Consider the following 144,179-nt stretch of genomic DNA (forward strand, 5'->3'; position numbering starts at 1 on the left):
GTCTGTTGTATAACTAGATAGCCAATTCAAAACAGTGTAGTTTGGCTGGTTAACTATTAGCATGCATTAATGTCATGTCTGATGTCCTAAAAAAAACATCCACCGGCACTCGTATATAACCGAAAATGGCCAACACAGTTGATACGGGTGCACAGTTGAAGAAACCAATGCTGCATACTGTTGTAAAACTCTCTCTCAAGCTCCCAAAATTATCTAGTATTCTCCTATATTCAATACTGGCCATGTAATTCTGACAAAGTTACAAAATATTATTTGAATAGCCTTATTGACAAGTAACTCCGATGCTGTCAAGATCTCCCCTGAACACTGAAGATTCTAACCTTACAAATACGGTGCATTAGGAAAGTATTCAGACCCCTTGACTTTTTCCACATTGTGTTAAGTATTTTTTGTTCCTCTCAATCTACACACAATGCCCCATAATGACAAAGCAAAAACAGGTTTTTAGAAAATGTTCATTTATAAAAAATAAAATAAAAATAAAAAAAACGGAAATATAACATTTACATAAGTACTGTATTCAGATTCTTTACTCAGTACTTTGTTGAAGCACCTTTGGCAGCGATTACAGCCTCAAGTCTCAGGTATGACGCTACAAGCTTGGCGCACCTGTATTTGGGGAGTTTCTCCCATTCTTCTCTGCAGATTCTCTCAAGTTCTGACAGGTTGGATGGGGAGCGTCGCTGCACAGCTATTTTCAGATCTCTCCAAAGTAGAGGTCGACCGACTGACTTTTCAACGCTGATACAGATTGGAGGACCAAAAAAAGCCGATACCGATTAAAAAATAATGACAAATACAACAATACTTAATTAACAATGAACACTTTTATTTTAACTTAATATATTACATAAAATAAATTTAAAAAAAGTCTCAAATAAAGAATGAAACATGTTCAATTTGGTTTAAATAATGCAAAAACACAGTGATGAAGAGGAAAGTAAAAGTGCAATATGTGCCATGTAAAAAAGCTAACGTTTAAGTTCCTTGCTCAAAACATGAGAACATATGAAAGCTGGTGGTTCCTTTTAACATGGGTCTTCAATATTCCCAGTTAAGAAGTTTTAGGTTGTAGTTATTATAGGAAATATGACGCATCAACTATTTCCCTCTATACCATTTGTATTTCATATCCCTTTGACTATTGGATGTTCTAATAGGTACTTTAGTATTGCCAGCCTAATCTCAGGAGTTGATAGGCTAGAAGTCATAAACAGAGCTATGAATCAAGAATTTCTAAGAGCTGCTGGCAAACGCAGTAAAGTTTGAATGAATGCTTACGAGCCTGCTGCTGCCTACCACCGCTCAGTAAGCCTGCTCTATCAAATATCAAGTCATAGACTTAATTATAACATAATAAACACAGAAATATGAGCCTATGGAACCGTTCCGTATTTTATCTAACGGGTGGCAACCCTAAGTCTAAATATTGCTGTTACATTGCACAACCTTCAATGTTATGTCATAATTATGTAACATTCTGGCAAATTAATTACGGTCTTTGTTAGGAAGAAATGGTCTTCACACAGTTCGCAACGAGCCAGGTGGCCCAAACTGCTGCATATACCCTGACTCTGCTTGCACTGAACGCAAGAGAAGTGACACAATTTCCCTATTTAATATTGCCTGCTAACATGCATTTCTTTTAACTAAATATGCAGGTTTAAAAATATATATACTTCTGTGTATTGATTTTAATGAAGGCATTGATGTTTATGGTTAGGCACATTTGTGCGACGATTGTGCTTTTTTCACAAATGTTCTTTTGTTAAATCATCACCCGTTTGGCGAAGTTGAAGTAGGCTGTGATTCGATGATAAATTAACAGGCACCGCTTGGATTATATGCAACGCAGGACAAGCTAGTTAACCTAGTAATATCATCAACCATATGTAGATAACTAGTGATTGTGAAGATTGATTTGTTTTTCTTAAGATAAGTTTAATGCTAGCTAGCAACTTACCTTGGCTCCATTTGACGCTGCACTCGCGTAACAGGTGGTCAGCCTGCTATGCAGTCTCCTCGTGGATTGCAATGTAATCGGCCATAATCGGTGTCCAAAAAGGCAGATTACCGATTGTTATAAAAACTTAAAATCGGCATGGCCGATTCAATCGGTCGACCTCTACTCCAGAGATGTTCGGTCTGGTTCAAATCTGGACTCTGGCTGGGCCACTCGAGGACATTCAGAGACTTGTCTCGAAGCCACTCCTGCGTTGTCTTGGCTGTGTGCTTAGGGTTGTTGTCCTGTTGGAAGGTGAACCTTTAATAAATCCAACATATGCACCACACAGAACGCACTGCAACAGACTCTTCAACGCAAACGCATCGTTCCATTGGAAATTAATGTACTTCTGGTGTCCCAAAATGCAATTACACTGTCAGTGTGATCGAGGTGTATGAGTATTGTTGACAAGATGAGTGGCATTTGCAAATCAATGACATCAGAGATAACGTATAAGACTATTAGGCTACTCTTGTCATTCAGTTGGTTAAGTCCAAGTACTGGATATGAGCCTAGTTTTATGAAGTAGGTGTATGTTCCAAACTCACACCTTCTGCGCTCTCATTCTCACAGGCAGCTGTGACCTATATGTTCCACCTCAACTAGTCAATGGATGAGTGAAATACGTCACACCAAAGGCATCAACTTCACATTGCGAAAGAGAGGCCTCTGTTTTATTGCTGAAAAATTATGGGTTAGTACTGTTAAATATGCAGTCCTCTGATTTTTTTTCTTCATATGAATTGTCACGGCAAGTTGTCTCAGATGTCAAAGCCTCATTCCTAAGCAGCTTTAGCAAGAACCATACAATGAGACACACCACTTATCAATGCTGCTGACAACTTGCTGGGCCTATTATGGTGAAGGAAAAATTGTTATCCTAAAATGAACAAATAACTAATTAAATTGGTGCACAGACATGATAAACCTGGTGATAAGTCTCTTTTTTCTCCCCCGACAACAGAATCACATCAGTGCTTTTCTGTGTGGTAGAATCCAGAGACCTTACCATTTAAGAAAGGTTTAGCCTTTCATGCTGGCATTAAAAAAGATGTGCCCAATAGGACTCCCTACCCTTAGGCATGGATGGACCACACAATCTCCTGAACAACAACACATGGTTATTAAACTAAAAGGCAACCAGAAGGAAAAACCGTTCTTATCTTTTATACATTTTATTTTTTATCTGTATTTGGGGAACCCAGGGAGATCCAGCTCAAACGGAGACACTTCCAATTCCCAGAGTAAAACGTCCACCACACTCATGTCTATAAAATAAACCAGTGTGATGAGCTCCATCATCCGGTGCCTGTTGCTAGGAGAACTTTGAAAAGATGGTGTGGACTGCTATAAAAATGTCTGATATCCATGCTATACTCAATAGCAGCATAGTAAATCATGCACTTCTACTGGCACAGCGGATAGAGGGGGATGATTAACTGGAAACTCAGGACATCATGTGGACCCCCAAATGGCACCCTATTTCCTACATAGTGCACTACTTCTGACCAGGGGCCATAGAGCATTATGTATGGGAAAGAGAACCATTTGGGACACCGCCCATACCTGCAGCATAAATATCACACACAAAGCCCAACATCTGACAACAAAGCATGCAATGCCTCTCTCGGCCTACAATGTAACCAGTACTAAAAAGCAACACATTTCCATTCATATCACTAACAGGACATCGAACTTACCCTCCTCAATAGTACTTTTTAAACCACTGTTTGTTTATGTTTGAGGACCAAAACATGATTGTTAGAGTTTGTTGTCACTTTGTATTATGTACTCACTTTCTGAAAAAGTTCAAAGAGTACGTGGGGCTCCTGAGTGGTGCAGTGGTCTAAGCCACTGCATATCAGCGCTAGAGAAGTCACTACAGACACCCTGGTGAGATTCCAGGCTGTATCACAACCTGCCGTGATTGGGAGTCCCATAGGGCGGCCCACAATTGGCCCAACGTCGTGTGGGTTTATTAGCCGGTGTAAGCCGTCATTGTAAATAAGAATGTGTTCTTAACGGACTTGCCTAGTTAAATAAAAGGTTAAATACTTTCTAGTCATTGATAGATCAGTGAAAATAAAATAGAGTTTTGAGCTGGGCTGTGGGTGGTATTTAACCGATTGTACTTTGAAAAAATGATTGCAATTCAAAATGTTCTGCAACTAAACACAGTAGACTCCTTAGGGAGATAGTATAGGAAACGTAGTGTAAACACAGCTGGGACGCCAGTTTTAATGGGCTGAGGTTTGGATTCAAAGAACAGTGACTAAAACTGCATTCTCACAAAACTCCTAACAGTAATCAAACTGACAGTCACAGAGGGATTCTATTGAAAATAGTCGACCGGAGCCTGGCCCTATAATATAATAGGACAACAATTGCATAATAAATATTTCAAGATGCAGCTTTTCAGAAAACTAAGGGTGACCATAACGTTAATGAACGATCTTCGTGACGTCACTTAAATATAATCGACAACTCACTCACGCAGTAACGTTAGTTATTAGCATGCTCGCTCTCATGTTTTGGATAGCCAACTAGCTTAGTAACTTCAGTACACACAAATAAAATAACAGCTAGATGGTTCATTCTTATTTTCCTGGTAACAAAACCAACTCGGTGACTGGCTGGATGAATGGTTAAAACACTGCTCCTCATCAACTCGTGCGTTAGCATGCTAGCTAGCTAAATTACTCCAGCTAGCTAACCGCAGTAAGCTACTTTAGCTTTCTGACTTAAGAAATTCAAACCAAGAACACACAGCTTAGCTATCTTCAGCTTGCTTACCTCTGCTGTCCGTAGTGATGGAGGTTTCTTTAAAGCTTGTTTGAAAGAATTTTCCATTGATCCAGTCATTGTCATAACTTCACACCAGAATCAAATCCTCAAGAGATCCCAGTCTCACTTTTTAAGGCCGATACCGCTAAACTTCCATCCCGTCGCCCGAGCATGGAGTGAAAATGCTTTGTAAAACTTAACACAAAGCTAACCTCTAGAACGCAACTGGTGCGCATAAAATGTACCAAAAGTAAATAATACAAAAATGGATGTGAAAATCTTCGTGTAGAATTATATGCATCTTTAGCATCCAGTTGGAAAGTTGCCTCTTGATCATCAGTTCTTCATTTGGGACGAGTTGACTTGTCTCGACGCCGGAGTCGAATCTGTGACCCCTCTGTTCATTGACAGCTCAAGAACGCAGCCGCAGGAGGTGGCTATCGTTAAAAAAAACAGTAATAACGTTTCATTATTCAACTAAACGTACTACAAAAGGAAGTGTATATTATCAATGGTAAAACAGTAGATAATGCGCTCGCAAGCTCTTCACTTCTTCAGCTTAGTTTGAGAAACATAACGTTACTTGTCTATCTGTGGGATAGCTACTAACGTTTCCTCACGGTTCTCAAAAGCAAATCTCATCAGCTGATAAACCTTCGGCCTTTAAGTGTTTTTCAGAACCACCAACTCTCTATCCTTGTTGCAAAATCAAGCCAACTGTCTGCTATACTGTAAGAAATTACACTATACGTGTTAAGCTCCTGCATTAATAAAATATTAGTCTATCAGCTTTAGGTAGCTGGGTGTCAGTTTTTGTTATGCATAAAAAAAGTAAATTCTTGTTGCGCTCGGTCGTCACTAGTAACCACAGCCACAAAGTCAAACTATACAGTTTAGCTTCTTAAAATTTGATTTTAAACATGACCTTAACCACATTACTAACCTTGAATTAAGACCCAAAACCACATTTATGTTTTCATGGATTTATACCATAATGAATTTGACTTTGTGGCTGTGGTAACTAGTGGAAAACGTTCCGCTCCCTCCCTGGTTCATGTCCAGAATATCGCGAGAAAAACATATTACTTTCCATCGCAGCCGGCCGGGAGACCCATGGAGCTACCAATTGGAAACCACGAAAAACGGGTAAAAGTAAATTAACTAAATTTAAACATATCAAAATATATTTCATATTTGAGATTCTTCAAAGTAACCACCCTTTGCTTTGATGACAGCTTTGCACACTTTTTGGCATTCTCTCAACCAGCTTCATGAGGTAATCACCTGGAATGCATTTCAATTAACAGGTGTGCCTTGTTAAGTTAATTTGTGGAATTTCTTTCTTTCTTAATGAGTTTGAGCCAATCAGTTGTGTTGTGACAAGGTAGGGGTGGTATACAGAAGATAGCCCTATTTGGTAAAATACCAAGTCCATATATATATAGCTCAAATAAGCAAAGAGAAAGGACAGTCCTTCAGACATGAAGGTCAGTCAATCCGGAAAGTTACAGTTACAAAAACCATCAAGCTCTATGATGAAACTGGCTCTGTGGGGACCGCCACAGGAAAGGAAGACCCAGAGTTACTTCTGCTGCAGAGGATAAGTTATTTAGAGTTACCAGCCTCAGAAACTGCAGCCCAAATATATGCTTCACAGAGTTCAAGTAACAGACCAGTGGCAATTTTAGCATATAAATCTTGGTGGTGCAAATAAACAAAACAAGTTGTGCCGTGACCCGGATTACTGGTTGCTGCAGAAAAGGAGGTCAAAAGGGGGGTGAGTGTAACCGATGTGAAATGGCTAGCTAGTTAGCGGGGTGCGCGCTAATAGCGTTTCAATCGGTGACGTCACTCGCTCTGAGACCTTGAAGTAGTTGTTCCCCTTGCTCTGCAAGGGCAGTGGCTTTTGTGGCGCGATGGGTAACAATGCTTCGAGGGTGGCTGTTGTCGATGTATGCAGATGGTCCCTGGTAGGGGTGAGGAGGTAGGGGCGAGGAGAGGGACGGAGCTGTTACACTGGCACGAGAGACAGTGAGTGAAAACGCTAACCTTTGTTGTTTAGCGTTTTTTTGAGCATGTTGAAAACCACTCAATATAACTAAAATTTAAGTTAACCCATGATATTAAAGGCTCTTTATAGACAAGGCTATTAAAAAAAACACCCAAGGCACTTCCCTATGTGAAAAGGTAATGCAGTAACTTACTGTACATTTCCATTATAATTGGCATCATTCTTACTAAAAATTAAACATGAATTTGGACTGAAACATTAATACTGAATGTATGTACTGAGACACTTGCATCTACAACATTGGCATCTTTATTGCACAACATTCCCTTAAAATTGGGAAAGGATCATTTTAGAAACAATTCATATTCAAAGACATTATGTACAAATACATGGAAATAAACTGAATATGTACAATTTACATTAACTGTTACACACCATACTAAATCATTTATTCATATATGAAGAGAAAAGTAAACATACCTCATAGAAATAATCAGGAGCTTTACAAAATGCAATAAGAACATATCCTGAAGAACCTAGCATCTTACATAAGCATGTAAAAATAATTTCAACCAGCAAAATCAATTCTTCAGAAGCCCCTGATCCATTCATGCCACATGTCCATTAAGACTCCATAGCATGGCACACTCTCCAGACAAAGTACTTCCAAATGAAATGCAACATGAATTTCATGGTTGGTAAAAATATTTATACAAAAAATTAAAACAAATCTGTGGTTTAGATTTGTGGTTTTGCGTCTTGCTTTTGTAAAATCAATGCAGCAATTTTTTATTTATTATTGGTTTTGCCATAAACATTGAGAATAGTTTAAGGAACTGATACACGTATTGCTAACAGATATTCCACAAACTCTCCCTTCGTAGCATGCAATACAGCCGTAAACATGGTATGATGGTGTCAAAGCGATAAAAATGTTTTAAACTTGTGAAAATATTTCAGTTTGAAAATATATGTAGATCGTTTGTTTATTTTTCCCCACATACCGCAGTAGAAATGAGCTCCTTGTATTCCAAAAATAATTACAAAGGTTTTCCCCATTTTCAAATATGTAATTATTAACATCCCTTTTTCAAGAGTTCAGCATTGGGTTGGCAGTTTTATTTGAACATTACACTGATTTAAAAATACAAATAATTCTCTCAGGCTTATCTAGTCGGCAACTATAAAAAGCGTGTAGCATCGATCGCCCACAAAATATCTGAGGTAGTGCTGTACCTGTGATCAAGAATGTTAAAGCTACACTGCAGTTAAGAATTACAATGAATGTGTATAAATTACCCAGATACGACTTCCAGGCCTATGTTTATATAATTAGTGTAGTTCATTTTCAAATGAAATCCAATGAATTATGGACCATTGAGGGAGACATTTCAGGTCAAGTACACTTGTAAACAAATACATGAAGAACACAGAAACATAATTGAAATAAAGTGAATTTGATCATATTCACTACAAGTAACAAAAAAACTCATCCTATCTATCACCTGTGCTTCCTGGTTAAACGGGTAAAAGATTGTACAGGAAAGTAGTAGATGTAAAAAGTATATATTTTATAATTGATGTCTTTATTATTTATACTCAACAGAAAAATGATTTGGCTTTCTTGTCCTTTAACCAGGTTAAAATAATGTTGATGCAGAGGGGTGAAAACATTGAAAAAGAAGAGAACTGGCCACAGCAGCAGCATGCCTCTCTGGCCTGGAGTGGGCCAACAGAGCTTCATCTCTTACTATCAGAGGAGACCATGGACTCGGCTGTCCCCTTGTGGCAGTATGTCTGTATGCCCAGTGGCAGCAGCAGTAGCTGAGGTCTCGGATCCATCCAAGAGGCCCTTCTGCATCTCAAATGATACCCTATTCCCTACATAGTGTACAACTTTTGAATAGTATGCAATTTGGGATGCCCACCTTGTCCAGGAGACTGCACTGCACCGGCCCTCTCAGAGCATCAGCAGGGCGTCAGTGAACAGGGTCAAGCCGACGTGTTGGGCCAGGGTGAAGCACAGTATCCGGCTGCTCCAGTCCACAGCCACCCGCCACCTCTGGCTTTGGTTCCATCTATTATAGCAGTATTTGGGCCACGTAGGGAGAGTGAGTGCTTGCCACCGCTGCCAGCAGGGGGAGGTCACTGGACTCAATACTGAATGATAAAAGCCATGCTTAGAATATTGTACATAGGTGAAGAACAGAACAACAAGCCAAGGGTTTATTCTCCTAATTCAGTTACTGTGATTGTTAATGAGATGTAAATAACACAGTGCAGTATTTTAAAGGCCCAGTGCAGTCAAAAACTTGATTTCCCTGTGTTTTGTATGTACACTGAGTGTACAAAACATTAAGGACACCTTCCTAATATTGAGTTACGCTTGAGGTTGGAGTAATACTGTCAAATTGTGAAAATGATGATAATGTCCTTTTAGTGTAAGAGCTGTTTGAAAAAAAGAGCCTGAAATTTCAGCATGTTTTGGTTGTATGTAGTTTTAGCCTGCCTGGTGACATCACCAGGTGGTAAATAAGTTAATAGACCAATAAGAAAGAGTTCCAAACCTCTCTGTAATAACAACTACGCCCTGGCAGTCCTCGCAAAATTCTTGAGAAATTGGCTACAACTTTCAGCAGCTAAGAATCTATTTTTTACCATTTTAATTGAAAACAATCACAGTAAGGTACTTAATTGTTACCCAGAAATGATTTGATATTGAGATAAAAACAGCTGCATTGGGCCTTTAAGAACAGAAAGACAACATGGATCACAATACTGATATGACAAAAAACTGGACCCTATTCCCATAGGGTTCTGGTCAAAAGTAGTGCACTATATAGGGAATAGGTGTCTTTTTGGACGCAACGCCAATGTATAAAAACGGTTTAGGTGCTCACCCCAGGACCATCCCCAGCTCCTTGACGTGCACCCTAGTCTGTCCCTTCAGGTACTCTGCCAGCATTTTACTCTTGAAGTAGACCTCCTGGAGTCTGTCCTCAAGGTGCATTATGCACTGAGGAAAGGGATGTCAAACTGAATTACAACTTTATTACTGATTAGCATTGTGTTAACATGTACGTGTTACTGATTAGCCTTGTATTACTGATTAGCCTTGTGTTACTGATTAGCCTTGTGTTACTGATTAGCCTTGTGTTACTGATTAGCCTTGTGTTACTGATTAGCCTTGTGTTACTGATTAGCCTTGTGTTACTGATTAGCCTTGTGTTACTGATTAGCCTTGTGTTACTGATTAGCCTTGTGTTATTGATTAGCCTTGTGTTACTGATTAGCCTTGTGTTAACGTGTACGTGTTACTGATTAGCCTTGTGTTACTGATTAGCCTTGTGTTACTGATTAGCCTTGTGTTACTGATTAGCCTCGTTAACGTGTTACTGATTAGCCTCGTGTTACTGATTAGCCTCGTGTTAATGTGTTACTGAGTAGGGATTTTTTTACAGTGCTAATAACTAGTTATTTGGTATTTGTATGAACTTACAAAGTTGGGGGAGAGGTTCATCTTGTAAAGCAGGTGGGTGGACTGGAGCAGGCTGGACACGAGGCTGGACACCAGGACCTCCTTCCCCAGTTTGTTGTTGTCCGTGGCTCGTCTCTGGCTGCTGGCTACCTGCACCGTCCACTTATCAGTGTCTGCGATAATGCAGACCGCCTCTGCAATGGGCTCATCCAACACTGGATGCTGCGAAAAGAAGAGAAAACGTTGTGCTCTGACCGATGCAGACCAGATACAGCGGTGCACTCCTGTTGACGCCTTATGAGCCTCGAGCAAGCATAAAGACTCATAATCCAGTTTTAACACAAACTTCAATGCTTCAGGTATAAAGCAGTCTTACCTGTACAGCATGGGCTAATTCTGACATGAGGCCCTGCCTTAATTTGTCATCGTTGGGCATCCCCTGTAGAACAAAGTCCGGCACATAGGTTGTGCAGTACCCTCCGAACAGTGACCTCCCAAAGTTGGCAATGCTCGGTTTGGAGAAATGCTCCACCAACTTTGACCTGTTGATTTAAAACATGGCATAGATGGACATCAGAACATATTGTAACCCAGAAATGCAACTCACATAGAAGTTGATATGTGTCTTGAAAACCTAATATGAAGGCCAACACGTTTATAATGTTGACATCACTAGCAGTGTGTATCTCACCCAGGGAAGGGGACCTCCACCTCTTCCTGCCACTCATCTGGCTCCTGATCATCTCTGTAGTAGGTGTCGCTGTCACTCTGCCTGTGGATGTCCTGCCCTGCGTCTTCGCTCTCGCTGTCCCCAAGCGCACTGTCCGAACTCTCGTTCCGGGGGATCTCACAGTCATTAAGCGGGGCCCCCTTCTTTTGTTGGGCCATTTTGGGGCCGGTTACTGAAATCAGGATGCACATGTTCTGCTCAGCAGAACAACTTCTACAGGAACGTGCCTCCGATGTGTCTGTAGAGCCACACCCACACCTGGCCTGGACGTCAGCCTCCCCCCCACACCTGGCCTGGACGTCAGCCTCCCCCCCACACCTGGCCTGGACGTCATCCTCCCCCCCACACCTGGCCTGGACGTCAGCCTCCCCCCCACACCTGGCCTGGACGTCAGCCTCCCCCCCACACCTGGCCTGGACGTCAGCCTCCCCCCCACACCTGGCCTGGACGTCAGCCTCCCCCCCACACCGGGCCTGGACGTCAGCCTCATCCCCCCCACACCGGGCCTGGACGTCAGCCTCATCCCCCCCACACCGGGCCTGGACGTCAGCCTCATCCCCCCCACACCTGGTCTGGACGTCAGCCTCATCCCCCCCACACCTGGTCTGGACGTCAGCCTCATCCCCCCCACACCTGGTCTGGACGTCAGCCTCATCCCCCCCACACCTGGTCTGGACGTCAGCCTCATCCCCCCCACACCTGGTCTGGACGTCAGCCTCATCCCCCCCACACCTGGTCTGGACGTCAGCCTCATCCCCCCCACACCTGGTCTGGACGTCAGCCTCATCCCCCCCACACCTGGTCTGGACGTCAGCCTCATCCCCCCCACACCTGGTCTGGACGTCAGCCTCATCCCCCCCACACCTGGTCTGGACGTCAGCCTCCCCCCCACACCGGGTCTGGATGTTAGTCTCCCCCCAACACCTGGTCTTAACGTCAGCCTCCCCCGTACACCGGGTCTGGACGTCAGCCTCATCCCCACCAACACCCCCCGGTCCCACACCCAACTGCCCTGTTCCCTTCTGTCCCTGATCCCCCTGTCCCTTACAGCAACTGCTACTCTCGACTCCCGAAGGGTCCAGAAGCTCTTTCTGGGTTTTGTCCGTGCCGTTTGACAAGTCCAGGCATTTCGCCACATCGTCTATAGTCCTGGTCTCTACAGGGTTGTCATCACTGAAGTACTCGTCGAACAGCTCCGAGCACTCCTCCTCGCTGACAGGGTTCCACTGGGGCATCTTGCTGAAGACACGCATCAGAGTCTTCTTTCCGCCAGCGTTGGTCTTGGTTTGGTCGGGTGATGTGCTGGTAGTAGACTTCACCCTCTGATCGCCGCCGTCACCGCACCCACTCTGCTGCTGTTGTTGTAGGGGTTGCTGTTGTTGTAGGGGTTGCTGTTGCTGTAGTTGCGGTTGCTGCGGTTGCGGTTGCTGCGGTTGCTGCGGTTGCTGTTGTTTTTGTTTTTGTAGTTGCGGTTGCTGTAGTTGCGGTTGCTGTAGTTGCGGTTGCTGTAGTTGCGGTTGCTGTAGTTGCGGTTGCTGTAGTTGCGGTTGCTGTAGTTGCGGTTGCTGCTGTCGTAGTTGTTGTTGCGGTTGCTGTTGTGGTTGTTGTTGCGGTTGCTGTTGTTGTAGTTGCGGATGCGGCCTCTGTTTCTCTTTGATGCATTTCTTGTGCTTCTTAATGTCCTCAAGCTTCCTCCTCCTGCTCTCGGTGTCTGATCCCGGAGACTGGGGGTCGCCGATGAGAAACAGCACTTTGGTGGCAGGCTCCTCCTGGTGTTTTGACAGAAAGGGGCCGGGTATAGGTACAGGTACGGTCTTGTCAGGGGGCTTCTTCTCCAGTGGTATCCCAGAAGAGCGGAACACCTTGATGGGCAGACTCCCCATCCCCTCCTTCTCGCTGGCCTTGACCTCTAACTCGGTCTCAGGCTTCGTCTCCAGCAGCACACAGACCTGCTCCCTGGGGGAGGCGGGGCCCACACGCACCACTGTCTCCCTGGGGGAGGCGGAGCCCACACGCACCACTGTTTCCAGCTTGGCCTCCAGACAGGCGGTTGGTGACTCCTTGAGTGACTCCTTGAGCGGCTCACTAACATCCTCCATGTGGATGATGGGCACAGCGTTAGTGTTGTGGCTGGAGTGGGCCTGGGCCTGCAGGACACTGCTCTTGGAACCCTGACTGTTGTTACTACTGTCCCCCTCCTTAGGGCCAGCCTCAGTGTAGGTGCTGCACTGCAAGCTGTTGTTGCTGTGTGAGGGGTAGCTGCTGTCCTCTTGGGGCTCGGGACCCTGGCTGAGGTAGTCTCCGCTGGGCTTGTGCACGGTGACCAGCACATAATCTGACTCCTCCACCTCCCCACGCTGCAGCGAGGTGGTGATGAGAGAGCCTGGGATGACGATGGCCTCGTCCTCAGTGCTGTCCAGCATGTGGGTCTCCAGCAACTCAGAGCAGCGGATGAAGTAGGTGAGTACATAGAGGAGTCGCTGGACTAGCTCCCGTCTCCGCCCCACCACTACCGTCCTGGACAGACGCACCGGGGAGCCGATGGCCCCGTACAAGTCACCTAGTCACAAAACAAGGACCACAGTTAACAACACATTTCTTATTTTCACTTTGTTGCATAAGTAAAGCCACATTTAGAATATGAAAATGTGGTCAAATGTGTATAACTTATTTTTTCCCTTTAACATTTGGGAGAGTGAAGGAAATCTCCATCAGCATCACTGCTCAGTGCTGCATTTCTCCTGTTCAGCCACTATGTGGAGTAGTACACCAAAGTTCCAAACTGTGCCTGTACTAAAATAAAGCCCACTATCTATTATTTTTTTAAATATATATATTTTTACTTTTATTTAACTAGGCAAGTCGGTTAAGAACAAATTCTTATTACAATGACGGCCTACCAGGGAACACTGGGTTAACTGCCTTGTTCAGGGAAAGAACGACAGATTTTTACCATGTCAGCTCGGGGACTCGATCCAGCAACCTTCTCGGTTACTGGCCCAACGCTCTAACCACTAGGCTACCTGCCGCCCCATTTACAGCTAGTTATTGCTAAGTATAGGAGCATCTTTTAATAGTCAATGATACAGAGATATTATTTACCATGAACTGATGAGTGATGGAGAGATATTATATAACTTGGAGTGATAATGAGTTTTATACCACCTGACAGCTTGAAAAAGCTATAATAACAAACATGCAACCATGTTGGAATGTAATTTAAGGATTTTGAGCACTGGCCAGCCGGGCTAGTAGGCCGCGATTTTTAATAGCTTGGGTAAAAAAAAAAGTTTCAAATCGGTGCCTTGGGCTATTTGAAAAGACCCAATTTCACAGGCCTGTGGAGCTAGTTTGGCACATTTTCTACTAGCCTGGTCTGAAAAGTACTAGCCTCTGGCTAGCTTAATCCCCATCCCACATGTGCGTGGAAGCACTATCACATAAGACTGAAGAGTTTTTCAACCAGAGTCCTGGCCTGTAGTCTGTTCTTACCGAGCTGGGCCCACAGTGGGTTGTAGGGGTGGCTCTTGGCCAGCCTATCCACGCTCTGAGAAGAGTGTTTCTCCAGGAAGATCTTGATAGGCGGCTGTCCGTTGGGCATGACAGTGGGCACCCAGGCCAGGTGGTTGGTGAGGATGGCTGTGAGGAGGGCAGGGAGGAACCTGGGAGAAGAGGAAGAGAGAGCGGTTGTGTTAGGCACAGACTGTCTATATCCCAAATGGCACCCTATTCCCTATGTAGTGCACTACTTTTGACCGGGGGGGAGAAAAAATTCGGGTGCCATTTGGGATACAGAACTTTGTCTTTCACTCTCTGTTTGACACATTTTTCTTCATCTCCACCACCGCAGCCTCGTGTTCTGCTCCTTCCCTCTTCTCTATCTCGTGATCATTCAGAGATACGACAAAGTGGTCACTGGTCAGTCTAAATCACGAGGCAGACCGTCGTAGACCACTGCATACTAATGCAGTGAGTGGAACATCGGAGAAGTTCTATGGATGTCTTGCTACCAATTGATACATTGACAAATGATTCAGCTTGGTTTTGTAACATCGACATAACAAGCTAAAGATTGGCAGGGATTTCTGACTTTGCAGCTCATTCACTATTGAATGCAGTAGCAAAAAAAATGTAAGTATCGCGCACACACACAGTAACACACATACAGGCATACAGAGACAGACAGGAGCACTCAACTGGTTCTTTGAGGCCTGCTCCATGAGTAGGGCAAGCTCCCTCATGAAATGTCCACAGAGCTGGTTCTTCTCGGGGGCTCCAGACATCATGGTGAGCCAAACGGGCTCGGCCACGCGGGGCATGGTGTAAAGGTTGACGATGGTCGTCCTGGAGAGAGGGAGGGAAAAACACAAGCCATCATTGTCTCGGGGTGAACAAGAGGGCCACAGTTCTCAGTCCAGGCCCTGCTTACAAGGGAGACCCTCTCTGAGGCAATTCAGCGTCTGGAAATTCCACAGCGGGCAGCCGTCCAGAGCTTTACACAGAGCTGAGGGAATCTCTGAGGATGGAGGAATGTGTGGAATTATAGTTTCAGAGCCCAGATGTTTGCTGATGACTGAGGAAAACAAGTAGTGTAACTATTGAACAAGATCTATAGGTTATAGACAGGATATGACAGGTAGTAAGGAGATTGATGATTTGTACAAGGTCTTTCCCAGAAAAAAATTCCCAGAAATTGTATTTTTTTATTTCACCTTTATTTAACCAGGTTGTCTAGTTGAGAACAAGTTCTCATTTACAACTGCGACCTGGCCGAGATAAAGCAAAGCAGTGTGACAGACAACAACACAGAGTTACACATGGAGTAAACAATAAACAAGTCAATGACACAGTAGAAAAAAGAAAGTCTATATACAGTGTGTGCAAAAGGCATGAGGAGGTAGACAATAAATAGGCCATAGGAGCAAATAATTACAGTTTAGCAGATTAACACTGGAGTGATAAATGAGCAGATGATGATGTGCAAGTAGAGATACTGGTGTGCAAAAGAGCAGAAAAGTAAACAAAATAAAAACAGTATGGGGATGAGGTAGGTAGATTGGGTGGGCTATTTACAGATGGACTATGTACAGCTGCTGCGATCGGTTAGCTGCTCAGATAGTTGATGTTTAAAGTTGGTGAGGGAAATAAAAGTCTCCAACTTAAGCGATTTTTGCAATTCGTTCCAGTCACTGGCAGCAGAGAACTGTAAGGACAGGCGGCCAAATGAGGTGTTGGCTTTGGGGATGATCAGTTAGATATACCTGCTGGAACGTGTGCTACGGGTGGGTGTTGTTATCGTGACCAGTGAACTGAGATAAGCCGGAGCTTTACCTAGCATAGACTTATAGATGACCTGGAGCCAGTGGGTCTGGCGACGAATATGTAGCGAGGCCAGCCGACTAGAGCATACAGGTCGCAGTGGTGGGTGGTATAAGGTGATTTGGTGATTTGGTAAATGAAAGATGAACACCAATAACCCCACTTGAACCCAGGGCTCAAGTTACCTGACCGACAGGCTGAAAAGGCACCTCCTGTTAAAACTGTAGCGTTGGTAACATAACATTTTGGGCTACACGGTTTCTAACAGACTTTTAACTGAATTTTGACACACTGCAGGGAAATATGCTGAAATGGCTTAACTAGAGTCCTGTTATAATTAAACGAACACCAGAACCGTTTTGGTAAAGTTCATCCCAGCAACACTTCTCAGTATCTAGTATGTAGTAACCTATTAAAAGCCCCCGGTGTGGCATGGGTTGTGACAGCTCTTTCCCTGACGTGGGGAAGCCAGCTCAGGATCTATCCTTACAGCCTGTCTGAGCAGCTGAACTTTAAGGTAGCGATGGACGTGAAGGTATGTCTAGTCCAGTGGACATTTATAAAACTAGACTAGACATACCTTCACGTCCATCGCTACCTTAAAGTTCAGCTGCTCAGACAGGCTGTAAGGATAGATCCTGAGCTGGCTTCCCCACGTCAGGGAAAGAGCTGTCACAACCCATGCCACACCGGGGGCTTTTAATAGGTTACTACATACTAGATACTGAGAAGTGTTGCTGGGATGAACTTTACCAAAACGGTTCTGGTGTTCGTTTAATTATAACAGGACTCTAGTTAAGCCATTTCAGCATATTTCCCTGCAGTGTGTCAAAATTCAGTTAAAAGTCTGTTAAAAACCGTGTAGCCCAAAATGTTATGTTACCAACGCTACAGTTTTAACAGGAGGTGCCTTTTCAGCCTGTCGGTCAGGTAACTTGAGCCCTGGGTTCAAGTGGGGTTATTGGTGTTCATCGACCGCATCTAAGTTTAGACTTCATTCATTCCCTCTGACCTCTATACTGATTGTGCAGGCAAAGTATATCAAGTCAGTCAAGAAACGAAGAGACTCTTGAGCAGGTGCGCGTTCAGTTCGATTCAACGTTTGACTGTTTGTACTAAACGACACGTTTCCCCAAAAGGGTGCGCACCATTCTTCAACAGCCTTTGAGGTAGGTTTGCTCTCATTTGATGGGTGTGGCCTGATCAATGGGTGTGACCATTTAGAAAATGGCTAAACTCGAGCAGCACACACACACCATACAATCTCCCTCTGGAACACCATCATTCTTCAACTGGTCGTTCAGTACATTACCGTTTCCGTTAAATTAACCTCTCTGTGGTACCGAACGCACCCATTTTCTTCATATCCCGACCCTGACAGATATTCAATCAGCATAATGCGTGTGCGTGTTTCTATGTAGGTAACATACTGGGTGTGGATGGGTATGGCTATGGGTGTTGGTTAGGCCAGACTGTGGCTATGGGTGTTGGTTAGGCCAGACTGTGGCTATGGGTGTTGGTTAGGCCAGACTGTGGCTATGGGTGTTGGTTAGGCCAGACTGTGGCTATGGGTGTTGGTTAGGCCAGACTGTGGCTATGGGTGTTGGTTAGGCCAGACTGTGGCTATGGGTGTTGGTTAGGCCAGACTGTGGCTATGGGTGTTGGTTAGGCCAGACTGCGTCACGTAGAGAGTAGAGTATTACTTTATTAATACCAACTTGGGAAATTGTTTTATCACAGCATGCATCATTAATGACTTACAATGACCAACACATGATAAAAAAATCAAACATTAAGACACATAAGGGCACATGCACCATAGTATCCCTAAAATAATAGTCTGATTCAACTGCTGTTTTCTATCCTACTCTGAGGGGAAAACAAGTCAACAACATCAAAAGGCATATCTTCTGTTTTGCACCATCATGTTCCATGACCTAAGAGGCCTAAAAGTCAAAAGCAAATACACATCAGTGGATGTATATTTAGATGCTGAAGTTGAGATATTTAAAATATTTGTTTTTTCCTCAGTGAAATTGGCCTTCCTGCTGATGGCACTGACATATAATTGACTATTCTGGTAGCCTGGACACTGTCTGAGAAAGATCGTGTTTCCTCAGCTGGGGCTCAGTGCTGTGGCACTGCGCCAGCAGGCATATGACTGCAGCAATGGGAAGCCTTCAGCTAGGAGAAAGAGTCTGAGCATGTGGCCAGTGGTGCAGAGATACAAGCCGCCCCACACGTCTTTCCTTTCCTTTCCCTCCCTCGTCACTGGCTCTGCAGCAGTGGGGTTCCCAGCATGCACTGGGAGCAGCATGGGTGTAGCTGGCGCTTCATCACTGTTTGCGAGTGTGGACAGGACCGGTAGGGACTGCGTGCTCACTCTCTGCTTACAGTGCAGATTATTAATGTGCTTATTTTGGCTGGGTCTGAGAAAACACCCTGTGTGGACGCTACCCAGTTAGGAAGGTCAGATGACATCTACGTCACTGACTATTGTTAGGTTCTAATTCTCAGTGTCAGTTGAGTGTTTTTTACTCTTAACCAAGTTTCTTCTTCCCAGAGGGCCAATACAGCTGCATTCAGACAAAAACATGGTTTCACCCATGGTAGTATACATGCCCCACTATGGGTGGTGTCTCCTCATCGCTACACATTGCATCATTATTTCTAGGCAGGGAGCTCAGTGATCTGGGCCTTAAACGGTTTCTCCCCTTATCAGTACTGCTACATGGGATCCTTTTCCCTGCACTCAGACCCTCCCAAGCTTACTTATGGCACCCCTCATGTCTCTATTATACCTGATGATTAATAATATACCTGATGATTAATAATATACCTAATGATTAATAATATACCTGACGATTTATAATATACCTAATGATTAATAATATACCTGACGATTAATAATATACCCGATGATTAATAATATACCCGATGATTAATAATATACCCGATGATTAATAATATACCTAACGATTAATAATATACCTGACGATTTATAATATACCTGACGATACCTGATTATTAATAATATACCTGATGATTAATAATATACCTAATGATTTATAATATACCTGACGATTAATAATATACCTGACGATTAATAATATACCTGACGATTAATAATATACCTGACGATTAATAATATACCTGACGATTAATAATATACCTGACGATTTATAATATACCTGACGATACCTGACGATTAATAATATACCTGACGATTAATAATATACCTAATGATTAATAATATACCTAATGATTAATAATATACCTAATGATTAATAATATACCTAATGATTAATAATATACCTGACGATTAATAATATACCTGACGATTTATAATATACCTGACGATTTATAATATACCTGACGATTTATAATATACCTGACGATACCTGACGATTAATAATATACCTGATGATTAATAATATACCTAATGATTAATAATATACCTAATGATTAATAATATACCTAATGATTAATAATATACCTAATGATTAATAATATACCTGACGATTAATAATATACCTGACGATTAATAATATACCTGACGATTAATAATATACCTGACGATTTATAATATACCTGACGATTTATAATATACCTGACGATACCTGACGATTAATAATATACCTGATGATTAATAATATACCTAATGATTAATAATATACCTAATGATTAATAATATACCTAATGATTAATAATATACCTAATGATTAATAATATACCTAATGATTAATAATATACCTGACGATTTATAATATACCTGACGATTTATAATATACCTGACGATTTATAATATACCTGACGATACCTGACGATTAATAATATACCTGATGATTAATAATATACCTGACGATTAATAATATACCTGACGATTAATAATATACCTGACGATTAATAATATACCTGGCGATTAATAATATACCTGGCGATTAATAATATACCTGGCGATTAATAATATACCTGGCGATTAATAATATACCTGGCGATTAATAATATACCTGGCGATTAATAATATACCTGGCGATTTATAATATACCTGACGATACCTGACGATTAATAATATACCTGATGATTTATAATATACCTGACGATACCTGACGATTAATAATATACCTGATGATTAATAATATACCTAATGATTAATAAAATACCTAATGATTAATAATATACCTGATGATTATTAATATAAATAATGATTCATAATACCTAAAGCTCAGAAACCAAACCTATCACTATTAAACTAACGTGTGGATTAATGATCTACTGCACTCTGACACTGTATATTTTATCCGAGTCCCTATTGCAACAAACCATGCCTATACCTCTTGACCCCCACCCCCCTCCCTGGGCTCCTAGGTAACAAGCTAAGGGATTTTCCTCTGCTACATTCTCAGTGCGGTTGGCCTTGGTCTCAGTAAACACATGACAGTAACTCACCTGAATTCATTGAGGCCATCCACCATGCGGCTATAGGCCAGAGCCCTCTGACTGGAATCAACTGATCGCCGGCTCATTTTCATGGCCTTTTTAATGAGAAAAGAGGCATGTTAGAGGCATGCCATGTAATTAGAGGGAGGGGAAGAGTGGAGAAAAGAGCGGCAGGCTACACTAACATACAAGAACTGAGACCCACAAATACATACAGCCTTCAGTAAACATGGCGCTGACAGATCTAACAGAAGTCAATGGTTTTTATTTCTCTATTTTAGGCCAACATAGAGCGCATTTGGAAAGTATTCAGATCCCTTGACTTTTTCCACTTTTTGTTATGTTATAGCCTTATTCTAAAATTGATTACATTTTTTTCCCTCATCAATCTACACACAATACCCGATAATGACAAAGCAACTACTGTTTTTTTTAGAAATTTTAGTTCAGTTATTAAAAATAAAGAGCTGAAATATCACATTTACATTAAGTATCCACACCATTTACTCAGTACTTTGGTTGAAGCACCTTTGGCAGCGATTAGTCTCGAGTCTTCTTGGGTATGACGCTACAAGTTTAGCACACCAGTATTTGTGGAGTTTCTCACATTCTTCTCTGCAGATCCTCATCCTTCTGGAAGGTTCAAGCTCCGTCAGCTTGGATAGGGAGCATCGCTGCAGAGATGTTCGATTGGGTTCAAGTCCGGGCCACTCAAGGACATTCAGAGACTTGTCCTGAAGTCACTCCTGCGTTGTCTTGGCTGTGTGCTTAGGGTCGTTGTCCTGTTGGAAGATGAACCTTCGCCCCCAGTCTGAGGTCCTGAGCGCTCTGGAGCAGGTTTTCATCAAGGATCTTTCTTTACTTTGCTCCATTCATGTTTCCCTCGATCCTGACTAGTGTCTCAGTCCCTGCCGCTGAAAAACATCCCCACAGCATGATTCTGCCACCACCATGCTTCACCATAGGGATGGTGCCAGGTTTCCTCCAGACGTGACACTTGGCATTCAGGCCAAAGAGTTCAATCTTGGTTTCATCAGACCAGAGAATCTTGTTTCTCATAGTCTCAGAGTCTTTAGGTAACTTTTACTGAGGAGTGGCTTCCGCCTGGCCACTCTACCATAAAAGCCTGATTGGTGGAGTGCTGCAGAGATGTTTGTCCTTGTGGAAGGTTCTCCCTTCTCCACAGAGGAACTCTGGAGCTTTTTCAGAGTGACCATCAGGCTCTTGGTCACCTCCCTGACCAAGGCCCTTCTCCCCCGATTGCTCAGTTTGGCCGGGCGGCCAGCTCTAGGAAGAGTCTTGGTGATTCCAAACCTCTTCCATTTAAGAATGATGGAGGCCACTCTGTTCTTGGGGATCTTCAATGCTGCAGAGGTTTGTTGGTACCCTTCCCCAGATCTGTGCCTTGACACAATCCTGTCTCGGAGCTCTATGGACAATTCCTTCGACCTCATGGCTTGGTCTTTGCTCTGACATGCACTGTCAACTGTGGGACCTTATATAGACAGGTGTGTGCCTTTCCAAACCATGTCCAGTCAACTGAATTTACCACAGGTGGACTCCAATCAAGTTGTAGAAATATCTCAAGGATGATCACTCGAAACAGGATGCACCTGAGCTCAATTTCGAGTCGCATAACAAATGGTGTGAATACTTATATAAATAAGGTATCTGTTATTTTCAATACATTTACAAACATTTCTAAAAACCTGTTTTTGCTGCGTCATTATGGGGTAGTGTGTGTAGATTGAGATATTTTTTATTTTTTTAAATACATTTTAGAATAAGACTAACATAACAAAATGTGGAAAAAGGGAAGGGGTCTAAATACTTTACGAATGCACTTTACATTGTATATGTTTAACATCCTGAGCAAGTCTGATTAAAATGTAGTATATCTAACATCTGTCAAATACACCAGGGAGATTTCCACACACCGACCACAATATCTATGTGAGGTGCTCCTCACCTGTTCAATGGCACTTTTTAGTTTGTTCATGTGGCTCTCGAAGAGGGGGAAGTGGGAGAAGAAGAAGTCCTGGAACTTGATGTTCTCCTCTTCGTCCTGGGAGAGGAGGAAGATGACACCGATGGCTATCTTCTTCTTCCTGGCCACGCCCAGGCTGGGACCTCCGCTCTCGTCCGACATGTTGAAGCTTTCTTCCACAGACCTGGAGCAAGGGGGAAAGCCATAAATATCAACCTAAATCTATGGGGTTGCACAGAGAGAGGTACTATGGAGAAGTGAACAGGATTCCTAACAGGCTAAAGTCCAAGGACATAAGAAAAGGTAAATGATGCCTTACAGAGGAGTATGATGGCATAAACTCTCAAACAGGGGCTGGGGGAAAACCATAGACAATAGGTAACAACAACAAGCCATGGATCTTCTAGATGTCTACGATGGTGTCGATATAGCCAGGACTGAGGTGCTGATCTGTATCACGTCTTTGCAGTGTGATTACACGTTTTTATGGATCTAAGAAGACACAGGTACACAAAGTCAGAGAGCTCTACAGCTCACCTTTGACTTCTGGGAACTGGCTGTAGGCCAATACAAAAATGTACAGCCTACTGGTCATTTACTATTCAAAGCAAACGCCAGTGCCAGTGTAGCTGCTATGTGTAGTTAGAACTCAGGGAGTGAGCCAGTGGGCCCACACACTATCATCACCATACTGTTCAGTTATTTGTATATAGCAGTATGTCTGCTGGAATTAGAGGAAGTCCTTGCGGGTTCCACTTCACATGGGCATACGAGAGGCCCTGACGGGGGGACACCAGAAGGAGTGTGTGTCTGTAAATGTGTTGAGCTGCAGTCTCTCACCATCTTGGGAAGACCCCGTTCTCCAGACTGGTGGTCTGGCTGCGGAGCCAGCGTCTCTGGTAGCTACTGGCCTGGCTGCTGGTGAGGGAGGAGCCCGGGGAGGGGAACGGAGTAATCAACAGACTGCTCAGAGACGCTGTGTAGGGAGGGACGGAGGGGGAGGCAGAGATGGAGCGAGTGAGAGGAATGAAAGAGGGGAAGATGGGAGCACAGAGAGAGCCATAGAAGTGTAGAGAGCAAAAAAAGAGGATTTGAGGAATGAGAGAGGAGAGACAACAGAAAGAGAGAACAGAAGAGTCAGTGATTCAGTCAATGAGGTTACTCACACACAATAGAACAGGGTAAAAACACATACAACACATCCACACTGCATTAGTTCAGCTTCCCACAGCCCACCCTGATTATTAGAGCATGGCTGGGACATTCAATATCACCTCAGTCACATGATGTTACAAGAAAAGCTGGCCCAATACCAGGTATGTGGAGGGTGTATGCAGCTCACGTTGCCGTCATGTAGGCATAGATCAAAGAAGGGATGCCAAATGTGTGGGTGATTGACGACTATAGGGGAGGCGTATGGGAGTAGGAGGAGTTGAAGGAGTGTGTGTGTGTGTGTGTTTGTGGGGGAGAGGAGAGGGGACCAAATTAGAACTTAATTTACTAGTACCGGGTTGTGGGAGCTGCTATATTTAAGCATATGCATGTAACGCGGGTGTTCAACAGAAAGTGAGATTCCCCTCATGCCGCTGATGCAAGGGCTGGGGGTCAGTTTCCACTGCACAAGGTTCTCCAGCATCTCTCTCTCCTCCACACCCCTATAGAGGATGGAGGAGGGCTAAACTCTGGCAGCGGGGTCAACAGAAAAGTGTGTCCGTTAACGTCTCCGCTATGCCAACATTACAGAGGAGGATGGAGCATAAGCTGGTGTCACTAAATGGTCTCAAATGGCACCACAATTCCCTACATAGTGCTCTACTTTAGACCAGAGTCCTATGGGCACAGCCCTGGTGTCACTCTCACTCCAGTTTGACCTTGAATAGAAGGAATGCTATGTGGAGCTGACCGGTCTGCAGTCGTGACCCAGTAGAATATGGATTCATCTAAACCCATTAGTTGCATCCCTTGTTTAGAGATGGTTCAGCGGGAGAGAACACACCGAGGTGAATCTAGTGTCAATACCTACTCACCAAGTTACATCATCTCGGAGACACACAGAAGGCTTAGTCTAGAGAGGCCAATCCTGGATTTAGTTAAGAGTCATTACCTGATCTGGCGATGCCGCTGTCTCTCTCGTCGTACAGGCTTCTGCCCGGCATGTCCATGGGGTTACTATGGCCTGCAGGAAAGAGATTGGAGGGGTAAGACTGAGAAACAGATCAGGCCGACTCAGCTCAGCAATACTGAGGAGCCCAAGCAGGGAGGGGTGCCAGCGTTTATCCCACCACCACTCTCAAAGCATGGGACCACCTTCACCACCACAGAACATTCATTTCACAATGACCAAGCCCACTAATGACATACCAACACAGTGCAAGACACTTCCTACAGGCCAAACCACAAGCAGGCTCTGGCCCTCTACTACGGTACTGCGGTGTGTTGTGTCGTTCACTCTAACGCCACTCTGTTGAAGCAGGTGCAGCATCGGAAATACACATCTACATGTACGCTTGTATGTTCTCAGATGTACTTAACATCTCGCTAACACAATAGGTGAAATAACAAAATGAAAGTTCACGTTATAGTTTACCAGTGCAGAAACCGCAAACCCCTCACTTGCATGTGTTGCAAAGGCATCGTTTAGTGTTGTCCTGTTGATGATTTACGGTCAAATCAACACAGGCTTTGCTGCAAAGCGTCCGTGCCCCGCCCACCCTGGCCTGCGACCTAATGAGCATTCCACTATTGCATAACTGAAGAGCTATATGCCGTGCCACCGAGCTGTGGCTTACAGAGGGCTGCATGGAGGCTATTTACAGAACACCACCCCTGTCACCATCATTCAGAAGTTATCGGAGGGAGGGAGGAAAAGGAGGTGGTGAGGGGACGGAGAGATTATGGTACGGAGGGTGGGAAGGAGTGATGGAAGGAGGATGGGAAGGAGTGATGGAAGGAGGATGGGAAGGAGTGATGGAAGGAGGATGGGAAGGAGTGAGGGAAGGAGGGTGGGAAGGAGTGATGGAAGGAGTGATGGAAAGGAGTGATGGAAGAAGGGTGGGAAGGAGTGATGGAAGGAGGGTGGGAAGGAGTGATGGAAGGATGGGAAGGAGTGATGGAAGGAGTGATGGAAGGATGGGAAGGAGTGATGGAAGGATGGGAAGGAGTGATGGAAGGATGGGAGGAGTGATGGGAAGGAGTGAGTGAGGACAGTAGGGAAGAGGGAGTGAGGACCCTAAAGCAGATATTGAGCATGCCCGTAGTACACTTGCAGACACATGCAATGTATGTACAAGCGCATGCAACTGCACACGAGCACACTGCAAACCTGAAAAGAAAGAGGCACTCTTGATGAGGCGCAGAGGGCCCTGCTCAGAGAAGGCCCGGCGCGGGCTGCAGAGCTGAGAGAAACCTGCGCAGCACAAACGGACGGGGAGAAGAGAAACAAGACAGGACATGAACCATGGTTAGTAATGAAGCAGGAGGTCACACTCCAACCCAATGGAGAGGGGGGACAACCTGAAACAGTTTGGGATCATAATGGCTACATTTAGACATGCAGCCCAATTCTAATATTTTTCCACTAATTGGTCTTTTGAGCATCACAGATGTTTTCACATCAGATATTTTCCAGAGTTGATCTGATTTGTCAAAAGACCAATAAGTGGAAAAAAGATCAGAATTGGGCTGCGTGTCTAAACGCAGCCAGTGGTCCCAAACTGCTTCAGGTTGTCCTGAAATGGATGTTAAAAGAGGGAAAAGAACACAAAAAAATGTGCCTGGGGAATACAGAGAATACACCTGGATTCAATTGAAGTCAATTCACATGTAGCAAACTTCCAAGGACAGTCAGTGTATCACATACAGTATGTACATTGATAAAACGATAAATGAAGATATGATGGATAAACGGAGTTAAACAAAACAGTGCTTCAGTACAATCAAAATAACTGAAAATGCATAGGTGTTGATATGAACAGTAAACATCCATTCATGTCCTTTATGTGCGAGACATTGCAGGTGCCAGTCAGTTGTCATGTGGTCCTGTCTGTAGTTGTTGTTGTGGTTACCTATGTTCCCCAGGAGGCCGTTGGTCACAGTGTTCTGATCCGGCCTCAAAGAATTGGGGTCCTGACCCATGAACTCCAGGCTGTCCTGCAGTCTGCCAGGAGCACAAAGACAACAGCACAGGTTCAAAGGGTATCGGGAGAGATTGAGATCAAGAATAGAAAGAGAAGAAAGAGCAGGTTTAAAAAGGAGAGAGAGAGCAGGTTTAAAAAGGAGAGAGAGAGAGCAGGTTTAGAAAGGAGAGAGAGAGCAGGTTTAGAAAAGAGAGAGAGCAGGTTTAGAAAGGAGAGAGAGAGCAGGTTTAGAAAGGAGAGAGAGAGCAGGTTTAGAAAGGAGAGAGAGAGCAGGTTTAGAAAGGAGAGAGAGAGCAGGTTTAGAAAGGAGCGAGACCCCTTGACTTTCTCCAAATTTTGTTACGTTACAGTCTTATTCTAAAATGGATAAAATAATTGTTTCCCTCTTCCATCTACACACAATACCCCATAATGACAAAGCGAAAACAGATTTGACATTTTTACACATTAAAAATAAAAAACAGAAATACCTTATTTACATAAGTAATCAGACCTTTGCTATGAGACTCAAAATTGAGCTCAGGTGCTGATCATCCTTGAGATATTTCTACAACTTGATTGGAGTCCACCTGTGGTCAATTAAATTCAATTGGACATGATTTGGAAAGGCACACACCTGTCTATATAAGGTCCCACAGTTGACCGTGCATGTCAGAGCAAAAACCAAGCCATGAGGTCAAAGAAATTGTCTGTAGAACTCCGAGACAGGATTGTGCCAAGGCACAGATCTAGTGAGTAAGGGTACCAAAAAATGTCTGTAGCACTCAAGGTCCCCAAGAACACAGTAGCCTTCCATCATTCTTAAATGGAAGAGGTTTGGAACAACCAAGAATCTTCCTAGAGCTGGCCGCCCGGCCAAACTGAGCAATTGGGAGAGAAGGGCCTTGGTCAGGGAGGTGAACAAGAACCCGATGGTCACTCTGACAGAGCTCTAGAGTTCCTCTGTGGAGATGGGAGAACCTTCCACAAGGACAAACATCTTTGTTTCTTTGCACTCCACCAATCAGGCCTTTGTGGTAGAGTGGCCAGACATAAGCCACTCCTCAGCAAAAATCACATGACAGCCCGGTTGGAGTTTGCCAAAAGGCACCTAAATGATTTTTGGACGAGAAAAATGACTCTTTGGTCTGATTTAACCAAGATTGAACTCTTTGTCCTGAATGCCAAATGTCACGTCTGGAGGAAACCTGGCACCATCCCTATGTTGAAGCATGGTGGTGGTAGCATCATGCTGTGGGATGTTTTTCAGCGGCAGGGACTGGGAGACTAGTCAAGATCGAAGGAAAGATGAACGGAAGTACAGAGACCCTTGATGAAAACCTGCTCCAGAGCGCTCAGGACCTCAGACTGGGGCGAAGGTTCACCTTCCAACAGGACAACGACCCTAAGCACACAGCCAAGTGTCGTGTCTTTGGCTATGCCGGATTAACAGCCAAGACAACGCAGGAGTGACTTCGGGACAAGTCTCTGAAAGTCCTTGAGTGGCCCAGCCAGAGCCCGGACTTGAACCCAATCGAACAAAATAGCTGTGCAGCGACGCTCCCCATCTGACCTGACAGAGTTTGAGAGGCTCTGTAGAGAAGAATGGGAGAAACTCCCCAAATACTGGTGCGCCAAGCTTGTAGAATCATACCCGAGAAGACTCGAGGCTGGAATCGCTGCCAAAAGTGCTTCAACAAAGTACTGAGTAAAGGGTCTGAATACTTATGTGAGTGTCTGTTTTTTTAAAACCTGTTTTGCTTTGTCATTATGGGGTATTGTGTGTAGATTGATAAGGGGGGGAAAAACTATTAAATCAATATTAGAATAATGCTTTAACGTATCAAAATGTGGAAAAAGTCAAGGTGTCTGAATACTTTCTGAATACACTGTATATAGGAGAAAGAGAAATAGCAGGTTTAGAAAGGAGAAAGCGAGAGAGATTGTATCGTAGTAGGGCTTACGTGTTAAGGCTGCCATAGACACTACTCCCTGTTCGGGCTGTAAACACTTTACTCAGCATCAGCTGAGGGGGTGACCTGTGGACAGACAATGAGGGGAGAACAAAGTCATGATGACTTGGTGTGTTATGTATATTTGTGTACATTTCTCTGATCTCTGCTTCAAAGGGCATGTGTGTCACAGACTGTAGGGTTTCCGTTAGGAAAATGTGACGCTGGACATTTTACCTGCAGCATTATAATTTTACCGGACATTGAAGAAATGTACCGGGCCCATATGCATTCGGTACATAAACTGATTAGGGCGTCCACCCACGGTGCTCAGGATGACCGAAATCACATTTAGCTTATGGTAATTAATCTTAACAGATCATTCAATTCAAGGATGCAACAGTATTTTTCTCAGCCAACAAGACGAGTAACAAACAGCTAATTCACTAGCCTATGTCAATCTACTTTCCCCGATAGTAGAAAAGTTTACCTATTCTATTGGTCACCTTGTCGTTCTGTGCGAGAAAGAAAAAGCCTATTCCAAACAGACTTTGGGACAGTTGTGGGACGATAGATCCCAAATTCATACAACCAGTAGGCCTAGGCTACATCCCAAAAAAAACATTAGAAAGCAATGAGGCTCATGCAACAGATCAGAACGTTTAACTTACAATTCTGAACGTTTGTTCCATAATGCAATTAGCGGGAAAACACTTGTCAAAAGCACACTGCACATGCGAGCGGTATCATGAAACAGATGAAAATATCTGAGGGGAGAATTAAAGATGCAACAACTAGCAACTAGCATGGGTTGATAATGACTAGATTTGTGCCTTTGGTTACTGGACAATGAAAAAACAATGATTTGAAAAACAATAGAACAGGGTTTCAATGGCATATGGAAGTCTTTATAAAATAATTGCCTACATGTTTGGTTGGATTTTGGCTAGGCTACTTTAAAATACATAATATGTAGTAAAACGTTCAGGTTTCAAAAAATTAAGTATTCGTTTTCAAAATGCATACTGCCTCCAGCTCATTGCAAAGTGGTGTATGACTCGCTGAAGCCTGCCTACGTTATGCACTTGAATGGTGAATGGGAAGCACGATTCAATTACCAGTTGAGAAATACAAACAGAAGCTATTTTTAAATTGTGGCCATTGTTTTTAACATGTGATTGCATTTAGAATTGTTGCGCAATGATTGTGCTTATAAAAAGCACACGTTTCACTCCAGCAGCAACAAACAGCTGTTTGATGAGCTGTAGAAACAGCTCTCGCACTACATCGATTGGTATTTCAATCAACGAACAGGCTAAAATGCATTATATTGCAATGGGATCATTTTTTTATTCTCCTGGACAATTGGTCAGCGCCAATTTTATTTAAAATCGGCTTTTCATATTATTTTTGCCCCCAAAAAAACAGCTATTAGTGGCTTATGGAAATCCTGACAGACTGCCTAACTGACTTCACTCCCCCTCTTGTTCCCTGGATCTCACCGTATCTGGTGGATCTTGAGTGTGGAGCCCTTGTAGCTCATGGCCACCGAGCCAAACATCATCTCCCCCAACATGTTGGCGTCAGAGGAACACCGCAACCCCTGAGAGACAGGAAAGGGAAAGGAGGTGGAGAACAGAGAGGGTAAAGAAGGTGGAACGGGACCGACATAATAGGGTTTGAGGGTCGTTGGATCATGATATAGGGACTGTTCTCACCCATAGAGATGTACTAGAGAGCTCATCTCCTATCAATGGAACTTCCCATTCTAAAAACAGGCTTTAGGTCAAGTGCACCCTCTGGCTATCACACAGTATGTTCTCACCTGGAAGCGCAGCCCTTGTTCCCTGGGTTCCCGGGCCTCAGCGGCACAGGAACTGTCCAGAGAGTTGGAGCTGCCCCCTGTAGGCCTCAGCTGGCAGCACTTCCCATACATCTTCACCTGGGCAGCACTACTGCACATCTTCTGCTGTGGGGAAAACTACACAAATAACACATATGTAGAATAAGGCCCTGGTTCCAGCATAGGAGTTTCTCTAGTTTCAATATTTGGGATGTTGGTACAGGTGTTTTTGACTGGCTACCCATTTACATCGCTCCGGCAAAAGTGACGTTTCTTCTCCACGATGAGTCTGGATTTGCCTCACTCCCCGAAGAGTTCTAGAACGCGAACACATTCTGACCATTCTGATTGGTCCCAGAAACCGATGGGCTGGGCCAGAACCGGCCTACATGATGGTGTTATCAACTTTGATACTCTGATTCGTTAGAGACGACCCAACCGTTGATTCATTTGTTTTGTATTCAACACTCATCATTTTGAAGTCACACAAACGACTTCTAGGATGGCAGTTAAAGACTGAATGTACAGTGCATTCGGAAAATATTCAGACACCCGAGACTTTTTCTACATTTTGTTAAGTTAGTAATATTCTAAAATGTGTGAAATTTTTATCAAATCTACACACTACCCCATAATGACAAAGCAAAAACAGGTTTTTAGAAAATGTTAATTTATAAAATAATAAACGGAAATATCACGTATTTAAGTATTCAGACCTTTTACTCAGTACTTTGTTCAAGCACCTTTGGCAGCAATTACAGCATTGAGTCTTCTTGGGTATGACACTACAAGCTTGGCACAACTGTATTCAGGGAGTTTCTCCCATTCTTCTTTGAAAGGAACCATATTTCGGTAATCCAACCAGTTGAAAATATAAGTTGGTACTTAATGAATATGATGTCAGTTCGGTTGTCATCGGAGACATTCTTATTAATGATAGGATGACAAACTGCATCTTGGAAAGTCTACACATTATAGTTATCAGATTCACATGGAATTGTTGTGCAATTTAAATGTTTAAATATGAAACTATTTGTGAAAAAATTTAATGTAATTTTAGCTTCCAAATGAGAGAATTGGGTTTTCATAAGGTTAAAGCTCTGCTCAATCAGTGGCCCGCTCCTGTGAAGAGACATTGGTTATAAACTATGAAACACACCTTTCTCTCCCTCCACTATATAAGCCCTTTACGAAAATATAACTTTCTTTTCCGATGACATTAGGGCGACAGTCCTATGTTGAAAGTGTTCAGATAATAAGCTGTTCCAGGGACGTGAGGACTATCGGTCCCCGCGTTGAAAGGACAAAGATCACCTAAAAAACTAAGCCAACCTCAGCGTGAGCTCTGGTTGTACGACAAGGACCTAACGAAATTAGCATCGAATTTCAATGTGAAGGTGACAACCTATACACGCTGGAAGGATGAATTTCGACTATACCAGCCAGAATATAGCATGAGCTAAAAGTATGGTATGAACTTTGAACTCTTATTCACTCCAGAAGTGATACCTCCTAGCCATTGAGATGTCAGCGGCCGATGTAAACGTGGGCTAGGAAAGGACGGACAAAGGATCTCTTTTAACAAACAACACGATACTACCAAGTTTCCAGTTTACCACCAGAGACACTCTTCAAAGGACAAGGAAGATCTCCTCTGGGCACCACGGCCAGCATCTACGACCAACCTACCGAAGCACAACTCAGAGTAAATATTTATTTCATTCTCCTTTTTCAAATGGGCGGTAATTTAGAATGCATAAGATACTGTAATAACGATAGCATAGCTTCTTCCTATCTTCCTCAGTCTTCCCGCTCTTTCACTCAAACCCAACCCCCTTTCCTTTGTGTAACCAGCCGTCATGTCGGCTCCGTCCACCAGGGATGTTTTCTGTATAACATAATATCCAATCTGTGTTTATGTAATTCTGTGTGATTATTTAGTAAATAAATATTTAAACCAAAGTTTGTATTGCTGATTCAACTTGTTAGCCAGGGTTCGTGAAGATAAACAAGAATTCTACGATGTTCAGATGAGACTGAAATAAGGTGACGATTAATAGACTGCTATTGATCTAAAAGATTACTAGGTCTTTAAGAGTTTATTCGGAAGATAACAGCTCTATAAACATTATTTCGTGGTGCCCCAACTTTCTAGGTAATTACCTACCTGATTAGCTTAAATCAGGTAATATTAATTACAGAGAAATTATTTTTATAGAATAGCATGTCATATCACTTAATCCGGCATAGCCAAAGACACGACACTTGGCTGTGTGCTTAGGGTCGTTGTCCTGTTGGAAGGTGAACCTTCGTTCCAGTCTGAGGTCCTGAGCGCTCTGGAGCAGGTTTTCATCAAGGATCTCTGTATTTTTGTATCTTTCCCTCGATTATGACTAGTCTCCCAGTCCCTGCCGCTGAAAAACATCCCCACAGCATGATGCTGCCATCACCATGCTTCACCATAGAGATGGTGCCAGGTTTCCTCAGACCAGACAATCTTGTTTCTCATAGTCAGAGTCTTTAGGTGCCTTTTGGTAAACTCCAAGAGGGCTGTCATGTGCCTTTTACCGAAGACTGGCTTCCGTCTGGCCACTGTACCATAAAAAGGCCTGATTGGTGGAGTGCTGCAGAGATTGTTGTCCTTCTGGAAGGTTCTCCTATCTCCACGAATGAACTCTAGGATTCTGTCAGAGTGACCATCGGGTTCTTGGTCACCTCCCTGACCAAGTTCCTTCTCCCCTGAACGCTGAGTTTGGCCGGGCGGCCAGCTCTAGGAAGAGTGTTGGTGGTTCCAAGCTTTTTACATTTAAGAATGATGGAGGCCACTGTGTTCTTGGGGACCTTCAATGCTGCAGATTTTTAAGTACCCTTCCCAAGATCTGTGCTCCGACACAATCCTGTCTCGGAGCTCTACGGACAATTCCTTTGACCTCATGGCTTGGTTTTTGCTCTGACATACACTGTCAACTGTGGGACCTTATATAGACAGGTGGGTGCCATTCCAAATCATGTCCATACAATTACATTTACTACAGGTGGACTCCAATCAAGTTGTAGAAACATCTCAAGGATGATCAATGGAAACAGGATTCACCTGAGCTCAACTTCGAGTCACATAACAAAGAATCGGAATACTTATGTAAATAAGGTATTTGTCTTTGGATCTGAATACATTTGCAAAACTTTCTAACAACCTGTTTTCACTTTGTCATTATGGGGTATTGTGTGTAGATTGCTGAGGAAAAAGTTGTATTTAATCCATTTTAGAATAAGGCTGTAACGTAACAAAATGTGGGAAAAGTCAAGGGGTCTGAATAGTTTCCGAATGCACCGTATGTAGCGATCAGCGGAATTAAATTCAGAGTGAGTCGCCAGGTAAAGAGTGTTTAGTCACGCCTACCACATAAAGAATAGCATATAGTCTTTGTCCTAGGATTTGAGCTGTTTACTGATCTTTCAACACTAACGTTGCATATATTTTGCACAGAGGGCACTATGTACTTAGGGCACACAGTACTCTTACATACATACATACACTAGGAATGCAAGAGTGTAACAGTACAATCTTTCCGCAAAAAAAATATGAGTATACAGCAACTAAAAGGTTGTTCTGTTCATGCTTTATGTTATAGGCCTACATCGCTTCAAAACACTGTTTTGAGTGCACTAGCTTGGAAGAAACTAAATATGTTAGTGACGAAAAAAAACAACATCAAGCCTCTCTCTCGTATTTCTAAGCAAACACAAGCAACACACAGTATTTACACAGGCTTTCTCTACCTCTTGAAATGATTGATGTCAGAGCATACAATATTCTATCCGTTAGTCACAAATCCATACAAATGAAAACTACACTCCAATCTACTTTCCCCCATGTGACGTGCCAGAGAATAGCACCCTATTTTGCACTGGAATGCTTTTGTGGACTGCATGCCTTTCTTTGCTACGGTAATGGGTCGCATCAAACAAATGTCTAGCCTGCCCTGATAGAGAACACAAAGGCCTGGAACATGTGAATGGCTGTCATAGGACTTCCTCAGGAACTGGTGAGCTGGAATTGCAACCACTACCTCCCTCCCTACCTCTACACCGTGCTCCCTACCTCCCTCTACCCCGCGCTCCCTACCTCCCTCTACCCCGCGCTCCCTACCTCCCTCTACCCCGCGCTCCCTACCTCCCTCTACCCCGCGCTCCCTACCTCCCTCTACCCCGCGCTCCCTACCTCCCTCTACCCCGCGCTCCCTACCTCCCTCTACCCCGCTCTCACTACACCCCACATTCCCTACACCCCACTCTCCCTACCTCCCTACCCCCTCTCCCTACCCCCCTCTAGCTCTCCCTACCTCGCTCTAGCTCTACCCCTACCTCCCTCTCCCTACCTCCCTCTAGCTCTACCCCTCTCTCCCTACCTCTCTCTCACTCTACCCCGCTCTAGCTCCCTCCCTCTCCCCCCAGCTTGCTCTCCAGCTCACTCCCTCTCCCCCCTCTAGCTCACTCCCTCTCTAGGCTTGCGCCCCCCTCTCTAGCTCACTCCCTCTCTCTAGGCTTGCTCTCCCCTCTCTAGCTCACTCCCTCTCTCTCTAGGCTTGCTCTGCCCTCTCTATGGAGAAACAATATCATCAGGCAATAAAGTATATTGTGCTAGGGATCAGACTTCACCTTTAACCATGCAGCAGAATGCATTGGTTGGCAATGACAAACATAATACACACTTGTTGAATAGACAGGCTTGGCTCATTTTGGCCCTTATCCAATAAACAAATTGCATGTACAACAATAAACATGTACAACAAGGATTTAGAACAGGTTAAAATAAATATACACATTCTATTTGGACACATATGGGTGATACAGGTCAAGCGGATGGGCATTGTCAACATCACAGTAGATTGCAGCAAGTAACCCGTGACAGCACAATGACAAAAAGGCTGAAGTGAGAGAGAGAGAGGGAGTCAGTCAGCAGTCAGTCACAGAGACTGCGGTCATGTGAGTCTGGGAGAATGCTTTACACGTCAGTGGCGGGTCTCGGATGAGGCTACTAGTATTGGAGATCAGAGCTCCAGCTCAAACCGGTCAAGCCCTCTTTAATATAGCCACAGGAGGAGCTTTAGACAGAATTTCCTATTTCGCCCACATTGTGGTGTACTGCCCCATTAAACACCCCTTGTCAGTCAGTCAGATACACACACGTCACTCACCGATGCAGGGGCTTCCTCTGCGCTCCTCTTTTTGGAACTGGAGTCGAAGAGGACATTTCTCCCCCGTCGCTCACAGTCTTGGTACAGTATCAATCTGATCTGGCTAGGGTCCAGCTGTGGGGATGACCAGCTGGAGAGAGAAAGTGAGGAAGGAGAGAGGACACAAGCATGAAGCATATGATCACGCTGGCACTACTAACAATGAATGTAGACATTCTACTAAAACTATCAAACGGACTCTGAAAACATCAGCAGCATGTACAGACAGACATTCCCCAGTCAGACCTGTCCTCACACAGTCAGAGTAGCAAAGGCCATCAAACTAAACTGTGTCTGGTTACATAAAGTATGAATAATCATAAAAAGTAAAGAGAGGTGACAGTGATGGACTGACAGTTGGCTAAAAAGCTCTCTTAATCCGTCAGCCCTTTGGGTCGGTGGGCCGGGCCAACAGTCGTACCATTGCTGCCATTCCGTCCCTCATACCATCGCCTGCCTGATGGGGAGCAGAGACAGCTATGGCCACCCACCAGCCTCCACCACAGGGGGGAACAGAGACAGCTATGGCCACCCACCAGCCTCCACCACAGGGGGGAACAGAGGCAGCTATGGCCACCCACCAGCCTCCACCACACCACCAGCCTCCACCACACCACCAGCTTCCTGTTTGGCTTGGAAGGCCATAAAAGACGGATCAGACAGAGGAGCATTTCTCTAAATTCTGATGGATGGGAAGCAGCGTGTATGTCTATTTCTAGCTGTTTATTGGAGAGTCTGTGAGAAGGGGTCCTCTTAAAGCCTACTGTTCAAATTTGTGGGGGGGATGATGGGGTGAAGGGTAGCCTATTGAGAGGGAGTGAGAACAGCTAAGTCACAGCCTACAGGTATTTGTGTTCTCTATGTCACTGTGGTCTGTCAGGGCCAGGGATGTGTACTGGTCAGGGCTACCTGTGTGTGCTCTGTGACCTGCTGTTTAACAAACACTGGTGACAGTAGAGTATTACCAATATTCCTAAAGGCTTAGCCATTCACTTTGGGGCGGGGGGGGGCAGGGAGTCATGTGATTAGTTCTTCTCAAGCCCCGAGTCTAAAGCCCCCGTCTCAATCCCCAGAATCTATGCTGCAATAGTCTATGTGCCGGGGGGGGCTAGGGTCAGTCTGTCCTAACTGTTTTTCTCCTGTCTTATCTGGTGTCTTGTGGGATCTTAAGTATGCTCTCTCTAATTCTCCCATCTCCCTCTCTCTCCCCTCCCGGAGGACCTGAGCCCTAAGACCTGCCTCAGGACTACCTGGCCTGGCAACTCCTGGCTGTCCCAGTCCTCAGTCCACCTGCTCGTACTGCTGATAAAGTTTCTGTTCACCGGACCTGATACCTTATCCCGGACCTGCTGTTTCGACCCTCTCTCTCGCTCTACTGCACCTGCTGTCTCGACCTCTGAATGCTTGGCTATGAAAAGCCAACTGACATTTACTCCTGAGGTGCTGACCTGTTGCACCCTTCATAACCACTGTGACTATTATTTGACACTGCTGGTCATCTATGAGCGTTTGAACATCTTGAAGAATGATCTAGCCTTAAATGATCATGTACTGTTATAATCTCCACCAGGCATAGCCAGAAGAGGACTGGCCACCCCTCAGAGCCTGGTTCCACTCTAGGTTTCTTCCTAGGTTTCTGCCTTTCTAGGGAGTTTTTCCTAGCCACCATGCACCTACATCGCTTGCTGTTTGGGGTTTTAGGCTGGGTTTCTGTATCAGCACTATGTGACATCTGCTGATGTACAAAGTTTTTTTCTAAATACATTTGATTGATTAAGGAACTTTTAATCAAATTCTCCATTGCTGATTGCTAATTTCAAAATTGTTTGATAATTGGTATCACATTAGCCTAACACATAATGGCTGTATATAATTCAAAATTGATTCAGTGTCAGGGTCCTCACAATTATCTGGGTTCAATGTCCCCTCTATGTGCCCATCATCAAACCTTCACTCAATGACAGCACTGATCGAGGAGGTAAACAAAAACTTGAAAGAGGCTAGAAAGCAAATGATGGTACATCATAGTCATCATCCTTGGACTCAGTAAAGGACGTCAGAGTTCCAGCCTTGTCCATGAGGCCTACCCTGGGATGAATCAGCATTTTAAGGCAGGCCAAGAATACTCCCATCCCAATTGTAGAGAGCAGAGCAGAATACCTTGTCAAACACTCTGCCTTCATCCCAAATGGCACCCTAATCCCTATATAGTGCACTACTTTTGACATCTGCTCTGCTCTGGGGGTCCGATTTGGGACGCACCCTGAGACAGCCCAGGTTTTCCATAGCTCCATCTGTTCAGAAACCTATTGCCCCCCAGACAACTAAGTAATCAATGATGTCCGCTCTGAGGCATGCATGAGGTATTCACTGACGGATGAAGAACAGATTTGTCACCAACACACATTAGGCTATTCATATCCAACTAGTCTCACTATGGCCTACAGTTTTAGGCAGTGTGACGTAAATACTGTACAGCCTACATTATGGGATCCAATGACAGTCCCGCCAGCCTAGAGCCCCTGTCAATGTTTCAAGACCACATTATTACTGCTTAGCATGCTGCTTTGATAACCATCTTCTCATATAACCTAGGGAGTAATACGATTCAGCTTAACAGAACAGACCACAAAAACAAAACATACAAAATGAGCTTTGTAAATTATTTTTGCAGCTAGGATACTCAATTGAGTCAAACGGCCCTCTATCTTATCAGAACAGTAGTCAGCAGACGAGAAAGTGGAACAGTTTATGAACTTTGTATCATTTAACCAGGGACAGAAAGACAGAGACAGAGAGAGAGAGAGAAACAAGGAAACAGACCCTGTGACAGTCAGACATCAGCAGAGCCATTCATAAAACCATCAGCACATGACTACAAGACTGTTACATATAGCAGCACTGACCTCAATTAGGACTGAGCCTATAAAAAGAGCCTACACAAAAGGCCTACTGTATAAACAACATATTCATTTCCTTGTAGTAGCCATCTCTCAAAGCATACAAGTGTTTCTCTATCTCTCCCTAGTTTGTGATTGTTTGAAATGTACTACAATTTAGCCTTTGTAATAACAACAATTTCCTTATAGATCAAGTCTATCAATCAGAGCTACAAATAAGCAATGTGTGAGGAGCCGGAGCCTTGCAGTGCCAAAGTAAACTCCCTAAAAATGACAGAAGACAGACAGCCTTTGACTAAAAGGCGGTAAACACTGGTTCCAAATAGAGAAGCAACTCTAAGCCGTCAGAGAACCAAATCTCCACCACATTAAATTGCATAACACAGCAGCAGATTTACACCAGTGTTTCCCTTATATTAATTTAGCAGCAGTGGCAGCTGGGGAAAAAAATATATATACACACACACTTCTTCCAAGACATGGTTTTAAATGGATAGTCATTGGCTCAATGACAGCAAGCCGTTGGCCTCCTCTAGTAGTAATGTCCCCCCCCTCAATTGTGTAAATCTATAGCAACGCAGCTGAACAACTAGTAGATCAAAGCACAACACACACTCTGCAGCACTCTGTGAAGCTGAAAATACAATCCAGTTAGGAATTCTAACCACATTCAAATCCAACACAGTCAAAGCCTAAAACAGTATCACAAAAACACAACAACAATTATGCACACAAAAATCATCAAGCTGGGTAAATATTACTGGGTACCTGGGCATCATTGTGCGTCTGCCAGTCTTTCCCCTACACTCCCCCAGAGCGTGGCTAAGAATAGCACTGAACTAAATACACACAACATGAGACAGTCAGGTGATCTTTGCGCTGTGCTGGATAAAGGCATCCAGGCACAGCCCACTGGGCGGGCGTCTTGTCACCCTCTGAAGCTGAAGAAAGAGACCGGCAGAGCCATCCACTGGAGGACTTCACAGGGAATAATCTGTCCTCCTCACTGTGACCTCAAACAGCCCTCCCTCCCACCGGACTGGCACAGCTACTTAGGCCATTGGCACACACTGTGTGACTGTGTACTTATGTCATTCAAAACTGGGAACTTGGAAATTTCAGACTTCCGAGCGTTCAAGACAACTGGGGGGGGGGGGGGGACGACAAGCTCCGACTTGGAAAAAACATTTCGAACGGTCATCCAACTCGGAATTCCAAGTCGGAAACACAGGCATCTTTCTGGAGCTCTGACTTTCCGACCTGAAGATCATTGACGTTATGATTTGACAGATAATCAACCTATGTAACATAATGGTGCTTCCAAGACAAAAACTAAGCTGTGACACTTTTTCTATGTCTGATATGGGGGTCGTTTTTGAATCCACAGCGGGTACTTTTCCAGTGCAGTATTCTGGTGAACCGAGCCAGCTAGGCTATATTAGAACACTCTGGGCTGAAAATTAAACCCTGCTTTAGGACACGGTTGGCGAGAATAGCCTAATCACGCTTTCTTGTGGGTGAAAGAGTACACCTGCTTACCCCTCGCCGTTGTCCACTCCAACACAGTAACTGGATCTGTGGGCAACACACACACACACACACACACACACACACACACACACACACACACACACACACACACACACAGAGTCTACTAGTTTTGCACGGTACACCGAAACTTTGGTACTTTCTCGTTATAAAAAATTAATACAACTGTTCGGCACTAGAATTTGTTACGTTCAGTACTTCTGTCAATTATGTCTCACGTAATCAAGTTTGAAGAGACTGCTTCTATGCAAATGTTGATCAGTACAATAAAATTATATATTGTCCTAGCAATTGTTGTTGATCAGTACTATAAAATATGTCCTCCTAACTGTTGCCAATAAAATAATATGTTCTCCTAACTGTTGCCAATAAAATAATATGTTCTCCTAACTGTTGCCAATATAATAATATGTTCTCCTAACTGTTGCCAATAAAATAAGTCCTAAATGGGATTGTTTGTCATCTGTTGCCCCATGAAATCAGCTAAAACCAGCTCATTAACTCAATGCACCACACTTCTATTGAATAATATACATCCAACTGTATTGACTTACCCAGTTTATCAAGAGATTTACCATTCAAATAAACCACTAGCATTGTTGTTTTGTAGTTAGATTGGTAAAAGTCACATTGATTGTACAATTGATTCATCAAAAAATCAAATGTTACGATATTGAAATCAAAAAGATGCCCAACGATTGAACAGAGCAGTAGCTGAGTTCAAGTACCATTCTGTGACTATGGCAAATACGCCTGTTTCTTTGTTGTGGTATTGTTTTGGTCTCGTTGGTAGAGTATTGTGGTACATTAACAACACTGACCACTACTACAAATGAAATAGTCAGGGAAAAGAGCCTTTTACCTCACTCACCCCATTCCCGAGTGTGTGTGTCTGTGTGACCCCTCGAAGAGTGTCAAGATGTGAAACCCCTCTCTCTGGGGCAGGGGTCAGAGGGCACTGGAAGAAGTGGGAATCCTCTCTCCATTATCTCACAACCGCAGAGAAGACATAAGATGCTAAACACACACAGGCTTCAAATGTTCAAATCAACGTCTGTTTACTTTCTTTGACAACAGGAATGACTGGATACTACTAAACCGTTTCTTTCAACGGCCCTACCTTCGCTGGCTCACAGACACCTGACCGACAACCTGTTGTGTTTCCTTGGTTTCAGCCAGGTGAGCACTCACTTCTGCATTCCACACTCACATGATCTAATGAGTCACATGATCCATGAGTGTGTGTGGATGACATCACATCCACATCTCCAGGCCAACCATGTTCAACCACTGATTGTTCAACAGATAGGAATCCGGAGGAAATCATAAACCCAAGGTCTGTGCGTCTATGACTGAGTGGATCATGCTCCATCGTGAGTGTGTGTAAGAATGTTGTGTAATGTGTTTACTTTACACCAGTGGAGGCTGCAGAGGAGAGGACGGCTCATAATAATGGATGGAACGGAGCAAATGGAACCAAAAACATGGAAGCCATGCGTTTGATGTAGTTGATACCATTCCACTTATTCCGCTCCAGCCATCACCATGATCCCGTCCTCCCCAATTAAGGTGCCACCAACCTCCAGTGCTTTTTGAATCTTATCAGACTTGCCAAACTAACATTCTCTCTGGGGAAAATAAAGTTATTCTATGTTACAGTGCTGACAGAGAACTGAAAACTGTTATTGAGTCTCCTTTTTTTACAACTAATTGACCAATGTCGGATCAATTATTTGAATTCCATTTCATTCGGGTTTTTTTCTCTGAGATCAATGCGCACATTGTGCCATTTTTTCTAGAGATAAATCAGATCAAGCCCAAACTGTGCGATGTAGTTAGGAGTTGTAGTTTCCAACAGGCCAATATTATACATAGTCTAGCGCAGAAAACATGGTCATTAACTACAATGAACATAATCCATTGCGCACCTACTTGTCCGGTATGTGTGTTTCTTTAAAGCCTGCTACGTTATGTTAGTGTGGGGCAGATACTGAGAGAGACAGAAGAATGCACGATCAAGAGGTATCTCTACCTGAAAATAAATGATCTAAGTGATTGATAGTAGGCAGTCAGCAATCATAAGTAAGTATGCCTTATTTACTTTGAAGAACTACTAAAATAGTGATTTTGTCAGACAGCAGCTCCATGATTAGATGAGATGCCTTGAAATTAAATAGTCATCAAATAAAACGAATGTAATATACACAACTGAAATATTTTATTAAAGTAATGTGAATAAATGGTTAACTATTTTGCTCATTAAGGATAAACCATTTTTTAAGGACAGTTAGTGTAGGGGCAGTTAGTGTCTTTGTGCCAAGACAGGCTGTACCATCTGTTGTCTATGATTAAACAAGTAAGCTAACATATCCAGGGAATGCATGATTTATATTTTGATGTGCAAACCATCAAAATAGGATCCAGAATGATCAGATTTATTTCTGACTCTCCAGAGATTAATTTGCCGACATCTATGTGCATAGGCCTATTGACCTAGGCCAGGGGCATTTAACTCGTCAAACTCATTCCACGGAGGGACGAGTGTCTGCATGTCAGGGCTCTATAAAGAACTCCTCTCACCTAGTTGTCTAGGTCTTAATTGAAAGGAAAAAACAAAAACCAGCAGACACTAGGCCTTCCATGGAATGAGTTTGAAGCCCCTGCCCTACAAGGGCCGAAGGAGCCTGCTGGTTTTCTGTTTTACCTGGTAATTAAAACCATCTTTCTCCCGCAACTACATTCAAAAAAAATATATATATATATATATACAGTGGGGAGAACAAGTATTTGATAGACTACCGATTTTGCAGGTTTTCCTACTTACAAAGCATGTAGAGGTCTGTAATTTTTTATCATAGGTACACTTCAACTGTGAGAGACGGAATCCAAAAATCCAGAAAATCACATTGTATGATTTTTAAGTAATTAATTTGCATTTTATTGCATGACATAAGTATTTGATCACCTACCAACCAGTAAGAATTCCGGCTCTCACAGACCTGTTAGTTTTTCTTTAAGAAGCCCTCCTGTTCTCCACTCATTACCTATATTAACTGCACCTGTTTGAACTCGTTACCTGTATAAAAGACACCTGTCCACACACTCAATCAAACAGACTCCAACCTCTCCACAATGGCCAAGACCAGAAAACTGTGTAAGGACATCAGGGATAAAATTGTAGACCTGCACAAGGCTGGGATGGGCTACAGGACAATAGGCAAGCAGCTTGATGAGAAGGCAACAACTGTTGGTGCAATTATTAGAAAATGGAAGAAGTTCAAGATGACGGTCAATCACACTCGGTCTGGGGATCCATGCAAGTTCTCACCTCATGGGGCATCAATGATCATGAGGAAGGTGAGGGATCAGCCCAGAACTACACGGCAGGACCTGGTCAATGACCTGAAGAGAGCTGGGACCACAGTCTCAAAGAAAACCATTAGTAACACACTACGCCATCATGGTTTAAAATCCTGCAGCGCACGCAAGGTCCCCCTGCTCAAGCCAGCGCATGTCCAGGCCCGTCTGAAGTTTGCCAATGACCATCTGGATGATCCAGAGGAGGAATGGGAGAAGGTCATGTGGTCTGATGAGAAAAAAAGAGCTTTTTGGTCTAAACTAAAGAAAGATGAGTACAACCCCAATAACACCATCCCAACCGTAAAGCATGGAGGTGGATACATCATTCTTTGGGGATGCTTTTCTGCAAAGGGGACAGGATGACTGCACCGTATTGAGGGGAGGAAGGATGGGGCCATGTATCGCGAGATCTTGCCCAACAACCTCCTTCCCTCAGTAAGAGCATTGAAGATGGGTCGTGGCTTGGTCTTCCAGCATGACAACGACCCGAAACACACAGCCAGGGCAACTAAGGAGTGGCTCCGTAAGAAGCATCTCAAGGTCCTGGAGTGGCCTAGCCAGTCTCCAGACCTGAACCCAATAGAAAATCTTTGGAGGGAGCTGAAAGTCCGTATTGCCCAGCGACAGCCCCGAAACCTGAAGGATCTGGAGAAGGTCTGTATGGAGGAGTGGGCCAAAATCCCTGCTGCAGTGTGTGCAAACCTGGTCAAGAACTACAGGAAACGTATGATCTCTGTAATTGCAAACAAAGGTTTCTGTACCAAATATTAAGTTCTGCTTTTCTGATGTATCAAATACTTATGTCATGCAATAAAATGCAAATTAATTACTTAAAAATCATACAATGTGATTTTCTGGATTTGTTTTAGATTCCGTCTCTCACAGTTGAAGTGTACATATCATAAAAATTACAGACCTCTACATGCTTTGTAAGTAGGACAACCTGCAAAAATCAGCAGTGTATCAAATACTTGTTCTCCCCACTGTATATCTGCAGGAATCTGCAAAAATTACCGACATAAGCAAAAGAGATGGGCAATGTCGTTGTAGGTCATTTTCGGTTTATCTTCGCAGCTCTAGTTATTTTCAAGACACTAAAGACTTGTGGCGAGCAGATCAACAACATCTGCATCATTCAGGACTGTTGCTTTGTGGGAAGGTGTTAAAGTTCACAGTTATCCATTGTTATGTAAATGACAGCTGAAAAGGTACCAGTGGCCATGCCTTGGCTCTAAGTTAGAGCAGGTCCGCGGGAGCCATTGCCCATTGAGACACGGGTGCTGGCCTGCGTAGATGGAAAAGTCACTCTTTTGGGAAAAACACTGGTGTAAATCCTCATTGGAAATGCTGCATAAAAGCTCCTACAATATTGACAATGTCTCACTCGCTGAGAGAAAGAAAGTAGGCATTCAGGCGACTGTGATTCCATCCCAAATGGCACCCTATTCCCTTTATAGTGCCCTACTTTTGACCAGGGCTCTATAGGCCCAGTGTAATAGCACACTATCTGGTTAGATTTGATAATCCCACAAATTCAGCACTATGTCTGTGTGCTGATGTCTAAAGATAATACTGCCACCTCACACCGTCTATGATATGGGACTCTCTCCTAAGTAGGGTAGGGCTATATTACATTCTGAGAGGCCTTTAACTTTTCATATCAGTCTATGGAGTGTAACATCAAACATGATTCATAATCTGATTCATGCTGTAATGGTCCACACCCTGCAACACTACACCAAAAGGACACTACCAGTACCATGGCCCTATTATGCAAAAACTGTATTATCTGTGATAAAAGTAACATAATAATTGATCAACAATGGATATTGTTAGCCTAGTAATAATAATGCAATAGCTACATATGAATGTTAGGCAAAGTAACAGACAGTACGTGCAAAATCAGAAAGCTCTTTGTGCATACTAGCTTAGATCCATTTAGAGACCACTGTCAAAGCAAGGGCCAATAGGACTCTAGTCAAAAGTATTGCACAAGCCTATATAGGGAATATGGTGCCCTTTGGGACACAACCTCTGATTGACAATTCTGGGATACAGCGAACAGGGTTCTGGCAAAGTTAGTATTGAAACCAAAGTTGGAATTTAGAGAGTTAGATTAAAATCAAGAAAAATGCAGGTACACTTTATTTATTTATTTTAAACAGGTTTTCAAAGGCTTTGGATGTGGTTTATGAAGAAACCCTGATTGTGCTGCTAACTAACAGCACAGAAGAGTTCCAGAAATAGGCCTAATAGGCTAAACAACTGTACATTTGATAGCCTAAATCTCACACAAATAGGCTGATTAATAGGCTAGTCTTTTAATTAAAGGGGCAGTCTGCAGTTGAAACAAAGTGTCTCCCCTCCTGTTTTAGTAAAGTTAGTAGGGCTGACCACAATTAGTCGACTGGTCAATTGTTTGGTCGTTATGCTTTTGGTCGACCAAGATTGATTTATTTTGTGTTACTGCTCAACTAAAACACACACACACACACACACACAGTACCAGTCAAACGTTTTAGAACACCTATTCAAGGGTATTTCTTTAATTTTACTATTATATTTGTAGGATAATAGTTTAGACATCAAAACTATGAAATAACATATGGAATCATGCAGTAACTAAAAAAGAAACAAATCAACATATTTTTGATTCTTCAAAGTAGCCACCCTTTGCCTTGATGACAGCTTTGCACTCTCTTGGAACTCTGTCAACCAGCTTCACCTGGAATGCTTTTACAACAGCCTTGAAGGAGTTCCCACATATGCTGAGCACTTGTTGGCTGCTTTTCCTTCACTATGCGTTCCAACTCATCCCAAACCATCTCAATTGGGTTGAGATCGGGTGATTGTGGAGGACAGGTCATCTGATGCAGCACTCCATCACTCTCCTTCTTGGTCAAATAGCCCTTACACAGCCTGGAGGTGTGCTGGGTCAATGTCCTGTTGAAACCAAATGATAGTCCCACTGAACACAAACCTGATGGGATGGCATATCGCTGCAGAATGCTGTGGTAGCCATGCTAGTTAAGTTGTGCCTTGAATTCTAAATAAATCACAAACAGTGTCACCAGCAAAGCACCCCCACACCTCCTACTCCATGGTGGGAACCACACATGCGGAGATCATCCATTCACCTACACTGCGTCTCACAAAGACACGGCGGTTGAAACCAAAAAACTCAAATTTGGTCTCATCAGACCAAAGGAAAGATTTCCACCGGTCTAATGTCCATTGCTTGTGTTTCTTATTGGTGTCCTATAGTAGTGGATTCTTTGCAGCAATTTGACCATGAAGGCCTGATTCACGCTGTCTCTGAACAGTTGATGTTTGTATTTATTTGGGCTGCAATCTGAGGTGCAGTTAACTCGAATGAACTTCTCCTCTGCAGCAGAGGTAACTCTGGGTCTTCCTTTCCTGTGGCGGTCCTCACGAGAGCCAGTTCCATCATAGCGCTTGATGGTTTTTGCGACTGCACTTGAAGAAACTTTCCATATTGACTGACCTTCATGTCTTAAAGTAATGATGGACTGTCATTTCTCTTTGCTTATTTCAACTTTTCTTGACATAATATGGACTTGGTCTTTTACCAAATAGGGCTATCTTCTGTATATCACCAACATAACTGATTGGCTCAAAGAAATTCCACAAATTAACTTTTAACAAGGCACACCTGTTATTTTAAATGCATTCCAAGTGACTACCTCGTGAAGCTGGTTGAGCGAATGCCAAGAGTGTGCAAAGCTGTCATCAAGGCAAAGGGTGGCTATTTGAAGAATCTCAAATATAAAATATATTTTGATTTGTTTAACACGTTTTTGGTTACTACATGATTCCATATGTGTTATTTCAGAGTTTTGATGTCTTTACTATTACTCTACCAAGTAGAAAATAGTTAAAGAATAAAGAAAAACCCTGGAATGAGTAAGTGTCCAAACCTTTGACTGGTAAACTCAGCGTGAAAGGTGAAAAATGTTATTCTCTGATCCAGTGGAAACGTCATAAAATAGGCCGACCTGATTACTTCTTATCAGTGCTTGACTTATGTTCCGGTACTCATTTTGGGTGCTGGTACCGTTTCTATTTAGGTGCAGGAGCATCACAACACTTTTGAGCGAATATACTTTCAAAAGGAACAGGAGCTCAAGCAGTAGAACATTTGAGGTGCCGGTACTCAGCTCCGGTGAGCAGCTTCTTATCCCTTGCGCAAATAGCCTACAGCTGTGTCCGTCCTGAGCTCGGGAAACTGTGGGCCCAGAATATTGTATACAATGTTGCTAGCAAAGCGCAAGCTTTGGCTGGACCCAAGTTAATAGTTGATACAATGTTTCAAGTTGGTTGCAGACAGGCCATGTGTAGCCAATGTGATTTATAGGATTATTATTTTATTTATTTTTTAAATCAGGATGTTTTTATTTGATGGCTTTATGTTGGCTATTTTTTACATAGTTGGCAATAGACGTAATTTTTTTAGGTTTGTATCATTTTCATTTAGATAGAATTTTGATTAACCACATGACAAAGATTGAGATATGAAGACGTTATTATAAATGAAACTGTTTCATGAAAATGTGCATATGAAAAGCATAAGTGGAACGCAGATTGGTAGAAGATAAATTGGCATTCTGCATGAGAAGGTTGCCGACTCCTCATGTAGCCTGTTACCGGCAACTTCAGGAGAGTACTAGCAGAATCTGAGAAAGTCAGCAGGAGCAGGAGGAGAATAGTTGGGTCTAGACCTCTTGCGCCCCCTTGAGGCATTTGTCTTATGTCATACCGTAAGCTTAAAGCATCAGACAAACTCAATGCATATAGTTGATTTTATTAAAAAACATGTCTATATATTGAGAAATACATGTTCAGACATTTTGACCGAACAATTGGTCAAAAGAACAGACAACTTTCTGTTGAACAAGACAGCCCTAAGTTATTAAAGGAAAATATATATTGGTGTTTGTTTGTCCATTGTTGACACAATCCCAAAATGTTTTCCTTGTCAGCAATCAAGTTGTCATGATATGTAACTTTAAAAATACAGAAATCCTCGCATGATGCAATTTGCATCATATGACACAAAACGAAGCATCATATTATGCAAAATGCAAAGTACGGGATGACTTCTGTATTTTGAATGTACATATCTTGAAAACTTGATTTCTGACAAGCAAAACATTTTGGGATTGTGTCAACGGACTAATGAAATTAATACCAAAAGATTGGATGGAGTTTTCCATTAAGGGATGGGGCTGGAGAAAAAAATATATATCTTTACCATGACTGCTGTTCTGAGAACTCCGGGCCACTTAAAATAGCCCGTATAGGAAGAACATGTCGACAAGCTGTCTTACTGACCACTGGCCTGCCTGCTGAGATACAACACACTCACTAGCCAAACTCATATTATTATTTACTTTAAAAAAAATAAAAGGTAGCCAAACCATCACTTAAAACAGGGGGAGGACATTGGGAATAAAAAAGCAATAACTTTCCCTCATCTAACCTGGCAGTTACTTTTATAGATTGTGACTGACTGGGGAATACAGACATGTGATACTCTGGCAGACATTATGATTGATGATCCCTCACATGACACACACACTGTTCTGAAACTATGTGCAGAGGGACAGGAGAAGGAACTTGAGCATAGATTTCTCCTCTCTCAACCCATTTAACTACTATAGCTAAAGGCTTAATAGACAAACAGAAATTATTGAAAATATCAGTTCAGCATTTATGATCTACAGTGATCTGGCTGGGGAAGGAGCAGTGTGTTAAGTCCACACTTCAGGCTGTGCTGTGGTACAGGAAGGAAGTTTGTTTGCAACAGGGGCAGGCAGGGGAGAAAACAAAGCCCCTGGGTGGGATCTCTCAGCAATGTACAGTATGCTGCTCTTGGGTCACTCATAGCCAAGGAAATATGAGCGCTGTTTAGGTTTTCCTCAGAGGGTCAGCCAACCTGCTGCCCTGCCTGGTATTCTTAGGGAGGGACAGTGCATTGATGTGGCAGTGCTGTTCCAGGCCCAGTCCAACAGAGACTTATTAACATGAACTTTTCCTTACTTGTCTCAGATTGATATGACTATGGGTTTAGAGAAGAGCCGTCGATAAGTAGGCGGCACAGTGACATCTCATTCCCAGCATGTTTGCGCCCTCACAAACTGCTCCAGATGAGAAGTTTGCTCAGAACGGTAATTCACAAAATCTTAAGGCTCAATCACAGGTGTCAGTATCTGAGTAGTGTCACTGTCAGATAAGCAAATGAATTAAATTAGACACCAAAGTGTTGCTTCTTCAGACCTGTGCCTGAGTAAGTGTTACAGTAAACTCCTGTCTGTCAGTCCTGCATGTCTGATAAACGAAGCCTGTGTACCAAAGAAATGTACTGTCATGTGGGCCAGAAAGGGAATAATAAGCCATGACCCAATTGAAGCCAAAGGGCAAAATGCACTATGCTCCATTTATCCATCTCAGACAAGACATATTTCTGGCTGTAGAATGTGGTTGACACATAGGTGAGGGTACTTAGCATCGGGGGTCTCATGAGTGACACAAATAGAATCCAACTGACATTTTTCTTGACATTTAAATTATAGGCCTATAAATCACAAACATTAAATATTTTGGCATGACATGGATGACATCCCAAAAATGACACGGCAGTATTTAAGAATTTATAAAAAGTATTTCCCAATGCGCAGTAACAAAAGGTCAATGCCACCAATGCTTTGTACTTTCATGGTAATCAGAGAAAGTATAGCACAACTACAGTATTTACAGAGCCTTCACAGCGCAACATCAGTTTACCAGCCATCTAGATGTCAGAGGCCCATTGAACAGTCACGTGCACCGTTGCACGTACATAGCTACTGTGCCTGCGACTGGGTACAGTAGCTTGCATGCACGTTGTACTTGGCACTAAGTGATGATAATAATCTTGAATTGTAGCTAGCTAGTTATGCATTCTTGTTGTTTGTGTACACTGATATTAAACATAATTCCGATAATGTATTTCACTGTAAGTAAACGCGACAAAGATACCCTATCCAGCACAACACAAAATATTAACATCATTAGCTTCAAGTAATTTCCAACAAAACAGCGGAGGCATTGCATATTTTCTACAAAGACCCAGTTTCTCAAGCGATTTCACAATGTGATTGGAGTGGGTTAGCTAACTTAATTAGCAGGTGGCAATAATTAAGGTGATCTTAAAGCTGTCGTTATCAGAATGGTAGGTGGTTAAAACACGTTGCATATTATGGATTGCAAAACTATCTTAATACCTAATACTCGGGACAACTTCTGCTCACCACTTGCACAAGAGAATGAGCTTCTCAACTAACGTTAACAAGCCAGCTAGCTATAGCTTGCAGTTTAATGTAGATAGCATGCGCACAAACCTGAACGCGGGATCCTCTTTGTTGCATCTTGGGGGCGGCGAAAATGAATTTCTTTTATTAAAAAGTTTCTGAAAAAGAGTTGGAGGCATTTTAGAAAGTCTCGCTTTCTTCCAAATCCAAGTGCAGCCCTAGTTCCTTGAAACGAACTCCATTTGTGGCAGAGTCATATGACAGGCATTAGTCACACGAACTGCTTGGAAACCCACTACAGTTTTCTGATTGGACGACGATCCACTGCTACTTCTCGAAAACACTTGATTGGATGATATTTTTGGCCAAACACCACGTGGTCAAAATAATCACTCTGTTTATGTTTTGGCTGAAAGTTCGAATACATGACACCAAATAGAAATGTACATTCAAAACCTAAAACATTATAAATAAATAATTGGTATACATCACAGTCCAATTCTATGCCTGAAATATATATCACAAGTTTATTCAAATAATAAGCTCAAATACTGCAGAACTGTAATTTTATCAATTTATTATGTTAATTAAATTAAAATAATTGTACATTATGTATCTACATTATATATTACAGCAACAGAATTTCATTTTTTTAATTTATTTTTTTAACCACAACAACCTGTCTGTCCATGGACTGTGAAAACCTTTAGGGATCAGAAGTGTCCTAAAAGAGAATAAATAAAATGGGCATTGTGAGATTAATGTTTAGAGAAAAGGGCATGTAAAATAAGGTTAAAATATGAGCTTCAGACAATGTGGTTTGTTTGCTTTCTCACCTGTATTGATGACAGCTTTTACAAGTTGTGGTAGCTTTACTTCCTGGAGGACTGGAAGTGGTACACTTTGCACAGATGGTTCAGCCCTTTAACTACTTGGTACTTATATCTTTGAACTGCAGAGTGAATAAAGCACAATATTCAATAACAATGGAAAATGAACAAAAGTAACAGCAGATCAATCATACTCAACCATTACTATAAATCATAAAAACAAAAGTCAAATGTTTAATGGATAGGGAAGCATGGATTTCTCCCGAGTAGGAAAAACTCGAGCCCGATTTACAGCTAATAACTAGAGCCAAGAGTTTTCCCTGGGGGCGTATTACCTACGGAAACTGTTTACTGTTTGAAAACCAAACGGAAGCAAACAGAGCATTTTACATAAACATATTAGTCATTTAGCAGACACTCTTATCCAGAGCGACTTAGTGAATAAATGTTCATACTTTTTTCTGTACTGGTCCCACCATACCAACTTAGCCACACAGGAGCAAAGCGAGAGTTTCTATTCAAGTAGGTCCCTCCCCATTTTGTTCAGTTTGCTTCCATTTAAGAAATGTTTTGCCACAGAATTAGCTAAATGAATACACCCCAGGTCCGGTCACATTGGTCAGGAAAAACTCCTGGCCCTACCAGGAGAGGCATGGGTAATGACTAGGGCTGCAAAGGGTCAGAAATTTTCCGGAAAATTTCCGAAATTGAAGCTTAAATTCATCAAAAAAAGTTAGCTTATAACAAGTGAACCTTTTTAGTGGGATACACAATGCAATTCTACGTCTTGTAGCATATTTTTGTTAAACTATCCCCAATTCAATGGAATTGCAACCCTCTGCATTCACATTGCACTCTTCCATCACATGTACAGCTGATTCTCAAGATCTTGCACAATAATGAGATGCTATTGAGCTCACACTACTAGACTGTCTGAGCCAAGGACTACATGCTTTCTGGTAAGTTTTGATTAAAATACTGGGTGGGGTGAATATATTTTATATGACATACATGATTTTTTGTTAACTAGTAAATAGTAGCCTACAGCAAAGTGTGTTTAAATCATTTCTAACTTGTTAACAATTTCTGCTAGTTAGTTTTTGCTACCATGTGGGTTTTAGCTTGCTTGAGCCTGCTGAGGAGTGTTAATTCTCCTGTTTCCATACATGTTTCATTTTAAAACATTTCTTACAAAGGAGTTGTTTAATCTAACTGCTTAACTATTTTTCTGTACATGGAATTGTATTTGTTTTTCTTTTACACATTTTTTCTAATCTTTACAGGAAAATACCACGGGCACTATCTGATATGTGAAGACATTTCACTGCAGCTAATGTAGAAGGAAAAGCTGTGTACATTTGCAAATACTGTGCCAAATCATATGTGAAGAATGCAACAAAGATGCAGAATCATCTAGCCAAGTGCATAAAGTTCCCTCAGCTCTCACAACAAGCAACCTCTGACAAAAGTCCCTCTTCTATTTGAGGTGAAAATGATGAATCAAGACACCTTATCGATAGCAACAGCTCATGGTCCTCCTGGAATGAGAAGTTTTTTTGACTCAATGGAGGAACAGAGTAAGAGAAATGCTGATGAATGTCTTGCTCGAGCTGTGTATGCAACTGGTTCACCTCTGATGCTCACAGGCAATGTGTATTGGAAGAGATTTCTGAATGTTCTTTGCCCAGAATACACCCCTTCAACCAGACATGCTTTATCTACTCATTTGCTGGATGCAGAGTTCAATAGAGTTCAAGTGAAGGTCAAGCAAATCATAGAGAAAGCAGACTGTATTGCAATCATCTCTGATGGGTGGTCGAATGTTAGTGGGCAAGGAATAATTAACTACATCTCCACCCCTCAACCAGTATTCTATAAGAGCACAGACACAAAGGGACAACAGACACACCGGTCTCTACATTGCAGATGAGCTGAAGGCTGTCATCAATGACCTTGGACCACAGATGGTATTTGCACTGGTGACAGACAATGATGCGAACATGAAGGATGCTTGGTCTAAAGTGGAGGAGTCCTCCCCTCACATCACACCCATTGGCTGTGCTGCTCATGGATTGAATCTGCTCCTCAAGGACATAATGGCACTGGAAACAATGGATACACTCTACAAGAGAGCAAAGGAAATGGTTAGGTATGTGAAGGGTCATCAAGTTATAGCAGCAATCTACCTCATCAACAAAGTGAGAAGAATAAGAGCACCACATTGAAGCTGCCCAGCAACACCCGTTGGGGTGGTGTTGTCATCATGTTTGACAGTCTCCTAGAGGGGAAAGAGTCTCTCCAAGAAATGGCCATATCACAGTCTGCCGATATGGACAGCCCCATCAAGAGGATCCTCCTGGATGATGTATTTTGGGAGAGAGTGGTAAGCAGCCTGAAACCTATAGCAGTAGCCATTGCATGGATTGAGGGAGACAATGCCATCCTGTCTGATGTTCAGACTCTGCTTGCAGATGTAAGAGAAGAAACCCGTACTGCCCTGTCCACTTCACTGTTGCTCCAAGCAGAGGAAACTGCAGTTCTGAAATACATCACAAAGCGTGAAGACTTCTGCCTGAAGCCCATACACGCCACAGCGTACATGTTGGACCCCAAGTATGCTGGCAAGAGCATCCTGTCTGGTGAAGCGCATCAACAAGGCCTATGGTGTCATCACTACCATGTCTTGCACCTTGGCCTGGATGAGGGCAAGGTTCTTGGCAGTCTGGCGAAGTACATATCCAAGCAAGGGCTTTGGGATGGAGATGCAATATGGCAGTCGTGCCAACATATCTCATCAGCCACCTGGTGGAAGTGACTTTGTGGATCTCAGGCTCTCTACACGGTTGCCTCCATCATCCTCCAAATCCCACCAACATCAGCCGCCTCAGAGAGCAACTGGTCCTTGTTTGGGAACACACACACACACCAAAGCACGCAACAGGCTGACCAATACAAGGGTTGAAAAATTGGTGGCGACCCAGGCAAATTTGAGCCTTTTTGAGACTGACAACGAGCCATCCGCAACAAGGTTGGAAAGTGACAGTGAAGATGAGGTCTCAAAGTCTGATGTTAAAGAGGTGGACATTGAGGAGGTCCAGCGAGAAGACATGGAAGCCTGACAGGAAGACAACCAAAGCTTTAGTTTCTAGACTCATTTTACAGATGTGTTGAACACGTTTTTGGGAGATGCGATGGATCATTGGGATCATTCAATATTCCCTTTTGTTGTTCAGTGAAATCATCCCATGTGAAGAGTCAACTCATTTAATTAAAGTTCAATTCATAACTAAATCGTTTTCTTTTCTATTGGAAGGATTTAATCATTTGCAATTATGTCTACTTTTGATAAGGTCTCCATATGATATGGTAAATATATCCAATGCAAAACACATCTACATTTAAATGGTATTAATATTAATTTGCATATATTTCCATTATTTCCCATGGAAAATTTCCACCTCTGAATATACCCCAAAATGAAATTTCTGCAAGACATTTTTGTCCTAGGAACCAACCATTTTACTAACATCTGCAGGACTTCATCCTATGTAGAAATTGTGCTTACCAAACATTACCCTCATCTTCAAATGTATCTGTTGAACGCCCACCAACATTGGCGAATATACTCTGGTGACGAAAAATACCAGGACATGGTCAGTCAAACAACATACTATGAGAGCAAATTCCTGATACATGGCATCTGCAATCATTCAAAGACTGCCCATTCAGAGAGGATGCTTACCCTCACGGAGGAGTACCTCTGCCTCAACTTTTGAAAGAAGGTGTCTCTTTCTTTCTTGTCTGCAAAGTCAAAGAACTTGGCTTGCTCTGGTGAGTGATGTGTGGGTCTTTTCAGGACTTGAGGGACTACTTCAGGGGCAGCAGTTTCTCTGTTGTCTACTGTGTCTCTGATCCTCTCACTGACCGTGTGGTCACTGACAGGCTCCACATTGTTCACTACCATCTTCTCAGTGGTAACAGAGTCACTAAATTTTACTCTCTTCCTGCATTTGATCTTCCTGGGTCTAATCGTCTCTGGCTGTGAGAGGAGGACTTCATTACTAACTGACATTCTTACACTTGCAGATGAGCCACAGTTTCTCTTTACATGCCACTTGTAGCTCTGATAGAATCTGAGAAATATAAGACAGGCGAGTGTTTTCATACCCTTTGTGTTTTCTTGGGGACTGAGGGCACAGTTACTCCTCCAGCTAGGGGTGTGCTTTCAACGGACACATAGGCATTGAACAGCTTGTCTACAAATACATGGAAAATAAATAATCAGTTCTATATGCGTTCTCCCGCTTTTGTTAGGTATTTTTTCAAAAAACAAATTACTATTAGTTATTTAAAAATAATTATAAAATATATTAGAAGCAAATACCTGAATATGTACTTCTAATGGGTAGCGCTAAACGGCTGTGAACAAATAAAGGTTCTTTGTTAGAATATAAATTACTATTCATTCTATGAAAAAGTAAATTTCACATCTTATACAAAGAGTCGAGCCATTCAATCAAATTGACCTTTTTTCCTGATCTTTTCCATCATTCATTTGGGAACTGTCTGCAAAGGAGAGAAAAAATACATTTTGCGCAGATAAGGAAGCATGGAATACTAAACCTCTCCAAGGTTGACAAGGTTTCAGGGTCCTTAAAATTTAAAAAAATAATAATTAAAATTACAAAAACTTGGGTTATGTTCCAAATGGCACCATTTTCCCAAGATAGGCCTCTGGTCAAAAGTGGTACACTAGGTGCGCAGGTCAAAACAGTAGTCTATAAAGTCAATAGGGTGCCCTTTGGGGTAACATCCTGTATGTCCAGTATTGTGCTGTATCTCTTACCAATGATGGAGGACAGGTTAGGAGGCTGCTGCATGTGGATGTCCTCAGCATCGCTGACATCTAGGAGAGTGGAGTTCTTTACATTCAGGTCCAACATCTCCTCACTGGGGAAGGCCACTATCTCTTCTAAACCGCAAAAGAAGATGGGATTGAAAAAACCCTGTCACTCAACTTCTTAGGGCATGGGCCGTCAGCCAGGTCTTTTTACAGTGCCTGCTGAGTCCTAGACCAACACACACACACACCATAGACTTTCTCTCTGCGGAACTGCTCAGGTGAGGGCAAACTGCTGGAGCTAGTATCGCTGGAGATGTCAGCAGAGTCTGTCTCATCACAATCCAACAGGAGGGAGGAAACACCCACTTGTGAAACTGCAAATAGAAAAAATATTACGTTCAATAGTAAACTTTGACCCATTTGCAATTACCAATCCACAACATGAAGGACCAAAGTGAGCATGGGTTTATCCATTAACTGACAAAAAAAAACATGTTCCTAACTCAACTTGAACCGTCTTCTGTGCTATAATGTATTGTGCTCTCCTGAAAAGAGAAAATGGAGAGTGATAAGTTAGTCAAGTGAATCGGAGGTGATGCAAACTGGTTTAATGACTTTTCACTCACAGTTCCATTTGATTCCAGCATTCTGTTCATCCAGGGACCAGTTGACGATACAGATCTGTTGAGGCACACATAATGGTATGTACTAGGAATGAGCAGTCACATTAATGCTAGCTACAAATCTTACCTGTCTGCATCCCAAATGGCACCCCATGGCACTGGTCAAACGTAGATCTCTAAATGGGGAATAGGGTACCATTTGGGACTCAAACAATTTATAACAATCAGATAAGGGTTAACAGATGAAGCAGCTCACCCGTGATCAGTGCATGTTGACTCATTTATGGGTGACAGAGCATGGCCTTTTGGCCGTGCGCAGAGGGGTTTAGGGAAGAGTCGCTTCAGTTCTGAAATTTAAACAAAAGACTTGATCAGATTGCCTGGCATCCAGACCAATTTGCTTCTGCCAGGCAAGTGATCAGCAACCATAGTAGTCAAACCTAATGATTGGCTATGAACAAGTCTTAACTTCCTCTGCATGGTTAAACCTCTGCTTGGGAATGAGTATACTACTGGGCTTGTTTAACTTTTTTGTCCACCAGTTGTGCTGCATGTAAATCCGTGTGTAGCTGGTTGTCAAAAACTGTTTTTGTAATACTTTGTAGATGGCTACATCTTATCTGTGTATGAAGATACCACTTGAAGAAATCTGGGGAGAGATGGCCTTCAGGACAGGTATAATCATAGTAGCTCATACTGTCATTGAAAGGCATCCCATTTCTTACTGCCTCTTGTGAAACCTGACTTCAAAGGCGTATCGCCACTCTGCCTTCTGGAGCTGCTGCTGAGCATTCCTTCTCGTCTTGTGATGGTGTCGTCACTCCGACATTTTGAACGAACCATTCGGGCAAAAACACGATTATTCTTTGGAGAGAAAAGTTACAGTTGAATCAAAACACGTACGAGGCTCATTGATGCATTTACATCCATTTAATATGAAGGCAAGGTGAGAATGAACTTTCAACTTGAACGTGTTTGAGTGTCCCGATAATGACGCCTGCTAAGTTAGCTACAGTAGTTAGCTAACGGTAGCCAACGTTTGTTAATTTTTTGGCCAGGCAGGTGTTTCACTTGTTTGATTAAAGTATAAAGCCAGCAAACCAACGAATCAGAAAGATAGTTTGAACAAACAATTATTAATTTAATTATTAAAACGTTGTCATTGGCCATAGCTAGTTTTATTTTTTTTTATTCACAAACCTCCGTAGACCTCTGGATCATCAGCAACTGCTTCTTCTGGGGTATTACGACGGTCCGCAAACAAGTATTATCGGTGCATGGCGCCACCTACTGTATTGGCTGTGTATCAGCCTACTATTCTGTAGTATGAATTCATTACACTTTGTGAAAAAATTGCACCCATTAAAAACTCACCACTATTCCACTAGTTTGGTCCTATCTGTTCCTACTCCAGGCCAGCAGCCTTGGAGGACGGGACACTATCATTCAAAACATCTTGTAACTCTTCTGCAGTAAAATCTCATACACCCAAATCAAAAAACAATATTGGTCAAATGCACATATTTAGCAAATGTTATTGCGGATCTCCACCATTCACAACAATACACACAAATCTAAAAGTAAAAGATTGGATTCAAGAAATATATAAAAATTAGATTGAGCAATGTCTGAGTGGCATTGACTAAAATGCAGTGGAATAGTATATACATATGAGATGACTAAAGTAGTATGTAAACATTATTAAAGTGGCCAGTGATTCCAAGTCTATGTATATAGGGCAGCAGCCTCTAAGGTACAGGGTTGCGTAACTGGGTGGAAGCCCGCTAGTCATGGCTTTTTAACAGTCTGATGGCAATGAGATAGAAGCTGTTTTTCAGTCTCTCGGTCTCAGCTTTGATACACCTGTACTGACTTCGCCTTCTGGATGATAGCGGGGTGAACAAGACGTGGCTCGGGTGGTTGTTGTCCTTGATGATCTTTTTGGCCTTCCTGTGACAATCGGGTGCTGTAGGTGTCCTGGAGGGCAGGTAGTTTGCCCCCGGTGATGTGTTGGGCAGAGCTCACCACCCTCTGGAGAGCCCTGCGGTTGCGGGCGGTGCAGTTGCTGTACCAGGCGGTGATATAGCCCGACAGGATGCTCTCAATTGTGCATCTGTAAAAGTTTGTGAGGGTTTTACGGGCCAAGGCAACTTTATTCAGCCTCCTGAGGTTGAAGAGGCGCTGTTGCGCCTTCTTCACCACACTGTCTGTGTGGTTGGACCATTTCAGATCGTCAGTGATGTCTATGCAGAGGAACTTGAAGCTATCCACTTTCTCTACTGCAGTCCCGTCGATGTGGATAGGGGCGTGCTCCCTCTGTTGTTCCCTGAAGTTCACGATCCGCTCCTTTGTTTTGTTGATATTGAGTGAGAGATTATTTTCCTGGCACCACTCTCTCGTCATTGTTGGTAATCAGGCCTACTACTGTTGTGTCGTCTGCAAACTTGATGATTGAGTTGGAGGCGTGCGTGGCCACGCAGTCATGGGTGAACAGGGAGTACAGGGGGGGTCTGCATTCAGCATTCTTACATAGATATTCCTCTTGTCCAGATTGGATAGGGCAGTGCGCAAAGCGATGGCGATTGCATCGTCTGTGGATCTATTGCGGCGGTAAGCAAATTGAAGTGGGTCTAGAGTGTCAGGTAAGGTAGAGCTGATATGATCCTTAACTAGCCTCTCAAAGCACTTCATGATGACAGAAGTGAGTGCTACAGGGCAATAGTCATTTAGTTCAGTTACCTTTGCTTTCTTGGGAACAGGAACAATGGTGGACATCTTGAAGCAAGTGGGGACAGCAGACTGGGATAGGGAGAGATTTATTATGTCCGTAAACACTCCAGCCAGCTGGTTTGTGCATGCTCTGAGGACGCGGCTAGTGATGCCGTCTGGGCCGGCAGCCTAGCGAGGGTTAACATGCTTAAATGTCTTACGTCGGTCATGGAGAAGGAGAGCCCAGTCCTTGGTAGTGGGCCGCGTCAGTGACAATGTATTATCCTCAAAGTGGGCAAAGAAGGTGTTTAGCTTGTCCGGAAGCAAGACGTCAGTGTGCGCGACGTGGCTGGTTTTCCCTTTGTAATCCGTGATTGTCTGTAGACCCTGCCACATATGTCTTGTGTCTGAGCTGTTGAATTGCGACTCCACTGTCTCTGTGCTGATGTTTTAACTATTTGGTTGCCTTACTGAGGGAATAACTACACTGTTTGTATTTGGCCACATTCCCAGTCACCTTGCCGTGGTTAAATGTGGTGGTTCGCACTTTCAGTTTTCCACGAATACTGCCATCTATCCACGGTTTCTGGTTTGAGTAGGTTTTAAAAGTCACAGTGTGTACAACCTCTCCAATACACTTCCTGATGAACTCAGTCACCGTATTCGTGTATTCGTAAATGTTATTCATAGAGGCTACCCGGAACATATCCCAGTCCGCGTGATCAAAACAGTCTAAACAATCACCCAAGTAGTTCTCTGCAGCTGCCACCACAACATCTATCCTCTGTGATTTAAGTTCCATTGCTGAGGTACAATTGACATCCATGGCCATGAATGCCAACAAAAAAGAAACTTACTGAAGCATGTGTTATTCCTATCACTCTCTATTGGCCTCGGCCTCCTCACAGGGATCCTCTTAGGATCCCTCACCCTCACCCTGGACCCATCTTCCTCTAATACTCTCTTTACTGCCTCAGCATAGCACATCTTCTGCCATACTCTGATCCTGGCAACCTCAACCTGCCTTTCACCAGACCCCTCTAATCTCCAGCACCATGGGTACCACTACAGTTAATACACAACTTTTTCCACCGATACTACACATTCCTTTGTCTCATGTCCTCCTGCACACTTCTTACATCCATGAATCTCCCTCCTACACACTACTGCTACATAAGCCATAAGCTTGACACCTAAAACACGTTAGTGGACTTTATCTGGTGAAGACTCTGCATCAAAGCTCAGTAGTACACACAATGTCTTCTCTGTTTCACCACCTCTCCACAGGTTTGAGTCACACCAAACGGCGTGCGTCACAAACACTGGGAATCTTCAACTTCAGTTGACCCTCTTCAACCCTTAATGCCAATGTCAATCTCCACCCAGCACAGCCAGAAGAGGACTGGCCACCCCTCATAGCCTGGTTCCTCTCTAGGTTTCTTCCTAGGTTTTGGCCTTTCTAGGGAGTTTTTCCTAGCCACTGTGCTTCTACACCTGCATTGCTTGCTGTTTGGGGTTTTAGGCTGGGTTTCTGTACAGCATTTCGAGATATTAGCTGATGTACGAAGGGCTATATAAAATAAACTTGATTTGATTTGCCACTCCAGTTATCACTCCTTTCAACGGCGCCCTGCTCTGGAGAGGAAAGCATGTCACACTTATTTTCTCCAGTCGCGTGGTGCGGAGCGCACGCTCCCTCTGGAGGGCATAAACGTTTAAAAAATCTACACGATTTCACTTTAAGTCACTTTCAACAACCTAACAATCCCCAACCTCTTTTCCACCCATCGTGACACCACATACGGATCAGCCAGAAGGCAACAATCCATTCTCTCCAAAAATCTTTCTCCCACTGGGCCAAAATCATCTTCATCACCATCGGGAGGAGGCTCAAACTCTACGGTTTTCACAGCACCTGCCACCTTAGTTAATTCATCCTCACTCTCGTCATGTTCAATTTCGTTCTGCAGCACTCCATATTCACTCTTAATATGTTCCTGTTTTTTTTGTTTTTTTCACTGCCCGCTTTCTTATCGAACTCTATGGGATCCTCTGACTCCACCTCCAAGTCCAACAACAATTCGGGTGTAGGCCTGCCCGTCATCTTGGCACCCCCAAAAACTTTTCCAGAGATTCAGCTGGAAAAAAATGTGTGGAGATGTTCCCCTAATTATGTTGGCGCTCCCTGCTGGCCATAAACGTGAAATACAAAAATAGAGTACGGTAACCCTGTAGCTGGTTTGAGACGTGACCACCCACCTTAAATAGTGTCATTAGTCAAAGAAGGAAAAACACTTAATATTAAAATATCCAACATGTACAGTTTGATTCCTGTCCTATCTACCCATCATTTAGATTTACCGTAAAACATATTATTCATATATTTTTAAACATACTACAGGATTCTTTGTGATCTGATCATCAGTTGGAATGTTGCTATGTAATCTTCATTGATTCCTAACCAGTCCCGTGGTTTCACTTGCAATTCCTTTTTATGCCTTTCATTCTACAAATTAATTTACAAAAGTGCTGTACAAGCATGCCTGTTCTTCCAGATCCAATGTACTCCCCAAATAGGCCTACGCCAATCACATCTTATCTGTGAAGTGGATTCATGTGATCGTCTGAACAGCTTGTATTTATGCAGAGACTTGAGGGATATGATTGTGACACATTTTTCCAGTTTGATGTTCAGTGACAGGTGTAGGCTTATTTGTCCAGGCAGAAATGACTGAAAGTAGCCTCAACATGGTGAGACCTGGAAAAACTTGCCCCGAAACGAGTGAGATGGAGGAGGACATTTGTCTATGGCCTATGCTCCTTTTATTGGAGCCAAGGGCTTAAATCAGATAAGTCAAGTATTCTTTTCTTTTTTGTTGTTGTTGGTATTTTACCCACCTTTTTCTCCCCCAATTTCGATCTTGTCTCATCGCTGCAACTCCCCAATGGGCTCTGGAGAGGCGAAGGTGGAGTCATGTGTTCTCCGAAACGACCCGCCTAACCGCGCTCCTTAACACCCGCCAGCTTAACCCGGAAGCCAGTGTAACAGTATAACTTTAGTACGTCCCCTCGGGCGCGAACCAGGGACCCTCTGCACACATCAACAACGGTCACCCACGAAGCATCGTTACCCATCGCTCCACAAAAGCCGCGGCCCTTGCAGAGCAAGGGGCAACACTACTAATAGGTTTCAGAGCAAGTGACGTAACTGATTGAAACGCTACTAGCGCGTACCCGCTAACTAGCTAGCCATTTCACATCCGTTACACCAGCCACACCAATGTGTCGGAGGAAACCGTTCATTGGCGACCGGGGAGTGTCGCTAGAGCACAATGTGCCAAGTAGAGCCCAACCGCTACTCGGGATGCCCGGAAATATTGTTTTGACCAAATAAAATGAGCTGAATTTTGCAAATTTATTATATTAATTTGCCCTTGTCTTGTCTGGAAAAAGTGTAATAAATGCTATGGTTTGAGCCCTGGTCGTCTATGGGCGTATTCCTCTGCCCAGGCGTTGCTGAAGCCTGCCAGGTCTTACAACGCCTGGATAGGTATTTTACGTATCAGCTAACCACATCATATGTTATATCAATCTGTCAGTCGATGACACAGTCGATGACGTGACACGCAACCTTTGGTTGACGCATGCAACGTCTGAGCAGGGGAACGCAACGTGTGTCACAAGACTGGGTTAGCCTGCTGTAAGCATTTACTTTGTGGGCTAGTCTTCAGGCCTCAGTTAAAAGACAATCACATGTGCGAAGTTCACTGAACAACCTCCACTAAAATTACAATTGATAGCCTTTGAGTTAGAGTAGGATCATTTTTTAAAAACATGACACTGATACTGAGGTTAATTGGTAAACTGTAACAGACTATTTGAGGTCCTGCTGCTCACAAACATATTTCAGAGGCTCTGTAAGTGCAGCCTTTCCCCTACTAAAATCAAACATCAACTATGATGATGAAACTTCATCTGAGGTACTTGGAAGAAAGTATGCCCTATAGACCTTCAGCTCTCAACATTGTAGTTGTTGGCTGCTGATAAGAAGAAGCATGCACTAGGACGCTAGCTCCAAGTAGACTTTTGTTGTGCCAAAGTAAACCTACAGAAGAGGTAAACCAATCACTCAGCCACTTTACCTGTGTCAAGGTCAGGAGACACATATCAATGGAGACTGTGTCCAACTGTTGCATACTTTACCCTGCACCTTACGGACTGCTGCCCTATGTACATAGTAAATGAACACTGGTCACTTTAACCATGTTTACATATTGTTTATATATCTACTACTGTACTACATTTGTACTTTGTATTGTACTGTACTACATTTATACTTTGTATTATTGTGTGCTTGTTTGACATTTACTGCATTGATTGATAGGAACTAGAACATAAGCATTTCGCTGCACCCGCCACAACACCTGCTAAACTGCGTACGTGACCAATAGACTTTGATTTGATCTTATCACCCTATATCACTACCATGATCATTGCTATTATATTGCCCTTGTTTTACTTACCCAGAGTCAGATAAACTCGTGGATACAATCGTTATGTCTCTGTGCAGTACAAAGTAAGTTAGCTCTAGTTTCACAAGCAAATGCTTACTAGTGTTAGCGCAATGACTGGAAGTCTATGGGTACAGAAACATACGGGTACGGGTACAGAGACATAAAAATGGTATCCACGAGTTCATCAGACTCTGGGTAAGTAGAACAAAGGCCCGAATCTCGCAGTATCCCTTTAAAGGTCCAATGCAGATCTCAATATCAGATCATTTCAGGGTAAAAATTAAGTACCATACTGTGATTTATTTTTTCAAATAAAGTGGTACATTTAAAAAAAAAAAAATACATTCTTAGCAAAGAGCCATTTATCAAGCAATATTTTTTCTAGGACTGTCTCGGGCAGGTTTGAGTGGCGAGGGTAAAACTGAATGTGCAGTTATTGGCAGAGAGGTTTGGAACTCTTTCTTATTGGTTTATTAACTCATTTACTGCATGGTGATGTCACCATGGAAGGCCAAAATTCCCTGACACCAAAACGGGAACAAATTTCAAACAGCTCTTACAATAAAAATGATTGTATTCTCATAATTTTCACAATTTCACAGTATTATTCCAACCTCAGGGTGGAAATATATATAAAACGCAGGAAATCACATTTGTGTCTCCACTGGGCCTTTAACACTTTCTGTCTATATTGCCCAGCCAAATGTTGCAATGCAAAGGTAATTCTGTTTTAGTTTGTTTAAGCATCGCTTGACATGGAAAAGAATAAAGAAATAATAAATTAAAATCATTCCAGAATGTATTTTATTTTTCTCTGCCCCATCCCAACCCCACCCCTAATCCCTGTTGCTGCACTCATTCAATACAAGGATATGGTGCTGATTCCATTTGACAACAGATTAAATAAAGTTACAATTCATCTCACTACACGCAAAAAATCCATTCAAACCATTGCTTAAATATGCTTATGTCTAGTTGTCCTTAATATGTACATCCACATAGTAATAATTTGGGACTGAAATTAACTCAAAAGCCATTACATTTGTACTACATAAACCCACATTTTCACAGTCCATTTTGTTTTAACCTCCATCAATGAGTGGAGCTTGTCGATCTCGACTACATGAGAAAGCTTTGCAGTATGACCGTTGACGGTGTTGGTATACCAGGGGTGTATTCATTAGTCGGATTCCGTTTCAAAACGTTTTGCCTTGCATGGAAAGCGTTTACCATTTACTCTAGGAACCAAATGGAAGCAAACAGAACAAATGGAACAGGGAGGGGCCTACCTGAATTTGTCCAATAAAACTCTAGTTTTTGTTGAAAAAACGTTTTACGTTTTGATTAAGCTGTTTCTGTTGGAAAAAGTTTTGCAACAGACAAAACGTTTTTACACCCATATTGACTGCCTTAAAAGCCCAGGACTCATTTTGAAGTCTCCTGTAACAACGGTCCCAGCAATGCAGGGCACACTGCATGCAATGCCCTTATTTGAGGTCGGTATGTTCTTACCAGGCAAATTCTCTGAGCACATCATGGAGAAAAACTTAAAGATTGCATCATTTTTTTGTAATGTTTTGAAAGGTCTACAAAAGAAAGAGGAGCATGCAGGCTATGTTGACTGTCTGTTGCTGGCGTTTCAAGATAAGAGATGAGGCTGATTTGGTTTTAGCTCTACATTGAAAAAAATAACACAGATGTATTGTCACATATACCGAGTACTGTAGGTGAAATGTGTTGTTTCACAGGGTCAGCCATAGTAGTACGGCGCCCCTGGAGCAAATTAGGGTTAATTGCCTTGCTCAAGGGCACATCAACAGATTTTTCACCTTTTCAGTTCAGGTATTCAAACCAGCAACCTTTCGGTTACTGGCCCAACACACTGCTAGGCTGCCCTGGAGCAGCAGACAGAACTCGGTCAGTGGGTGTCCAAAGAGCTAAGTTGATACTTCCTTCCTGACCCACGGTCAGTAACTTGTTTGGTTGGTTTGAGTCTGTTTTGTGGTTGGATGGGGGTGAAGGGGAGTGAATGACAAATGTTAAATGAGGAGTGATGTTGCTGAGAAACGTTTATTCGGTGGTAGTGTTTCACATGGAGATGTTTTCGTACAGGTCTTCGATCTTCTCCTTGAAAAACTCCCTTAGCTCGGGTCTCTTCGCTTTTAATGTGGGAGTCAACAGGCCATTCTGTATGGAGAACTGCTCGTTGTGGATGTGGATGTTTTTCACCTTGGGACAGACAGAATACATTAGAATGTAGACAGGATCCTTTGCCAGGTCAAGTGTGCATATCAGCTATTTGTCATCATCATCTAGGTATTCGCTTTCAGAGAGTTGTCATTTGCCCTCACCAATGAACACCTCACAATTGACACACACACACACACACACACCTGCTCAAACGAGTGGAGGCCACTGGCCTTGCCCAGTCTCTGCAAGTCTTCCATGATGGCTTTCTTCAGGACCTTTACATACACACACACACAAGACAAGACACCGTACCATGACTCTAAGACAATACCATGTGTTGTGTTATGTCGATCTATTCAACAACTCAAAGGGTTCAACAAGGTGCCCTTTCTTGAATCAGTTTACTCAGGGTCTGAGGATCTGATGATCTTTCTCTAAAAGCGCAGTACCTAGATATGAATGTTGTGCAACAGGAATCCTTTCTTTTGATTACGTCAATCTTTTCACATCTATTCACATAGTTGATTATTTCAAGCCTCTCCTTCATCATGGCAACAAACAGAATGAAAACACCATTGAATGTAAACGATGGGATTGAAATCACATACAGTATTTTTACAGAGGTCCCGATAGCTCCCCTCCATGCCTTTCTTCAGGGCCCATGCAGGCATTGTCTCTGGGTCAGGAACAACTATGGCAACCAGACAGGACTAGAAGAGAAACACACAAGTAACCTTTAGAAATAATCAAATGTTCTCTGTATTTCTCTCTCTCTCTTTCTCTCTCTCAATAGGCCTAAGTAGGTAAGTAAGTATGTGTCTATCTATGAAAATAGCTGTACATAAACAGTATCCAGCATAAACTGTGGTTTTAACCCATTACAGTCAGGGGAGGGGGGGGGGTTCTACTAAGCTATATAGAATTGTTTTAATAAGGTCATACCAAGGATCATTTAGCTATTTGATTTTGAATTTTAAGAGCCGTTGAAGTATGAAAAAAATATCTGCAAAAATGATTTGATGAAAAAAAAATGTTGGCCTTACTGTTATTAGCCCATATAAACACATTGAATAACAGATTCACTACATGGAACAGATAATCAGAAAAAACATCTCAAGGAAGTTTGTTCTGAAGTGTCTGTCCTATATCTGAGATCTTTAAGAAAGATAAGGAAAGGTTTATATTGTCACGTTCCTGACCTTATTTCCCTTGTTTTGTCTTTATTTAGTATGATCAGGGCGTGAGTTGGGGTGGGCAGTCTATGTTATTTGTTTCTATGTTTAGGTTTGTTCGTTTGGCCTAATATGGTTCTCAATCAGAGGCAGGTGTTTGTCATTGTCTCTGATTGGGAACCATATTAAGGTAGGCTGTTTTCAATGTTTGTTTGTGGGTGATTGTTGCCGTGTCTGTGTTTGTTTGCCACACGGTACTGTTTTCGTTCGTTTGTTCACGTTCGTTTATTGTTTTGTATTTTGTCAAGTGTTTTTCGTCTTCGTTGCTATAATTAAAATATGTATTCAAACCACGCTGCGCTTTGGTCCGATCCTTGCTCCTCCTCAGACGAGGAGGAAGACGAGCGTTACATATATATATTTTTTTACATTATTTAACCCCTTATTTTTGGCACTAAATTGTCCCCATATGTGCACTGAACAAAAATGTAAACACAACATGCAACAACTTCACAGATTTTACTGAGTTACAGTCAATTTAAATAAATTCAGTAGTCCCTAATGTCACATGACTGGGAATACAGATATGCATCTGTTGGTCACAGATAACTTTAAAAAAAAGTGCCTTATGCAGCGCTACAGATCTCCTTCGCATAGAGTTGATCAGGCTGTTGATTGTGGCCTGTGGAATGTTGTCCGACTCCTCTTCAATGGCTGGTTGAAGTTTCTGGATATTGCCGGGAACTGGAACACGCTGTCGTACACGTTGATCCAGAGCATCCCAAACATGCTCAACGGGTGACATATCTGGTGAGGACGTAGGCCATGGAAGAACTGGGACATTTTCAACTTCCAGGAATTGTGTACAGATCCTTTGCAACATGGGGCCGTGCATTATCATGCTGAAACATGAGGTGATGGTGGTGGATGAATGGCATTACAATGGGCCTCAGGATCTTGTCACAGTATCTCTGTGCATTCAAATTTCCATCGATAAATGCAATTGTGTTCGTTGTCCGTAGCTTATGCCTGCCCATACCCTAACCCCACCGCCATCATTGGGCACTCTGTTCACAATGTTGACATCAGCAAACCGCTCGTCCACACAACGCTATACAGGTGGGTCTGCGGTTGTGAGGCTGGTTGGATGGACTGCTAAATTATCTAAAGCAAAATTTGAGGCGGCTTAAGGTAGAGAAATTAACAATCAATTCTCTGGTAACAGCTCTGGTGGAAATTCCTGCAGTCAGCATGCCAATTGCACACTCCCTCAAAACTTGAGACATCTTTGGCATTGTGTTGTCTAACAAAACTGCACATTATACAGTTGCCTTTTATTGTCCCCAGCACAAGGTGCACCTGTGTAATGATCATGCTGTTTAATCAGCTTCTTCATATGTCACACCTGTCAGTTGGAATGGATTATCTTGGCAAAGGAGAAATGCTCACTAACAGGGATGTAAACAAATCTGTGCACAACATTTTTGAGAAATACATTTGCATAAGGACAATTTCTGAGATCTTTTATTTCAGCTCATAAAACATCGGACCAACACTTTACATGTTGCGTTAATAATTTTGTTCAGTATACTTCCATTTTATTTTTTCAACTGGTACGGGGGACCTTCAGACGGGTCTTGTGAGGCCAGTGGGCATCCTAGAGCAAAACAACATATTTGTGTTTGTGAGAGTCTCACCTTTCTACAGAGGGGTCATATTAGTGTGTTGTCCAAACTGTTTTGACGCTACAGACAGAAGTTAGCAGATCGGCTGTACTGATTTCAGACTAGTCCCAAAATGCTCGTGGGGGTTGTAGAGCAAAACGGAAACCACCGTTGTGTTCGGGAGAGTCTCATCTTTCCATAGAGGGGTAATAATGGTCAAACCATTCAGACGCTACAGACGATTTTGGGTAACACTTTACTTTAAACCCAGCGTTATAAGACGTTATGACACGGTCATAACCATGTCATAATGTGTCATAACAGCTGACATAACTTGTCATAACCTGTCATAATATGGTCATAACACTGTCATGACCCATATTTACACTTATTGTGACATATATTGTGTTATTTTATGGCTGGTTATGACACCTACATAACACCTGTTATGATACCCACATTTTATGACCTCACATAGTCTGTTACAGCTTACCAATTAACCTCAGTATCAGTGTCATGTTTTTTTTAATTATCCTACTCTAACTCAAAGGCTATCAATTGTAATTTTAGTGGAGGTGGTTCAGTGAACTTTGCTCATGTGATTTATGACACTGCCAAGATACATTATGACCATCATAATAGGTCAGATAGGCCTATCATGTACATGACCTTATGTCAGTCATCAGTCAAAAAGAGGGTTTCTTGTACCTGAAATCTGCTCCTGCTTTCATCCTAGTCATAAGCAACAGAGGTGCATGTTTTGTGGGTTTTGACACTCTTTTGTAGGTGTCATAACCAGTGATAAAATAATGCAATATAGAGTATGTCACAACAGGTCTAAATACATGTGTCATGACATTGTTATGACCATATTATGACTTATGACAAGTTATGTCGGCTGTTATGACATATTATGACATGGTTATGACTGTATCATAATGTGTTATGATGCTGAGTGTCAAGTAAAGTGTTATCCGATTTTGTGAGAAGACAAATTTTCGGGATGTCTCATGGTCTGACAAACATCGCTTGAGCTCTGCCACCTTTCATCGCAGATGCGGAAGTGCGTATGCAGCGAATTGATGAAAAAAATTATCTCTAGCCTAAACTGACAGATTTTTATAGGGCTAATGTCTAGCTGTGTACCAGTGGTTCTGCCCAACTTTAATGATAATGCCCAAACAACTCTTACCATCGGCTGTCATGTGATAACAACGAAGTGGTTAAGGAGATCACCTGTAGGCTGTCACCATGGACGTAGAGCTGGGTCACAGGCTCACAGCGGATGTAAATGTTCTCTATCTTCTCAGGGGAGATGTACTCTCCCTGGGCCAGCTTAAAGATGTGCTTCTTCCTGTCAATGATCTTCAGTGTACCGTTCTGAGGAGCGGAGGGCAGACATCAAAAATAGGCCCATACCTTACATTTTAATTGAAATAGTTGTGAATGTCAAGTTAGGATTTGACCCTAATATTGAGGGTATATAACACAAGGAAGGCAAATAGATGTTTGAAGAAATGTATTTTCAAGGGAAGGGTCATAAACAAGCATGTGTACGTACAGGTAACCATCTCCCTATGTCTCCGGTGTGGAGCCAACCGTCTGTGTCCAGGGTTTCAGCAGTCCTCTCAGGGTCTTTGAGGTAGCCCTTGAAAACATTGGGTCCTTTCACACACACCTAATGGATGATCAGAGAGAGGGAGACAGCCACAGAGTGAGAATTAAAGAGAATGTGTTCAGCACCCAACTATCACATCGACTAATGCTTACATAGCCTCAGTGATCAACTGTCTGGGACCATGTTCAAATAGGGATTATCCTAAAATGTCCTTGATGCTTTATTGAACTCACCTCTCCTTCTCCCTTGCGTGCAAAGTAGTTCTTCTCAGCCACATCCACCAGCTTGATGAGGTTACATGGCAATGGTGCCCCCACATGACCTAGAGTTAGCCATCAAACCAAGGAGAAGTATGAGAAAAAAGTATAGTGTACAGACAGCTGTGGAGTCATATCTTAATTTGGTTGATTGAAGTCATTAGATAGTAAATTGGCTGCCACCAAAAAGTATGCATTTATACAGTCAGGCCAAAACAGCAATGTGAAGCTGAAAATACTGAAATATAGAATCAAACCAGTAGGGGGAGCAGTTGAATAATATTTTAATTTGACGCAATACAAATAAATGTTTCTTAATCATTACAAGCTATATTACCTTTACAACTCAAATGTGCATCTTTTAGTGGAAATACGCTAAAATGTGTATTGTTTGACAATCAGGCCTACACGATAGTTAGAGAAGTCATACCTTTCTCCATACTTGCTAAACTTAAAAACATTGCAAGGCACAAAGCTAAAGCCCAATTCTAGGGTGTGTGAAGATCTGAAATTGTTATTCCCCACTTAGACCCCTGAATGTCATCCACACATTCAGTTGTGTCTGATTCCAAACTAACAGCGGGCTGCCCCACTGCCCAGGAACTGTAAGAGCACAGGGCCTTATTAAGAGAGTGTACTGACCAGGGTTGCCATGTTCATGGTTTTCCTGCAATTTGAAGTACTTTGAAAACAATGTCGCAGGGGAAAATGTATTGGTTGCGGGTTGCAGGTTTTTGCGCTACTTCTGAGTAGCACCGCCGCTGCCATGGTATTTCTATGGTATTTCTATTTTTTGTGTATTTTTTAAAATCTATTTATTTCACTGTGACCTGCTGCTACTGATAATCAGGTAGTGAGGCAGGCTGTTGCTGAGAGAGTGGTAGGGAGGGAGGGAGGGAGGGAGGGAGGGAGGGAGGGAGGGAGGGAGGGGGAGGGCTGTGGGGTGGGCCGTGTGTTGAGAGAGCGCTGCAGCAGGCAGCTGAGTCACAAGTGAGAGGAGAGCAGCACATCATGACAAGTCATGTGAGGACAACAAACGAATAACAGCACTAGCTAGTTCCATATTGTTTTATAGTGTCGAGGAGTATAATGTGCAGGGCCTATAGAAGTCCAGAGTAGCTTACAAACCCTTGATCAAAAAATATTTTATTGGGAACATTGCCCTGTGTAGGTTGCTGTTTTTCAGATGGGACGTTAAATTGGTTTCCTGGCTTTCTGTGGTCACTAAATATACTATGACATAACCCTGGGGTCCTGGCTAAATACCCAATCTGACCCTCATACTATCATGACCACCTAATCATCCCCAGCTTCCAATTGGCTCATTCATTCACCCTCCTCTCCCCTGTAACTATTCCCCAAGTTGTTGCTGTAAATGAGAATGTGTTCTCAGTCAATTAGCCTTTTTTTACCAGTTGTATTTAGATTGTCATTATGGAGACACCTATTTATCAACCCCTCTCTTGCTGAAAAAACAACAACATTTTGGTTTTCAGGCCTTGTGGGTGGGTTTTGAGTGGTCCTTGGGCTAGAAATTCATGCTAGACCTGGCAAAGTCTGCATCATGAAATAATATGTAATAAGTAATGACATTTCCAGGAAGACAGGAGATTATGGCTGCATTCCGAATTACACCTTATTCCTTATATAGTGCACAGCTTTTGACCAGGACCCATAGAGTACCCTATTCCCATAGGGCTCTGGTCAAAAGTAGTGCACTATATAGGAAATAGGGTGCCATTTGGGACGCAACCGATGGTTCAGTGGGCTGATGGGTGGGTCAGGTGTTAGAGCTGCTCTAGCATCCATTCAAATGTACTGCAGCTCAATATATTTCCAGTGTAACCTTTGGCCATGGCTGTTTCACCGAGACAATAAAGTGTCTGTTGCATGCTTGGGTTGTCATACTGCAACTGCCAGTGTTTTGTAGCACAGCAGAGTATGTGGGTAAATACTGGCTGTGATCCAAAGGTTGTTGACTCAACTACAATTAAGCCTCCCGACCAGTTGCCCCTGTTCTCACACATTACAGAGGGGAAATGGTTGTGGCCCTGAAACGTGCAGCCAGCCGGAAGCCACAGAGCTAAAAACAGTGGGAACCTCAAAGCTTGTGTTTGTTTGTTTGAGTCTGAAGCTGAAAGCACTTACGTGCGGCGGAGGAAGGAGTTCGCTTCAGCTGTATTGTTCGCAGTAAAATATTACACGTTGCGGCGGTCCTTCCGCTGAAAGCAGGTGACACTGACTTATAACCCCATCTCCTCAGGACATGGAGGGCCTTGTTGATGTTGGCATCAGTCAGCAGCAGCTATACTCAGTCACACTATAATGTGTCCCCAATACACAGCGTGTTATCTCTGTGGGCTTGTGTTTCCACCGTTGTAAAACCTCTTAGACTTTCACCCCAGTGGTGAAGTATAATGTTTTTAAACAGGCATTGACTGTACTCTGATGTCATAAAGGTACTCTTGCTCCCTGGCCTAATGTAGGGGTGAGTCCCAAAAGGCTCCCTATGTATAGTGCACTACTTGGGTGTACTGGGAGTGGAACAGCTGTTGACCGGTTGAAGTGGAGGAGACAAGTAAAGAGGAGAAGAAAGGAGAAGAGAAGAGGAGAAGAAAGAAGACGAGAGGAGAGGAGAAAAGATGAGAAGAAAGGAGTGGGGAAGAGAGGAGAAGGGAAGAGAGGAGAAGGGAAGAGCGGAGAGGAGAGATAAGCTCACCTGAGGTCCAGTCTCCAGGAGTGGTGAAAGTACAGCCAGCAGTACACTCTGTCTGGCCATATGCCTCATACACCTACAGACAGCCAGGACAGACAGGATGTTAGCAGGATGTGATATGATCAGTCTGATGGTTTGTCTGTGTGACCTCGTGTCCATGTGTGCTTGTGGCTGCATGCGTTTGTGTGTTTGTCAACACATGTGCGTGTGTGTGCACATGTGTATGCTTATGCATGCAGCTGCATGTGTGTGTTTATCCATACATGTGTGTGTGTGTGTTTGTGTGCACGCATTCACATGTACGTCACTTACCTGACAACCCAGTGCAGCCCTGAGAAACCCCAGTACAGTGGGGGAGGCCGGAGCAGCTCCAGTTACAATCATGCGTAACCTCCCACCCAGGCTGGCCTGCCAACAGAACACAATACTATCACACAACCCAAACTCCCACAACACACCAGGAATGCAGTCTGTGTTGTTGAAATACAGTACATCCTGCCTGCCTAGCAACACTTCCACGGGTCACAGTGCATATTCCCATTTTATTGCCTGTACACACACAGCAAATCAAATCAAAGTTTATTTGTCACGTGCGCCGAATACAACAATACCTTACAGTGAAATGCTTACTTACAGGCCCGAACCAACAGTGCAATTTTTAAGTAAAAAATAGGTATTAGGGGAACAATGGATAAGTAAAGAAATAAAAACAACAGTGAAAAATAACAGTAGCGAGGCTAACTGAGGTACTATGTACATATAGGTATGGTTAAAGTGACTATACATATATGATAAACAGAGAGTAGCAGTAGCGTAAACGAGGGGTTGGCGGATGGTGGGTGGCGGGACACAATGCAGATAGTCCGGGTAGCCAATGTGCGAGGGCACCGTATCAGGCCACTCATAGGCAGGAGGGAGAGGAGAAGAGAAGGAGTGGAGGAGGGGAGGTTGATACCTGTATCTTACTGAAGAATATCTTATCCCACAGGCTGTCCATGCGGATGATCCCCCTACTGACCTCTGCCCCTTTTCTCTTAGCTGCAAAGTTCAGCAGCCAACGCTTCAATGGGGTGTTGGCCTGGCTGAAGATCTGTAGAGTACACACATAGACATTTAAGAGTTGATATAAGATATGAAAAATGAGGGGAGGTGTGTGTGTGTGGGGGGGGGGGGTGTAAAGGCTGGTTCTCTCACCTTGTCATACATGCGGTTGAGCAGTCGAGGTACCACAGGGAAGATGGTGGGCCGTAAGGCCTTCATGTCATCAGACAACAGGCGGATGTCGCCTTGGAAGAAACCGATCCGGCCACCATGACAATACACCACAGACTGGGGAAAGAACCTAACAGTTACAACTGAGTCAAAAAGCACTTTTTGTATTCAGTTGCATAGATCTGGCCTAATGCCGCTTTCAAGACAACTCGGAACTCAGAAACTCTAAAATGTCCACTTGGAAACTCGAGCTCTGACTTTCCCACTTGCAAAATATCAGAATTGAACAACAGGAAACTTGACGCAAAAAAATATATTGATATTAACTCGGAGGTTCAGAGTTTGAGTTCTCTTGAAAGTACCACAATTCACACCGATCTTTGGAACAGTTCCTGTTTTTGAGGTCATGATGAGGACAGGCTCTGCAGGGACTGACTTTTTTTCTTTCACGTGTTGAAAGACATGATTTGCATAATAGACTGGGGCGCACTGGCAGGGACCATAAAACTTACTGTATATGGAAAAGCCTATTCAACGAGTTCTACAAGGAGAACATGGGCCGTTCCTTTTGAGGATGAACTTAAAGGCGTTTATATTAGTTACATAAAGGTCACATACATTAACAGTGTCTGGGTGTGTGCATTCTTGTGAACGTGAAGTATGTGCCTGCTTGTGTTGTAGGGGAAGAGAGGTGGTTTCCTGTGTCTGTGTCTCACACACTAACAAGGAAAGAACACGTACTGCAGCGGGGCAAAACACGAAGGTCGGTTGAACCTGTATGGTTGCTTTACCCCTTCAGTACTGAAGCTGATCCAGTGCCAGCTTTGTTGTTTAACTCATAGTAGTTATTCAAAATAATAGGGTCATTTGGGACTGATTCAAAATCAGTAGTTAGGGACTGAAAACACGAGCTGTGGAACCACAGCTATCGGAAACAACAGACCAAGTCTGCGATTTAAATAGTACCCTATTCCCTTTGTAGTGCACTACTTTTGACCAAAGCCCATAGGGCCTTGGTCAAAAGTAGTTCAGTATATAGGGGATAGGATGCTATTTAGGATGCATCCCAAGCTAGAGGCAGCGTGGGGGGGTTAACAGCAGGACTCAAGTTTCCTGTGGGGGCGAAGCTGTTAGAACCGGCTGAAATAATGCACACCCATGACTGTATGAGCCAGCTTATCCAGAGCAAGCATATGATATGCCTATTTAATAATATAATGTCACAATGAAATCCAACCACAGATAACCAGGTCAATAACAGCCAAGGACAAGGGTAATCGCCAAGATCCTTCATGTCTAGAAATACAGGTACATGTGTACACACACACACACACACACACACACACACACACACACACACACACACACACACACACACACACACACACACACACACACACACACACACACACACACACACACACACACACACACACACAAAGAGGAGCAACACACACACACACCAACAATTATACAAATGAAAGCTTAGTGTGGGCTTTGTTTGGGAAATTACCTGGATGAGTCTTTCAAACATGTGAGCCAGAGGCAGGAAGGAGATAAGAACGTCGTCTTGGTTTGGGAATATTACTTTCTGTGGCATGGGGGAGAGAAAGGGGATTAGAACCATCCCATCGGGTACACACTGGTTGAATTAACGTTGTTTCCATGTCATTTCAACGAAATGACATTGAACCAATGCAGAATAGACGTTGAATTGACTTCTGTGCCCAGTGGGGTTTGTTTCTCACCACTCAACTGTGAAACATGATCTTAAAGAGGAACAGATGTTATCCACAAGCACACAAAAACAAATACATTTGTGCATTGTACATTTCCATCTTGTTATTGTCCCATGTAAGATATGGGACTTGAAGCAATTTAGTGAGTCTTGCATCTAATATATTTACATACATGGGAAATGTAGCACCTACTCAAGATAAATACTGTACAAGGGAAATTTCTTCCACAGAAAGGGTCAGCTACACCATAGTCCGATCGAACTTACATCTGTCACTTTGAGGAAGCCTGAGAAATCAGCCACAACATTCCCATGTGTCAGCATGACTCCCTTTGGGTTTCCTATGTAGGAGAGGAACAGAAAACAGTGCAACAAAATCAATGGACTTCTCCTCCACCTGCTCTCAACAATGGATTGCACCCTTATAGTGCAATACTTAGGACTATGGTCAAAAGTAGTGGACGGTATATGGAAAAGGGTTTCCATTTGGGACCCATACTGTATCAATCGATGGAAAACAACAAGGTTAGATATATATATCTGGAAAAACAAGTTAGCAGCCTAGGAACGAAAATAATTATCATTGTGGCACTTGTTTTTCAGGCTACACATGAACAGTATGTGTTTTGCTTTGCCATAGTGGGAGCAACCTGAGTTGAATAACCCTGTAACAGCCTTTGGAACTCACACACTCAGAGAGATAGGCCTCAGGGCAGGTGTGTAACAAGGGCACCAGGGGTGACATCCACCATGGGAAAACACGCTTCAGGCTGATACACTAAAAGACCAACAGATGGCGCTCTTTCCATTATTGCAGTGGGCTGCTTAGCCACTTGTGACTAAAGCTGTGGTTACATGTCTGGAAATACCAGGGTATTCTATATGACTGTATTTGTGGCCAGACCGTAATAAAATTACCAAAACGCCTTACAATGTTGCCCCTATTACTATGTAACTCCACAGTAATAACTCCAGTAACATAGTAGTTACGTAACTGTTACTTTGTAAATGACATGGTAACAAGGTTGTTGTCTATTGTCTGCAAAGGTTGTTACATTGTTACTAGATAGTAATTATAAAGGTTATACCCTACTGGGATTCACTTTACATTAAGTTGCTTGCTCCTGGGTAGGTACATGATAATTACAAGTATATCTTATGTAACTACATTGTTCTTGTATTACACTTGATTCGGTATATATAGCCTTTGAGCCAGGTCATAACATAGAAATGAAAAAATGTAATATGACCAGTAGTTAATGACAGGGTGTGGCTTATTACAATTGTTGTTACCAGGTCCTAGCCTATTTATCAACCCTGATATTACATGTGGATTCAATGGTTGTGGCATCTTGTAGTTACATGCAGGGTTGGGTAGGTTACTTTCTAAATGTGATCCGTTACAGTTACAAGTTACCTGTCTGAAAATGTAATCAGTAACGTAACTCAGTAATGTAATCTGATTACATGCTGTTACTCTTAGATTACTTTCCCCTTAAGAGGCATTAGAAGAAGACAAAAATGTATGTTACCAATTGAACGACATCTATTGCAGGATAAATCCATGTTAAAGTTTACATAGCAGGTCATATATGGATGTTCAATTGTACTTTATGGGTTGCTTATGTAGGCTTCTTCTAACCCATCGCTTTCTACTACATATAATAATATGACTAAATTCTATCTTTACATTAAAAACCAAAGTCTATCAGAATTCCAGTCATTCCAATAAATGTTATACACCTTGATCTTCAAGAATAGGACTTGGAAATATGGGAGTATAGATTAGCCAAATTGTTTTACCTGAGCATGACCCCAAAACTAAGGATTTATTAGCCAGCCCTACTCTGTTGTTTATGATTTTTGTTGTAATGGAGGACTGATTGGTCTCATTGATTCAAGTTAAAAAATAAATGCTGCACTCATGGAATGGCATGCTTTGCCAAGAGTGTGCAAAGCTGTCATCAAGGCAAAGTGTGGCTACATTGAAGAACATAAAATATAAAATATATTTGATTTGTTTAACACTTTTTTGGTTACTACATGATTCCTTATGTGTTATTTCATAGTTTTGATGTCTTCACTATTATTCTACAATGTAGAAAATAGTAAAATAAAGAAAAACCTTTGAATGAGTAGGTGTGTCCAAACTTCTGACTGGTTCTGTATATATAAAAGTCCAAAAATGAATGTAGCAACTACAGATTGCCCCTTTAAGTCTATCAAAAGTTTGTAGGTTTCAGCATGTGTCCATTACGCCTATGGATTTGTTTTTATCAGCATGAATTAGATTGAGCAATAAAAGCCCCACTTTTATTCCATAGGCTGGGATCCGCACTATGCAGCTGTTGCAAGAGCGCATTTTTCACTGGCTGTCCACTGGTTTCAAAAACAATGATTGATAGGCAGCTTAAACTTCTTGAATTCAACCATTATTGGGTTCAAATACACATTTAGATTTGTGAACAGCCATCCACAACAACCACAACCCGTAAGGCGCAAATAGCTAAATGAGAGAGCAGCAGTGTGATTCACATCAATGCGCCATGTAGATATCAATAATAAGTGATATCCGTATCACCGTAGACTACACCACTGCTGTCATCCTTACCTCCAAGCATTTAGTCAAATTGGATAATCTTTTGAATAAACAGTCACACCATTGGAAGACATAGCTTTGACTGTAGCCTACAAAAGCCTGTTCCTGCTCTTTTCCTGCGATCCATCAAACACATTTCATGTGTCATCATATTGGTCTCTGACTTGTGGTCAGACTCGTTCAGGTGGAACAAACTTAAACCTGCTGTCACGTTCCTGACCTTATTTTCCTTTGTTTAACTTTGTTTAGTTGGTCAGGACGTGAGCTGGGTGGGTAGTCTATGTTATGTGTTTCTATGTGGGGTTAAATGTGTTGCCTGATATGGTTCTCAATTAGAGGCAGGTGTTTGACGTTTCCTCTGATTGAGAACCATATTTAGGTAGGCTGTTCTCACTGTTTGTTTGTGGGTGATTGTTCCTGTGTCTGTGTCTGTTGCACCACACGGGATTGTTTCGTTTGTTCGTTCGTTTGGCTAGTCTTTCCTGTTCCTGTTCTTCGTGTTATATTGTAAGTTCTCAAGTTCAGGTCTGTCTACGTCGTTTTGTTGTTTTGTAATTTTCAAAGTGTTTTTCGTGTTCGTCTTGTCTTTAATAAATTCCATTATGTCTGCATACAACGCTGCGTTTTGGTCCGACCCTTACTCCTCCTCCTCATCCGAGGAGGAGGCATTAGACCAGGGGTGTCAAACTCATTCCACGGAGGGCCTAGTGTCTGCAGGTTTTTGGTTTTTCCTTTCAATAAAGCCCTAGACAACCAGGTGTGGGGAGTTCCTAACTAATTAGTGATGTTAATTCATCAATCAAGTACAAGGGAGGAGCGAAAACCCGCAGACACTCGGCCCCCCGTGGAATGAGTTTGACACCTGTGCATTAGACAGTCGTTACACCTGCGCCTTTTTTCAATGCTGATTTGAATGTCATTGAGAAAACAAAGAAGTGTCAAACATCCTTTCTGAATTTAAAAGTAATCCTCAAAATAATCATCTAGTTTTTCAAAAGTATCGGTAATCTGATTACAATATTTTGCTGGTAACGTAACAGATTACAGTTAACATTTTTTTGTAATCCCTTACATGTAACGGGTTACATGTAATCAGTTACTCCCCAACCCTGGTACATGTAACAAGGACAGAGTTTGGTTTGAGTTATTAACATGGTAATTCACAGGTGACTTTTAAATGTGTAATTACAAAACATTAGTTACATAGTGGTACAAGAACATGTGTAATAACATCAGTAGTTACACATCTGAACCAACCTTCAGCAAGTGGATGTGTGATTACACATTCCTTGTTCCAATTGTGTAATATCGGATGTGCTACAGCCTTATTACCATGTAATTACATTGTAACACCTACAGTATGTAACTAATATATTGCTAATGCAGTTATTACTGTGTTAGTTACGTGGTAATAGGGGCAACTTAATGTAAAGTGTTACCCAATGAATTTAACAGTATTGATTTTTTTATTATGTTTTAGCAAAATAACATTAGCCAAAATGCATAGAATTGCAGGAAGTTAGTTTTAAAACTGAAACCTTTTTTCTTAGCACCATTACAGAATATGTAGTATCACACGAAACTAGCTTTAAAACTGAAACATTTTCTCTCAGCTCCATAGAGAATTGTGTAGAATTTCAGGACATTGGCTTCAATGCAAAAATGGCTCTGAAATTGGGGCGTCTAAAATGTTCTGTAAAATTCAGCCACGCCCACCACCTAAGCCCCTTTTGATGCAGAAAAAACCCTGTAACTGCCTTTCCCTCTGAAGTCTCACTGTTAATAAGGGCCCTACCATGACCATTACTGTACCATTTCAACCCTGATACATGGCATTGGCTTTAAGTGGTCAGAGGGAGGCCTCTTCCTGTTAATAATCTGTCACACACGATGAGAGAAACAATAGACACACTTCATAAAGTTTCCTGAAACAGACCAAAGCTACCGTCAGGGTTGGACTTGAACCAGGGATTGTGGAGGAACTCTTCAGATACTGCATTACTGTGTTAATACACATCAATATTGTGATCAGTATTGCCCCCCCCCCTCTCTCCACACCACTGCCACTCTGTTGTCATCTATGCATAGTCACTTTAATTAACTCTACCTACATGTACGTACATACTACCTCAACTAACCGGTGCCCCCGCACATTGACTCTGTACCGGCACCCCCCTGTATAGATTGTTATTTTTTACTGCTGCTCTTTAATTACTTGTTACTTTTATCTCTTATTCTTATCCATATTTTTTGAAACTGCACTGTCGGTTAGGGGCTCGTAAGTAAGCATTTCACTTTAAGGTCTACACCTGTTGTATTCGGCGCATGTGACTAATAACATGTGATTAGATTTGATCAGCTTGTAAGAATAAGACACTTTGGCGTGCTATAGTTTATCCGGTGGCTAGATGGAGATACCTGTGGTACCACTGGTGAAGCACACGATGGACAGGTCTTCTGGTGTAGGTGGCTGTGGGGAACAAACGCACAGTCAGGATATAGTCAGAATGAGATCATGAACTCATTGATATCACCTTCAGATAATAGTCAACGTTATATTAGCCCATCTCAGGCATTTAAAGCAATATGTGACTGTAGAAGATGGTCACGTAAAACGAGAATACAAAACACTCACAGATTTAAAGTGCTATGTGAGATCAAAAGGGATATTAATACAGTATGCATTTTAAACAGTGGCTACTACAGTAACAGACAGCTAAAGAATGTTTGCAGATCTTATGTCTACTGTATTGTCTTGGATCGTGTGATCTCAATTCTAACACAATAGCACACATAGATTGCAATCAAAGGAAACCAATTGGTTTGTACTCAGGTCTAAAAAGCACAAATTTGAATTGTATAACTTTTTTTTCCACATTCAAACATTTGAGTACACATTCAACACAGCCCTCTCAACACAAATAGGTCATGGAGGGAAAACTGTCACCCAGCCAGAGATCCCGTCTAGAACATAACAAAACATAGTCATCACCACTCTGAGGTCTTCCTGCATTCTGCAGGGACAGACCGTATACATCTAGAGGCTAATCAAAATACATGTATTTTTGATCTGTGCTGCCTAACCACAAAGTTGCCCCATGTGCCGATTAGACAATAATTACTAAGACAGACTACAGAGAAGACCTATGAAATAAGCTGACCGGGCTAACCGTTATAGCCCAAGCTGACCGGGCTATAACGGTATGGCTGTGATACACAGCTACTGATACAGAACTGCTTACTCCCCTAGCACTAACACTCTATGGATGCTGTCCAACTGACACCATATTCCCTATTTAGTGCACTACTTTATTAAGGTGCGAATTGGGCGGCATCGATTGAGTAGGGAATAGGTTGCTATTTGAGACACAGACAACTAACCAGACCAGACATATAAGACTGAACTCACCAGGGGCTTTCTGTGGTTCTCTCTGCCCAGATCCTGGATGGGACGGCAGCATGCAGACAAGCACAACATCTTGTGTTAGATAATCATTAGAAGAACCATAAAACACAGCCATAATAAAGTGGAAGGGACTGAATATCTGAACAACTCTTTCGTCCCCACAAAAGAGATGCTTGCATAGTTTTACACTAGATTAATTTAGTAAACTGTAATGGAAGCATTCTTTCTTTATTTGCCAAAATGTAGGATCTAACAATAACTTTTGCATAGAACGTAATGTTTGTTTTTTGTTGACATGGTAATTTACAGCAAGGAAGTGAGACAGGCTAGACCTGTTCAAGATACCATCATGTTCTGCAGAGATAATAATGCATATCTCTTGCCCTCATAGGGCTAGTACATGGATTACAGTAAACAATGTACATACTGCAGTCTTTATTAAGTTATAGCCAACACACCAGTCACACATTAGTGTTTGGAGTGTTTGGAGTACATAGACATGGAGCCATTGAAGTGTTGTTCATACTTCTCCAAAGAATCAGTCATGTGTGGCGTGCAAGCAGTGGAACGAGTACACAGCTGAGCTACAGGTCTCTGCATAGACAGGGTTGGGCTTTGATACATTATATTAGCTGAGCTGAGGCCTCTCTCCCTCCCTACCCGAGGCCCCTCCCTCCCCTATCCATGAGCATCTACTCTCCCCTCTCCATCTCTCCCCTCTCCCTACCCCCATACACTACTCCCCCATCACCCCTGCCCCCTACACACTATCCCTACCTCCACATCTTGTATGGACTGGACGATGACCCCGCAGCCCGCTCCCTCCTCCAGCAGGGCAGGGTCAAAGGGGTCCATCAGGATGATCCTCTTCAGCCCAGGGGTCTCCTGCCTCTCCACGTTACCCAGAAGCACTTGGGCCTTCTCAGGCTTGTCACAGATTACTGTGACGATGTCCGCTGAAAGACAGCACACAAAAGGACCCCACTTGTTGTGTGAGAAATAGAACACACATACATGATCCAATCAGCTAGTAAACACACATAACTACTGCTCTACACACAGATTTCCATTTCACGGCCTTGGAGCAGAGAGAAATTCTTTTGGGACAATGGGCCAAAACCAACGCACTGTGTAACTGAGGGGCAGTTGGAAAGAGATGAATAACATGACAGAGTTTGATGTCAGTTAACTGATTAGTGTCAAACTGAAGGATGGAAAGCCCTGAGGACATGGGGAAGGAGGAAAGTGTAACGACAGAGAGAGGCTCTCCCTTCCTCCCAAACCAACTGAGCTAAGCTCATTACCTCCAGCATAAGGTGAAGGTGAGCCCTAACCTGATTCCTCTGTGTGTGCGCGCGTGAGTGAGTGAGTGAGTGAGTGAGTGAGTGAGTGAGTGAGTGAGTGAGTGAGTGAGTGAGTGAGTGAGTGAGTGAGTGAGTGAGTGAGTGAGTGAGTGAGGGAGTGAGGGAGTGAGGGAGTGAGAGAGAGAAGCTAGAGGGATTGTGTGTCTAAAGCACAACACAATAAAACAGAATTCTCTAGTCTAAGGACAACTGTTCAGGAAGGGAAGGACGAGTGTCTCAGCTTATGAGCTTCATCTATAGCAGGGATGTATATAATATATATAATAAATATAGAATATCTTTTTGGGTGGGTATCGATCCGAGGGCCTTCAAAACCCACGGCCGCCTGTTGCCCATCCCAGATCTATAGGTAGGATGTGTTTCATACTAGTTGTTAGCAGCAGGTAGCCTAGTGGTTAAGAGCGTTGGGTCAGTAAATGAAAGTTTGTTGGTTCGAATCCTAAATGACTAAAATGTAACATAATTTTTTTAACACAACTGGACCCCAAAAAAGTATCTAAATAACTGGTCCATGAAACTAAAGAAATGTTCCTTTTAAAATAAAAGGAAGAGTCTCAGATCTAGTGCTATAGGTTAATAAAGAGTAGACGGGGCAAAGTAGGGGATGTGCCAACACAATAGGTTTCGGTGCGTTGGTATACACCTGTATAGCATAACCCCGGCCTAGTTATAGAATTACACCAGCTCACAACAAGCTCCAGCAGCCAGTGGCGTGTATTCATGGTAGCCTAGGACAACAAAAACTAAAAATGTGCACTGTATGAGTCATAGACCTTTTAGGCAACATGAAAGAGGAGGATGGCATTGGCGTTTCTCTACAAGTAGGGTGAGTCAACATGTTTTTTCTATTTGCACACACACATGCACGCACGCACGCACGCACGCACGCACACCACACACAGAAATCAGCACCATGGACAGCCACATCATATTTAGCTTATGTTGATTGGACTAAATAGTTTTTGATATCTTTTAGTTGTCACTATATTAGACTAATCATAGGTGATTAGATGATGATGAAATGTTGAAGTTGAAATGGTTCTGGAATGGTGGAGGCAGATCCTGTTTTCTTTGCGACTTGCGGTAACTCTCTGTGGTTCTAAATCAATAGTTGTTTAGTAGTCAGAAAATGTGGGGAACATTAACTTATCATGCTGTAAGTCATTTAACTGTTTGTTACATGCAATTTGCATTGTGGACTCCACCAGACAGATGTTGCTCTCCAGTTTTGTGATGAAACAAAGGTGTGGTTGAATTTATTCTGCCACTGTGTGTTCTTACTGTCTCTGCCTTAGGCCTATATATCACAGTGGCAAGGCATATGAACGAACAGGTTGTAGAGAAAACGACGCAATTATCACAACACATAGGTTGTAATATGGCTTTTTTTTCTGGATTGGCTTCCCTGGTGATTTTAACCACGCACCGCTAATACCAGCAGTACAATTATCACAACACATAGGTTGTAATATGGCTTTTTTTCTGGATTGGCTTCCCTGGTGATTTTAACCACGCACCGCTAATACCAGCAGTACAATTATCACAACACATAGGTTGTAATATGGCTTTTTTTTCTGGATTGGCTTCCCTGGTGATTTTAACCACGCACCGCTAATACCAGCAGTACAATTATCACAACACATAGGTTGTAATATGGCTTTTTTTCTGGATTGGCTTCCCTGGTGATTTTAACCACGCACCGCTAATACCAGCAGTACAATTATCACAACACATAGGTTGTAATATGGCTTTTTTTCTGGATTGGCTTCCCTGGTGATTTTAACCACGCACCGCTAATACCAGCAGTACAATTATCACAACACATAGGTTGTAATATGGCTTTTTTTCTGGATTGGCTTCCCTGGTGATTTTAACCACGCACCGCTAATACCAGCAGTACAATTATCACAACACATAGGTTGTAATATGGCTTTTTTTCTGGATTGGCTTCCCTGGTGATTTTAACCACGCACCGCTAATACCAGCAGTACAATTACTGTAAGGCTCTGTCCCAAATGGATCCCTATTACGTTACCTATGTCGTGCACTACATTTGACCAAGGCCCATAGAGGTGAATAGGGTGCCATTTGGGACACAGAAATCTGAAATCTGCTAGTCTTACCAGTGTTGATGATGTAGCGTATGGCATCAGGCCCTAGTGTGTCATACAGAGGCACCACCACCATAGAGTAGGTGTAGCAGGCCAGCTCCGAAATGATCCACTGCAATTAGAGACAGACAGGTCAAAAGGAGGCCAGGGCACCGTTGCCATAAAGAGCAATAAAAAAAAAAAGCCTCTACAAAGGGAGTTGGAGCTGTTAACCTTTATATCATGTCAGAACATTTGTGAATCAGTGTCTTGTCCCAAATGGCACCTGTCCCAAATGGCACCCTATTCCCTATATAGTGCACTACTGTTAATAGGGGTCTGGTCAAAAGTATTGCACTATGTAGGGAATAGGGTGCTGTAGGGAATAGGGTGCCATTTGAGACACACATAATGTCTCGCTTTGACGATGACCTCACCTCTGGCCTGTTCTGTGCAAACACTCCGATGAACTGATCTGGGCTCGGCGTGCAGCCCTGGCTCAGCAGCCCTGACCCCAAGTACTCCGCCCGGGTTGTGACCTGGAAGTGGAAATGAATGGGCAGCAGCTGAGCGTATGTTGAAACAAGAAATATGCCAGTATAATTGATTTTTTTAAAGCTTGTTTGCGCTATGCTCTCCTCAACTGTCATGATGTCATAGATCAAATATTGGAGCGGAGTGTTTTTGCAACTCCAGAATCCTTCCAGCTGCAGCATTCCAACGCTGAAGTGTTTATAAGCTTCCTAAATAAATCCCTCTCAGTAACATTGAAGAGAAAATACCATGAATAGAATGCTGAAAATAAATCCATCCGGTTTTGTTAATGAATGTATGTTACAAAGTCCAGTAGTTCAGTGCAGTGGTACAGAAAGCTTTAGTGTAAATCACCTTGAAATACAACTGTGTTTCTACAGATGTTTTACAAGCAGCAGACGTAGGGGGTACTGTAAACTGAGCATCAGTTGATCAACCACATGACACATCCAAGTGTAATACAAAGCACAAGGACTGAGTTACATACAGAGCTATAGATTGCTCTTGTGCTTCAGTGTTCTGCACAGAGGTAGTTCTACTCTGTGCTTACCTCTTTATAGGACAGCCACTTGTAAGGCTTGTCGGGTAGCCGGGAGCCTAAGCAAGGTCCATCACCTAGAGGCAATACAACAACAGGACGAGTCAGTGAATTTACAAAAACACAGAAACCCCCAAAGGATCACATGACTGACACTCATCGTGACCATGCATGTACAGTCTCTGTTCCTCTATCGATTCCTCTTTAGCAGTCTTTTTACTGGCTACTAACTACAATTGCTCCTCGGCATTATGTTGGAATCAGTCAGTCAGTCAGTTATAAGACCGTCTGCTAAATAACTAATATGTAAATGTAACTATATTTAATTAGTCAGTCAGTCAGTCAGCTAGTCAGTCAGTCAGTCAGTTAGTCAGCTAGTCAGTCAGTCAGTCTGTCATGAGACCGTCTGCTAAATGACTAAAATGTAAATGTAACTATAGTCAGTCAGTTAGTCAGCTAGTCAGCTAGTCAGTTAGTCAGTCAGTCAGTTAGTCAGTCAGTCAGTTAGTCAGTCAGTCAGTTAGTCAGCTAGTCAGTTAGTCAGTCAGTCAGTCAGTCAGTTAGTCTGTCATAAGACCGTCTGCTAAATGACTAAAATGTAAATGTAACTATAGTCAGTCAGTCAGTCAGCTAGTCAGCCAGTCAGTTAGTCAGTCAGTCAGTTAGTCAGTCAGTCAGTTAGTCAGCCAGTCAGTTAGTCAGTCAGTCAGTTAGTCAGCCAGTCAGTCAGTTAGTCAGCCAGTCAGTCAGTCAGTCAGTCAGCCAGTCAGTCAGTCAGCTAGTCAGCCAGTCAGTTAGTCAGCCAGTCAGCTAGTCAGCCAGCCAGTCAGTCAGCCAGTCAGTCAGTCAGTTAGTCAGTTAGTCAGCTAGTCAGTCAGTCAGTTAGTCAGCTAGTCAGTCAGTCAGTTAGTCAGCTAGTCAGTCAGTCAGTTAGTCAGCTAGTCAGCCAGTCAGTCAGTCAGTTAGTCAGCTAGTCAGTCAGTCAGTCAGTCAGTTAGTCAGCTAGTCAGTCAGTCAGTCTGTTGAGAGACGGTCTGCTAAATGACTAAAATGTAAATGTAACTATAGTCAGTCAGTCAGTCAGCTAGTCAGCCAGTCAGTTAGTCAGTCAGTCAGCTAGTCAGTTAGTCAGTCAGTCAGCTAGTCAGCTAGTCAGTCAGTCAGTTAGTCAGCTAGTCAGTCAGTCAGTCAGTCAGTCAGTCAGTCAGTTAGTCAGCTAGTCAGCTAGTCAGTCAGTCAGTCAGCTAGTCAGTCAGTCAGTTAGTCAGCTAGTCAGTCAGTCAGTTAGTCAGCTAGTCAGTCAGTCAGTTAGTCAGCTAGTCAGCCAGTCAGTCAGTCAGTTAGTCAGCTAGTCAGTCAGTCAGTCAGTCAGCTAGTCAGCTAGTCAGTTAGTCAGTCAGTCAGTCAGTTAGTCAGCTAGTCAGCTAGTCAGTCAGTCAGTTAGTCAGCTAGTCAGCCAGTCAGTCAGCCAGTCAGTCAGTCAGTCAGTCAGCTAGTCAGTCAGCCAGTCAGTCAGTCAGCCAGTCAGTCAGTCAGTCAGTCAGTTAGTCAGCTAGTCAGTCAGTCAGTCTGTCATGAGACGGTCTGCTAAATGACTAAAATGTAAATGTAACTATAGTCAGTCAGTTAGTCAGCTAGTCAGTCAGTCAGTCAGTCAGTCAGTCAGTCAGTCAGTCAGTCAGTCAGTCAGTTAGTCAGCTAGTCAGCTAGTCAGTCAGTCAGTCAGCTAGTCAGTCAGTCAGTTAGTCAGCTAGTCAGCTAGTCAGTCAGTCAGTTAGTCAGCTAGTCAGTCAGTCAGTTAGTCAGCTAGTCAGCCAGTCAGTCAGTCAGTTAGTCAGCTAGTCAGTCAGTCAGTCAGTTAGTCAGCTAGTCAGTTAGTCAGTCAGTCAGTCAGTTAGTCAGCTAGTCAGCTAGTCAGTTAGTCAGCTAGTCAGCCAGTCAGTCAGTCAGCCAGTCAGTCAGTCAGTCAGTCAGCTAGTCAGTCAGCCAGTCAGTCAGTCAGCCAGTCAGTCAGTCAGTTAGTCAGCTAGTCAGTCAGTTAGTCAGCTAGTCAGTCAGTCAGTTAGTCAGCTAGTCAGTCAGTCAGTCAGTTAGTCAGCTAGTCAGTCAGTCAGTCAGCTAGTCAGTCAGTTAGTCAGCTAGTCAGTCAGCTAGTCAGTCAGTCAGCTAGTCAGTCAGTCATTCAGTTAGTCAGCTAGTCAGTCAGCTAGTCAGTCAGTTAGTCAGCTAGTCAGCTAGTCAGTTAGTCAGTTAGTCAGCTAGTCAGTCAGTCAGTCAGTTAGTCAGCTAGTCAGCTAGTCAGTCAGTCAGTCAGTCAGTTAGTCAGCTAGTCAGTCAGTTAGTCAGCTAGTCAGTCAGTCAGTTAGTCAGCTAGTCAGTCAGTCTGTCAGTCAGTTAGTCAGCTAGTCAGTCAGTCAGTCAGTTAGTCAGCTAGTCAGCTAGTCAGTCAGTCAGTCAGTCAGCTAGTCAGCCAGTCAGTCAGTCAGTTAGTCAGCTAGTCAGTCAGTCAGTCAGTTAGTCAGCTAGTCAGTCAGCTAGTCAGTCAGCTAGTCAGTCAGTTAGTCAGCTAGTCAGTCAGCTAGTCAGTCAGTCAGCTAGTCAGTCAGTCATTCAGTTAGTCAGCTAGTCAGTCAGCTAGTCAGTCAGTTAGTCAGCTAGTCAGCTAGTCAGTTAGTCAGTTAGTCAGCTAGTCAGTCAGTCAGTCAGTTAGTCAGCTAGTCAGCTAGTCAGTCAGTCAGTTAGTCAGCTAGTCAGTCAGTTAGTCAGCTAGTCAGTCAGTCAGTTAGTCAGCTAGTCAGTCAGTCTGTCAGTCAGTTAGTCAGCTAGTCAGTCAGTCAGTCAGTTAGTCAGCTAGTCAGCTAGTCAGTCAGTCAGTCAGTCAGCTAGTCAGCCAGTCAGTCAGTCAGTTAGTCAGCTAGTCAGTCAGTCAGTCAGTTAGTCAGCTAGTCAGTCAGCTAGTCAGTCAGCTAGTCAGTCAGTTAGTCAGCTAGTCAGTCAGCTAGTCAGCTAGTCAGTCAGCTAGTCAGTCAGTCAGTTAGTCAGCTAGTCAGCTAGTCAGTCAGTTAGTCAGTCAGTCAGTCAGTTAGTTGGCTAGTCAGTCAGTCAGCCAGTCAGTCAGTCAGCTGGTCAGTCAGCTAGTCAGTCAGTCAGCTAGTCAGTCAGCTAGTCAGTCAGCTAGTCAGTCAGCTAGTCAGTCAGTCAGTCAGTCAGCTAGTCCCAGTCTGTCAGTCAGTCAGTCAGCTAGTCCCAGTCTGTCAGTCAGTCAGTCAGCTAGTCCCAGTCTGTCAGTCAGTCAGTCAGCTAGTCCCAGTCTGTCAGTCAGTCAGTCAGCTAGTCCCAGTTAGTGACTAACAGCTCGGCTATTAAAGAGTTTACCTGTACTTAAGATACTTTTTCTAAACTCTTAACACAGCAACACACCTACATCCCACAATTAGCCAGATAGTTAGTTTTCTGCTCAAAACCACATTTTGTTCACTAAATACCAACTCTGCATTTCAAAATGCAAAAAAACGTTGTTTACATACACTAACTCTATCAAAACACGGCAAACCCGACTCAATATTTAATCATTCTGTCACTAGCACATGTTTTCTATCCAAGAGGAACATATAGTCAATCATAGCACAACGACTTTCAAAATACTAACAGTTGATGGCATTACAAAAACTGCATTACTTTTCATGTTTCATACAATAGACAATATGAAATACACCGGTTTTTATAATTCAGTTTCCTTTTACTGTAAACCACTCTACATTTTTTGGTTGAGTGTCGTATGTGTGCCTTTTTGGCAACATACTATCTAAAAGTGAATGAGTCATCTTTACTTTATAGAATGTACAGTAGGAAAAAAAGTAAGTGACAGAATTGCTGCAGTAAAAGCTTTATTAGCAACATGAAATTGTGATCAACAAAAAATCCAACATACATGGCCTTTGGTTCCAAATGTGTAAAAATAAAACACAATTACAGTAAAAAAAGGCACAGAAGGGAAAAAACACAAAAATGCACAGTCCTGTTCTAATCTATACGATCTTCAGCATTTGGCCACATGTTCTCGTCCACATCACATCTTATGTCGTCTCTCGCTATGCACCTTGGATAGAAACACTTGGCATGCCTGATCCACCCCTGGCAGTCTTCAGCTGAGATGTCTCTGCAGCTGTCACGCCCTGGCCTTAGTATTCTTTGTTTTCATTATTATTTTAGTTAGGTCAGGGTGTGACATGGGGAATGTATGTGTTTTTTGTAGTGTCTAGGGTGGTTGTAAAGTTTAGGGGGTTTATTAGAGTAGTTGGGTTCATGTTTAGTATAGAAGTCTAGCTGTGTCTATGGTTGAGTGTAGGTATCTAGGAAAGTCTATGGTTGCCTGAATTGGGTCTCAATTAGAGACAGCTGGTTATTGTTGTCTCTGATTGGGAGCCATATTTAAGGCAACCATAGGCTTTAGCTGTTTGTGGGGAATTGTCTATGTCGATGTTCTATGTTGCATGTATGCACTTAGTTCTTGCTTAGCTTCACGTTCGTCTGTTTGTTGTTTTTGTTTCGGTTTTTTCCTTCTTCTAATAAAGAGAAGATGTACTTTCCACGCGCTGCGCCTTGGTCCTCTCTCAGTCCCTTTGACGATCGTGACAGAATTCCCCACCAATCTACGACCAAGCGGCGTGTCAAGCGGCAACAGGATCCACCTACACAGGATTCATGGACATGGGAGGAGATACTGGATGGTAAGGGGCCTTGGGCACAACCGGGAGAATATCGCCTCCCTCGTGAAGAGCTGGAGGCAGCTAAAGCCGAGAGGAGGCGATATGAGGAGGCAGCACGGAAGCAAGGCTGGAAGCCCGTGAGTACAACCCAAAAATTTCTTGGGGGGGGCCTTAAAGGGAGTGTGGCGAAGTCAGGTAGGAGACCTGCGCCTACTCCCTGTACTTACCGTGGAGAGCGAGAGTACGGGCAGACACCGTGTTACGCAGTAGAGCGCATGGTGTCTCCTGTACGCGTGCATAGCCCGGTTCGGTACATTCCAGCTCCACGTATCGGCCGGGCTAGATTGAGCGCTGAGCCGGATGTCATGAAGCCGGTCCAACGTATCTGGTCACCAGTGCGTCTCCTCGGGCCGGCGTACATGGCACCAGCCTTACGCATGGTGTCCCCGGTTCGCCTACATAGCCCGGTGCGGGTTATTCCACCTCCCCGCACTGGTCGGGCGACGGGGAGCATACAACCAGGTAAAGTTGGGCAGGCTCAGTGCTCAAGGGAGCCAGTACGCATGCACGGTCCGGTATTTCCGGCGCCACCTCCCCGCCCCGACCCAGTACCACCAGTGCCTCCTCCACGCACTAGCCCTATGGTGCGTGTCTCCAGCCCTTTGCCACCGGTGCCTACACCACGCACCAAGCCTCCTGTGTGTCCCCAGAGTCCTGTGCGTCCTGTTGCTGCTCCCCGCACTAGCCCTGAGATGCGTGTCCCCAGCCCGGTACCACCAGTTCCGGCACCACGCACTAGGCCTAATGTGCGTCTCCAGGGTCCAGTATGCCCTGTTCCTTCTCCCCGCACTAGCCTGAAGGTGCGTGTCCCCAGCCCGGTAACACCAGTTCCGGCACCACGCACCAGGCCTACAGTGCGCCTCAGCCGGCCAGAGTCTGCCGTCTGCACAGCGGGGCCTGAACTGCCCGTCTGCCAAGCGCCATCTGAGCCACCCGTCTGCCAAGCGCCATCTGAGCCATCAGTCTACCCAGCGCCATCTGAGCCATCCGTCTACCCAGCGCCATCTGAGCCATCCGTCTACCCAGCGCCATCTGAGCCATCCGTCTGCCCCGAGCCGTCAGAGCCGTCCGTCTGTCCCGAGCCGTCAGAGCCGTTCGTCAGTCAGGAGCCGCTAGAGCCATTCGTCAGTCAGGATCTGCCAGAGCCGCCAACCAGACAGGATCTGCCAGAGCCGCCAACCAGACAAGATCTGCCAGAGCCGCCAACCAGACAGGATCTGCCAGAGCCGCCTACCAGACAGGATCAGCCAGATCCGTCAGCCAGCCATGAGCAGCCAGATCCGTCAGCCAGCCATGAGCAGCCAGATCCGTCAGCCAGCCATGAGCAGCCAGATCCGTCAGCCAGCCATGAGCAGCCAGATCCGTCAGCCAGCCATGAGCAGCCAGATCCGTCAGCCAGCCATGAGCAGCCAGATCCGTCAGCCAACCATGAGCCGTCCAGCCAGGATCCGCCAGAGCCGTCCAGCCAGGATCCGCCAGAGCCGTCATCCAGCCAGGATCCGTCCCTCAGTCCGGAGCTGCCGTCCCTCAGTCCGGAGCTGCCCCTTATCCTGGTGCTGCCCCTTATCCTGGTGCTGCCCCTTATCCCGGTGCTGCCCCTTATCCCGGTGCTGCCCCTTAGTCCGGTGCTGCCCCTTAGTCCGGTGCTGCCCCTTAGTCCGGTGCTGCCCCTTAGTCCGGTGCTGCCCCTTAGTCCGGTGCTGCCCCTTAGTCCGGTGCTGCCCCTTAGTCCGGTGCTGCCCCTTAGTCCGGTGCTGCCCCTTAAACCAGTGGGGTTAATGTGGAGGGTGGCCATTTGGAGGAGGCTACGGAGGCGGGTAGTGACTGTGGTGGGGTGGGGACCACGACCAGTGCCGGAGCCGCCGCCGTGGACGAACGCCCACCCAGACCCTCCCCTAGACTGTGTGCTGGTGCGCCCGGAGTTCGCACCTTAAGGGGGGGGTTATGTCACGCCCTGGCCTTAGTATTCTTTGTTTTCTTTATTATTTTAGTTAGGTCAGGGTGTGACATGGGGAATGTATGTGTTTTTTGTAGTGTCTAGGGTGGTTGTAAAGTTTAGGGGGTTTATTAGAGTAGTTGGGTTCATGTTTAGTATAGAAGTCTAGCTGTGTCTATGGTTGAGTGTAGGTATCTAGGAAAGTCTATGGTTGCCTGAATTGGGTCTCAATTAGAGACAGCTGGTTATTGTTGTCTCTGATTGGGAGCCATATTTAAGGCAACCATAGGCTTTAGCTGTTTGTGGGGAATTGTCTATGTCGATGTTCTATGTTGCATGTATGCACTTAGTTCTTGCTTAGCTTCACGTTCGTCTGTTTGTTGTTTTTGTTTCGGTTTTTTCCTTCTTCTAATAAAGAGAAGATGTACTTTCCACGCGCTGCGCCTTGGTCCTCTCTCAGTCCCTTTGACGATCGTGACAGCAGCCGGCATCCATGGCATCCAGGAGGGACATTTGGTCATGTGGCCGATGATCATACACTTTCAGGCAGAAAAAAAATCCTCAATGGCGTTGAGGAAAGGTGAGTAGGGAGGGAGGAAAAGGGAAATCATTCTTGGATGGGCTGCAAACCAGTTTGTGATTGCATGTGAATGGTGTAATGCTACATTGTCCCATGCAATCACAAATATCCTCATGTTTCCTCCCTTTCTGCTTCTGGCACCAGTTGTTGGTGGAAGTCATCTAAACACAGCAGAAGGTGCTCAGTGTTGTAGGGACCAATCTGGCATTTCTACAGGACCAAACCAGCACTCCAGATTGCAGCACATATTGTGATATTTGCTCCTCTCTGACCCGGCACATCAACGGTGGCCCTTTTCCCGATGACGTTTCTTCCCACGCGACGTGTTTTTGCCAGGTTAAACCCTGCCTCATCTACATTAATTATTTAATGTGGGGTCTGGTTAGCCTCCAACTCCATGACTCTCTGAAAGAAATCAAACACAGTATGTGTAAGTGCTTTTCAGTATGTCCTATTGTATGTACTGTAACCCACACCATCACACCTCCTTCTCCATGCTTCACGGTGGGAACCACACATGCGGAGATCATCCATTCACCTACTCTGCTTCTCACAAAGACACGTGGTTGGAACCAAACATCTCAAATTTGTACTCATCAGACCGAAGGACAGATTTCCACCGGTCTAATGTCCATTGCTCGTGTTTCTTGGCCCAAGCAAGTCTCTTCTTCTTATTGGTGTCCTTTGGTAGTGGTTTCTTTGCAGCAATTCGACCATGAAGGCCTGATTCACGCAGTCTCCTCTGAACAGTTGATTTTGAGATGTGTCTTTTACTTGAACTCTGTGAAGCATTTATTTGGGCTGCAATCTGAGGTGCAGTTAACTCTAATGAACTTATCCACTGCAGCAGAGGTAGCTCTGGGTCTTACTTTCCCGTGGCAGTCCTCATGAGAGCCAGTTCCATCATAGCGCTTGATGTTTTTTGCGACTGCACTTGAAGAAACTTTCAAAGTTCTTGAAATGTTCCGTCTTGAAGTAATGATGGACTTGTTTCTCTTTGCATATTTGAGCAGTTCTTGCCATAATATGGACTTGGTCTTTTACCAAATAGGGATGTCTTCTGTATACCACCCCTACCTTGTCACAACACAACTGATTGGCTCAAACACATAAGGAAAGAAATTCCACAAATTAACTTTTAACAAGGCACACCTGTTAATTGAAATGCATTCCAGGTGACTACTTATGAAGTTTGTTGAGAGAATGCCAAGACTGTGCAAAGACGTCATCACGGCAAAGGGTGGTTACTCTGAAGAATCCCTTTTTTGGTTACTACATGATTCCATGTGTTATTTCATAGTTTTGATGTCTTCACTATTATTCTACAGTATAGAAAATAGTAAAAAGAAAAAAAAAAACTTGAATGAGTAGGTGTGTCCAAACTTTTGACTGGTACTGTATGCACAGTCTAGTCTGTCTGCAGTCTGACTTTAGGCCTCACCTCAGATGCTACTTCCAATGCTCTCAGTTGCCATGGTAATCTAGATAGTACTTTATCCCCTCACCAGACAGACCACACAGACAGTGCACCAGCACTTTTTCAGACCACAGTGCGTGTGTGTGTGTGTGTGTGTGTGTGTGTGTGTGTGTGTGTGTGTGTGTGTGTGTGTGTGTGTGTGTGTGTGTGTTTACACACCGGCTATGTGGAGGCCTCTCTGGAACACCTCATACATGGTTTTGGCATCCTCGTGGTAGTGTGTCAGCAGATTATTGGGGCTGTCCCCCAGCATGGACCTGCGAACCCCATCTTCATGCTAGAGACAGACAGACAGACATGAGGAGATAGACACAGACAGTGAGGCTAGGACACACACCAAAGTAACAACATGGCTATTTCTGGATGTAGTCCAAATATATATTCTAAATCCAAATCCTTATTCTCTAAGCTATGGGAGCCATTATTATTATTGTTATTATGCAAATTGCCAGCTTTTATACATGCTTCAACAGGTACAGTACTGAAGCCTCAGGGCAGAAAGAGAAATTGGTTTATATGAATATCCATCTTTAGGCCTTACTCTGATTGAAGCCGGAGTGGTTGCTGACACCTAAGTCAGTCTATGATTGTTTATAAATTCATTTTAGACTGAAACAGTTGCTGGCCATAAAGTTAAATGAACGAGGCTTGTTAATTCTTAAAAGTCTAAGCCGTTGGTGACATTTGAATTGTTTTAAGATTGTTATACTATGGATCATTTAACTATTTGATTTAGAATTGTAGGACCCTTTTAGGTATAAAAATATATACAAAAATGATTTGATAAAACATTTAATTTAGCCTTTACTACTATAGCCAAGAGAAACGCATTGAATAACACATTCATAAATGTATCATAAGAAACAAGGTTTTGAAGTGTTTGTCCTATATCTAGGAGATATGAGTAAGCCCAGGAAATAAATATCTATCTATATATTTTTTTACACATATTTAACCCCTTTCGGGTAGGCACAAAACTACCTTCATACTTCCAGTAATTTCTTTCAACCAGTATCAGTTACCTTCAGACAAGTCCCGTGACACTTGTGGGGGTCGTAGAGAAAATCATGTTGGTGAAAGTCTCCCCTTTCCATATAGTTGGTCAAACCGTTCAAACGCTACAGAATTGTGGGATGTCTCATGGTCTGACAAACACCGCTCTAGCTCTGTCACCTTTCACCGCAGATACGGAAGTGTGACATCGGCTGACAGATTTTGATGGGGATTTATTTATTAATTATTGTTACTTAGATTGACTCTAGGGGGTTTAAATACCTTCCATTCCTCTCCTGATAAAATAAGTAAAGAGGCCATTATGGTTTGTGGCAACTGGGCATGTGCATGAGAGTTACTCAGTATGAGAGCTACTCAAAGCAAGAAGGAAATTGCTAAAGAAAAAGAAGCAGTGGAGCTGAAACTGTACCTGAAAACTGTGTGTGTGTGTGTGTGTGTGTGTGTGTGTTTGCGTGTGTGTGTGCGAGCATGTGTCTTCAGTTAATGTAAAACTACAGGGAGACTCCCTGCAATGAAAAGGGTTTCATTTTACAAATTCTGAAAATTCTGATTTGTCAACTGAAACTAGGCGGATGTGCCTGAGTCAAGCGGGCGTAAATTAAATGTAATTCCCTTTTTCAGAATGAATCAAACCACCGTTTTCTTTCTTTCGTGCGTAAAGGCTCTCCAAATCTGTTTCTTATGATTCATAAATACTTTCCTAAACCTAAATAACCTACAAGATCAGAGTATTTTTAAATCTACCAACTGGTGCTGAAAATGAGATGAATGTGTGTATTTAAATAGCTTTCTTTCATTGATTCCTGATATTCTGAACCCATTCTCTCCATATATTTGAGTAAGTCTGTGGACTCTCTCCACTGGGATTCTCTCCCTCTAACCCTATTACAGGGGCTGAGTCACTGGATTACTGGTGCTCTTTCATGCCGTCCCTAGGAGCGGTGCGTCACTTGAGTGGGTTGAGTCACTGACGTGATCTTCCTGTCTGGGTTGGCGCCCCCCCCCCCCTTGGGTTGTGCCGTGGCGGAGATCTTTGTGGGCTATACTCGGCCTTGTCTCAGGATGGTAAGTTGGTGGTTGAAGATATCCCTCTAGTGGTGTGGGGGCTGTACTTTGGCAAAGTGGGTGGGGTTATATCCTTCCTGTTTGGCCCTGTCCGGGGGTATCATCGGATGGGGCCACAGTGTCTCCTGACCCCTCCTGTCTCAGCCTCCAGTATTTATGCTGCAGTAGTTTATGTGTCGGGGGGCTAGGGTCAGTTTGTTATATCTGGAGTACTTCTCCTGTCTTATCCGGTGTCCTGTGTGAATTTAAGTATGCTCTCTCTAATTCTCTCTTTCTCTCTTTCTTTCTCTTTCTCGGAGGACCTGAGCCCTAGGACCATGCCTCAGGACTACCTGGCATGATGACTACTTGCTGTCCCCAGTCCACCTGGCCGTGCTGCTGCTCCAGTTTCAACTGTTCTGCCTGCGGCTATGGAACCCTGACCTGTTCACCGGACGTGCTACCTGTCCCAGACCTGCTGTTTTCAACTCTCTAAAGACAGCAGGAGCGGTAGAGATACTCTTAATGATCGGCTATGAAAAGCCAACTGACATTTACTCCTGATGTGCTGACTTGCTGCACCCTCGACAACTACTGTGATTATTATTATTTGACCATGCTGGTCATTTATGAACATTTGAACATCTTGGCCATGTTCTGTTATAATCTCCACCAGGCACAGCCAGAAGAGGACTGGTTCCTCTCTAGGTTTCTTCCTAGGTTTTGGCCTTTCTAGGGAGTTTTTCCTAGCCACCGTGCTTCTACACCTGTATTGCTTGCTCTTTGGGGTTTTAGGCTGGGTTTCTGTACAGCACTTTGAGATATCAGCTGATGTAAGAAGGGCTATATAAATAAATTTGATTTGATTTGGACAAAATTGAAACTAAAAAGGTACATTATATTTAAAGGGATGGTTTAAGCTAAATGTACTGAAAACCCTATCGAATGACAACTCCACAAGGAAATCTTTTGGCCTGCAAGTGGCAGGGTTTTCAGCAGTTAAATTAAATGTATTCAGAGCGTGCAAGGTAGCCACACCTAAAGAGCGTGTTACGCGACCAAATACTGAGAAGTGCGTAGGAAAGGCATCAATTTCTAAGTCTTAATCAGCCACAAAGCATCTCAGAAAGTGCTGTTCTAGGATCAGGTACACCCTGTATTATTCATTATGATCTAAAAAGACTAAACAGATCCTAGATCAGCGCTGCTTTTCTGAGACACTTTGCGAATACAGATCCAGGTGGAGTATTGTATCGTGATTCGTTGGCTTACCGCCACTTCTTCAGACTGGTGTTGGAGATTGCAGGGAGGAGAGATGGCACGTGGCCGTGTGGCCAGCCAGTAGGCCAGCACGGCGGTCAGGGCACCGATGCCCACCAGCGTGGAGATGGGCAGGGAGCGGAAGAACTGGTTTAACTCATCCAGCTCTGGCAGCTGTAGACTGCTCTGCAGCTCCTGGGCCTGCATCCTCTCCATCAGGGTGGAACTCAGCTCTGGAGTGGGATAGCAGGAGGGGGGAGGAGATGGTGAGTGGGGGGGGAAGGGGAGAGAGAGGGGGAGGGAGAGAGGGGTGAGAGAAAGGGGGAGGTTGAGAGGGGGGAGAGAGAAAGAGAGGAAGAGAGGGGGGCAGAAAGAGAGGGGAAGATAGAGAGGGGGAGGGAGAGGGAGAGAGGGATGGAGAAGGGGGAGGGAAAGAGAGGGGGAGATGCAGGGTTATGACTTACAGAATAAGGCTTTAGCTTGATCCCACAACACAGTAGATCTTTACTATATAAAAGTATGTATTGTACCGTGCAGCTTTAGAAGTCAGAGATAAACTTAGAAGAGCCTAATGCAAATACAGTACAAAACTATACAATCAAGCCTGAAGCCCAGCCCATGATGTGTAATATACATTATTCAGTGTGGCAGGTTGGTGGACGGTTTAAATGCTTTCTACCAAAAGAGAACAGGCCACACTTCCTCTTCTGTCAAAACTGACACGTATGAGTGTTTTTAAAATGTATTTATTATTTATTTTTACCCCTTTTCTCCCCAATTTCGTGGTATCCAATTGTTAGTAGTTACGATCTTGTCTCATCGCTACAACTCCCGTACGGGCTCGGGAGAGACGAAGGTCGAAAGCCATGCGTCCTCCGAAACACAACCCAACCAAGCCTTCTTAACACAGCGCGCATCCAACCCGGAAGCCAGCCGCACCAATGTGTCGGAGGAAACACCGTGCACCTGGCGACCTGGTTAGCGTGCACTGCGCCTGGCCCGCCAAGGATATCCCTACCGGCCAAACCCTCCCTAACCCGGACGACGCTAGGCCAATTGTGCGTCGCCCCACAGACCTCCCGGTCGCGGCCGGCTGCGACAGAGCCTGGGCACGAACCCAGAGTCTCTGGTGGCACAGCTAGCACTGTGATGCAGTGCCCTAGACCACTGTGCCACCTGGGAGGCCACGTATGAGTGTTTTTAACTACAGTACACTACATATACACACAAGTATGTGGACACCTCTTCAAATTAGTGGATTCAGTCATTTCAGCCACACCCGTTGCTGACGGGTGTATAAAATCGAGTACACAGCCTTGCAATCTCCATAGGAAAACATTGACAGTAGAATGGCCTTACTGAAGAGCTCAGTGACATTCAATGTGGCACCGTCATAGGATGCCACCTTTCCAACAAGTCAATTCGTCAACTGTAAGTGCTGTTATTGTGAAGTGGAAACGCATAGGAGCAACAACGGCTCAGCCGCGAAGTGGTAGGCAATACATGCTCACAGAACGGGACGGCCGAGTGCTGAAGCACGTAAAAATCGCATGTCCTCGGTTGCAACACTCACTACCGAGTTCCAAAATGCCGTTGGAAGCAACGTCTTCACAAGAACTGTTCTTCAGGAGCTTCATGAAATGGGTTTACATGGCCGCACACAAGCCTAAGATCACCATGCGCAATGCCAAGCGTTGGCTGGAGTGGTGTAAAGCTCGCCGCCATTGGACTGGAGCAGTGGAAACACGTTCTCTGGAGTGATGAATCACGCTTCACCATCTGGCAATCCGATGGGCTAATCTAGGTTTGGTGGATGCCAGGGGAACGCTACCTGCACCAATGCATAGTGCCAACTGTAAAGTTTGGTGGAGGAGGAATAACGGTCTGGGGCTGGTTTTCATAGTTCGAGCTAGGCCCCTTAGTTCCAGTGAAGGGAAATCTTTACACTACAGCATACAATGACATTCTAGACAATTCTGTGCTTCCAACTTTGTGGCAACAGTTTGGGGAAGGCCCTTTCCTGTTTCAGCATGACAATTCCCCCGTGCACAAAACAAAGTCCATACAGAAACGGTTTGTCGAGATCGGTGTGGAAGAACTTGACTGGTCAGCACAGAGCCCTGACCTCAACCCCATTGAACACCTTTGGGATGAATTCGAACGCCGACTGCAAGCCAGGCCTAATCGCCCAACATCAGTGTCCGACCTCACTAATGCTCTTGTGGCTGAATGGAAGCAAGTCACAGCAGCAATGTTCCAACATGTGCTCTTGATAAGAAGTTACATTGTGTGTCTGTCTTTATTTATTTGTCAAAGGCTTTTGACACCGTGGACCATGCTGTGTTAGTGCAAAGGTTAAAATGTTGTGTAATTACTGGTCATGCTTTAGATTGGTTTATAAATTACCTATCAAATCGTACACAATGTGTAATGGCGGATGATTGTAAATCTGAGTCCATAGAGGTGTGCTCAGGTGTTCCGCAATGTTCTGTTTTGGACCCACTGTTGTTCCTTTTGTATATCAACAACATTGGGGATCTTATTGAAACAGCGGATGTACATTTTTATGCAGATGATACTGTTCTTTATTCAAGTGGTAGTTTATCTTTAGCTTTTGAAAATGCCCGAAGAGCATTTAGCATCATACAACAGAATCTGTATGATTTAAAGCTGTTTGTCAATTCGGGTAAAACAAAATGCATGGTATTTTCAAATGCCAGGCATGTTACTAATCATGTCATTGCTACATTGGCTGGACATACTATAGAGCAAGTTAAAGTGTACAAATATTTGGGTGTGTGTGTTGATGATAAGCTGAGCTTCCCTGTGCATGTAGAGAACTTGATAAGGAAGCTCAAGCTGAAAATAGGTTTTTATTACCGGCATAAGGCTGGTTTTTCTTTTGAGGCCAGGAAGGAGCTGGTACGATGTACATTACTGGCGGTTTTATATTTTAGTGATGTTATATATATGCAGGCCTCAGCCACTATCCTGAGAGCACTTGATTCAGTATATCATGCAGCCCTCAGGTTCATTACAAATCAAAAACGTCTAACACATCATTGTGATCTCTACAACGCTGTTAGCTGGTCGTCATTGACCTTGCGTAGGCTTAAACACTGGTATACACTGATTTATAAGGCCATATTGGGTAAAATGCCATTTTATCTCTGTTCTTTTTTTGTCAGGTCGGTAAATTAATATCAATTACGGTACCATTCTCATTTGCTTCTAACAGTACCAAAAATTAGAACAGGTCATGGTAGTAATAGTTTTAGTTACTTAGCTCCATGGTCCTGGAATTCTCTCCTGAACATTTAAAATGTGATGATCTACTGTAGTTTCATTGGTGGAGTTTAAACACTTGATCGATGTATATATCATAGAAGAGTGTAATTGTTTTTAGGCCTGCTGTTTTTAGTCAAGACTCATGTTTTTAATGTAAAATGTTTTTGTTGTACTGTATGTGTGTTTATAGTTTTGTTTAATGTTGTGTTAGTGTATGTAAGTTGTTTTGTCTGAAACGTTGTTCCCCCTGCTGCTATTGGAACAGGTCTCTTGGAAAAGAGATGTTATCTCAATGAGAAAAACCTGTATAAATAAAGGTAAAATAAAAAATTTAAAAATCTGGTGGAAAGCCTTCCCAGAAGGGTAGAGGCTGTTATAGAAGCAAAAGGGGGACCAACTCCATATTAATGACCATGATTTTGGAATGAGATGTTCAACAAACAGGTGTCCACTTATTTTTGGTCATGAGGTGTACGACCCTATCAGTACCATCTCTATGGGAAAGTTACAGAAAGGTTGCAATAATAAGTCATTACGGTAATACTATTACTGCTCATAATGATATACGATGCCTGGTACAAGGGGTTGCTTTACAGCAGGTACGCGCAATGCCGTTGGGGGTACGCCAAATAAAAATGTGATTCGCATAAAATGTAAAAAATAATAATAATAAAAACATGCATTTAACAAAATACAACAATTCTTCAAATACTCCATTTATATTTTCCAACGGGGCTATACATTTGGGTGAGGTTTTTTTCTCACCTGAGTAGCCTCGTTTCACTGCCAAAAATAAAATTAAGGGTTAGGGTTCTAGTGTTCAGCGAAATAACAACTCACTTCCCACGAGCCGGGTTGTAATAAAAACTCACACTCATTCTTATGCTTAAGAAATGTGTAACGGCTGTCGTAGTCGTTCTCCTCCTCAGACGAGGAGGAGCATGGATCGGACCAAGATACGGATTGGTAAGTATTCATATTTTAATGGGAAAACAACAAACACTACAAAATACAACAACCAACAAACGTGACTAACCTGAAACAGTCCTGTGTGGCCCAAACACTGACACAGGAACAAACACCCACAAAAACACAAGTGAAACCCTGGCTGCCTTAGTATGACTCTCAATCAGGGACAACGATTCACAGCTGTCTCTGATTGAGAATCATACCAGGCCAAACACAAAATCCCAACATAGAAAATCAAACCTAGACCAACCCACCCAACTCACGCCCTGACCAACTAAAACAAATACATGACAAAGGAAAACAGGTCAGGAACGTGACAGAACCCCCCCCTTAAGGTGCGAACTCCGGGCGCACCAGCACAAAGTCTAGGGGAGGGTCTGGGTGGGCGTCTGTCCACGGTGGCGGCTCTGGCGCTGGTCGTGGTCCCCACCCCACCATAGTCAACCCCCGCTTCCGTGGCCTCCTCCCAATCTTCACCCTCCATGTCAATCCCACTATTCCAAAGGGCAGTAACAGACTGAGGGGTAGCACCTGACTGAGGGGTAGCACCTGACCGAGGGGTAGCACCTGACTAAGGGGCAGCACCGGACTAAGGGGCAGCACCGGACTAAGGGGCAGCACCAGGATAAGGGGCAGCACCAGGATAAGGGGCAGCACCAGGATAAGGGGCAGCTCCGGACTGAGGGACGGCAGCTCCGGACTGAGGGACGGATCCTGGCTGGATGACTCTGGCGGATCCTGGCTGGCGGAAGGCTCTGGCGGATCCTGGCTGGCGGAAGGCTCTGGCGGATCCTGGCTGGCGGAAGGCTCTGGCGGATCCTGGCTGGCGGAAGGCTCTGGCGGATCCTGGCTGGCGGAAGGCTCTGGCGGATCCTGGCTGGCGGAAGGCTTTGGCGGATCCTGGCTGGCGGAAGGCTTTGGCGGATCCTGGCTGGCGGAAGGCTCTGGCGGATCCTGGCTGGCGGAAGGCTCTGGCGGATCCTGGCTGGCGGAAGGCTCTGGCGGATCCTGGCTGGCTGGCTCTGGCGGATCCTGGCTGGGTGGCTCCGGCGGATCCTGGCTGGATGACGGCTCTGGCGGATCCTGGCTGGACGGCTCATGGCTGGCTGACGGATCTGGCTGCTCATGGCTGGCTGACAGATCTGGCTGCTCATGGCTGGCTGACGGATCTGGCTGCTCATGGCTGGCGGAAGGCTCTGGCTGATCCTGTCTGGCGGAAGGCTCTAGCGGCTCCTGTCTGGCGGAAGGCTCTAGCGGCTCCTGTCTGGCGGACGGCTCTATAGGCTCATGGCAGACGGGCGGCTTTGCAGGCTCATGGCAGACGGGCGGCTTTGAAGGCTCAATACAGACGGGCAGTTCATGCGGCGCTTGGCAGACGGACAGTTCAGACAGCGTTGGGCAGACGGGCAGTTCAGGCGCCGTTGGACAGACGAGCAGTGCAGGCGGCGTTGGGCAGACGGACGACTCTGACCCGCTGAGGCGCACAGTAGGCCTGGTGCGTGGTGCCGGAACTGGTGGTACCGGACTGGAGACACGCACCTCAAGGCTAGTGCGGGGAGCAGGAACAGGGCACACTGGACTCTCGATGCGCACTATAGGCCTGGTGCGTGGTACCGGCACTGGTGGTACCGGGCTGAGGGCACGCACCTCAGGGCGAGTGCGGGGAGAAGGAACAGTGCGTACAGGGCTCTGAGGACGCTTGGTGCGTGGTGCCGGAACTGGAGGCACTGGGCTGGAGACACGCACCACAGGGAGAGTGCGTGGAGGAGGAACAGGGCTCTGGAAACGCACTGGAAGCCTGGTGCGTGGTGTCGGCACTGATGGTACAGGGCTGGGGTGGGAAGGTGGCGCCGGATATACCGGACCGTGAAGGAGTACACGCGCTCTTGAGCACCGAGCCTCCCCAACCCTACCAGGTTGAATGGTCCCCGTAGCCCTGCCAGTGCGGCGAGGTGGAATAGCCCGCACTGGGCTATGCAGGCGAACCGGGGACACCACCTGTAAGGCTGGTGCCATGTACGCCGGCCCGAGGAGACGTACTGGAGGCCAGATACGTTGGGCCGGCTTCATGGCACCCGGCTCGATGCCCAACCTAGCCCTCCCAGTGCGGCAAGGTGGAATAGCCCGCACTGGGCTAAGCACGCGTACTGGGGACACCGTGCGCTCCACCGCATAACACGGTGTCTGACCAGTACGATGCCCTCTCACTCCACGGTAAGCCCGGGGAGTTGGCTCGGGTATCCAACCCGGCTTCGCCACACTCCCCTTTAGCCCCCCCCCCCCCCAAGAAATTTTTGGGTGAGCCTCTCGGGCTTCCAGCCTCTCTTACGTGCTGCCTCCTCAATCCACCGCTCCTGGGCTGTGGCTGCCTCCTTCTCCTCCCGAGAGCGGCGATTCTCTCCAACCTTTGCCCAGGGTCCTCTCCCGTCTAGGATTTCCTCCCATGTCCATTCCTCTTCTTTCCATTGCTGTTGTTCCTGCCTTCCTTCTCCAATCCGCTTGGTCCTGTTATGGTGGGTGTTTCTGTAACGGCTGTCGTAGTCGTTCTCCTCCTCAGACGAGGAGGAGCATGGATCGGACCAAGATGCGGATTGGTAAGTATTCATATTTTAATGGGAAAACAACAAACACTACAAAATACAACAACCAACAAACGTGACTAACCTGAAACAGTCCTGTGTGGCCCAAACACTGACACAGGAACAAACACCCACAAAAACACAAGTGAAACCCTGGCTGCCTTAGTATGACTCTCAATCAGGGACAACGATTCACAGCTGTCTCTGATTGAGAATCATACCAGGCCGAACACAAAATCCCAACATAGAAAATCAAACCTAGACCAACCCACCCAACTCACGCCCTGACCAACTAAAACAAATACATGACAAAGGAAAACAGGTCAGGAACGTGACAAAATGTATAGTATAGTGTGTGTGGCAGGCTTACAACGATGGCAAAAAAACAACATTTGAGAGTGCGCTGACCCTGGTGGTAGAGGGGGTACGCAGCTGGAGGTTGAATGTTTGAAGGGGTACGGGACTATAAAAAGTTTGGGAAACACTGCTTTACACAAACTGATTTCCACACTGCTATACTCATAGAAATTGCCAGGGTTTGAGCTTCCAAGTCCATTCTATTAATTCTTATTTCTATGGCTATATCATCCTCACCTTCCTTGTTTCAGAGTATTATTATCATATAAGCCTAGGCCTAGAAGTTCAGTAGCTAAGGGTGTTGCTGTCCATTAGACCAGACGTTGACGCCCATAGGTGGCAGACAGCGGCCTCTGTCCGATATCCATCTCAGCCTTTTTCAGCCTTGATGAGGGTGAATTATACTGCCAGAGAGATCAAAGAGCAGAGCTACACCGGCCATCACACACACACACACACCATTGATACACATTATTTACATATGGCTACCCTGCCAAGAGAGCATGTAAAAGTCAAACAGATCTAAAACATGGTGTGTGAATCTATTGTCACAGCGGGATGATAGTGTCATGTGACCTAGCCACAGCTTCCTTTTCCAGAGTGTCTGTCGAGTCCCATTGGGGTTAATTTGTGTTGTTATAGAGGAAAACATCAGTCTTGCTGTAATACAGTGCCTTGGGAAAGTATCCAGAACCATTGACTACATTTTGCTATTTTACAGTCTTATTCTAAAATGGATTAAATTAATTCTACACACAATATCCCATAATGACAAAGTGAAAACAGGTTTTCAGACATTTTTCTAACAAAAGACGCCAGAAATATCACACTGGTATAAGTATTCAGACCCTTTGCTATGAAACTCAAAATTGAGCTCAGGTGCATCCTGTTTTCATTTATCACCCTTGAGATGTTTCTACAACTTGATTGGAGTCCACCCGTAGTAAATTTAATTGATTGGACATTATTTGAAAAGGCACCCACCTGTCTATATAAGGTCCCACAGTTGACAGTGCATGTCAGAGCAAAAACCAAGCCATGAGGTCAAAGGAATTGTCCATAGAGCTCCGAGACAGGATTGCAGAGATCTTGGGAAGGTACCAAAACATCTGCAGCATTGAATGTCCCCAAGAACACGGTGGCCTCCATCATTCTTAAATGGAAAAAGTTTGGAACCACTAAGACTCGTCCTAGAGTTAGCCGCCCGACCAAACTCAGCAATCAGGGGAGAAGGAACTTGGTCAAGGAGGTGACCAAGAACCCAATGGTCACTCCAGAGCTCCAGAGTTCCTCTGTGGAGATGGGAGAACCTTCCAGAAGAACAACCATCTCTGCAGCACTCCACCAATAAGGCCTTTATAGTAGAGTGGCCAGACGGAAGCCACTCCTCAGTAAAAGGCACATGACAGCCCGCTTGGAGTTTGCCAAAAGGCACCTAATGGACTCTCAGACCATGAGAAACAAGATTCTCTGGTCTGATGAAACCAAGATTGAACTCTTTGGCATAAATGCCAAGCGTCACATCTGGAGGAGACCTGGCACCATCCCTACAGTGCAGCATGGTAGTGGCAGCATCACGCTGTGGGGATGTTATTCAGCGGCAGGGACTTGGAGACTAGTCAGGATCGAGGGAAAGATAAACGAAGCAAAGTACAGAGAGATCATTGATGAAAACCTGCTCCAGAGAGCTCAGGACAAGTCTCTGAATGTCCTTGAGTGGCCAACCAGAGCACAGACTTGAACCCGATCGAACATCTCTGAAGAGACCTGAAAATAGCTGTGCAGTGATGCTCCCCATCCAACCTTGAGAGGATTTGCAGAGAAGAATGGGAGAAACTCCCCAAATACAGGTGTCCCAAGCTTGTAGCGTCATACCCAAGAAGACTCGAGGCTGTAATCGCTGCCAAAGGTGCTTTAGCAAAGTACTGAGTAAAGGGTCTGAATACTTATGTTAATGTTTTTGTTTTCTCATTATGGGGTATTGTGTGTAGATTGATGAGGGGAAAAAACTCTTTAATCAATTTTAGAATAAGGCTATAACGTAACAAAATGTGGAGGCGTCTGAATACTTTCCGAATGCACTGTATATATTGCTCCTTTGCTACATAACGCAGTGACACGGCTATACAGACCCTGGCAGGGAGACTCCTCCTGGTCCCAAATGGCATCCTATTCCCTTTCATTTCCCACCACTTTTGACCAGGACCTACAGGGCTCTGTTCAAAAGTAGTGAACTATATAGGGAATAGGTTGCCATTTGGAACACACTCATACATGAGTTCATACATGCTGGTGTGATTTCTGGGTTACAACAGTGTGTGTGTTACTGTAAACGTGTGTGGCGGAGGAGATGCTCTGTAGTAGCCTGGGGGATATGAATGAAAGTCAGCATGTGCATGCTGGTGTGCATGGTAGCTGTAGGCTACATGTGGCAGCAGGACTACAGGCTATGTGGTGGCTGGCAGGATGTGAGGCGTGAGTAACATGGCAGAGGGGGAAGAACATGGGAAGCATAAAGGGAATACACAGTAGGTCACACATTTGCTTTCATTGAATGGGCAATCAGAGACACACATGCCATACGCTCCCTTCCTGTTGCTCTGCAAAGCTTACAGTACATAGCTTAGCATCTGTGGTAACAATAGAGCAGAGGGAAATGTCAAACTCTACTACAAAGGTACATGTAGATATAGGCTAGTCCTAGGCTAGTTGAATCGAACATGCTAGCCTGAAGAATGTGTACATGATTGAACAACACGGGCATCCTGGTCCATCTCAGGGGATCACATTGTGCTTCATTGTCTGTGTGTCAATGTATTATTCATTCTAATGGCACCAAACTAGCTGCCACTATTGAGGCTATTGATTTCAAGGTAGAGTCATTAAAAGCTCTGGTCTGGGGAAGTCTACCCACCTCAACACAAACACCAGTCAACCTGCTGTTCAAAGTGCTTGTTAAACAGTTGTTACAATCGCCATTGAGTTCACTAACATACTGAACATGAAACACCACAGACAAACAGGCTAGGCCAGAATTAATCACACGGATATGGATTGATGATGTAACTACATGTCTACTTACGTCCTTGTTACAATGTCATGAAAAGTCACCACATTAGTCATCACATTGTAGCATCCCTGTAACAATGCGTATGCAATGGAAAACATTCACAAAATCTTGGGAGAGACTTTATAGGCCTAATAGTATATTAGAGAAAGATTTTCATCTAACTGTTGACTGAACCTTTCCACTGAAACAGGGTAGCATAATGTGATGTGTCCCAGTCTGCTCCACCCCAGAGTTGATGGATGCCTTCTGAGCACTAAGCGGTAACACAACATAACCTGTGTGAGGCTACGATACCTGTGCCATTGTGACCGGTAGAGGCTATCTGAGGAGCCATATCAACCTGAGACTAGGCCAGGCTAAACGTTGTCCAGGTAGGATACAAAAGTAAAATACCCAATCAACCTTTGAGGAAGTCAAGTCCCCCAGTTGGAGTGTAAGAAAGCCCCCTTGTTTACATCCAAACTAACAGTTGTAGACCCTTCCCCTTAATGATGGCAGCCCATCATAGTCATTAGCCTATCGCCAGAGTGTATCTGTATCAGGGTTAGACGGTTAGCCTATCCTCTCATCCAATAGGGAATGTCTGTTCTCTGCACTTTGTCCTATAGTAACCCAGCCTTACACTAAGCTACTGGAGGATCACTCACAGGTCAAAGCCAGATATATTTAGGCCAGGAAGAGTACTACTGTACTGGGCACAGGGCAGCTGAAGAGCTGCTCAGCATCATCCTCAACAATAACGACCTTGATCAGATGGACCAATCACAGAAGTCGCCTTACCCAGCCTTATTTGTGTCATTAAGGACACAGTGAGCTTAAGATCTCTGTGGCTGGAGGGGTACACAGACAGCGAGATTTATATTAGTTTCCTTTATTTAATTCCCACCTTAATGCAGCAGATACACTGTAAACCCCAAGGCATTTTTAATTCAAATACTTATAGTAAGTTGTACTCACAATCAATTAAAAGTCATTTTTACTTAAAATGTGTAGGTGGTACTGACTCAACTAAATGAGAAGTCACACCAACATTTTTTTTTTAAAGGTATGATAACAAATGAACTTTTTTCCAAGCATGCTCTACTGCAGGTAGATTTAAAAAAATAAATGTTTTTGATATCTGTGTTTCTGCATGTACATGGAGTGATTGATTGAATAAATGTTATGCTAAACAAAGATAAATATATTTTTTCTAAACTAATCCAATCATTGAATTTTTGCACCCGTTACTGAAATGGTTGTTCCAGTTTAAATGGTTTAGGTAGTTTCCTCCCACTCTTCTTAACCCTGGCAGTCATCAATGCAGGTTGTGGGTGAATACAAATTTAAACTATTGGATAGCCTAACAAGTCCAATAGGAATTACACATCACTTTGCAAGCCAGCATAATGGGATTTACAGTTAGGGGTGCAAAATTCTGGTAGATTTTCCAGGTTTTTCAGAAATCCTGGTTGGAAAATTACTGGAAATGTTTTTGGAAAAGTTGGTGGAATGTTGAACCCTACTTACAGGCCTGACGTGGGCTGTAAACTATGAGTTTCAGTCGACTGTATAAGGCCGTATGATATATGTAATGCTTCATTTATATCGATAACATTTGCCTAGGAGCTCACTTGGTGAAGGCCACATAACTGAAATTCAATGAATTTAACAACCATGTCTCTGTCACAAAAAAAATACACTCTTGGGTGGTAACTCTACAATTCAATCGAAAGGGATACTGGGAAATTATTGGAGGCCTGGCTCCAATATCTTACAAACATTTTTTTTTATTAGTATTACTCATATCAAATTAGTACTACTCAATTCAGCTATTTAAGTTTAACAACACATTTGTTTTAGGTAATTGGTTTCCTCAAAACTTTGAGTAGCCAGAACTTATCCGGTTTTACAGTGTAGAGTCCATTTAGTTAATTTCCATACATGTACTGTTTCTTTCCTTTTGAAATCAATTTTTTACAATTCAATCGAAAGGGATACTGGGAAATTATTGGAGGCCTGGCTCCAATATCTTACAAACATTTTTTTTTATTAGTATTACTCATATCAAATTAGTACTACTCAATTCAGCTATTTAAGTTTAACAACACATTTGTTTTAGGTAATTGGTTTCCTCAAAACTTTGAGTAGCCAGAACTTATCCGGTTTTACAGTGTAGAGTCCATTTAGTTAATTTCCATACATGTACTGTTTCTTTCCTTTTGAAATCAATTTTTATTTGTCACATGCGCCGAATACAACAGGTGTAGACCTTACTGTGAAATGCTTACTTACATGCCCTTAACCAACAATGCAGTTTTAAGAAAAATATTTACTCACTAAATAAACAAAAGACATGTAGCTAGGCCCACTGTATCCTTGGTTACTGTTCATGTACCCTACCGGTAGCTCAGGGGTTGTGAATGGAAGGTGTAGGGCTGACCTCAGAGGCTTAAATCAAGGGGGAGGAACACACCATGCACACTTGGCCTGAGTCCCGCCCCCTCTCCCCATCTGCAGAGAGTACCCAGCAATAAGCCTCTGCTGCCATGAGATTAAGGCCTGTTAGCTCTCTCTCTCCCTTCCTCCCCTATCAATCCCTCTCTCTCTCTCCCTTCCTCCCTACCAACAGTGTCACCTCTGCAGATTCACAACCACTTTAAGCCTATTGTATGCATGCTGCGCACATCCACACCTTCCATGCCACACGAGGAGGAAAAGCAGCAGCACTAATAAGGAACAGGGCACACTAGCTTCTCGTGGTGAACACTTAAAGGAGCGCTGAAACCCATCAGTCTGTATCAGATTTCACATTGCCTTCTGCAAACCTGTGATTTACCCCCCCCCCCCCCCCCCACACACACTGTCACGATCGTCTTGACGTGGAAGAGAGGACCAAAACGCAGCATGTGAAAAATACATTCTTTTTAATTATAACGACGAAACAAAAACAACAAACTGACGATCGTGAAGCTATTTAAACAAATCGTGCTGACACTAAACACTACACAATGACATAGACAATTACCCACAACAGCCCAATGCCTATGGCTGCCTTAAATATGGCTCCCAATCAGAGACAAATGAATGACAGCTGTCTCTGATTGAGAACCATTCAGGCAACCATAGACATACCTAGAAACCTACACTCAACACTAACCCATACACTCTAACAAAACCCCCTAGACACTACAACCACCCAAGACAAGACAAAAACACAAACATCCCCCCTGTCACACCCTGACCTAACCAAAATATTACAGAAAATAAAGATAACTAAGGCCAGGGCGTGACAGTACCCCCCCCCAAAGGTGCGGACTCCGGCCGCAAAACCTGACACAGAAGGGGAGGGTCCGGGTGGGCCTTCCTACGGCGGCGGCTCGGGTGCGGGACGTGGCCCCCACTCCACCATAGTTAATACCCGCTTTGGTGGCTCTGGCAGATCCTGGCTGATTGGCGGCACCGGCGGATCCTGGCTGGCTGGCGGTAGGCTCTGGCGGATCCTGGCTGGCTGGCGGTAGGCTCTGGCGGATCCTGGCTGGCTGTCGGTAGGCTCTGGCGGATCCTGGCTGGCTGTCTGGCGACTCTGGCTGCTCATGGCTGGCTGGCGACTCTGGCTGCTCATGGCTGGCTGGCGACTCTGGCTGCTCATGGCTGGCTGGCGGCTCTGGCTGCTCATGGCTGGCTGGCGGCTCTGGCTGCTCATGGCTGGCTGGCGGCTCTGGCTGCTCATGGCTGGCTGGCGGCTCTGGCTGCTCATGGCTGGCTGGCGGCTCTGGCTGCTCATGGCTGGCTGGCGGCTCTGGCAGATCCTGGCTGACTGGCGTCTCTGGCAGATCCTGGCTGATTGGCGTCTCTGGCAGATCCTGGCTGATTGGCGTCTCTGGCAGATCCTGGCTGACTGGCGGCTCTGGCAGATCCTGGCTGACTGGCGGCTCTGGCAGATCCTGGCTGACTGGCGGCTCTGGCAGATCCTGGCTGACTGGCGGCTCTGGCGGATCCTGGCTGACTGGCGGCTCTGGCGGATCCTGGCTGGTTGGCGGCTCTGGCGGATCCTGGCTGACTGGCGGCTCTAGCGGCTCCTGACTGACGAACGGCTCTGACGGCTCGGGACAGACGGATGGCTCAGACGGCGCTGGGCAGACGGATGGCTCAGACGGCGCTGGGCAGACGGATGGCTCAGACGGCGCTGGGCAGACGGATGGCTCAGACGGCGCTGGGCAGACGGATGGCTCAGACGGCGCTGGGCAGGCAGGCAGCTCAGACGGCGCTGGGCAGACGAGCAGTGCAGGCGGCGTTGGGCAGACGGCCGACTCTGACCTGCTGAGGCGCACAGTAGGCCTGGTGCGTGGTGCCGGAACTGGAGGTACCGGGCTGGGGACACGCACCTGAAGGCTAGTGCGGGGAGAAGGAACAGGGCATACTGGACCCTGGAGACGCACATTAGGCCTAGTGCGTGGTGCCGGAACTGGTGGTACCGGGCTGGGGACACGCCTCTCAGGGCTAGTGCGGGGAGAAGGAACAGGGCATACTGGACCCTGGAGACGCACATTAGGCCTAGTGCGTGGTGCCGGAACTGGTGGTACCGGGCTGGGGACACGCATCTCAGGGCTAGTGCGGGGAGCAGCAACAGGATGCACAGGACTCTGGAGACGCACAGGAGGCTTGGTGCGTGGTGTAGGCACTGGTGGTAATAGGCTGGAGACACGCACCACAGGGCTAGTGCGTGGAGGAGAAACAGGGCTCTGGAGACGCACAGGAAGCCTGGTGCGTGGTGTAGGCACTGGTGGTACTGGGCTGGGGCGGGGAGGTGGCGCCGGAAATACCGGACCGTGCAGGCGTACTGGCTCCCTTGAGCACTGAGCCTGCCCAACCTTACCTGGTTGTATGCTCCCCGTAGCCCGACCAGTGCGGGGAGGTGGAATAACCCGCACTGGGCTGTGTAGGCGAACCGGGGACACCATGCGTAAGGCTGGTGCCATGTATGCCGGCCCGAGGAGACGCTCTGGAGACCAGACGCGTTGAGCCGGCTTCATGGCACCTGGCTCAATGCCCAATCTAGCCCTGCCAGTGCGGGGAGGTGGAATAACCCGCACCGGGCTATGCACACGTACAGGAGACACCGTGCGCTCTACCCATAACACGGTGTCTGCCCGTACTTTCGCGCTCCACGGTAAGCTCGGGGAGTTGGCGCAGGTCTCCTACCTGACTTCGCCACACTCCCTTGTAGCCCCCCCCCCCAAGAATTTTTTTGGGCTGACTCACAGGCTTCCTACCGCGTCGTCGTGCTGCCTCCATTCGCCGGTATCCCTCCTCGCACTGTTCCAGAGAATCCCAGGCGGGCTCCGGCATTCGCCCTGGGTCGATCGCCCACCTGTCAATCTCCTCCCACGTAGTATAGTCCAGATCCTGCTCCCATTGCCATAAATCCTGTGTATGTTCCTGCTGCCGCTTGACACGCTGCTTGGTCCCGTTCTGGTGGGTAATTCTGTCACGATTGTCTTGACGTGGAAGAGAGGACCAAAACGCAGCGTGTGAAAAATACATTCTTTTTAATTATAACGACGAAACAAAACAAAAAAACTGACGATCGTGAAGCTATTTAAACAAATCATGCTGACACTAACCACTACACAATGACATAGACAATTACCCACAACAGCCCAATGCCTATGGCTGCCTTAAATATGGCTCCCAATCAGAGACAAATGAATGACAGCTGTCTCTGATTGAGAACCATTCAGGTAACCATAGACATACCTAGAAACCTACACTCAACACTAACCCATACACTCTAACAAAACCCCCTAGACACTACAACCACCCAAGACAAGACAAAAACACAAACATCCCCCCTGTCACACCCTGACCTAACCAAAATATTACAGAAAATAAAGATAACTAAGGCCAGGGCGTGACACACACACTGCTGGAAGATTACCCCCTCACTGTCCACGCTGAGTGTAAAGGAGAAACGCGTTTGGCCTAGTTTGTGCCTGGTTGGCCACCGTATCACACCACCCTCAGCAGACGCTGCAGCTACTCTCGCTCTCTCCCCCTCCCTAAACCCAGAGTGCCTCCCTTCCTACAGAAAATCACACATGTCGTTTTACAGACTGTATACTACAGTACTGAGTACATGCACACATCTACAGACAAACGCACCCACATACAAACAAACAGGATGGGGATGTCAGGCAATGCTTTTTAAGAGTGATCTAATGAAACCCGGTAAAGTATGTGATGAATCAGGAGAGGACGTAACCCTTGTTCAGTACTTTCTGTTTGGTCAATGCAGTCCAATATATATGTGATGGATTATATGAGAAGTAGGCATATAATTTCCCCTCTTTAAAAATGGAATGAGGTTACATAAATATGAACCTGTTAATTAAGCAATAAGGCCCGGGGGGGAGTCGTATATACCACAGCTAAAGGCTGTTCTTAGGCACAATGCAATGCAGAATGCCTAGAAACAGCCCTTAGACGTGGTATATTGACAATATACCATAAACCCCTGAGGTGCCTTATTGCTATTATAAACTGTTTACCAATGTAATTAGAACAGTAAAAATAAATGTTTGGTCATACCCGTATTATATGTCTGACATAACATGGCTGTCAGCCAATCAGCATTCAGAGCTTGAACCACCCAGTTTATAATGTAAATGAACACCTCATGTATATAGTAGTAGCATAGCCTACTGTACAGAGCTTGATATTATGTACACTCTTCGAATGTAATGTTCCTAAATTACAGAGACAACACTTAAACTACCACTGGTAGGCCTGTAATATTACTTCATACAGCCTAGAAAGGTTCCATGATGACTTAAAAGGTAAGCTGATTGAGAAATGCAATGAAATGTTCAGAAAATACAGAATTTTGGCAAAAGGTTTCAACTGAGAAGCACATATGCTTTCTCAGTCTGTGATGAGTGGAGCACGTGTCTTATCCTATAAATTATTGAGAGGGGAAAAAGAATAGGTTTACCTGTGTGGTACCTCAGATGTTAAAACAATGCATTATGCATGACGAGGAGTAGCATTTGACAGCGTACAATGGCTGTAAAGTAAACGTTGAGAACGCAACAGAGGTACTGGCCTTAGGCTAGTCTACTTTATATTTTGGGCACGAGGTTACTATAGATCAAACATACTGATATGTTGAGTATATGCCCAAATGTATTTTAAAATGGTCACATTTTACCCCATGCCCCTGACTGGCGGAATAAAACTGTTTTACAGACCGTTACTCCAGAGAGTGCTAAATATGCTCGGACTGGATGCAGTGTTTCAGGACCCTCACCATTGAACAGCTCCTTCCAATCAGACAAGCCCGCTTCAGCGCGTGAAGGTGCACGTCACACTATGTCAGCGGTAGATTTAGAAGCAAACATTCATCCGCAACCACTGTGCCACGTAGCAATAAAGACATATCCTACATTCAATTATGGCTGGCAAAATATACAATCTTTTTTTGTTCTATGTATATCTGTCTGACTGATTATTGCTTACATTTACGACGATGCATGCTAGCATCAGTCATTGAGTCACTGATAGGCAACATGCAGTTGCTAAGTGGTTGAGATATGAGCGTTTTCATTACGCAGAGATAGCGTACCCTATAGTAGGCTATTGCACATGACCTTAGCCTGCCGACAATACTTTTTCATTTTGAAGCATGTCATGTGGAATAACTTCGTATGCAGAATAGGCTACCGTAAATATGTATAATTCATTAAAACACAAAATAATATCTAGGCCTAAGTGAAGAAGAAAATGTACCGACCCATTTGTCGTATGCGTAGATTTTTGGCGTTATGGTATGCTATGATCTTGCCCATGTCATGCCATTTGCCTGTAATTGCAAGGCCGGTTTAGAACAAAATAGTTGTTCTGTGAAGATGTCCCAAAAACTGGTGTAGCCTATTATTAAGAGTAGTTAATCAAATAGGTTACGTTATAATGGTGCACTGTCAGACCGGCAGGTATGCACATGAAGCTAACCTTTCCAAGAGGCATTCCTTGTAGGCCGGATGCGAATAACTGTATCCAGAAAATGTATTCATATCATCCAGGCCACTCTATAGGCTATTCGAAATATGGAAACTGCACCCGTAAAAATAATTTATCCTATATGAATTGTAAATCAATAACCTGTCTCACAATTTCAGAGAGGCTGCGCCCATGCAATACATGGTACCTGCTATTCTATGGTGAACATAATGAATGAAAATATATGAAACTCACCTAATATAATCCAAATAGACCCAGAGATCAGAACGAAGGCAAGCATTCCTTTCTCATTGAGTCTGCTGTCGCAGCACACAGCCCGGTGCAAGAGCCTACAACTGCAGCATCGACTGCAGTACTAGCCGGCAATCTGGTAGATTATGAGAACCAACGAGTAATAATAGGTTACTGCGAGCCAGTCAATACAGCTTGCAACGTCCAACCGGTTACAGTAGGGTATTTGCCTTGGAGAGCAGAAATAAGTATAGGTGCACACGAGAAGATAAGAAAAATGCCTCCTCAAATATGAACGAGTACAATTACTCCTGGACTATATATTGTATTTAACCTCTAGGTAGTCTATAGGCTGCCCTTCGCAACGGCCTACCCACTGAAATGAAAGGGTTTAGCCTGCGTCAGAGGGGAGATGCGCGAGTAGCAAGGTTATGCAGAGATAATTGTGAAGGTGACGTGCACTATAGCGGTAGGCTGTTATAGCGGCTCTATTTGTTTTCTTTTTTATTCACGACACGAATACATTTATATTACCAACATGCAAGGCAGCATGGGTGCTGTGTATAAATGCGTTAACAGACCAAATTGATGTTTGATTTTTGTACATGATGAGGCTATTAGATTTAGATCATGTTCATGATGATGTCTGATAATAGTTCTGTGTAGTCTCTGTCCCGTAATAGCTGTAGCCTACATATCGGCATTTTATTATCGGGAGGTATATCGCCTAGGCTACAGTATGCAAGTTATAGCGGATTCTAGAGTTGGGTTTACTAGGTACATTTCAGTACATTTGCTTGGGGAATATGTTTGGGTCCTGCTAATTCACAATTCCCCAAGAGTGAGATGGGTTGGAGATACACTTGTCACGTGACATGACACTATCCCTAAATTAACATCACCTTGAAAATTCACCCTACACAGCAAGGGAAGTGCCCATCCCTTCTGCTGCTGTAACCTCATCCATAGGCTACTGCCACAGCCATGGCCTGCCCTGGGCATAAGCGACATAGGCGGTCGGCTTGGGCCCCCGGCCGCTAGGGGGCCCGACCCCTAACTCAGTCGGGTCTCAATTTACTGTTAGGCGTTAGAATAGTAGAATACACAAGGTGCAAGTTATACATTTGGTTGTGCATCAGCAGTTTTCCTCTTGCTATGTCAGTCAAACTGCAATTTTTTCTCTCTGCCCCATGGCAAAACGAGAGTCATGGCATGAGATGAGTTATACAATTTGAACATTTTCTTTCTGACCCATAGCAAAATGTGTAGAATTGCAGATAACTTGCAACATTTAGTCTATGCCCCAAGGCAACATGTGTAGAATTTGAAATAAATTAACGTAATTTTTTTTTCTCTCCACCATCAAGAGGTGGGCCACTAAAATGTTTTGCACGAAAGGTGGGGGGCAACAAAATCTTGTTTAGGGCCACCAAAAGGCTAAAGCCGGTCCTCCGCACAGGCATGTCAACCTGGGATATCTACCATTCAAATCTTTCTTTAGTGGGAGTGACCATATAATTCTGTAGGAGTGACCTACTGAGTCAAGTATTCGTCATCATTTAATTTTAGCGAATCACACAACTGTGAGGCGTGGCTCTGTGCTTGTTGTGTGCTAGCGCGTTCACGTCCTAGTCGGAACTAAGTAACTCCTTCATTTCCGATCTGCTAACTGGTTGAACGCGGCAAGTCTGACATTTCAGAGTTTCCTAGTTTCGACTTGCACATGAATGCGTCATTAGTGCATGGAGAAGGGTTAGGGGGAAGAGTTTGTGGGAGATGATTGTTTGGCAGATTAAATCGATTAAACCAATGCCGCACCTGGAGTTTCTCCCGGCTCTCTGCTAACGAAAGCCAAATTTGATGCGTTGGTCCGACACTCTTCGTGCATTTGGATTGAAGTGTCTGGGAACGAGATTACGGCTGCTGCAATGTCAAATGTGCATGACCATTTGACAGGACCGCACACAGAGATACATTTCTACATCTTGGCTTGTCATACATAGACTATATCACACCATACATTTTAAGGCACTGTAGCCTATTTTATACAACTGGTTAATTTCGACACCATTTTGCATAGGCCTGGCCTACACATGCTCTAGGGATGTAATTATTGTTTGGATAACCTTATATGCTATTATGTATTTTCGTATTTAAAAATAATAATTCAATATATTTTTTCACTCTTTATGTGATGCGCAATGCAGAAAACGCTGGAAGAATAATTATAAAATTTAATTACCATAGGGAATTATTGTAATGAAAACACGAAAATACGAAAATAACATTTCATTAATTCATTGTACCAATTGTATGTTGAGAGGACACATTTTGAGCAACCTAAGAAACATCTTGGAGGAAGCCTCCTAAGGGAGCCGGGGAGGGAGAAAGGAAGGGAGGCGTAATTGCCCTATTGTGGTATCAAGTGGGTCATGGTCAGGACCTCCCATCTGTCATGTTCTGTCATGCCACCAGCCACACGCTTCTTCTCCTTCCTCCACGGAAAAGACAAACATGGCCACTTTAAACATGTTAAACAAAGGCAGGCGACCAGAACACACAGGTGAATGGATACTGTTTGCATCTCAAATGGTACCCGATTTCCTTTATAGTGCACTACTTTTGATCAAATGTCCATAGGGCTCTGGTAGAAAGTAGTGCACTACTTTTGATCAAATGTTCATAGGGCTCTGGTAGAAAGTAGTGCACTACTTTTGATCAAATGTTCATAGGGCTCTGGTAGAAAGTAGTGCACTACTTTTCACCAGGACTCATAGGGCTCTGGTAGAAAGTAGTGCACTACTTTTCACCAGGACTCATAGGGCTCTGGTAGAAAGTAGTGCACTACTTTTGATCAAATGTTCATAGGGCTCTGGTAGAAAGTAGTGCATTATATAAGGAATTTGGGATACACACACTACCTGAGGGGGGAATCAATGAAGGCCATGCAAGAGTTGCTTACAGAGCAGTTACCTGACAGACAAGAGGGATTTCATTGCATGATTGCAATGTCCCTAGATGCAGAAAGCGAAGTTTGAGGACACAACACACACACATGGAGATACGTGTAAACAGAGTGACACTTGTACTGCACAGGAACAACATGCCTCTTTTCCCCCAGCTGCTTGTTCTGTCCATGGGATTTTCAAAGTTCCACATATAAACATCCTCCCACACACTAACCCCTCCTCCTCCCCCATCTTCCGTGCCATAAAGAATGTCAGGTTATCTATATCATCTTGAGGCCCTCTTATCTCACTGATCATTGTCCATTGGGGAGAAAAAGCTTATTTGAGAGTCCTATCGTATAAAATCTATGTAATAGCATGGAAAGGCTAGCCGGCTGGTCTGGTTAAGGCTAGCCGGCTGGTCTGGGGGGGGGGGGGGGGCATGGTGGAGGGGGAGGGGTAGACGGAAACAGAGGTGGAAGAGATGGAGAACTGTTGCAGAGCAGCTGTTAAAAGCTACAAGCTCTCACAGTCTCACGTCAGAATAAGACATTCATCCATGTTTCTCAGACTTCAAATTTCGAGGTTGTTCCAAACGTCAAATTTCAAAGTGTTTAAAGTTAAGATTAGGCATTAACTCCGAATTTTTAAGGTTAGGCATTTTTTAATTTAACCTTTATTTAACTAGGCAAGCCAGTTAAGAACAAATTCTTATTTACAATGACGGCCTAGGAACAGTGGGTTAACTGCCTTGTTCAGGGGCAGAATGACAGATTTTTACCTTGTCAGCTCGGTAATTCAATCTAGCAACCTTTCGGTTACTTGCCCAACGGTCTAACCACTAGGCCACCTGCCGTTAATGGGGCAGACCCATTAACGGCAGGTAGCATTAACTCTGAATGATTAAGGTGAGGGTTAAGGTTTGGGATAAGCTGCTCCATAATGGTGGCGGGCCACCCCTTTTAACCAGCCAGGTCACATGTAATACAAGTCAGTTTGGGAACCAGCCACTAGGGGCAACAGTGAGCACTGTTACCTTTAAGTAGATTTCAGTTTTGCTAGGGTGTTGTGGACTGGGATGGCAAATGGGCGTAAGCATCTGCCTCTGATTCCAAAGTTGCATGTTCAAATCCAGCACTAGAAAGTTATTTTTGGCTTTGACTTGATCCAATGTCACAGAGCTGTCAAAGCAGATGGGTGAGGGGAGATTGTGTAGTACAAGCCGCTTCATCCAAAGCCCCAAGCTCCTCTTCTTCGCTGATGGCAGCCAGACCGACAGGTAGACAGGCAGACAGGCAGGCAGACAGGCAAGCAGACAGACAGGGGCACTTTATGCACTCTAGTAGTATTACTTCAGTCAGAGGAGCTTTAGATGCCCATTTGTGGGACTTCCTCTTTGTAAACAGACTAGTACTTAGAAGCAAACTTCGTCTCTAAGGCATTTCATTAGGCTATAGATACTGTAAACAGATGCCATGACAACATATGGATAAATAAAGCACTATGTCAACAGTGGTTCAAATGAGGTCCAAAACCCTCCCATTCAAACGAGCCTTAGAGTAATTTTGTAATTTTTAACGCTAGCTAATCTTCCTGGGGTCAAACACCAATTAACAAGACATTACAGACAACCACAATCAAGACTTCAAACATTCAACAAGTACACAATACAGATAATTAAAATACCTGACAGGAAACACATTTAACATTCAGTTGATGCTTTCTATTTGCTGTCCAGTCACATGGTCTATCACAACAGATGTTCTTTTATTTTTTTCTTGAAGGTGGATTTACTTTTTGCCTGAGAAATATGAATTGGTAAAGAGTTCCATTCAGCTATGGCTCTATATAAAACTGTAGATTTAAGGCGATTTGTCCCTGGCTTTGTCAAGGTGTGTATGAAGGCGAAGTCAGGTGCAGGAGAGCAGAGTATGATAAATAAAGCGCACTTTATTATAGTTCCAAACCGGGAGCACAACAAAACAAACGCGCTCAAAAAAACGGAACAATAAAGTAAAGCGCTAAAGAACATCGCTTGACATGAAAACAATTACACACAAAACATGGGAAACAGAGGGTTAAATACAATTAGATTGATTGGGGAAATGAAAACCAGGTGTGTATGAAAACAAGACAAGACAAATGGATATATGAAAAATGGAGTGGCGATGGCTAGAAAGCCGGTGACGTCGATCGCCGAACGAACAAGGAGAGGAGCTGACTTCGGCGGAAGTCTTGACAGGCTTGGGTTGTATTCGCTGCCCTGAATTTGCCTGTTTGGTTTGGTGATTATGCGTGTTGCTAGTATGTGCTAACTGGACTGAAAAATACTGTGGTTTTTTGAAAAATATAACATTCCTCAAGAAAATCAGAAGACTAGATAGTAATTGGTTTTTAACGTGAAGCCATGAGAGATTCTGATGCGTTTGGATAATATTCATACGGTTAGAGCAATGATGACATAATCTGCCAGCCATATTTTGAGCCATTTGGAGCTTTATTACATCTTTCTTTGCTGCAGATGACCATATAACTGGGCAGTACTCTAAGTGTGATAGAACCAGGGATTGACCATATAACTGGGCAGTACTCTAAGTGTGATAGGACCAGGGATTGACCATATAACTGGGCAGTACTCTACGTGTGATGGGACCAGGGATTGACCATATAACTGGGCAGTACTCTAAGTGTGATAGGACCAGGGATTGACCATATAACTGGGCAGTACTCTACGTGTGATAGGACCAGGGATTGACCATATAACTGGGCAGTACTCTAAGTGTGATGGGACCAGGGATTGACCATATAACTGGGCAGTACTCTAAGTGTGATAGGACCAGGGATTGACCATATAACTGGGCAGTACTCTAAGTGTGATAGAACCAGGGATTGACCATATAACTGGGCAGTACTCTAAGTGTGATAGAACCAGGGATTGACCATATAACTGGGCAGTGCTCTAAGTGTGATAGAACCAGGGATTGAATCACCTGATTCAGTGTGCTAGATGTTACATACTCTGAACATATTCTTGTGACGGCAATTCCCTTAACCATCTTAATAACAATATTTTCTATGTGTTCTGACCATGATAAAGCTGTGTCCAACATGACACCTAGTAGTTTCGTTTTTTTCACTTGCTCTACATGCGTTCTATTCATCGACAAATTCAATTAGAAATCATCAGCAAGCATTGATCTTGAACCAAATACAAGACATATCGTTTTAGAAATGTTCAACACCAATTTGTTCATACCAACCCACTCAGACACCATTTTTAGTTCACTGCTCAGTACACCTATTAGCTCATTACATTCTGATGCTGCGCTATACATTGTAGAGTCATCAGCATACATGACCACTCTTGCTTTGTTCATTACTGAAGGTAAATCATTAGTAAAGACAGAGTAGAGAAGTGGGCCTACGGAACTTCCTTGAGGAACACCACAGAGTATATCTTTACTGTTTTAAAAGCTACCATTAAAGAACACTTTTTTCCTTCTCCTGGATAGATAGCTTTCCATCCAGGATAGAGCTGCAGACTTAAAACCATAACTTTTGAGTTTACCTAGTAACAGTTCATGATCAATTACATCAAAAGCAGCACTGAAATCTAGCAACACTGCACCAACTAACTTCCTGTCATCCATACTCTTTAACCAACCTTCTGTCATTTGTGCTAAGGCCGTACTAGTAGAATGCCCTTCTTTGTATGCATGCTGGAAACCCATTATCAGACCATGACATGAGAAATAATCCTTGATTTGTACATGTACAGATACAATTTTTTCCAATAATCTACTTAACATAGGCAGCAAGCTTATAGGGCGACTATTAGGACCAGTGAATGCAGAGTTTTTATCCTTAGGTAGTGGAATAACCTTTGACTCTTTCCAGACTTCTGGGCATACCCCATACATCAAGCACTTATTAAAAATATGAGAGATTGGGGTACATATTTGGTTAGCTGTAACTCTAAGCTACTTGGCGTCAAGATTATCTGTACCAGGCGACTTGTCATCCGAAAAGAGACAACAGCATCCTTTCTACTTGATGAAAATTGAACATGCATTGCATCTCCTTCATGATACAATCTGTTATAAGGGTATATGACATGGCGCCATCAGTTGGAATGACTTCACTGGAGCCTGGTTTATAACGGCACAACCCAGACTGAATAGTGAAATGGGCAAAATAATATGATTTACACAACCGTAACCAAACAGCCCCCCTAAAGACCTTCTACATTTCATAAACTACCCACTGGACACAGATGTCAGTTCAATGTCTAGTTTTTATTTACATTTCGTTGAGTTGTCAACTAATGTGAATTCAACGTGAAATCAACAAAACATGTAATTGGATTTAGGTTAAAAGTTGGGTGAAAAAAATATGAAATTCCCTTATGTTGATGACTTTTTGCAAATCCAATTGGTTGAAATGACGTGAAAACAAAGTTGATTCAACGAGTTCTTGCCCAGTGGGTTTAGACGCCCATTTGTGGGACTTTCTCTTCGTAAACAGACTACTTCTTACAAGTAAATGTATTATTCTCAGATCCTTCATCTCTCAGGCACATGCTACTTTTTCCTCAGCAGTTTAACATTCAGATAATTATATTATATATACACTGAACCAGTCCAAAGTTTGGACACACCTACTCACTCAAGGGTTTTTCTTTATGTTTACTATTTTCTACATTTTAAAATAATAGTGAACACATCAAAACTATGAAATATCACATATGGAATCATGTTGTAATCAAAAAAGTGTTAAATCAAAATATATTTTGTATTTGAGATTCTTCAAAGTAGCTACCCTTTGCATTGATGATAGCATTGCACACTCTTGGCATTCTCTCAACCAGCTTCATGAGGTAGTCACCTGGAATGCATTTCAATTAACAGGTGTGCCTTGTTAAAAGTTAATTTGTGGAATTTCTTTCCTTCTTAATGCGTTTGAGCCAATCAGTTGTGTTGTGACAAGGTAGGGTTGGTATACAGAAGACAGCCCTATTTGGTAAAAGACCATGTCCATATTATGGCAAGAACAAAGAGAAACAACAATCCATCATTACTTTAAGACATGAAGGTCAGTCAATACAGAACATTTCAAGAACTTTTAAAGTTTCTTCAAGTGCAGTCGCAAAAGCAATCAAGTGCTATGATGAAACTGGCTCTCATGAAGACTGCCACAGGAAAGGAAGACCCAGAGTTCCCTCTGCTGCAGAGGATAAGTTCATTAGAGTTACCAGCCTCAGAAATTGCAGCCCAAATAAATGTTTCACAGAGTTCAAGTAACAGACTTGAACATCAACTGTTCAGAGGAGATTGCGTGAATCAGGCCTTCATTGTCAAATTGCTACAAAGAAACCACCACTAAAGGACACCAATAAGAAGAAGAGACTTGCTTGGGCCAAGAAACACGATTTTTGGTTCCAACCGCCATGTCCTTGTGAGACGCAGAGTAGGTGAACGGATGATCTCTGCATGTGTGGCTCCACCGTGAAGCATAGAGGAGAAGGTGTGATGGTATGGGGGTCCTTTGCTGGTTACACTGTTGGTGATGTATTTAGCATTCAAGGCACACTTAACCAGCATGGCTACCACAGCATTCTGCAGTGATACGCCATCCCATCTGGTTTGCGCTTAGTGGGACTATCAATTGTTTTTCAACAGGACAATGACCCAACACACCTCCAGGCTGTGTAAGGGCTATTTGACCAAGAAGGAGAGTGATGGAGTGCTGCATCAGATGACCTGCCCTCCACAATCACATGACCTCAACCCAATTGAGATGGTTTTGGATGAGACAGGCCACAGAGTGAAGGAAAAGCTGCCAACAAGTGCTCAGCATATGTGGGAACTCCTTCAAGACTGTTGTAAAAACATTACAGGTGCAGCTGGTTGAGAGAATGCCAAGAGTGTGCAAAGCTGTCATCGAGGCAAAGGGTGGCTACTTTGAAGAATCTCAAATATAAAATATATTAAGATTTTTTGATTACTACATGATTCCATATGTGTTGATGTCTTCACTATTATTCTACAATCTAGAAAATAGTAAAAATAAAGAACAACCCTGGAATGAGTAGGTGTGTCCAAACTTTTGACTGGTACTGTATATATACAGTTGAAGTCGGAAGTTTACATAAACTTAGGTTGGAGTCATTACAACTCATTTTTCAACCACTCCACAAATTTATTGATAACAAACTATAGTTCTGGCAAGTCGGGTTAGGACATCTACTTTGTGCATGACACAAGTAATTTTTCCAACTAATGTTTTACAGACAGATTATTTCACTTATAATTCACTGTATCACAATTCCAGTGGGTCAGAAGTTTACATACACTAAGTTGACTGTGCCTTTAAACAGCTTGGAAAATTCCAGAAAATGATGTCATGGCTTTAGAAGCTTCTGATTGGCTAATTGACATAATTTGAGTCCATTGGAGGTGTACCTGTGGATGTATTTCAAGGCCTACCTTCAAACTCAGTGCCTCTTTGCTTGACATCATGGGAAAATCAAAATAAATCAGCCAAGACCTCAGAAAAAAATTGTAGACCTCCACAAGTCTGGTTAATCCTTGGGAGCAATTTCCAAACGCCTGAAGGTACCACGTTCATCTGTACAAACAATAGTACGCAAGTATAAACACCATGGGACCACGCAGCCGTCATACCGCTCAGGACAGAGACGCGTTCTGTCTCCTAGAGATGAATGTACTTTGGTGTGAAAAGTGCAAATCAATCCCAGAACAACAGCAAAGGACCTTGTGATGCTGGAGGAAACAGGTACAAAAGTATCTATATCCACAGTAAAACGAGTCCTATATCGACATAACCTGAAAGGCCGCTCAGCATAGAAGAAGCCACTGCTCCAAAATCACCATAAAAAAGCCAGACTACGGTTTGCAACTGCACATGGGGACAAAGATTGTACTTTTTGGAGAAATCGTCTGATGAAACAAAAATATAACTTTTGGACCATAATGACCATCGTTATGTTTGGAGGAAAAAGGGGGAGGCTTGCAAGCCGAAGAACACCATCCCAACCGTGAAGCACGGGGTGGCAGCATCATGTTGTGGGGGTGCTTTGCTGCAGGAGGGACTGGTGCACTTCACAAAATAGATGGTATCATGAGGAAAGACAATTATGTGGATATATTGAAGCAACATCTCAAGACATCAGTCAGGAAGTTAAAGCTTGGTCACAAATGGGTCTTCCAAATGGACAATGAGCCCAAGCATACTTCCAAAGTTGTGGCAAAATGGCTTAAGGACAACAAAGTCAAGGTATTGGAGTGGCCTTCACAAAGCCCTGACCTCAATCCTATAGAACATTTCTGGGCAGAACTGAAAAAGCGTGTGCGAGCAAGGAGGGCTACAAACCTGACTCAGTTACACCAGCTCTGTCAGGAGGAATGGGCCAACATTCACCCAACTTATTGTGGGAAGCTTGTGGAAGGCTACCCAAAGCGTTTGACCCAAGTTAAACAATTTAAAAGCAATGCTACCAAATACTAATTGAGTGTATGTAAACTTCTGACCCACTGGGAATGTGCTGAAGTAAATCACTACTATTATTCTGACATTTCACATTCTTAAAATAAAGTGGTGATCCTAACTGACCTAAGACAGGGAATTCTTAGAAGGATTAAATGTCAGGAATTGTGAAAAACTGTGTTTAAATTTATTTAAACTTCTGACCTCAACTGTATTTAATTATTATTTAACCTTTATTTAACTAGTCATTTAAGAACACAATCTTATTTACAATGAAGTCTACCAAAGGGCAAAAGGCCTCCTGCGAGGACGGGGGCTGTGATTAAAAATAAAAATATAGGTCAAAACAAATCACGACAAGAGAGACACCACAACACTACATAAAGAGAGACCTAATATAACATAGCAAGGCAACAACACAACATGGCAGCAGCACAAAACATGGTACAAACATTAATTGTCACAGACAAAAGCACAAAGGCAAGAAGGTAGCGACAACAATACATCATGTGAAGCAGCCACAACTGTCAGTAAGAGTGTCCATGATTGAGTCTTTGAATGAAGAGATGGAGATAAAACTGTCCAGTTTGAGTGTTTTTTGCAGCTTGTTCCAGTCGCTAGCTGCAGCAAACTGAAAAGAGGAGTGACCCAGGGATGTGTGTGTTTTGGGGACTTTTAACAGAATGGGACTGGCAGAATGGGTGTTGTATGTGGAGGATGAGGCCTGCAGTAGATATCTCAGATAGGGGTGAGTGAGGCCTAAGAGGGTTTTATAAATAAGCATCAACCAGTGGGTCTTGCGACGGGTATACAGAGATGACCAGTTTACAAAAGGAGTATAGAGTGCAGTGATGTGTCCTATAAGGAGCATTGGTGGCAAATCTGATGGCCGAATACTGAAGAACATCTAGACACTCGAGAGCACCCTTACCTGCTGATCTATAAATTGTGTCTCCGTAATCTAGCATGGGTAGGATAGTAATCTGAATCAGGGTTAGTTTGGCAGCTGGGGTGAAAGAGGAGCGATTAAGATAGAGGAAACCAAGTCTAGATTTAACCGTAGCCTGCAGCTTTGATATGTGCTGAGAGAAGGACAGTGTACCGTCTAGCCATACTTCCAAGTACTTGTCTGAGGTAACTACCTCAAGCTCTAAACCCTCAGAGATAGTAATCACACAGGTGGAGAGGGGCATTCTTCTTACCAAACCACATGATCTTAGTTTTGGAGGTGTTCAAGACAAGGTTAAGGGCAGAGAAAGTTTGTTGGACACTAAGTAAGCTTTGTTGTAGAGCGTTTAACACAAAATCCGGGGAGGGGCCAGCTGAGTATAAAACTGCATATAAATGGATGAGAGAGCTTCCTACTGCCTGAGCTATGTTGTTGATGTAAATTGAGAAGAGCGTGGGGCCTAGGATCGAGCCTTGGGGTACTCCCTTGGTGACTGGCAGTGGCTGAGACAGCAGATGTTCTGACTTTATACACTGCACTCTTTGAGAGAGGTAGTTAGCAAACCAGGCCAAAGACCCTTCAGAGACACCAATGCTCCTTAGCCGGCCCACAAGAAAGGCATGGTCTACGGAATCAAAAGCTTTGGTCAAGTAAATAAAAATAGCAGCACAACATTGCTTAGAATCAAGGGCAATGGTGACATCATTTAGGACCTTTAAGGTTGCAGTGACACATCCATAACTGGACCAGAAAACAGATTTCATACCAAAGAGAATACTATAGACATCAAGAAAGCCAGTCAGTTGATTATTTACAAGTTTTTCCAGCACTTTTGATTAACAGGGCAAAATACAAATTGGACTATAACTGTCCCAGATGTTTTTTGGGGGTCAAGTTTAAGTAGCTCCTTTAGCACCTCGGACTCAGTGACCGCCTGCAGGGAGAAACTTTGTAGCGTGGCAGAGGGAAAATAGGGAGGAGCGTCAGGGCTAGTCGCATTAGAAGGGTGGAAGATGAGGAAATGTTGGACGGGCAATGAGGCATGGCTGAGTCAAATAGGAATCCTGACTTAATGAAGTGATGATTAAAGATCATATTCTCCAGGTCTTTAACTGTTTTCTAGAACTTCTTGGGGTTTGACCCACGGAGAGAGAAGTGCTCCTTAAAGTAACTAACTTTGGCCTTCCGGATAGCCTGAGCACACTTACTTCTCATTTGCCTGAACGAGAACCAGTCAGCCTGAGTATGCATGTGCCGAGCCTTTCGCCAAATGGAATTCTTGAGGTGGAGTAACTGCCAGATCACGGTCGAACCAGGGGCTGAACCTGTTTTTAATTTTCTTTATGGGGGTATGTTTGTCAACAATACCACTGAAAATATAAAAAAAGAAGGTTCAAGCGTCTTCGACAGAGGGGATCAAGTTGATTCATGAGGCAAATAGCATAAAGCATAAGAAAAAAGAAAACGACTTGGGGGTAACCTTCGTACGTTCAAAGAGTCACTTATATGCACACGTATATCTAATCAGTTCACACATTTAATTGGGGTTTTTGATTTATAAAGCCCCAGGAACTTCAGTGTATTTATTTCTGATAGATATTCTGTGGCTGATTTAAAAGGCAATAGACATGCCGGGTGCTTCACAAGCCCTTTAAGTTAATCAATCAAAAATTATATAAATGCATTATATGCCAATGCCCTCAAAAGAGTTGAAATTATTATTAGGCTACTATGCATATTCAATAATAATAGACCTATATAACATGAAGAAAATATTTGAAGCAGGTTGCTGTCTATTTTTCCTTTTCAGTCAGACAGATGTGGTGAGTTGCAATTTAAAGGTCCAATGAAGCCGTTTTTATCTCAATATCAAATCATTTCTGGAAAACAATTAAGTGCCTTACTGTGAATGTTTTCAATTAAAATGGTCAAAAAGAAACAAAAATAGCTTCTTAGCAAAGAGCAAATTCTCAAACAAGAACTTTGCAAGGACTGTCTGGGAGTGGTCTGAGTGGGAAGGGGAAAACTGAAAACTAGTTATTGGCAGAGGGGTTTGGAACTCTTTCTTATTTGTCTTGTAACTAATTTACTGCCTGATGTCACCAGGCAGGCCAAAACTCCATCCCACAAAACAGGCTGAAATTTCAGGCGGTCTTTTTTCAACAGCTCTTACACTAAATGGGCATTATCATAATTTTCACAATTTCACAGTATGATTCCAACCTCATAGTGTGGAAATATACACTGAACAAAAATATTAACGCAATATGTAAAGTGTTGGTCCCATGTTTCATGAGCTGAAATAAAAGATCCCAGAAATGTTCCATACACACAAAAAGCTTATTTATTTCTCTGAAATGTTGTGCACAAATGTGTTTACATCCCTGTTGTAGCTATGGGACAAGACTAACTACCAATTGATATCACAGAATTGGGGAGATAAACAGGTAAAAAAATTAAAATAATAATAAAATAAAACTATTACACAGGTGACCCTATGGTAGAGAAATTAACATTACATTCTCTGGCAATAGCTCTGGTGGACATCCCTACTGGGGACAATAAAAGGCCACTCTAAAATGGCCGTTTTGTCAACAATGCCAAGTTTTGATGGAGTCTGCAATTGGCATGCTGACTGCAGGAATGTCCACCAGAGCTGTTCAAATCAAATTAATTGTATTGGTCACATACACATGTTTAGCAGATGTCATTGTGGGTGTAGCGAAATGCTTGTTAAGAAATAACACAAAAAAACAAAATACTGCAAAGTTGCTTAGGAGTTAGAAGCAGAGCTGCCATCTCTGTCGGCGCCATCTTTCATGGTTGCTGTTGCCAGAGAATTGAATGTTAATTTCTCTACCCTAAGCCACCTCCAACGTCGTTTTAGACAATTTGGGAGTATGTCGAACCGGCCTCACAACTGCAGACCACGTGTATGTTATCGTTTGGGCGAGAGGTTTGCGGATGTCAAGCTGTGAACATAAGTGAACGTGAATTCAATTATTTTTGGAGGTCACTAAACTATTGCAATCACATTGTTGAACAGAAAAACAGGGTCAACAATTGTCATCATCCTACAATTATGAACATAGCGAGGAAATTATGTAATCTCATTTGGAAGCTAATTGCATGCTTTACAGATGTAGACTGACTGGCTCCAGATTGGATTAGATTCAGGCTGGTGACACTGTTACACTATGCAACTAACTGTGACATGTTTTGCTATTGCCCTGGGTTGGTTTGAGTTTGTTGCTAGTTAATACACTGTTAGGAAAGGGGGATACCTAATCAGCTGTACAACTGAATGCATTCAACTGAAATGTGTCTTCTGCATTTAACCCAACCACTCTGAATCAGAGCGGTGCGGAGGGCTGCCTTAATCGACATCCACGTCATCCGCGCTTGGGGAACAGTGGGTTAACTGCCTTGCTCAGGAGCAGAACAACAGATTTTTACCTTGTCAGCTCAGGGATTCGATCCAGCAACATTACGGTAACATTCCTACCAGGCTACCTGAAAACCCCTGTTGTAGTCAAACATGAGTTAGCTAGTACCACGATAGCTGCATCCAATATGTATTTGTGCCCTAGACATACACTACCGGTCACAAGTTTTAGAACTCCTACTCAGAGTGAGATTCTTTATTTTTACTATTTTCTACATTGTAGAATAATAGTGAAGAGATCAAAACTATGAAATAACACATATGGAATCATGTAGTAACCATTTTTTTTTTTAAACAAATCTAAGTATTTTACATTTGAGATTCTTCAAATTGCCACCCTTTGCATTGATGACAGCTTTGCACACTCTTGGCATTCTCTCAACCAGCTTCACCTGGAATGCTTTTCCAACAGTCTTGAAGGAGTTCGCACTTGTTGGCTGCTTTTCCTTAACTCTGCGGTCTGACTCATCCCAAACCATCTCAAATTGGTTGGGGTTGGGGGATTGTGGAGGCCAGGTCATCTGATGCAGCACTCCATCACTCTCCTTCTTGGTCAAATAGCCCTTACACAGCCTGGATGTATGTTTTGGGTCATCGTCCTGTTGAAAAACAAATGATAGTCCCACTAACCACAAACCAGATGGGATGGCGTATCGCTACAGAATGCTGTGGTAGCCATGCTGGTTAAGTGTGCCTTGAATTCTAGATAAATCACAGACAGTGTCACCAGCAAAGCACTGCCACACCATAACAACTCCTCCTCCATGCTTTACGGTGGGAAATACACATGCAGAGATCATCCATTCACCCACATTGCATCTCACAAAGACACGGCGGTTGGAATTTCAAATTTGGACTCCAGACCAAAGGACAATTTCCACCGGTCTAATGTTCATTGCTTCTTGGCCCAAGCAAGTCTTTTCTTATTATTGGTGTCCTTTAGTAGTGGTTTCTTTACAGCAATTTGAATATGAAGGCCTGATTCACACAGTCTCCTCTGAACAGTTGATGTTGAGATGTGTCTGTTACTTCAACTCTGTGAAGCAATTATTTGGGCTGCAATTCTGAAGCTGGTAACTCTAATGAACTTATCCTCTGCAGCAGAGGTAACTCTGGGTCTTCCCTTCCTGTTGCGGTCCTCATGAGAGCCAGTTCATCATAGTGCTTGATGTTTTTTTTTGCGACTGCACTTGAAGAAACTTTCAACGTCCTGAAATGTTCCGTATTGACTGACCTTCATGTCTTAAAGTAATGATGGACTGTCGTTTCTCTTTGCTTATTTGAGCTGTTCTTACAATAATATGGACTTTGGTCTTTCACCAAATAGGCTATTGTCACGGCCATCGTCAAGGTGGAAATGACCGGACCAAGGTGCAGCGTGGTGAGCGTACATTTTATTTTATTTAGAATGTCGCCAACAAAACAAGAAACAAAAAAACGACCGTGAAGCTTACTAGGGCTATAGTGCCACTAACAAAGTCAACTACCCAAACACCAAAGGAAAAAAGGCTGCCTAAATATGATTCCCAATCAGAGACAACGATAGACAGCTGTCCCTGATTGAGAACCATACCCGGCCAAAACATAGAAATAAAGAAACTAGAATGCCCACCCTAGTCACACCCTGGCCTAACCAAAATAAAGAATAAAAGCCTCTCTATGCCCAGGGCGTGACAGTACCCCCCCCCCCCCCCCCCCCCAAAGGTGCGGACTCCGGCCGCAAAACCTGACTCTATAGGGGGGGGGGGTCCGGGTGGGCATCTATTCACGGCGGCGGCTCCGGTGCGGGACGTAGACCCCGCTCCACCTCTGGCTCCCCCCCTTTGGTTGCGCCTCTGGTGCGGGGACCCTAGTTGCCGACCCCGGCCTGGGGACCCTCACTGTCAACCCCGGACTGGGGGCCGTCGCTGGAGGCTACGGGACTGGGGGCCGTCGCTGGAGGCTCCGGGACTGGAGGCCGTCGCTGGAGGCTCCGGGACTGGAGGCCGTCTCTGGAGGCTCCGGACTGGCCCGTGGAGCAGGCACAGGATGAACCGGGCTGTGGGGGAGCACTGGAGATCTGGTGCTTCTCCTTGGCACCACTCTTCCAGGCTGAATGCCCACTTTGGCCCGGCACCTCCAGAGCGCAGGCACAGGTCGAACCGGGCTGTGGGGGAGCACTGGAGATCTGGTGCTTAGACCTTGCACCGCTCCTCTTAGCTGAATGCCCACTTTAGCCCGGCACATACGGAGCGCAGGCATAGGACGAACCGGGCTGTCACAGGGCACCGGAGACACAGTACTTAGAGCCAGCACAGGACTCACCGGGCTGTGGAGGCGCCCTGGAGGTCTGGAGCGTAGAGCTGGCACAAGACGTGCAGGGCTGGGAAGGGGCACAGGAGGCCTGGTGCGTGGGGCTGGCACAGTCTTCACCAGACGGCTAGCACGCACCTCAGGACGAGTATGGAGAGCTGACTCAGGTGACATTAACCTGAGGACGCGCTCCGTAGGGCGAATGTCGTGCCTCATGCACCAACACAAAAGCTCTTTCCTAACTCTCTCCTCCAATCTCGCCATCAACTCCTTAACCGTCTCTGCTTCACTCCCCACCAAGTTCACCTTCTTCTCCCCGACTGGCTCTGGTTCCAACCTCGGCTCCGCCGACCGTCCAGTGTGCCCCCCCCCCCATTTTTTGGCATATGCCTCACTGCAGTCATATTTGTAGCTTGTTGGGGTGGCTTTCAGTTAGTTATTTTTGTCAAAACCATCCTGTGATAGTGAATGTCATTCCAGGTAATCTGTTATATTTCATCAAATCTGACTAACCCAGTGTACTGCTTGCTATGAATTCTATCTGATGGTGTTTGCATATTTAGGTAAAATACAAATACTATCCCGTTTGGAACACTGACAAGTAACGAGTGTATTTTTCTTATTTGTAAATATATTTGAATTTATTTTTCTAAATCTGATTAGAATGTAGCAAGGCCCACCCAAAGTAATGTGTGGCCAGTCCACCCCTGTTTGTTTATCTTACGTAAACAAGAAACACACTTGTCAGCAGTGACTTACATGAAGTCTGAACTGGAGTCTGTGACACAACTCTGCATCAACTGGAGAGTCAAGACTACCCCTGTCGTTGGTTTTAATAACTACACCATTTCCCGGAAAAGCGCGACTCGACTAGAATTTATTCTGAAGGGTTTGCCTGGATTTGGCTGTTTTATGCTTTGCGGGACATAATTGCATCGATAACAGAAAATGCATAGGTCACTCACCTTCTGATTGCACTATTTTATAGCATAAGTAAATCAAATGCAATCTTATTCTCTAATTATATTATTTAGGATAATCGGCGGGAATACATGTGGAATGATTACTTCATTGAGCCAGGATATTGTACATTGATACGTCATGCAACTGCTACATGCAGGATCCTGCAATATATTCGTTTATTGGCTATGCTCAACACTTCCTCGTCACACCTTATCTCTCACAACAGCATGATTTCTCGGAAATCATGTTGCCTGAAGTTTGAGCGCGCCTGTATGTACAGTTCTGCCTCAGCGCAGATGCGGACTGCTGCCAAAACTGTCCCCCCACCAATGAAGAGTGTGCATGATACTATATTGGGGAAATCCCACCCACTTTATATAAAAACAAGTTTCCTTCAGCAGATTGTACACACTGGAAAATGAAGACCTGAGTGGATATTAACGTTACAAGGAATCACAGAGTAATAATTTCCCGTTCCATCTTCACAAAAGGAAATACCTGCTTTTAGGCTCAATTACAAATCACCGGGATTAAGCGAAATCATATTGTAGCTGTAAGTGATTTTATTTTATTATTGTATGCACTGGGCTACGTGGAAACGTTGTGTTTGTGCTAGTGCTCTTTGTACATATTTATAGCAGATATACTTGTAATTTATAGTATATGCTATTTTCTATTCAATTGACTGGGATTTGTTTTTCCATGTGTGCAGCAGCGTGCGTTTTGTCATTGGGCACATATATCCCACATATTGACAGATCTTATTTACGCTTGACACGAGGCTAGAAGCAAAGTGGTGTGCGCGGTGCGCTCATTTGTGAATTTAACGAGACATGGAACAATGCAGTTATAGCTTTGCAGTAGTATATTTATGACATTTCAAGAGTTGTAGTTAAATATAAAGTGTAAAGTTTTAGTGGATCAAGGTTGCAACACTGTAATTTAGAGGCACTGTAATGCATTGGTCAAAATATGCATGCGCTTGTTCAGTGCACGATTAAAGTGTGCGTGGTTGAATACGTCTGTTCGTTCTTTTCAAGAGCTATAGAACCCGCTCCCTTTAACCTCGAATGCAACATAAATAGCCATATAGCATCAGTGGCGGAAAAAGTACCCAATTTTCATACTTGACTAAAAGTAAAGATACCTTAATAGAAAATGACCCAAGTAAAGAGTTACCCAATAAAATACTACTTGAGTAAAAGCCTAAAAGTATTTGGTTTAAAAAAATACTTAAGTATCAAAAGTACAAGTATAAATCATTTCAAATTCCTTATATTAAGCAAATCAGATGGCACCATTATATTGTTTATTTATTTATGAATAGCCACTCCAACACTCATTCGCATCATTTACAAACGTGTTTAGTGAGTCCGCCAGATCAGAGACATTTTCCTGTGCTGCTAAGCGATCAAAATGTAAACAGAGAAAATGTATGGAGTAAAATGTACATTATTTTCTTTAGAGATGTAGTTGAGTAAAAGTTATCAAAAAATATATATAAATAGTAAAGATACACCAAAATAACTACTTAAGTACTACTTTAAAGTATTTTTACTCAAGTACTTTACACCACAGTATAGTATAACCGTGCATCTGCTTGAATAAGATAATTAGAACACTTTAAAATAATTTCAGTGTAGTCCTAAAATGCACATGATAGACATACTAGTAGTACTGCTGTCTTTCACTGATTTGCACATATTTCCAGTAATTTGCCAGTTGTTGGCAATGGTCATAGTAGCTACATCACACTTCCTGGTCATGAACTTCACTGAGCGCACTAAACATCTGCACTAACTGAGCAGGGTAGTGGGTGGGAGTGACGTGCTTGTACATCTACCCCAATTGCCATGTGCCTAAAACTAAGTTTCTCTCTTCTCCTTGATCTCCCAGGAACCATGCCTGTGTCTAGGATGAGAATGAGGCCTTGGCTGGAGGATAAGATTGAGTCCAACTCCATCAGTGGATTGGTGTGGGTGGACAAGGTAAGACTTTCCTGCTCGTCAAACTCATCTAATGATTTTTTTAAATCTACAAAGACACTGTCATTGTATGAAGAGAGCTCAGTCGAGGCATTGACAACAAAACATATTTACTACTATTACCCATGAACAGGACTACTCGTCATTGTAAATAAGAATTTGTTCTTAACTGATTTGCCTAGTTAAATAAAGGTTAAATAAACAAAACAAAACAAAAATAACAACTAAGCATGTACAGGAGACGCTGGGGTGAGAGATAGGCGGCGCTAATTTGAAACCCATTTTTTTGGTGGTTTTGTCCAGGACAAGAAGATATTCTCCATCCCATGGAAGCATGCTGCACGTCATGGATGGGACCTGAACAAGGATGCCTGTCTATTCAAGCAATGGGCCATGCACACAGGTGAGCAAATGACACATACCTAGACTACCTAGTGTGGAATAGCCCCTCTTATAATCATGTTATTTTGCTAGATGAACAATATGCACTTCAGCACCTTAGGGTTTTTCAATCTACTTTCTGCATCGTAATAACAATGATATTACTTGTCTGTTGATGCAGGGAAATTCATACAAGGCGAGACTACACCAGATCCTAAGACATGGAAGGCTAATTTCCGCTGTGCAATGAACTCCCTTCCTGACATCAAGGAGGTGAAAGACAAGAGCATCAACAGAGGGTCTGGAGCGGTGCGCGTTTACAAAATGCTGAACGTCAGCACAAAGCCAAATAACAAGAGGTCAAAAGCAAAGGATGCAAAGAAAAATGACAAGGTTACATTACTTTTTAACTGCAGCAATCTTTAGAATCCCTTTATCATCACTTGTAGTACTGTTTTCCCTCTCCTGAATAAAGAGCGGTGCATGTATATTTAGCTGGCTGTATTCAGACCAGTGACAACAGAGATGAATGTTTCAATCTTATTTAATGTTTTGCTGTTTTCTCCTCTAGGGGTTAAAGATCAAGACAGAGGAAATGGACTACAGTGCAACCCATTGCCTCGAGGATCGCAACACCAACACACACCTGCAGGAGGACAGAAAGATACAGGAGAACAAAGTCGACAGCTCAGACAACCTAGGGGAGACCATCACAGCAGCGTCATATCTTGATGGCTCTGTCAATGACCCTGATGTTCCAGACTTTATCACCTCTGTGGAAATAGGACCAGACAGCATCAACTACTACTCGTCTTTCCAAGTGTCACCAGATCACTCCACAGGTAAGATTAAGCTTCCTGGATGCTTGTGTTTGATTCAACTCTGTGTGTGAGTGTGGGCTGCAAATGTAATTGAGGTTTGCGCAATGCTCATGTCAATTTTCCTTCAATTTTACAGACTATGAAGATTTGAACGAAGAAACACTTATTGAGGTACGTTTGTCTCTACCAGTACATGTTCAGTGTGCTTTTTTCATTATCAGGAATACCCATGTTTACCAGATATTCTGCATTGAATTAAAAAAAATTCTAACACAGTTAAACCAAGCAAAAATGCAACCAGGCTCATCCCCTGTGTTTTGCTCTTTCAGATTGCACAGCATTGGGAGCAATTGGGGCAATTGGAGCTGCCAGGCAATGTAAACAGCAAGGGGTTCCTGAGCAATGAAGTAGCTACAGTAGAGTCATACAACACTGCAGAGTCTAACCACAGTCCAGAGAGCCAATGGAGTGATAACTCAGGTAAATGATGCTAGAGGGAATCTGGCTGGTTGTTATACTGTAGTATTCAACGGCAGGGTTTCATCATGTCTGTGAAACATTTGCTAGTCAAAATGAAAGACTACAACAGGAAAACAAAACTGATGGAATCCAAGGGCCTTTAGAAACATTTGAGAGAAAAAATGTATATGTGTCAGACGATTGAGGAACGTATTTCAGTCAATAGTGTTTCCTTCTCATGTGCATAAGGTGTGAAACATAATAATGCATGTAAGGTAAACAGATGGCAGAGATAAGAACTGAATGATTACACCGGAGCCTAAGTTTCTGTTTTTGTTCTTCATTACATCAAAATCCTAAAACAAGGCTGCTCTCAACATTGCACAACACAGAGAAAATCTGTAACTTCATTCAGCTGTGTTTCTCTTGCATCACTGACCAGCTTTGTTTTGTTTGCCATATAGGGTCGGAAATAGAGCTGCGGTTATACACAGAACTGAGCTCAGGACTACCAATGGCTGAAGATCTCCTCTCTTACACCGACCACTGGGCTCTGAACAACACACTGAACAACAGCACGACCAGTTATCTCCAACAGATCTCTTGCCCACTTTGAGCCCTGCCTGGATCTCCTGCCCACTCTAAGCCCTGCCTACTCTTTCTCAGAGACTGTTCAGAAACAAAAGACTGACTCTACAGTCTAAAAGACTTCTTTATTTCGTGACCTCTGAACTTTAAGCTACACCATCTTTGCCGTTTGACCTCTGCTGTTCTGTGACAGTTGGTGGATCTCTGAAGTGATAAAGCATTTGACAGGAAGTAGACATTTTTAACCAAGTGTCAGGCTCTCTGTGTTTCAAGTCTTTGTTAAATCATTGTGCTCATAGCTGTATTGATAATTTACAAGATCCATAATTGATATGAGGGCACCTATCCTGTTGCCAGCACAACGCAGAAACTCTCCACTTGGGTGGGCAACGTTTTTTTCTGTTTTTTTCTGTTTTACTGTGAAAAACAATTCCGTTATTTACACTTGTATATAGCTGTATATTCCAGGACAATAATCATTCATAACAAACTATTATGAAAAAATGTCTGTTAATTTGGTGAAAAGTTTTAAAGATGTACTGTTTTGTGTATTGAATCTGTAAATACTGTATTTGTATTAAATATTTGTGTTGTGGTTTGTTTTATACAAAATAAATAAAATACCAACTTATTTTGTAGTGCATAGTGTGTATAGTATAATATACTTATTATCTAATACTTCTTATATCTGCCATGACAAAGAGGACAGACTTTTAGAGGTTTTGATGAGCCTGTATGACCTGATTCGTTAGTTAGCTGTCTAAGAGACATGGGGAGCTGCAGTACTGCAGTGACAACAGCCTGGCGGCAAGGTTATAGTAACATTACAGTGTAATAATTGTAAAATCAATCCAATACATATGAAATAATATTTTCTTGAAAACAGCTTTAAAAGGAGTCTTAGTGGCATTCATAAAAGTGGCAGGGCTTTTAACTGAGCATGAAAGGGTTTATTTTAATGGTGAAGGTCACTTAACACAGCATTGTGTGTAAATCACATGATTAATCCTAACTGTTGTAAACTACTTCCATAAATACATTAGAGAGGAATTACATTATCAGACTGAAGCCTATAAAACACTGCTGCACATTTTTCATGTCAAGTTTGTTACATTCCTTGGAAACGGGTCAAACTGCTTTGACAACTGCAATGTAAAAGTAATTGCCTAACTTAAAGAAATTGAGTAGTGTCTACTCAAACATCTCCAACGGTCAGTAGAACTCAAATCACAAAAGTGGTACTAACTCACTGTATGTCAATAAGATTTCTTATCACTTTGAGTACTGTTAACAAATATTAGGTTACTGTAACGCTAGTCTTCCTCCTCTTCTGAGGAGGAGTAGTAGGAAGGATTGGAGGACCAATGCGCAGCGTGGTAAGTGTCCATATTTTAATAAAGAAAATAGAACACTGAAACAAAAACAACAAAGTGAACGAACGAAAACGAAACAGTCCCGTATGGTAAAACACAGACACAGGAACCAGGAACAATCACCCACCACCCACAAAGACAAAACAGGCTACCTAAATATGGTTCCCAATCAGAGACAACGATTAACACCTGCCTCTGATTGAGAACCATATCAGGCCAAACACATATAAACAGACAAACTAGACATACAACATAGAATTCCCACTCATATCACACCCTGACCAAACAAAACATAGAAACAACAACGCAAACTATGGTCAGGGCGTGACAGTACCCCCCCCCCCCCCCCCCCCCAAAGGTGCGGACTCCGGCCGCAAAACCTAAGCCTATAGGGGAGGGTCTGGGTGGGCATCTGTCCGCGATGGCGGCCCTGGCGCGGGACGTGGACCCCACTCCACCAGTCATTACCCGCTCAGGCAGCTCTGGACTGAAGGGCGGCTCAGGCGGCTCCTGACTGAAGGGCGGCTCGGGCGGCTCAGGCGGCTCAGGACAGACGGGCGGCTCAGGCGGCTCAGCACCCACCCGTAGCACGCACTCCAGTAGGTATATCTCACTGGTCACCCCCAAAGCCAATTCCTCCTTTGGCCGCCTTTCCTTCCAGTTCTCTGCTCCCAATGACTGGAACGAACTGCAAAAATCCCTGAAGCTGGAGACTCATATCTCCCTCACTAACTTTAAGCACCAGCTGTCAGAGCAGCTCACAGATCACTGCACCTGTACATAGCCCATCTGTAAATAGCCCATCCAACTACCTCATCCCCATACTGTTATATATTTATTTTGCTCCTTTGCACCCCAGTATCTCTACTTGCACATTCATCTTCTGCACATTTATCACTCCAGTGTTTAATTGATATATTGTAATTATTTCAACACTATGGCCTATGTATTGCCTCACCTCCCTTATCCTACCTCATTTGCACACACTGTATATAGACTTTTTCTATTGTATTATTGACTGTATGTTTGTTTATTCCATGTGTAACTGCGTTGTTGTTTGTGTCGCACTGCTTTGCTTTATCTTGGCCAGGTCGCAGTTGTAAATGAGAACTTGTTCTCAACTAGCCTGCCTGGTTAAATAAAGGTGAGAAAAAAAAACTAATAATAATTATGACTTTGTGGCTGTGTTAACTAGTGACGACCCATCGGGGAGCTTTTCAAACATTTGTTCCAGACACCTGATCTCTCCGCTAGCAAAATTTTACACTAACCAAACTCCACCACTGTATCTGAGACAGAGAAGCATTCCTACATTAATTACCTCATACTCCTTCTACTGGTACTCCCTGTAAATAGCCCCATTATTGTTTTTCATTGTTCACTGTGTATTTAGTCCTCGTGTCACTATTTCAATTTTTTATTTAATTTTGTATCTTTAACTCTGCATTGTTGGAAAAGGACCTGTAAGTAAGCATTTCACGGTTAGTCTACACCTGTTGTTTACGAAGCATGTGACAAATTCAATTTGATTTGATTTAAAGAACTAGCAAGATCTATCACAGTAGCTCATACTAAAAATTAATTGCTTCTGAAAAGCAAAGTACATGTACTGCTTCTAATTGACAGAGACTTGACAGTACATTACTTCACTGCCATTATCACTTTGGCTGCTGTAGGTTCAATCACCTTTGTCCATCTACAAACACATAGCCCATTAACTATACAATTGTAATGTTATACCCCTGAAAGGGAGGAAATATGAAAAATTATTCACACTGACACTTAGCATCAGCGACTGTTTAGTCTGTTGTAATGATGAATGGCATGATATCACCAACTCTATAAATAGATATATATTTTCTTAAGTTACATAGCATTCACATTTGTATTCCTAGGCATTACTAATCAAGCCCCGCACAAACAGACATCAATGGAGCACACAGATGATTGTATTATCACATTCACATTAATTGTTAGAATATTACTATGGATGCTGTATTAATATCAGTGATGTAGTGGTAAAAGTTGGGTAATGGGTAAACTGTAAACTCCAGTAGGCGATCGACCACCGATATAAACGAAAACGTGGGACATTTTTAGAACTGTGTTGTTTGCGTTTTTTATTTCATTTTTAATATAGTCCTATAGGGAAGACAAGCCTACATTAAAATGAGATGTTCATATTGAAACATATCTTCTTTTACAAAGTTCCTAATTTGTTTGATGAGATTAGTACAGAT

At 43.6% G+C, this 144,179-nt stretch overlaps 5 protein-coding genes across 8 annotated transcripts in view; 1 reads left to right on the forward strand and 4 right to left on the reverse strand.

Moving 5' to 3' along the window:
- LOC120056867 (rap guanine nucleotide exchange factor 6-like) overlaps positions 1-5,422 on the reverse strand; it is a 181,424-nt gene extending 176,002 nt beyond the window's left edge. Inside the window, exon 1 of the mRNA XM_039005122.1 lies at positions 4,820-5,422. Coding sequence (XP_038861050.1) covers positions 4,820-4,894 — 75 coding nt within the window. The 5' untranslated portion in view covers positions 4,895-5,422. The remainder of the gene's footprint in view (positions 1-4,819) is intronic.
- Positions 5,423-7,114: 1,692 nt separating this feature from the next.
- LOC120056759 (folliculin-interacting protein 1-like) lies at positions 7,115-51,281 on the reverse strand. Its single transcript, XM_039004967.1, has 18 exons — positions 51,131-51,281; positions 35,884-36,013; positions 30,668-30,823; positions 30,345-30,445; positions 28,855-28,929; positions 26,840-26,931; positions 26,098-26,181; positions 24,880-24,951; positions 23,616-23,751; positions 22,758-22,959; positions 20,798-20,883; positions 15,227-15,373; positions 14,522-14,691; positions 10,991-13,589; positions 10,676-10,841; positions 10,321-10,521; positions 9,722-9,837; positions 7,115-8,981 (listed from the first exon to the last, which is right to left on the reverse strand). The coding sequence occupies exons 1-18, from the start codon at positions 51,217-51,219 to the stop codon at positions 8,903-8,905; spliced, it is 4,701 nt and encodes a 1,566-aa protein (XP_038860895.1). The 5' UTR covers positions 51,220-51,281; the 3' UTR covers positions 7,115-8,902.
- A 406-nt stretch (positions 51,282-51,687) lies between these two features.
- LOC120056869 lies at positions 51,688-58,586 on the reverse strand. Its single transcript, XM_039005123.1, has 14 exons — positions 58,537-58,586; positions 58,062-58,200; positions 57,593-57,683; positions 57,340-57,394; positions 57,222-57,258; positions 56,962-57,087; positions 56,717-56,842; positions 56,397-56,436; positions 56,255-56,289; positions 56,038-56,126; positions 55,613-55,909; positions 55,436-55,497; positions 51,877-51,992; positions 51,688-51,764 (listed from the first exon to the last, which is right to left on the reverse strand). Exons 1-13 carry the CDS (start codon positions 58,555-58,557, stop codon positions 51,980-51,982), a joined length of 1,131 nt encoding a protein of 376 aa, XP_038861051.1. The 5' UTR covers positions 58,558-58,586; the 3' UTR covers positions 51,688-51,764; positions 51,877-51,979.
- A 7,846-nt stretch (positions 58,587-66,432) lies between these two features.
- On the reverse strand, positions 66,433-99,965 carry LOC120056445 (long-chain-fatty-acid--CoA ligase 6-like). Of its 4 annotated transcripts, none has more exons than XM_039004608.1 (20): positions 99,750-99,965; positions 96,579-96,696; positions 87,670-87,734; positions 87,023-87,124; positions 86,619-86,718; positions 83,909-84,087; positions 83,135-83,167; positions 82,144-82,195; positions 77,394-77,467; positions 76,902-76,979; positions 75,371-75,505; positions 75,132-75,266; positions 74,489-74,584; positions 74,180-74,252; positions 71,437-71,525; positions 71,147-71,263; positions 70,822-70,965; positions 67,358-67,459; positions 66,953-67,024; positions 66,433-66,788 (listed from the first exon to the last, which is right to left on the reverse strand). In XM_039004608.1, the coding sequence occupies exons 1-20, from the start codon at positions 99,951-99,953 to the stop codon at positions 66,648-66,650; spliced, it is 2,109 nt and encodes a 702-aa protein (XP_038860536.1). In that variant the 5' UTR covers positions 99,954-99,965; the 3' UTR covers positions 66,433-66,647. The 4 variants fall into 4 exon arrangements, with proteins under 4 accessions (XP_038860536.1, XP_038860537.1, XP_038860534.1 ...); XM_039004609.1 differs by having other exon boundaries at positions 99,855-99,953; XM_039004606.1 differs by lacking the exon at positions 76,902-76,979 and adding an exon at position 76,355 and having other exon boundaries at positions 75,371-75,462; positions 99,855-99,952.
- Positions 99,966-136,751: 36,786 nt separating this feature from the next.
- Positions 136,752-141,197, forward strand: LOC120056870 (interferon regulatory factor 1-like). Its single transcript, XM_039005124.1, has 8 exons — positions 136,752-136,885; positions 138,229-138,320; positions 138,621-138,720; positions 138,880-139,091; positions 139,270-139,540; positions 139,656-139,690; positions 139,849-139,999; positions 140,443-141,197. Exons 2-8 carry the CDS (start codon positions 138,234-138,236, stop codon positions 140,592-140,594), a joined length of 1,008 nt encoding a protein of 335 aa, XP_038861052.1. The 5' UTR covers positions 136,752-136,885; positions 138,229-138,233; the 3' UTR covers positions 140,595-141,197.
- Positions 141,198-144,179: the final 2,982 nt, after the last annotated feature.

The sequence above is a fragment of the Salvelinus namaycush genome, chromosome 12 (assembly GCF_016432855.1).
Source record: "Salvelinus namaycush isolate Seneca chromosome 12, SaNama_1.0, whole genome shotgun sequence".
Taxonomy (NCBI): Eukaryota; Metazoa; Chordata; class Actinopteri; order Salmoniformes; family Salmonidae; genus Salvelinus; species Salvelinus namaycush.

Coding starts and splice junctions, on each gene's coding strand:
- LOC120056759 (XM_039004967.1), bottom strand. CDS start 51,219: ATGCCTCCAACTCTTTTTCAGAAACTTTTTAATAAAAGAAATTCATTT. Junction 26,182..26,839: donor CGGCCTCCTGGGGAACATAG/GTAACCACAACA, acceptor TGTGCTGCGCAG/GTTTCTCTCAGCTCTGCAGC. Junction 22,960..23,615: donor AACGGGGTCTTCCCAAGATG/GTGAGAGACTGC, acceptor CCCTTGCTCCAG/GTCTGTGGAAGAAAGCTTCA.
- LOC120056869 (XM_039005123.1), bottom strand. CDS start 58,557: ATGATCCAGAGGTCTACGGAG. Junction 58,201..58,536: donor TGATCCAGAGGTCTACGGAG/GTTTGTGAATAA, acceptor TTCTCTCCAAAG/AATAATCGTGTTTTTGCCCG. Junction 57,259..57,339: donor TGCTGGAATCAAATGGAACT/GTGAGTGAAAAG, acceptor TTCTCTTTTCAG/GAGAGCACAATACATTATAG.
- LOC120056445 (XM_039004608.1), bottom strand. CDS start 99,953: ATGGAGAGGATGCAGGCCCAGGAGCTGCAGAGCAGTCTACAGCTGCCA. Junction 82,196..83,134: donor AGAACCACAGAAAGCCCCTG/GTGAGTTCAGTC, acceptor TGTTCCCCACAG/CCACCTACACCAGAAGACCT. Junction 74,585..75,131: donor TATTCTTCAGTAAGATACAG/GTATCAACCTCC, acceptor TTCTGTTGGCAG/GCCAGCCTGGGTGGGAGGTT.
- LOC120056870 (XM_039005124.1), top strand. CDS start 138,234: ATGCCTGTGTCTAGGATGAGAATGAGGCCTTGGCTGGAGGATAAGATT. Junction 138,321..138,620: donor GATTGGTGTGGGTGGACAAG/GTAAGACTTTCC, acceptor GGTTTTGTCCAG/GACAAGAAGATATTCTCCAT. Junction 139,691..139,848: donor ACGAAGAAACACTTATTGAG/GTACGTTTGTCT, acceptor TTGCTCTTTCAG/ATTGCACAGCATTGGGAGCA.